A 144179-nucleotide genomic window follows, 5' to 3' on the forward strand; every position below is an offset into this window, starting at 1 on the left:
TAGGACCGGTTTCTGGCTATCAGCCGTCTTCAGCCAGGATAGCTTGACTCCAGTGGCGCAGTGAGCACGGGACCCACGTCTGGGCATACACTTTCCACATAGGGTGAACAGCAAAACACACAAGGTGATGAAGGGAATGTTGCACATTGGCAAAACATTCACCCCCAGTCACAGATCTGGGTGTAATGCATCGTTATTTTGCTCACCACGCCACCTCAGTTCAGACATGGCCATATGCAAATCAGTCTTGACCCTGTGCCTCATGGGAACAGTTCAGACCGAACTGCCAAGCCATGTCTTCCCTGGATCGGAATCAAGCATCCTAGGACCGGTTTCTGGCTATCAGCCGTCTTCAGCCAGGATAGCTTGACTCCAGTGGCGCAGTGAGCACAGGACCCACGTCTGGGCATACCCTTCCCACATAGGGTGAACAGCAAAACACACAAGGTGATGGACGGAATGTTGCAGATTGGCAAAACATTCACCCCCAGTCACAGAACTGGGTTTAATCCATTGTTGTTTTGCTCACCACGTCACCCCAGTTCAGACATGGCCATATGTAAATCAGTCTTGACCCTGTGCCTCATGGGAACAGTTCAGACCGAACTGCCAAGCCATGTCTTCCCTGGACTGGAAACAAGCATCCTAGGACTGAACTGGGGTGGCAGAGTGGGTAAAGAACGGTGATGGATTAAACCCAGATCTGTTGACTGGGTTTGAGTGTTTGATTGGTTCAGATGCTCCGTCCATCAACACCCCCTTTTGTACCGCTTTGTTCGCCTTAAGTTGGTAGGGTATGCTCGGACATGAGTCCCTTGCTCACTTTGTCACTGGATTCAAGCAAGCCTGGCTGAAGACGGCTGTAATGCCAGAAACCGGTCCTAGGAAGCTTGTTTCCGGTCCAGGGAAGGCATGGCTTGGCAGTTCGGGCTGGACTGTTCCCATGAGGCACAGGGTCAGACAGATTTGCAAAAGGCCATGTCTGAACTGGGGTGGCAGAGTGGGATAAAGAACGGTGATGAATTAAACCCAGATCTGTTGACTGGGTGTGAGTGTTTGATTTGTTCAGATGCTCCGTCCATCACCACCCCCTTTTGTACCGCTTTGTTCCCGATAAGTTGGCAGTGTATGCTCAGACGTGAGTCCCTTGCTCACTTTGCCACTGGATTCAAGCAAGCCTGGCTGAAGACGGCTATAATGCCAGAAACCGGTCCTAGGAAGCTTGTTTCCGGTCCAGGGAAGGCATGGTTTGGCAGTTCAGGCTGGACTGTTCCCATGAGGACTAAAAGGGAAAACACCCTGTCTTAGACGTTTTTAGGTACGGTATCCTACCTTATGAACACAGAGAATTGAATACTTAGGAAGTCTATAAACCTATAGACTCTCAAAAATCAAATGAAATGAAGCTTAAGCAGGGCAGTGCTGGGTAGGCAAGTAGACAAAATGAATGAAGCAAGATAATAACACCAAGTAAGAAGATATGTCAGAATACAAACAATAAAATTTATTACCTCCCGAACGGGTTACAATCTAAAAGAATAATTTAAAAAACCACTAAAAAAGTGGATAGTTCATAAAAACAATCTACAAGCAAGTGAACACAGTCGACGCAGCGTTTCGGTGCTTAAAAGAATCTTCACACCTTCCTCAGGACGTTCACACTAATTTCATATCTAAAGCAATCAAAGAAAAGTTTTTTCAGTCAAGTGAAACTTTAATCAATTAACAAAACATTACGCCATTTGTCTACACTTAAGGATAGTTATAGCTCCTGCATTTCTCTTGTTACTCTTTAAATATGTTCTCCATATTGACATTTATAGTTACCAAAACATATGAATTCAGAGCTGCTATTCGACATGGTGCTTTCATTTTGTGCCTAGTTAAAGAATGCTCACAAGGCTGCTCTGTTTTTTATATATATATAGCTGGTAGTTATACATCCTTTTTATACCCCGAGTCTGTTCAGCCTTAATAAATTTACTAGGGCTTAACTGGTTTCATACATATGTGGTTTGTAAGTACCTGTTGGGGATGTGGATGTATCAGTTCTATTCACCCAGAAAGCAAGTATTTATCTTCAGCGGAATTATTCTCGCTCAAGCTGTGTAGTAAAAAGGCACAAAAATATTCAATCATTTTGCCATCTATTCCTGTGGTAGAGTTTCATAAGAGGATAAACCACTAGTAAATTACCTTCTATAAGGATGCACTTATTTTATAGGTGCACGGAGGGGCCACCGATAAATAGTCTCAATACCTAGATACACAGATATATACAAATCAATCCATGTATTCAGATTTTTAAGAAGATCATTTGTTTATTTTGTGTATCATTCCATATTCATACTAACCTGGTAGTAACTCAGGCTGTCTGTGAGAAATTCACGACTCTTGTGGATTGTCGCTTCAGAGGGTTCTTCGTATATTTAGAAACCCCAATTTCTTGGCTCTAGAGAAAATATATTTTTTAAGGATAAAGGACCTTGTTTTAATGATCTACTTTTTTTTGAAAAAAAAGGTTTACTAGTACATTTATATGTAATAGACATTATTACACGTATATATCCTTAGTCTTATATGAATTGGGGATATACTTTGACTCTCACAGAGTGAATGGACAATTTAAGAGTGGTATTTACATTGTTCATATTTAGTACTCTGCCGAGTATGCTGAAAAAAGAAAGGTAAAGTTTTTCCTAATACCCTTGCATACCCATATTTTGTCTATGTACTACAAGGCACAACTCTATTGGGCATTTTAAACTATACTGACAAATACACTATGTGTCCACCTACATAGGGGAACATTGTCTGTTAATGCAAAGATTACTTATCTAATAAAGGAACCTATTTAGAAAATGGCCATAGGTCGATATTTCGACCGAATTCTATTTTTCAAATGGGGGAGAGAATTCTTACCGATAGTCACTGATTCGGCCTCCCTGCTCCTACGTGCTCTCGTGGTTGTCAATGCCTTCGTGATGGATGCAGACTCTAAATGCAGCCATTCACGAAGGTGTTTTTATGCTGACACTACTCTTCTTGCAGACCTCTTATCTAAGAAACTTAAAGACCGAGGTTATCCCAATAACTTGATCAGAAGAGCATACAAACGTGCGAAATTTTATAATAGGGAATCTCTTCTCAAAAAGAACACCGAAGGTGAGGACAACATAAAAACCAACGACAGACTGATTTTTGTTACAAATTTCAGCACAGCAAGTAACAAAATAAAAAATATTATCAATCGCAATTGGTCATTATTAAATGACAGACAGGGTATAAACATCCCCAAACCAATGTTCAGTTTCCGCCGCAACAAAACAATTAAGAATTGCCTAGTACACACCTTCAAAGAAAAGAAACAAAAAACCCCTAATACTATCAATAACATCCCTTTACCGACTGGCAACTTCCCGTGCAATATGTGCTCAAATTGTACATCGATGATTAAAGGCAACGCTATTCAATACAATGGAGTGGACCATAAAATCAAAAACTTTGCCAATTGTAGAACCAAAGATTTGGTATATATGGTACAATGCCCCTGCAAGAAAGCATATATTGGAGAAACTGCGAGAGAAATTAAAACCAGGATAACTGAACATAGATCCGCTATTAGAACCCAAAAGAAATCAGCCCCGCTAGTTGAGCACTGGATTAATCACAAACACAAACCAGAAGATCTCAGATGGTGTGTAATAGAGATCATAACACACAATATGAGAGGTGGCAATGCGAACAACAAAAGAAAAAAAAGAGAACAGTTCTATATGTCTCTTTTCAATACGTTCCGCACTGGATTAAATAATAGAGAAGAATGGGAAAGGCTAATCCTGTAAAATTCTATCTACCTCTTGTATACAGTCTGTGAATAAAAATGTGAATTCCAAAAACTTCTGCTATAGCAACTAGTAGATTGGCCCATTCAGCTATCAATAACGAAACATTGTTTTCCTAAATATATGAACCTGTTTATCTAACTTGATGTTTATCTTCTGTATGCATGAATGATGTACTGATACAAATCATTGTTTATTTATATTGTTTATCTGTATTATTTACCTCTAGCTTTCAGTAGTATCATGTCTACAGTTCTGGTTTCTCAATTGTCAATGCGAATAGGATTAGGGTCACATCAGTGTAAAATTATTCATTGCAGAAAATTGCATATTTTTCTGAGTCCAAATACCAATTGAGAATTGCATTTATGCCAGTTGTATTGACAAAAAATGTTTATGCTTATATGTAGAGGTCGTTTTATAGGTAAATAGACAGTACATAGAATGTAAAACTGAGACAGTATATTGCTCATGGCCTGTCAAAAAACACAGAGGTACGGAGTAAATGATGACCCGAATCTTGTTACACTATAACAAGTTGCCCAATCCAATATGGCCGCCATATTTTTCGGAAAATTTTTTTTTGCTCTCTTCAAATACTCGACATAAGTTTTTTTGATCCACGCATGATTGGTATTACTTCGGAGTACTATTCACTTAAAAGAGAGTAACAATAACATACGAGGGCAATATCAACATTGTTTCCCCGTTTTTTCGCATCAACAAATGGAACACTTCCGGGTCATCCGGCTCGAGTTTCTCGGATATGGAAGTCTTTCCTTTTTTTTTCGTCCTATCCTGATGGACAGTATCGCCACTAAGTATTATTTAGCTGTTTTTTTAAAAAGACTTAAATTTCTAACACACGGGGGCTTAGTAGATATTTTACCCGCGAGGACACTTCCGGGTCAAGAAGAGTGGTGTCAGCATAAAAACACCTTCGTGAATGGCTGCATTTAGAGTCTGCATCCATCACGAAGGCATTGACAACCACGAGAGCACGGAGGAGCAGGGAGGCCGAATCAGTGACTATCGGTAAGAATTCTCTCCCCCATTTGAAAAATAGAATTCGGTCGAAATATCGACCTATGGCCATTTTCTAAATAGGTTCCTTTATTAGATAAGTAATCTTTGCATTAACAGACAATGTTCCCCTATGTAGGTGGACACATAGTGTATTTGTCAGTATAGTTTAAAATGCCCAATAGAGTTGTGCCTTGTAGTACATAGACAAAATATGGGTATGCAAGGGTATTAGGAAAAACTTTACCTTTCTTTTTTCAGCATACTCGGCAGAGTACTAAATATGAACAATGTAAATACCACTCTTAAATTGTCCATTCACTCTGTGAGAGTCAAAGTATATCCCCAATTCATATAAGACTAAGGATATATACGTGTAATAATGTCTATTACATATAAATGTACTAGTAAACCTTTTTTTTCAAAAAAAAGTAGATCATTAAAACAAGGTCCTTTATCCTTAAAAAATATATTTTCTCTAGAGCCAAGAAATTGGGGTTTCTAAATATACGAAGAACCCTCTGAAGCGACAATCCACAAGAGTCGTGAATTTCTCACAGACAGCCTGAGTTACTACCAGGTTAGTATGAATATGGAATGATACACAAAATAAACAAATGATCTTCTTAAAAATCTGAATACATGGATTGATTTGTATATATCTGTGTATCTAGGTATTGAGACTATTTATCGGTGGCCCCTCCGTGCACCTATAAAATAAGTGCATCCTTATAGAAGGTAATTTACTAGTGGTTTATCCTCTTATGAAACTCTACCACAGGAATAGATGGCAAAATGATTGAATATTTTTGTGCCTTTTTACTACACAGCTTGAGCGAGAATAATTCCGCTGAAGATAAATACTTGCTTTCTGGGTGAATAGAACTGATACATCCACATCCCCAACAGGTACTTACAAACCACATATGTATGAAACCAGTTAAGCCCTAGTAAATTTATTAAGGCTGAACAGACTCGGGGTATAAAAAGGATGTATAACTACCAGCTATATATATATAAAAAACAGAGCAGCCTTGTGAGCATTCTTTAACTAGGCACAAAATGAAAGCACCATGTCGAATAGCAGCTCTGAATTCATATGTTTTGGTAACTATAAATGTCAATATGGAGAACATATTTAAAGAGTAACAAGAGAAATGCAGGAGCTATAACTATCCTTAAGTGTAGACAAATGGCGTAATGTTTTGTTAATTGATTAAAGTTTCACTTGACTGAAAAAAATTTTCTTTGATTGCTTTAGATATGAAATTAGTGTGAACGTCCTGAGGAAGGTGTGAAGATTCTTTTAAGCACCGAAACGCTGCGTCGACTGTGTTCACTTGCTTGTAGATTGTTTTTATGAACTATCCACTTTTTTAGTGGTTTTTTAAATTATTCTTTTAGATTGTAACCCGTTCGGGAGGTAATAAATTTTATTGTTTGTATTCTGACATATCTTCTTACTTGGTGTTATTATCTTGCTTCATTCATTTTGTCTACTTGCCTACCCAGCACTGCCCTGCTTAAGCTTCATTTCATTTGATTTTTGAGAGTCTATAGGTTTATAGACTTCCTAAGTATTCAATTCTCTGTGTTCATAAGGTAGGATACCGTACCTAAAAACGTCTAAGACAGGGTGTTTTCCCTTTTAGTGTTCAAGTCCCCCCACCCTGCCATAAGTAACAGGGGTACCTCCAATTTTTTGCATACTGTTCCCATGAGGCACAGGGTCAGACTGATTTGCGTATGGCCATGTCTGAACTGGGGTGGCAGAGTGGGCTAAAGAACGGTGATGGATTAAACCCAGATCTGTTGACTGGGTGTTAGTGTTTGATTGGTTCAGATGCTAAGTCCATCACCACCCCCTTTTTTACCCCAAAGCTGATCCCCAGGGGCCCCCTTCTATCATTAGTGTCCGGGGCCTTAACCCCACAGCTGGCCCCAAAGCCGATAACTAGGGGCCCCTTCTAGCATTAGTGTCCGGGGCCTTAACCCCACTGCTGACCCAAAGCTGATCACCAGGGGCCCCTTCGAGCATTACTGTCCGGGGCCTTAACCCCACTGCTGGCCCCAAAGCCGATCACCTGGGGCCCCCTTTTAGCATTAGCTTCCAGGGCCTTAACCCTACTGCTGGCCCCAAAGCTGATCCCCAGGGGCCCCTTCTAGCATTAGCGTCCGGGGCCTCAACGCTACTGCTGGCCCCAATGCTGATCTCCAGGGGCCCCTTCTAGCACTAGTGTCCCCGGCCTTAACCCTACTGCTGGCCCCAAAGCTGATCTCCAGGTGCCCCTTCTAGAACTAGTGTCTGGGGCCTTAACCCTACTGCTTGTCCCAAAGCTGATCCACAGGGGCCCCTTCTAGCATTAGTGTCCAGGGCCTTAACCCTACTGCTGGTCCCAAAGCTGATCACCAGGGGCCCCTTCTAGCATTAGTGTCCCGGCCTTAACCCCATTGCTGGCCCCAAAGCGGATCACCAGGTGCCCCCTTCTAGCACTAGTGTCCAGGGCCTTAACCCCTCTGCTGGCCCCAAAGCCGATCACCAGGGGCCCCTTCTAGCATTAGTGTCCGGGGCCTTAACCCTACTGCTGGCCCCAAAGCTGATCACCAAGGGCTCCTTCGAGCATTAGTGTCCAGGGCCTTAACCCAACTGCTGATCCCAAAGCTGATCACCAGGGGCCCTTCTAGCATTAGTGTCCGGGGCCTTAACCCAACTTCTGGCTCCAAAGCTGATCACCAGGGGCCCCTTCGAGCATTAGTGCCCAGGGCCTTAACCCTACTGCTGGCCCTAAAGCCGATCACCAGGTGCCCCCTTCTAGCACTAGTGTTCAGGACTTAACCCCACTGCTGGCCCCAAAGCAGATCTCCAGGGGCCCCTTCTAGCATTAGTGTCCGGGGCCTTAACCCCACTGCTGGCCTTAAAGCCGATCACCAGTTGACCCCTTTTAGCACTAGTGTCCCAGGCTTTAACCTCACTGCTGACCCAAAGCCGATCACCAGGTGCCCCCGTCTTGCACTAGTGTCCAGGCCTTAACCCCACTGCTGGCACCAAAGCTGATCACCAGGGGCCCTTTCCAGCACTAGTGTCCGGGGCCTTAACTCTACTGCTGGTCCCAAAACAGGTCTCCAGGGGCCCCTTTTAGCATTAGTGTCCGGGGCCTTAACCCTACTGCTGGTCCCAAAGCTGATCACCAGGGGCCCCTTCTTGCATTAGTGTCCGGGGCCTAAACCCTACTGCTTGCCCCAAAGCCGATCACCAGGTGCCCCCTTCTAGCACTAGTGTCTTGGCCTTAACCCCACTGCTGACCCAAAGCCGATCACCAGGGGCCCCTTCTAGCATTAGTGTCCGGGGCCTAAACCCTACTGCTGGCCCCAAAGCCGATCACCTGGGGCCCCTTCTAGCACTAGTGTCCAGGCCTTAACACTTCTGCTGTCCCCAAGGCTGATCACCAGGGGCCCCATCTAGCATTAGTGTCCGGGGCCTTAACCCCACTGCTGGCCCAAATCTGATAACCAGGGGCCCTTTCTAGCATTAGTGTCCGGGCCCTTAACCCCACTGCTGGCCCCAAAGCTGATCACCAAGTGCCCCCTTCTAGCACTAGTGTCCAGGCCTTAACACTTCTGCTGTCCCCAAGGCCGATCCCCAGTGGCACCTTCTAGGATTAGTGTCCGGGGCCTTAAGCCTACTGCTGGCCCCAAAGCTGATCTCCAGGGGCCCCTTCTAGCATTTGTGTCCGGGGCCTTAACCCTACTGCTGGCCCCAAAGCTGATCACCACGGGCCCCTTCTAGCATTAGCGTCCGGGGCCTTAACCCTACTGCTGGCCCCAAAGCTGATCTCCACGGGCCCCTTCGAGCATTAGTGCCTGGGGCCGTAACCCTACTGCTGGCCCCAAAGCTGAACACCAAGTGGCCCCTTCTAGCATTAGTGTCGGGGGCCTTAACCGTACTTCTGGCTCCAAAGCTGATCGCCAGGGGCCCCTTTGAGCATTAGTGCCCAGGGCCTTAACACTACTGCTGGCCCCAAAGCCGATCACCAGGTGCCCCCTTCTAGCACTACTGTTCAGGCCTTAACCCCACTGCTGGCCCCAAAGCTGATATCCAGGGGCCCCTTCTAGCATTAGTGTCCGGGGCCTTAACCCCACTGCTGGCCCCAAAGCCAATCAGGAGGTGACCCCTTTTAGCACTAGTGTCCCAGGCTTTAACCCCACTGCTGACCCAAAGCCGATCACCAGGTGCCCCCGTCTAGCACTAGTGTCCAGGCCTTAACCTCACTGCTGGCCCCAAAGCTGATCACCAGGGGCCCCTTCCAGCACTAGTGTCCGGGGCCTTAACACTACTGCTGGTCCCAAAACCGGTGATGAGGCCGGACCGCCTCATCGTAAATTTCGTTACCTCCCCCTAATAAAGGCCCAGAAGGAAAGGAGCAGAGCCAGGTGCAGAAGATAGAAAAGCAGGATAAGAGATGTTTGTGGGTCGTAAATGGGCAAGGCTACCAGCTTCGGCCGCCTAATCATGATCAGGCCAACGAACACGAGAACCAGTATAGCAGGACTGGCCTCAGGCTGGGGAGGCAGCTTCTGCCGAGTCATGCGGCCACAGCGTTTCTGTCCTAAGGTGCACGTGTCACTAGCAAGGTGAATCGCCGGCTGAAGCTTATGTGTCCTTAAGTGAAATGGGTTGATCAGAGGTCACTGCGTGTCCATTGACTATGTGAGGGCAAGAATACAAAATGGCTGCCGTAATCTAAGATGGATGCCATGGGTAAATCAGAAATGTATTTATAACAGGAGTGCTCTTGCTCGTAGCATAGCGAAAACACCAGGATATGCTAAATGGATCATTTGCGGTTCACTGATACCAAAATTATAAGTTTGCGACAATGTTGAAAACACGGTTTCAAATCGTCACGGAACCTCAGACCCTCCTTTTGCCCTTACATAGGCAATTACTCAGTCTATATCAGAGTCTATCTCGATGTTCATTAGGTCAGTGAAATGTTGTTGCATCATCATCCTTTCTCGTACCTTGTCTCTAAACACAGGCGGTTTTCTGAAACAGGTTGCAGCACAGAGACTACACAGAGCGGGACCACATTGGATAATAAGGCAGCACAAGAACAGGAATACTAGGATAATACCAACGACCATCAGAACCTTCCATCCCCACGCTGATAGTAGAGTCCAAAGCCACTCCATTAAGGACCAGTTTCCCTTGTCTACATGAATAGAGTCAGAAATCTTGTGTAGCTTAGAGATTGCTTCGTATACAGTCGGAGCATTATTGGGTATAAAAACACAGCAGCTCGATTGGATCATTCTGCATACCCCACCTCGATCTGCAAGTATTACGTCAAGAACCATACGATTCTGCAACGTCATGAGACGATCCGCCTGGAGCTCAGCTGTTAAATTACTAAGGGCACCAGCAGTTTCTGTAATAGAAGATTCAACTACCCGTGTTAGCTGACGAAGATTTCTACTATTGGCCATAGGCCCCCAGAACGGAAGGAAACCTTTGAAGAAGTCTCCGGCTTCCTGACCAGCGGTATCTTCTTTGCTGAAAACACCTCTTGCTACTCTGGTCTTGTGATAATCTGGGGAAGCCGTCTATGTCGGAGGCAGCAGTCGAGCAATATAACATGAACCTGAAAAGTCAGCAGGCAGCCATGTATATGCCCTATCCTGACAGATGAAGTAGGTACCCTTAGCAGTTAAGAAGGCAGGGGAAGAGTTTGACGGATATACGTAAGTTTCAACACAGTCACTCTTCCCTAGCCGAGCTCTCGGATTTCGCCCATTACCTTGCAAGCAGAATTGACCTCGGTGAGGTACGACCCAGACTGGAGTGGAGCTCTTACGCTTGCTTTCACCCAAACTAATGCTATACTCCGTAGAATTCCAACTCAGATAAACTCGTAGTTCATCTCTAGGGACAGATGGTGAGTTATTGACGTCTCTAACCATGTCAGTTATTCCCTTTATCAAAGCTTTATTAACAGATGTATACTTAGCGGAGCGTGGAGGGCGCGGGGGATAGGTTTCGAGAGCATAGACAAATACAGTTTGGAAGGCCCGACATGATCCATTATAGCTAAAAGGCAAGACCAGGTAGGGAATGCCTTTATCCATGGTGTGTGGTATCAAACCACATACCCAGCAGTCTGTTGTGTTAACTACCAGTTGGTGTTGATGCAAGAGCTGTACAAAAGTGTTATTTATGAATTCCGAGCGTCGAGCTTGCTCATGCTCGGGGAACGGATGAAAGGAATGCAAAGAAACAGTAGTAGGAGAAACAAGATTAAGGGGAGGTACTGTAGCTGTTATCGGTGACAAAATTAAATGAACACCAAAGACAACTCCACCCACAAACGTTATTAAAACAATCAAAAACGTAATTGCACATTGCATCAGAAAACATTTGTTATGGAGAATTTTGTAGAGTCTATTTCTGCGAACGTAAATTACATTCTCTCGGTGCAGCCCAGGAAGCTCCATCTTCTACAACCGCTCGCGACCACTGATGATATGTACGTAGTTGAAAATGCCTCTATCAGCCCTGGGAGTTCCCAGAACTAACAGAAAGACCGACCTTGTGTCTGGCCCCCGCAGATTCAACTAGGCACAAAGCCACGACCCTACGGCTACCCAGACGGCAAGGCAACAGAAACAACAAAAACAAACAAAGAAATACAAAACATGAATAGCAAGCTTCCTGGCTGGAGGTAATGTGATAGATCAAATGTGAAAAAAATGCAGTTTCCTGCTTTATTTGTCCTTTGAATGAGAACGTAAGTTGTATCTCAATTTTCCTGGAGTAGTTTGAACTGGAAACAGTCTATTTTCATCAGGAGTCACAATGTTCGAGTTCGCAGATGGCAAATGTTCGTTTGATGCAGAGGACAAGTGTTCAGAAATCAAAGGAGCAGTTTCAGAAGGGGAGTCAGAGTTCGCTGAATCAGTAATCAGTTCTGCATCGCTGAAAGGAATGTATCTAGGAACTGGTTCGGTTTCAGAAGCACCAATTCCTTTTTTCACCCAGTTATCATAAGGAAGTGGAAGGGGTACACGTTTTGCGTGCATCGCATGGATCCAGTTCTTTCTGCCAGCCACACGTATAGCAGTCCTTGTCGCCAACAGGACCTGGAATGGTCCGACGAATTTCGGTTGGAGATTTCTGGTCCGTCCAAAGTTTCTGATGACGACTTGGTCACCGGGCTTCAGCTGATGACCTGGACTTTCCGGTGGCTTTGGCAATGCATCGAAAACCTGTTGGTGAATGAGACTCAATTTAGCAGTCAAGTCAAAAAGGTAATCGATTAACATTGGATATTCCAGTTGCTTGAATTCTTTCGGTCTAGGTACCCCCCAAACGTTTGCAGGTCGACCGAATACAATCTCGTAAGGGCTAAGCCCTACTCGAGAATGTACAGTCGCTCTTGTGGATAACAGAGCTAAAGGTAGTGCGTCTGGCCAGGACAGGCCCGTAGAGGCTTGCATCTTGGCCAGTTTCAGCTTGAGGGTGCCATTGTAGCCCTCAACTAAACCAGCAGACTGGGGGTGATTCGCACTGTGAAATTTTTGTTTTATGTTCAAACCTGCACACACACTCTGCATAACTTTCCCTATGAATTCACTTCCGTTATCTGACCATACAATCCGTGGCATGCCGTACCTGGGGAAATATTCCGTGAGAAGGATTTTGGCAGTGGACAAGGCATTGTTGTCCTTTAGTGGATATGCTTCGATCCACCTTGAAAAAGCACAGACTACCACTAGAACGTACTTAAGATTATTACACCGATCCATGTGAATGAAATCTAACTGAATCACTTCGAAGGGGCAAGAAGGAGGAGCGAAGTGACCAGCGGGTGTGGGGATTCCCTTGCCAGGATTATGCATCAGGCATATCATGCAATTTCTCACCACTCTTTCTGCACACTTACTAATTCCATCATTCTTCCAGACTAGAGCCAACATCTTACAAATCCCTTTAGAACTGATGTGCGCTGCTCCATGCGCCATCGTTACTACCGCAAGCACATACGCATCAGGCACCATCCAACGCTGCTGCTCTGACAAATCAATCCAACATCCACTCGAGTCCAGTTTACCCGTATTCTCTTTCCATGCAAGCCTTTCCTCTTCAGTCGCTTCATCTTGAATTGCTTTCACACTTTCCACTGTGTCCTCACACATTCCCGAGTCAGTAATCCATCTTGCAGACGTTGCAACATACATTCTACTCATCGTATTCCTAGATGTCTGTTTAGCTGTCTCATCAGCAAAGGCATTTCCACGACCAACATCATCCGTGATTGCTCGATGAGCACTGCACTTCACAATCGCAACTTCAGTCGGTAAGGTTAGAGATTTCAACAAGTCATTGACTAGCTGACCATGCTGGATCTTAGTCCCATGGGACGTGATGAAACCTCTTTCCTTCCACAAACGGCCAAAACTATGTGCTACGCCGAACGCGTACTGACTATCTGTGAACACATTCACTCTCTTTCCTTTAGCTAAAACACACGCTCTAGTCAATGCGATTAATTCTGCAGCTGGGGCAGAATTCTGACTCACTCTTGCAGTCTCCACAATCGTACTCAAAGTCGTTACTGCGTAAGCAGCTGTCACATCACCATTCTCCAATTTAAAACAAGACCCGTCCACATACAACGTGCCATCTGGATCTGATAATGGAGTGTCTTTAAGATCAATCCGTCCCTTTGTATCTTCCTCGGTTCTGAAACAACAGTCATGTGGTTCCGAATCACTCGACTCCTGACTAGTCGGCAACAATGTTGCTGGATTCAAGACATTGCATCTTTTGATCTGAATATGACTTGCAAGTAGTGTCAGCTCATAGCCTGATAATCTAGCACTGGTAAGATGTTGTGTCTTGGTTCGGTTCATGAGCGTGTCCACGGCGTGAGGAACCATGACCACTAGCATGTTGTTCATGACCAAACCAGCAGATTGTCGAATGGACGCTGCAGCTGCGGCTGTAGCTCTCAAGCAACTAGGCAACACTCTGGCTACCGGATCTAACGTTGATGAAAAATAGGCACAAGGGCGTTGTTCATCACCAAATCGTTGCGTCAGAACACTCAACGCGCAACCTTCTCTCTCGTGGACATAGAGTGTAAATGGCTTACTGTAGTCGGGTGTACCCAACACAGGAGCTGAACACAATGCATTTCGTAACTCAGAAAAACTTTGCTGACATTCAGCAGACCATGGCACCGGACTCGGAACACCTTTCCCAGTCAAGGCCACCAATGGTTTTGCCAAAAGAGAAATATTCGGGATCCATTGCCTACAGTATGAGGTAATACCTAAAAAGGCACGCACTTCTCTCTGTGTGTTAGGAACATTCATCTGCGTAATTGCTTTTATTCTCTCTGGGGTCAACCTTCTTCCCTCCTTTGACAAGAGATGACCTAGGTAGGTCACTTCTTGACAACAGTATTGCATTTTTGAAGGTGACACCTTGTGATTTAAATTAGACAAATGATGCAATAGGGAAATTGTAGCTGCTTTGCAAGTTTCCTTGTCATCGGCAGCCACTAGAAGATCATCGACATATTGCACTAGAGCAGAACCAGGAGGAAGTATAAAGGAATCTAACTGACTTTTCAATGCCTGGCTGTAGATTGATGGGCTTTCACAATAGCCCTGTGGAGCACGTTTAAACCTGAAGCTTCGGCCTCCTAAAGAGATGCCGAAAATATCTCTGCTTTCTTCGGCTATCGGAATGCTGAAAAAGGCATTCTTCAAGTCGATGACTGAGAACCATGTGGCTGTCGCAGGAATCAACGTTAACAATGCAGTAATGTCCGGAACCACAGGAAACTGTGGGATCACAATTTTGTTAACCTCTCTAAGGTCGATCACAAATCTAAAGACTGGAGGCTTTGAAGGATCAGTGCGTTTTAAAATTGGCAGTACAGGACTGTTACAGACATTTCCTCTAGTTTCTTCTACTACATCTTTCTTAATCAAATCTTGCACTATCAATAAAAGCGCACGTTCACCTTCACTTGAAATTTTGCATTGTGGTATTCGTGGAAATTTGACATTTGCTTTCAAAGTAACTACATATGGAGGAATTTCCAAGAGACCAACGTCGTTAGGACCAGTCGCCCAAAGGGTATCAGGGAGAGAACGCAGCTCCAGTGGGAGCGCATCCATCGTTAAGTACATCGGGGAGATGATTCTCTTACCCAATGTAAGCTGTACTCCTGCCGGAGAACAGTACAAAGTCGCGTACAGGCGTTTTAACAAGTCTAAACCAAGCAGATTTTCATTACAACCAGTCGTCAAAATCAGGGGTGCTTTCAATTGACGAGGTCCAACAGAAATAGACAAAGGACCAGATACGGGGTTGTGAACAGGGGCGCCTGAAAAACCTACTGAAACATTTGTTAAGCCAGACAAAGGTGCGCCAGGGAGTTTCGCATGTATGATAGAACTTTTCGCTGCACCAGTATCCAACAGAAACGGTTCGACTACACCTGATGTTGCTACTGCGACATAAGGCCCACTCTGATCTACTGGAACTGATACTACTCCCTCTCTTTGTCCATGGCTGTCCTAGTAATCATTTTGCTGAAATTCCTCGTTAATTTCACTGTAATCCTCAACATGATACTGTTGAGATCTAGTTGGTTGTGCAGTCTGTCCATTTCGCTGATCAAAATAATTAGAAGGGCGATCATTCGTTTGTGGAGGCATAGCACCTCGTCCTCGACCTCTAGAATTTTGCGTAGAACCACCACGACCTCTCTGAGCTGCTGCAGCATTATTTTGTGCTAATACTGGACACTCATTCTTATAATGACCTTCCTTCTTGCAGTAAGCACACTGATTCCATTGATATTGCGGTCTCTGAGAACCATAGTCTGTCCTCTGATATGGCCCTTGCTGTGTATTAGTCTGATTCGTGCGGGGTGGATATGCCTGCTGCAAAAGAACTTTAGTTTTTAAATCTTTTGTTTTCTTATCTGACTTTTCCTTCTCTTCTTTATCCCTATTTTCATAATACTGAGCAGTTGCAAGTATTTGCGCAGTCGTAGAGACAGCCCACGCACTTTCAGAATCTTTTAATTTATTACTAAGCTCTGGTAACAGATTGTGCACAAATTTATCAACAAATAGTCTCTGTCCTCCTTCCGTGCTCATATCCTGACCACTGTGATCTACGAAAGTTTCTTCAAACCTTGTGAAAAAATCGGAGACGCTTTCGTCCTTCTTCTGCCTGCATGCGGACAACTTGTCCCAGTTAACGCGCAATGCTGGCATCAAAGTTTTCATTAAATCTATTATTCTACCAGGCAAATTAGCAATTAGAGGTTCAGGTTTAGAACCACCTATTTGTTGACCATCTGCCGCTATTATAGCTGCCCAATCACCACCTAGGGCAACTGGATGATTTTCATTACGAATTTTAGCCCAAATTGGTTGAGGTACTACATTGCCAAATAACATGTCAATGTCCGCTAAATTCATTACGCAAGCTTCAACTGTTTGCGCCAACTCTTTGTAATATCCAGCTGGATTTTTGCGTGGATCTGGCAAGGCCTGTTTCACTGCTAACACTTCAGCTCGTTTCCATGGAATGTGTATCCACACTCTCTGGAATTGGGCCGGAGCGGCTGCAATACCATTCACTGCGTCAGCTTGAATGGCTTCGCGCCAAATTGGAGGAACCTCTCTCATAGGATATTGTCGACCTTGTTTCGTACTACGCCTCTCTAATTCTCTTGGTGAACGGAGGGAAGGATCGAATCTAAAATCTAAAATAATTCCATTGCTTCTTTTATCTCCTGACCAACTATCATACCTGCAGCAAATTTTTGTTGTATTTGGATTAATTCATCCGGTACCTGTTCAGATTCGCTCTCCTCCCATTCTTCACGTAAAAGAGAACACATGACATCAAACACATAGCGCTGTGTCGGTTCCTTCCATTGCATGAATGTATCTAATACATCCCGTACACTATACCTTCCAACTTTCGAAATCCACCTAAGGGCAGTGGAGTCTAATATTCCACGTTCTTCACTACTAGGAAGCTGACTACGTCTCTGGACGGAGTCAGAGACAGGACTCCTAATCAAGGTTTTGTAAAAGGGAGATAGAATATTAGTGACAGAATCAGTGATTCTCCGACGAACAGAAAGCGGAGTCATATAGCTTGCAGAAGTCTGAAGGAGAGTAGTAGTCGGGACAGAAGAAACAGCAACAGTAGAGGTAGCAGGCAAAGTAGCTTGTGAAACAACAGGTATCAGTGGTACAGGCATAGGCAGAGGAGCTGGCAACCCTGGAAGAGGGGGTGCCGGAGGAACATTAATATTGACCACAGGAAGTACAGGAGCTTGATTCAGGGGAGCAGGTGCAGGTATACCAGGCTGTCCAGCAACCGGTAATTGAACATTCGGTAAAGGTGGAGCTGTAGCACCCTGTGCATACGGTGGGGGTGACCTCAATAGGTAAGACAACAGGGGATCCTTTTCAGGGTCCTCTACTATCTTAGCTGTACTCGATGGCAAGGCAGGATAGCACTTGTCTACCGCTAAATTACGCTCTCTATTGGCCACCTCTATCGCTTTCTCAGATTCATTGAGTTGCAGCTGCTTGGCAGACTGCTCTAAAGTCAACTCTTGCTCTTTTTGTTCCTTCTTTAACTTTTTAGTCTCTCTCTGTTTGGATTCTTTTCACCAATAACGGAAAGAATCAAACATTGCCGGCCGGGCTTTCTTCTTAAACAATTTCATTTCTAAATTATCAAGAATTTCAGGTTCAAAACCACCATGCAGTGGCCAACTAAGGACACCATCTTTCTCCGTATATCGGATCCATACCTCATTATAAGATATAGGACCCACACCGAACTTACAATAAAGATCATAAAGAGGAGTTCCAATCGGAGGAACCAGACATGAGTCCTCCAACTGGCAATCCCTGTTGCAACCAAAACACGACAACATACAATTTTTCCGACTTACCATTTTATAATCCGGAACACAGAACAAACACAAACAAGGATGCGCGCTCGAACTAAGAACTTAGGCCTACCAAATCGAACAAATGTATCGATACCCGAACTAAACCAAATGATTATCGTAACTAGAACAACCAGTGATAATCTTACGAAACCAAACCAAACCAAGAACTAAAAGTATTATCCAAACAGGAGTAAACCCTTACGAAGTAACCAAACAACTAGCAACCACTTAATACTTAACTGAGGTACTGAAGACGTCACCAAGGAGAAACCCGTCTCGTCTCGCCGTACTAAGGTCTGCACCTCGGGTCCAAGACAGGGCGACAGTCAAGGCAGCGGACCACTGCAGCCGTCCGAACAGGAACCCTCGTGGAAGAGAACGTCGGGCCACTTTTGCGATATACCGGGATCGATGAAGTGGGGCGCCTCCCTCTGGAATCTTCACACGAAGCTTCTCGAACTCTTCAGGCTTTTGGACCGGTACCGAATGACGTCGCCCCACATTGGGCGCCAATTGGAGTTCTGGACTTTTTGGTACCGTCCAGAGGTGTCAGGGACAACACCCGAAGACCCCTGAGTTCTACCTGTCTCGGTGCACAAATAAACAGAAACACGGGCTTCTCGATGGTGGCGTCAAAGACCAAAGGTTTATTACTGCAGGGACACAGAAGTCACAGAAACTACACACGGGCAGAATCTAGGAGCCTGTTCCATTTGTACAAAGTGGGTTGCTCCTTAAATACTAAATTTTCTGCTTGGGGCAACATTCTTCACATGCTAGTACATTTCTAAACCTTCATGTCCTATACAATAAATATTTGGTGTTACACAAGAATTGTCAACAATATCTGATGTCAAAACATTACGAACGAGGGGTTCCCAGTGTTCCATCATAATCCCATGTCAACTTTTCATTCAAGAGCCGGACCGCCTCATCGTAAATTCCGTTACCTCCCCCTAATAAAGACCCAGAAGGAAAGGAGCAGAGCCAGGTGCAGAAGATAAAAAAGCAGGATAAGAGATGTTTGTGGGTCGTAAATGGGCAAGGCTACCAGCTTCGGCCGCCTAATCATGATCAGGCCAACGAACACGAGAACCAGTATAGCAGGACTGGCCTCAGGCTGGGGAGGCAGCTTCTGCCGAGTCATGCGGCCACAGCGTTTCTGTCCTAAGGTGCACGTGTCACTAGCAAGGTGAATCGCCGGCTGAAGCTTATGTGTCCTTAAGTGAAATGGGTTGATCAGAGGTCACTGCGTGTCCATTGACTATGTGAGGGCAAGAATACAAAATGGCTGCCGTAATCTAAGATGGATGCCATGGGTAAATCAGAAATGTATTTATAACAGGAGTGCTCTTGCTCGTAGCATAGCGAAAACACCAGGATATGCTAAATGGATCATTTGCGGTTCACTGATACCAAAATTATAAGTTTGCGACAATGTTGAAAACACGGGTTCAAATCGTCACGGAACCTCAAAAGCCGATCACCAGTTGCCCCCTTCTAGCACTACTGTCCCTTGCCTTAACCCCACTGCTGGCCCCAAAGCTGATCACAAGGTGGGGCCCCTTCTAGCGTTAGTGTCCGGGGCCTAAACCCTAATGCTGGCCTCAAAGACGATCACCAGGTGCCCCCTTCCAGCACTAGTGTCCAGGCCTTAACACTTCTGCTGGCCCCAAAGCCAGGTGCACACTTCTGGCACTAGTCTTAATGGCCTTAACCCTACTGCTGGCCCCAAAGCTGATCCCCAGGGGCCCCTTTAGCATTAGTGTCAGGGGCCTTAACCCTACAGCTAGCCCCAAAGCTGATCACCAGGGGCCCCTTCTAGCATTAGTGTCCAGGGCCTTAACCCTACTGCTGGCCCCAAAGCTGATCTCCAGGGACCCCTTCTAGCATTAGTGTCCGGGGCCTTAACCCTACTGCTGGCCCCAAAGCTGATCTCTAGGGGCCCCTTCTAGCATTAGTGTCCGTGGCCTTAACCCTACTGCTGACCCCAAAGCTGATCACCAGGGTCCCTTCTAGCATTAGTGTCTGGGGCCTTAACCCTACTGCTGGCTCCAAAGCTGATCACCAGGGGCCCCTTCGAGCAATAGTGCCCGGGGCCTTAACCCTACAGCTGGCCCCAAAGCCGATCACCAGGTGCCCCCTTCTAGCACTAGTGTCCAGGCCTCAACCCCACTGCTGGCCCCAAAGATGATCTCCAGGGGCCCCTTCTAGCATTAGTGTCCGTGCCTTAACCCCACTGCTGGCCCCAAAGCCGATCACCAGGTGACCCCTTCTAGCACTAGTGTCCAGGCCTTAACCCCACTGCTGGCCCCAAAGCCGATCACCAGGGGCCCCTTCTAGCATTGGTGTCCGGGGCCTTAACCCTAATGTTGGTGCTAACGCTTATCACCAGGGGCCCCTTCTAGCATTAGTGTCCAGGGCCTGAACCCTACAGCTGGCCCCAAAGATGATCACCATGTGCCCCCTTCTAGCACTACTGTCCCCGGCCTTAACCCCACTGCTGGCCCCAAAGCTGATCACCAGGGGCCCCTTCGTGCATTAGTGTCCTGGCCTTAACCCTACTGCTGGCCCCAAAGCTGATCTCCAGGGGCCCCTTCTAGCATTAGTGTCCGGGGCCTAAACCCTACTGCTGGCCCCAAAGCGGATCACCAGGTGCCCCCTTCTAGCACTAGTGTCCAGGGCCTTAACCCCACTGCTGACCCAAAGCCGATCACCAGGACCCCCTTCTAGTATTAGTGTCCGGGCCCTAAACCTTACTGCTGGCCCCAAAGCCGATCACCAGGTGCCCCCTTCTAGCACTAGTGTCCAGGCCTTAACACTTCTGCTGGCCCCAAAGCTGATCTCCAGGGGCCCCTTCTAGCATTAGTGTCAGGGGCCTTAACCCTACTGCTGGCCCGAAAGCTGATCACCAGGGGCCTCTTCTAGCATTAGTGTCCGGGGCCTTAACCCTACTGCTGGCCCCAAAGCTGATCTCCACGGGCCCCTTTGAGCATTAGTGTCCAGGGCCTTAACCCTACTGCTGGCCCCAAAGCTGAACACCAAGTGGCCCCTTCTAGCATTAGTGTCCGGGGCCTTAACCCTACTGCTGGCCCCAAAGCTTATCTCCTGGGGCCCCTTCTAGCATTAGTGTCCGGGGCCTTAACCCTGCTGCTGGCCCCAAAGCTGATCTCTAGGGGCCCCTTCTAGCATTAGTGTCCTGGGCCTTAACCCCACTGCTGACCCCAAAGCTGATCACCAGGGGCCCTTCTAGCATTAGTGTCTGGGGCCTTAACCCTCCTGCTGGCTCCAAAGCTGATCACCAGGGGCCCCTTCGAGCATTAGTGCCCGGGGCCTTAACCCTACAGCTGGCCCAAAGCCGATCACCGGGTGCCCCCTTCTAGCACTAGTGTCCAGGCTTTGACCCCACTGCTGGCCCCAATGTCAATCACCAGGGGCCCCTTCTAGCATTAGTGTCCAGGGCCTTAACCCCACTGCTGGCCCAAAGCTGATCACCAGGTGCCCCCTTCTAGCACTAGTGTCCAGGCCTTAACACGTCTGCTGGCCCCAAAGCCAGGTGCACACTTCTGGCACTAGTCTTAATGGCCTTAACCCTACTGCTGGCCCCAAAGCTGATCTCCAGGGGCCCCTTCTAGCATTAGTGTCAGGGGCTTTAACCCTACTGCTGGCCCCAAAGCTAATCACCAGGGACCCCTTCTAGCATTAGTGTCCGGGGTCTTAGCCCTACTGCTGACCCCAAAGCTGATCACCAGGGGCCCTTCTAGCATTAGTGTCTGGGACCTTAACCCTACTGCTGGCTCCAAAGCTGATCACCAGGGGCCCCTTCGAGCATTAGTGCCCGGGGCCTTAACCCTACAGCTAGCCCCAAAGCCGATCACCAGGTGCCCCCTTCTAGCACTAGTGTCCAGGCCTTAACCCCCCTGCTGGCCCCAAAGTCAATCACCAGGGGCCCCTTCTAGCATTAGTGTCAGGGTACTTAACCCCACTGCTGGCCAAAAGCTGATCACCAGGGGCCCCTTCTAGCATTAGTGTCTGGGGCCTTAACCCTACTGCTGGTCCCAAAGCTGATCACCAGGGGCCCCTTCTAGCATTAGTGTCCGGGGCCTTAACCCCACTGCTGGCCACAAAGCTGATCACCAGGTGCCCCCTCCCAGCACTAGTGTCCAGGCCTTAGCCCCACTGCTGGCCCAAAAACTGATCTCCAGAGGCCCCTTCTAGCATTAGTGTCTGGGGCCTTAACCCTACTGTTGGTCCTAAAGCTGATCACCAGGGGCCCCCTCTAGCATTAGTGTCCAGGGCCTGAACCCTACAGCTGGCCCCAAAGCCGATCACCAGTTGCCCCCTTCTAGCACTACTGTCCCTGGCCTTAACCCCACTGCTAGCCCCAAAGCTGATCACCAGGGGCTCCTTCGTGCATTAGTGTCCCGGCCTTAACCCTACTGCTGGCCCCAAAGCTGATCTACAGGGGCCCCTTCTAGCATTAGTGTCCGGGGTCTAAACCCTACTGCTGGCCCCAAAGCTGATCACCAGGTGCCCCCTTCTAGTACTAGTGTCCAGGGCCTTAACCCCACTGCAGACCCAAAGCCGATCACCAGGGGCCCCTTCTAGCATTAGTGTCCGGGGCCTTAACCTTACTGCTGGCCCCAAAGCCAATCATCAGGTGCCCCCTTCTAGCACTAGTGTCCGGGGCCTTAACCCTACTGCTGGCCCTAAAGCCGATCACCAGGTGCCCCCTTCTAGCACTAATGTCCAGGCCTTAACCCCACTGCTGGCCACAAAGCTGATCACCAGGGACCCCTTCTAGCATTAGTGTCCGGGGCCTAAACTCTACTGCTGGCCCCAAAGACGATCACCAGGTGCCCTCTTCTAGCACTAGTGTCCAGGCCTTAACACTTCTGCTGGCCCCAATGCCAGGTGCACACTTCTGGCACTAGTCTTAATGGCCTTAACCCTACTGCTGGCCCCAAAGCTGATCTCCAGAGGCCCCTTCTAGCATTAGGGTCAGGGGCCTTAACCCTACTGCTGGCCCCAAAGCTGATCACCAGGGGCACCTTCTAGCATTAGTGTACGGGGCCTTAACCCTACTGCAGGCCCCAAAGCTGATCACCAGGGGCCTCTTTTAGCACTAGTGTCCAGGCCTTAGCACTTCTGCTGTCCCCAAGGATGATCACCAGGGGCCACTTCTAGCATTAGTGTCTGGTGCCTTAACCCTACTGCTGGCTCCAAAGCTGATCTCCCGGGGCCCCTTCTAGCATTAGTGTCAGGGGCCTTAACCCTTCTGCTGGCCCCAAAGCTGATCACCAGGGGCCCCTTCTAGCATTAGTGTTTGGGGCCTTAACCCTACTGTTGGCCCCAAAGCTGATCCCCAGGTGTACCCTCCCAGCATTAGTGTCCAGGGCCTTAACCCTACTGCTGGCCCCAAAGCTAATCACCAGGGGCCCCTTCTAGCACTAGTGTCCAGGCATTAACACTTCTGCTGTCCACAAGACTGATCACCAGGGGCCCCTTCTAGCATTAGTGTCCGGGGCCTAAACCGCACTGCTGACCCAAAGCCAATGTCCGGGGCATTAACCCTACTGCTGGCCCCAAAGCTGATCACCAGGGGCCCCTTCTAGCACTAGTGTCCAGGCCTTAACACTTCTGCTCGCCCCAAAGCTGATCACCAGGGGCCCCTTCTTGCATTAGTGTCCGGGGACTAAACCCGACTGCTGGCCCCAAAGCCGATCACCAGGTGCCCCCTTCTAGCATTAGTGTCCTGGCCTTAACACTTCTGCTGGCCCCAAAGCTGATCACCAGGGGCCCCTACTAGCATTAGTGTCCTGGCCTTAACACCACTGCTGACCCAAAGCCAATCACCAGGGGCCCCCTTCTAGCACTAGTGTCCTGGCCTTAACCCCACTGCTGACCCAAAGCCGATCACCAGGGGCCCCTTCTAGCATTAGTGTCCGGGGCCTAAACCCTACTGCTGGTCCCAAAGCCGATCACCAGGTGCCCCCTTCTAGCTTTAGTGTCTGGGGCCTAAACCCTACTTCTGGCCCCAAAGCCGATCACCAGGGGCCCCTTCTAGCATTAGTGTCCGGGGCATTAAGCCTACTGCTGGCCCCAAAGCTGATCTCCAGGGGCCCATTCTAGCATTAGTATCCGGGGCCTTAACCCTACTGCTGGCCCCAAAGCTGATCACCAAGGGCCCCTTCTAGCATTAGCTTCCGGGGCCTTAACCCTATTGCTGGCCCCAAAGCTGATCTCCACGGGCCCCTTCGAGCATTAGTGTCCGGGGCCGTAACCCTACTGCTGGCCCCAAATCTGAACACCAAGTGGCCCCTTCTAGGATTAGTGTCCGGGGCCTTAACCCTACTTCTGTCCCCAATGCTGATCTCCAGGGGCCCATTCTAGCATTAGTGTCTGGGGCCTTAACCCTACTGCTGACCCCAAAGCTGATCACCAAGGACTCTTCTAGCATTAGTGTTTGGGGCCTTAACTCTACTGCTGGCCCCAAAGCTGATCACCAGGGGCCCCTTCTAGCATTAGTGTCCGGGGCCTAAACCCTACTGCTGGCCCCAAAGCTGATCTCCAGGGGCCCATTCCAGCATTAGTATTCGGGGCCTTAACCCTACTGCTGGCCCCAAAGCTGATCACCAAGGGCCCCTTCTAGCATTAGCTTCCGGGGCCTTAACCCTACTGCTGGCCCCAAAGCTGATCTCCACGGGCCCCTTCGAGTATTAGTGTCCGGGGCCTTAACCCTACTGCTGGCCCCAAATCTGAACACCAAGTGGCCCCTTCTAGCACTAGTGTCCGGGGCCTTAACCCTACTGCTGACCCCAAAGCTGATCACCATGGGCCCCTTCTAGCATTAGTGTTTGGGGCCTTAACCCTACTGCTGGCCCCAAAGCTGATCACCAGGGGCCCCTTCTAGCATTAGTGTCAGGGGCCTTAACCCTACTGCTGGCCCCAAAGCTGATCACCAGGGGCCACTTCTAGCATTAGTGTTTGGGGCCTTAACCCTACTGCTGGCCCCAAAGCTGATGCCCAGGTGTACCCTTCCAGCATTAGTGTCCAGGGCCTTAACGCTACTGCTGGCCCCAAAGCTGATCACCAGGGGCCCCTTCTAGCACTAGTGTTCAGGCATTAACACTTCTGCTGTCCACAAGACTGATCACCAGGGGCCCCTTCTAGCAATAGTGTCCGGGGCCTAAACCCTACTGCTGGCCCCAAAGCTGATCACCAGGGGCCCCTTCTAGCACTAGTGTCCAGGCATTAACACTTCTGCTGTCCACAAGACTGATCACCAGGGGCCCCTTCTAGCAATAGTGTCCGGGGCCTAAACCCTACTGCTGGCCCCAAAGCTGATCACCAGGGGCCCCTTCTAGCAATAGTGTCCAGGCCTTAACACTTCTGCTGGCCCTAAAGCTGATCACCAGGGGCCCCTTCTAGCATTAGTGTCCTGGCCTTAACCCCACTGCTGACCCAAAGCCGATGTCCGGGGCATTAACCCTACTGCTGGCCCCAAAGCTGATCACCAGGGGCCCCTTCTAGCACTAGAGTCCAGGCCTTAACACTTCTGCTCGCCCCACAGGTGATCACCAGGGGCCCCTTCTTGCATTAGTGTCCTGGCTTTAACACCACTGCTGAAACAAAGCCGATCGCCAGGGGCCCCTTCTAGCATTAGTGTCCGGGGCCTAAACCCTACTGCTGGCCCCAAAGCCGATCACCAGGGGCTCCATCTAGCACTAGTGTCCAGGCCTTAACACTTCTGCTGTCCCCAAGGTTGATCCCCAGGGGCCCCTTCTAGCATTAGTGTCCGGGGCCTTAACCCCACTGCTGGCCCAAAGCTGATAACCAGGGGCCCTTTCTAGCATTAGTGTCCGGGCCTTAACCCCACTGCTGGCCCCAAAGCTGATCACCAGGTTCCCCCTTCTAGCACTAGTGTCCTGGCCTTAACACTTCTGCTGTCCCCAAGGCTGATCCCAAGGGGCACCTTCTAGCATTAGTGTCCGGGGCCTTAAGCCTACTGCTGGCCCCAAAGCTGATCTCCAGGGGCCCCTTCTAGCATTAGTGTCCGGGGCCTTAACCCTACTGCTGGCCCCAAAGCTGATCACCAAGGGCCCCTTCTAGCATTAGCGTCCGGGGCCTTAACCCTACTGCTGGCCCCAAAGCTGATCTCCACGGGCCCCTTCGAGCATTAGTGTCTGGGGCCTTAACCCTACTGCTGGACCCAAGGGTGAACACCAAGTGGCCCCTTCTAGCATTAGTGTCCGAGGTCTTAACGCTACTGCTGGCCCCAAAACTGATCTCCAGGGGTCCCTTCTAGCAGTAGTGGCCGGGCCTTAACCCTACTGCTGACCCCAAAGCTGATCACCAGGGACCCTTCTAGCATTAGTGTCTGGGGCCTTAACCCTACTGCTGGCTGCAAAGCTGATCACAAAGGGGCCCCTTTGAGCATTAGTGCCCGGGGCCTTAACTCTACAGCTGGCCCCAAAGCCGATCACCAGGTACCCCCTTCTAGCACTAGTGTCCAGGCCTTAACCCCACTGCTGGTCCCAAAACTGATCTCCAGGGGCCCCTTCTAGCATTAGTGTCCGGGCCTTAACCCCACTGCTGGCCCCACAGCCGATCACCAGGTGACCCCTTCTAGCACTAGTGTCCAGGCTTTAACCCCACTGCTGGCCCCAAAGTCGATCACCAGGGGCCCCTTCTATCATTAGTGTCCGGGGCCTAAACCCCACTGCTGGCCCAAAGCTGATCACCCGGGGCCCCTTCTAGCATTAACGTCCGGGGCATTAACCCTACTGCTGGTCCCATAGCTGATCACAAGGGGCCCCTTCTAGCATTAGTGTCCGGGGCCTTAACCCCACTGCTGGCCACAAAGCTGATCACCAGGTGCCCCCTTCCAGCACTAGTGTCCAGACCTTAACCCCACTGCTGGCCCCAAAACTGATCTCCAGGGGCCCCTTCTATCATTAGTGTCTGGGGCCTTAACCCTACTGTTGGTCCCAAAGCTGATCACCAGGGGCCCCGTCTAGCATTAGTGTCCGGGGCTTAACCCTACAGCTGGCCCCAAAGCCGATCACCAGGTGCCCCCTTCTAGCACTAGTGTCCAGGCCTTAACCCCACTGCTGGCCCCTAAGCCGATCACCAAGGGCCCCTTCTAGCATTAGTGTCCGGGGCCTTAACCCCACTGCTGGCCCAAAGCTGATCACCAGGGGCCCCTTCTAGCATTAGTGTCCGGGGCCTTAACCCCACTGCTGGCCACAAAGCTGATCACCAGGTGCCCCCTTCTAGCACTCGTGTCCATGACCTTAACCCCACTGCTGACCCAAAGCCGATCACCAGTGGCCCCTTCTAGCATTAGTGTCCGGGCCTTAACCCAACTTCTGGCCGCAAAGCCAGGTGCACACTTCTGGCACTAGTCTTAATGGCCTTAACCCTACTGCTGGCCCCAAAGCTGATCTCCAGGGGCCCCTTCTAGCATTAGTGTCAGGGGCTTTAACCCTACTGCTGGCCCCAAAGCTAATCACCAGGGACCCCTTCTAGCATTAGTGTCCGGGGTCTTAGCCCTACTGCTGACCCCAAAGCTGATCACCAGGGGCCCTTCTAGCATTAGTGTCTGGGACCTTAACCCTACTGCTGGCTCCAAAGCTGATCACCAGGGGCCCCTTCGAGCATTAGTGCCCGGGGCCTTAACCCTACAGCTAGCCCCAAAGCCGATCACCAGGTGCCCCCTTCTAGCACTAGTGTCCAGGCCTTAACCCCCCTGCTGGCCCCAAAGTCAATCACCAGGGGCCCCTTCTAGCATTAGTGTCAGGGGCCTTAACCCCACTGCTGGCCAAAAGCTGATCACCAGGGGCCCCTTCTAGCATTAGTGTCTGGGGCCTTAACCCTACTGCTGGTCCCAAAGCTGATCACCAGGGGCCCCTTCTAGCATTAGTGTCCGGGGCCTTAACCCCACTGCTGGCCACAAAGCTGATCACCAGGTGCCCCCTCCCAGCACTAGTGTCCAGGCCTTAGCCCCACTGCTGGCCCAAAAACTGATCTCCAGAGGCCCCTTCTAGCATTAGTGTCTGGGGCCTTAACCCTACTGTTGGTCCTAAAGCTGATCACCAGGGGCCCCCTCTAGCATTAGTGTCCAGGGCCTGAACCCTACAGCTGGCCCCAAAGCCGATCACCAGTTGCCCCCTTCTAGCACTACTGTCCCTGGCCTTAACCCCACTGCTAGCCCCAAAGCTGATCACCAGGGGCTCCTTCGTGCATTAGTGTCCCGGCCTTAACCCTACTGCTGGCCCCAAAGCTGATCTACAGGGGCCCCTTCTAGCATTAGTGTCCGGGGTCTAAACCCTACTGCTGGCCCCAAAGCTGATCACCAGGTGCCCCCTTCTAGTACTAGTGTCCAGGGCCTTAACCCCACTGCAGACCCAAAGCCGATCACCAGGGGCCCCTTCTAGCATTAGTGTCCGGGGCCTTAACCTTACTGCTGGCCCCAAAGCCAATCATCAGGTGCCCCCTTCTAGCACTAGTGTCCGGGGCCTTAACCCTACTGCTGGCCCTAAAGCCGATCACCAGGTGCCCCCTTCTAGCACTAATGTCCAGGCCTTAACCCCACTGCTGGCCACAAAGCTGATCACCAGGGACCCCTTCTAGCATTAGTGTCCGGGGCCTAAACTCTACTGCTGGCCCCAAAGACGATCACCAGGTGCCCTCTTCTAGCACTAGTGTCCAGGCCTTAACACTTCTGCTGGCCCCAATGCCAGGTGCACACTTCTGGCACTAGTCTTAATGGCCTTAACCCTACTGCTGGCCCCAAAGCTGATCTCCAGAGGCCCCTTCTAGCATTAGGGTCAGGGGCCTTAACCCTACTGCTGGCCCCAAAGCTGATCACCAGGGGCACCTTCTAGCATTAGTGTACGGGGCCTTAACCCTACTGCTGGCCCCAAAGCTGATCACCAGGGGCCTCTTTTAGCACTAGTGTCCAGGCCTTAGCACTTCTGCTGTCCCCAAGGATGATCACCAGGGGCCACTTCTAGCATTAGTGTCTGGTGCCTTAACCCTACTGCTGGCTCCAAAGCTGATCTCCCGGGGCCCCTTCTAGCATTAGTGTCAGGGGCCTTAACCCTTCTGCTGGCCCCAAAGCTGATCACCAGGGGCCCCTTCTAGCATTAGTGTTTGGGGCCTTAACCCTACTGTTGGCCCCAAAGCTGATCCCCAGGTGTACCCTCCCAGCATTAGTGTCCAGGGCCTCAACCCTACTGCTGGCCCCAAAGCTAATCACCAGGGGCCCCTTCTAGCACTAGTGTCCAGGCATTAACACTTCTGCTGTCCACAAGACTGATCACCAGGGGCCCCTTCTAGCATTAGTGTCCGGGGCCTAAACCGCACTCCTGACCCAAAGCCAATGTCCGGGGCATTAACCCTACTGCTGGCCCCAAAGCTGATCACCAGGGGCCCCTTCTAGCACTAGTGTCCAGGCCTTAACACTTCTGCTCGCCCCAAAGCTGATCACCAGGGGCCCCTTCTTGCATTAGTGTCCGGGGACTAAACCCTACTGCTGGCCCCAAAGCCGATCACCAGGTGCCCCCTTCTAGCATTAGTGTCCTGGCCTTAACACTTCTGCTGGCCCCAAAGCTGATCACCAGGGGCCCCTACTAGCATTAGTGTCCTGGCCTTAACACCACTGCTGACCCAAAGCCAATCACCAGGGGCCCCCTTCTAGCACTAGTGTCCTGGCCTTAACCCCACTGCTGACCCAAAGCCGATCACCAGGGGCCCCTTCTAGCATTAGTGTCCGGGGCCTAAACCCTACTGCTGGTCCCAAAGCCGATCACCAGGTGCCCCCTTCTAGCTTTAGTGTCTGGGGCCTAAACCCTACTTCTGGCCCCAAAGCCGATCACCAGGGGCCCCTTCTAGCATTAGTGTCCGGGGCATTAAGCCTACTGCTGGCCCCAAAGCTGATCTCCAGGGGCCCATTCTAGCATTAGTATCCGGGGCTTAACCCTACTGCTGGCCCCAAAGCTGATCACCAAGGGCCCCTTCTAGCATTAGCTTCCGGGGCCTTAACCCTACTGCTGGCCCCAAAGCTGATCTCCACGGGCCCCTTCGAGCATTAGTGTCCGGGGCCGTAACCCTACTGCTGGCCCCAAATCTGAACACCAAGTGGCCCCTTCTAGGATTAGTGTCCGGGGCCTTAACCCTACTTCTGTCCCCAATGCTGATCTCCAGGGGCCCATTCTAGCATTAGTGTCTGGGGCCTTAACCCTACTGCTGACCCCAAAGCTGATCACCAAGGACTCTTCTAGCATTAGTGTTTGGGGCCTTAACTCTACTGCTGGCCCCAAAGCTGATCACCAGGGGCCCCTTCTAGCATTAGTGTCCGGGGCCTAAACCCTACTGCTGGCCCCAAAGCTGATCTCCAGGGGCCCATTCCAGCATTAGTATTCGGGGCCTTAACCCTACTGCTGGCCCCAAAGCTGATCACCAAGGGCCCCTTCTAGCATTAGCTTCCGGGGCCTTAACCCTACTGCTGGCCCCAAAGCTGATCTCCACGGGCCCCTTCGAGTATTAGTGTCCGGGGCCTTAACCCTACTGCTGGCCCCAAATCTGAACACCAAGTGGCCCCTTCTAGCACTAGTGTCCGGGGCCTTAACCCTACTTCTGTCCCCAATGCTGATCTCCAGGGGCCCCTTCTAGCATTAGTGTCCAGGGCCTTAACCCTACTGCTGACCCCAAAGCTGATCACCATGGGCCCCTTCTAGCATTAGTGTTTGGGGCCTTAACCCTACTGCTGGCCCCAAAGCTGATCACCAGGGGCCCCTTCTAGCATTAGTGTCAGGGGCCTTAACCCTACTGCTGGCCCCAAAGCTGATCACCAGGGGCCACTTCTAGCATTAGTGTTTGGGGCCTTAACCCTACTGCTGGCCCCAAAGCTGATGCCCAGGTGTACCCTTCCAGCATTAGTGTCCAGGGCCTTAACGCTACTGCTGGCCCCAAAGCTGATCACCAGGGGCCCCTTCTAGCACTAGTGTTCAGGCATTAACACTTCTGCTGTCCACAAGACTGATCACCAGGGGCCCCTTCTAGCAATAGTGTCCGGGGCCTAAACCCTACTGCTGGCCCCAAAGCTGATCACCAGGGGCCCCTTCTAGCACTAGTGTCCAGGCATTAACACTTCTGCTGTCCACAAGACTGATCACCAGGGGCCCCTTCTAGCAATAGTGTCCGGGGCCTAAACCCTACTGCTGGCCCCAAAGCTGATCACCAGGGGCCCCTTCTAGCAATAGTGTCCAGGCCTTAACACTTCTGCTGGCCCTAAAGCTGATCACCAGGGGCCCCTTCTAGCATTAGTGTCCTGGCCTTAACCCCACTGCTGACCCAAAGCCGATGTCCGGGGCATTAACCCTACTGCTGGCCCCAAAGCTGATCACCAGGGGCCCCTTCTAGCACTAGAGTCCAGGCCTTAACACTTCTGCTCGCCCCACAGGTGATCACCAGGGGCCCCTTCTTGCATTAGTGTCCTGGCTTTAACACCACTGCTGAAACAAAGCCGATCGCCAGGGGCCCCTTCTAGCATTAGTGTCCGGGGCCTAAACCCTACTGCTGGCCCCAAAGCCGATCACCAGGGGCTCCATCTAGCACTAGTGTCCAGGCCTTAACACTTCTGCTGTCCCCAAGGTTGATCCCCAGGGGCCCCTTCTAGCATTAGTGTCCGGGGCCTTAACCCCACTGCTGGCCCAAAGCTGATAACCAGGGGCCCTTTCTAGCATTAGTGTCCGGGCCTTAACCCCACTGCTGGCCCCAAAGCTGATCACCAGGTTCCCCCTTCTAGCACTAGTGTCCTGGCCTTAACACTTCTGCTGTCCCCAAGGCTGATCCCAAGGGGCACCTTCTAGCATTAGTGTCCGGGGCCTTAAGCCTACTGCTGGCCCCAAAGCTGATCTCCAGGGGCCCCTTCTAGCATTAGTGTCCGGGGCCTTAACCCTACTGCTGGCCCCAAAGCTGATCACCAAGGGCCCCTTCTAGCATTAGCGTCCGGGGCCTTAACCCTACTGCTGGCCCCAAAGCTGATCTCCACGGGCCCCTTCGAGCATTAGTGTCTGGGGCCTTAACCCTACTGCTGGACCCAAGGGTGAACACCAAGTGGCGCCTTCTAGCATTAGTGTCCGAGGTCTTAACGCTACTGCTGGCCCCAAAACTGATCTCCAGGGGTCCCTTCTAGCAGTAGTGGCCGGGCCTTAACCCTACTGCTGACCCCAAAGCTGATCACCAGGGACCCTTCTAGCATTAGTGTCTGGGGCCTTAACCCTACTGCTGGCTGCAAAGCTGATCACAAAGGGGCCCCTTTGAGCATTAGTGCCCGGGGCCTTAACTCTACAGCTGGCCCCAAAGCCGATCACCAGGTACCCCCTTCTAGCACTAGTGTCCAGGCCTTAACCCCACTGCTGGTCCCAAAACTGATCTCCAGGGGCCCCTTCTAGCATTAGTGTCCGGGCCTTAACCCCACTGCTGGCCCCACAGCCGATCACCAGGTGACCCCTTCTAGCACTAGTGTCCAGGCTTTAACCCCACTGCTGGCCCCAAAGTCGATCACCAGGGGCCCCTTCTATCATTAGTGTCCGGGGCCTAAACCCCACTGCTGGCCCAAAGCTGATCACCCGGGGCCCCTTCTAGCATTAACGTCCGGGGCATTAACCCTACTGCTGGTCCCATAGCTGATCACAAGGGGCCCCTTCTAGCATTAGTGTCCGGGGCCTTAACCCCACTGCTGGCCACAAAGCTGATCACCAGGTGCCCCCTTCCAGCACTAGTGTCCAGACCTTAACCCCACTGCTGGCCCCAAAACTGATCTCCAGGGGCCCCTTCTATCATTAGTGTCTGGGGCCTTAACCCTACTGTTGGTCCCAAAGCTGATCACCAGGGGCCCCGTCTAGCATTAGTGTCCGGGGCTTAACCCTACAGCTGGCCCCAAAGCCGATCACCAGGTGCCCCCTTCTAGCACTAGTGTCCAGGCCTTAACCCCACTGCTGGCCCCTAAGCCGATCACCAAGGGCCCCTTCTAGCATTAGTGTCCGGGGCCTTAACCCCACTGCTGGCCCAAAGCTGATCACCAGGGGCCCCTTCTAGCATTAGTGTCCGGGGCCTTAACCCCACTGCTGGCCACAAAGCTGATCACCAGGTGCCCCCTTCTAGCACTCGTGTCCATGACCTTAACCCCACTGCTGACCCAAAGCCGATCACCAGTGGCCCCTTCTAGCATTAGTGTCCGGGCCTTAACCCAACTTCTGGCCGCAAAGCCAGGTGCACACTTCTGGCACTAGTCTTAATTGCCTTAACTCTACTGCTGGCCCCAAAGCTGATCTCCAGGGGCCACTTTTAGCATTTAGTGTCCGGGGCCTTAACCCTACTGCTGGACCCAAAGCTGATCTCTAGGGGCCCCTTCTAGCATTAGTGTCCTGGGCCTTAACCCTACTGTTGGTCCCAAAGCTGATCACCAGGGGCCCCTTCTAGCATTAGTGTCCGGGGCCTTAACCCTATAGCTGGCCCCAAAGCCGATCACCAGGTGCCCCCTTCTAGCACTAGTGTCCAGGCCTTAACCCCACTGCTGGCCCCTAAGCCGATCACCAAGGGCCCCTTCTAGCATTAGTGTCCGGGGCCTTAACCCCACTGCTGGCCCAAAGCTGATCACCAGGGGCCCCTTCTAGCATTAGTGTCCGGGGCCTTAACCCCACTGCTGGCCACAAAGCTGATCACCAGGTGCCCCCTTCTAGCATTAGTGTCCAGGGCCTTAACCCTACAGCTGGCCCCAAAGCCGATCATTAGGTGCCCCCTTCTAGCACTAGTGTCCCCGGCCTTAACCCCACTGCTGGCCCCAAAGCTGATCACCAGGGGCCCCTTCGTGCATTAATGTTCCGGCCTTAACCCTACTGCTGGCCCTAAAGCTGGTCACCAGGTGCCCCCTTCTAGCACTCGTGTCCATGGCCTTAACCCCACTGCTGACCCAAAGCCGATCACCAGTGGCCCCTTCTAGCATTAGTGTCCGGGCTTTAACCCCACTGCTGGCCACAAAGCCAGGTGCACACTTCTGGCACTAGTCTTAATGGCCTTAACTCTACTGCTGGCCCCAAAGCTGATCTCCAGGGGCCCCTTCTAGCATTAGTGTCAGGGGCCTTAACCCTACTGCTGGCCCCAAAGCTGATCTCCACAGGCCCCTTCGAGCATTAGTGTCCAGGGCCTTAACCCTACTGTTGACCCCAAAGCTGAACACCAAGTGGCCCCTTCTAGCATTAGTGTCCGGGGCCTTAACCCTACTGCTGGCCCCAAAGCTGATCTCCAGGGGCCACTTCTAGCATTTAGTGTCCGGGGCCTTAACCCTACTGCTGGACCCAAAGCTGATCTCTAGGGGCCCCTTCTAGCATTAGTGTCCCGGGCCTTAACCCTACTGCTGGCCCAAAGCTGATCACCAGGTGCCCCCTTCTAGCACTAGTGTCCATGCCTTAACACTTCTGCTGGCCCAAAAGCCAGGTGCACACTTCTGGCATTAGTCTTAATGGCCTTAACCCTACTGCTGGCCCCAAAGCTGATCTCAAGGGGCCCCTTCTAGCATTAGTGTCAGGGGCCTTAACTCTACTGCTGGTCCCAAAGCTGATCACCAGGGGCCCTTCCTAGCATTAGTGTCCGGGGCCTTAACCCTACTTCTGACCCCAAAGCTGATCACCAGGGGCCCTTCTAGCATTAGTGTCTGGGGCCTTAACCCTACTGCTGGCTCCAAAGCTGATCACCAGGGGCCCCTTCGAGCATTAGTGCCCGGGGCCTTAACCCTACAGCTGGCCCCAAAGCCGATCATCAGGTGCCCCCTTCTATAACTAGTGTCCAGGCCTTAACCCCACTGCTGACCCGAAAGTCAATCACCAGGGGCCCGTTCTAGCATTATTGTCCGGGGCCTTAACCCCACTGCTGGCCCAAAGCTGATCACCAGGGGCCCCTTCTAGCATTAGTGTCTGGGGCCTTAACCCCACTGCTGGCCACAAAGCTGATCACCAGGTGCCCCCTCCCAGCACTAGTGTCCAGGCCTTAACCCCACTGCTGGCCCCCAAACTGATCTACAGAGGCCCCTTCTAGCATTAGTTTCTGGGGCCTTAACCCTACTGTTGGTCCCAAAGCTGATCACCAGGGGCCCCTTCTAGCATTAGTGTCCAGGGCCTGAACCCTACAGCTGGCCCTAAAGCCGATCACCAGTTGCCCCCTTCTAGCACTACTGTCCCTGGCCTTAACCCCACTGCTGGCCCCAAAGCTGATCACCAGGGGCCCCTTCGTGCATTAGTATCCCGGCCTTAACCCTACTGCTGGCCCCAAAGCTGATCTCCAGGGGCCCCTTCTATCATTAGTGTCCGGGGCCTAAACCCTACTGCTGGCCCCAAAGCCGATCAAAAGGTGCCCCCTTCTAGCACTAGTGTCCAGGGCCTTAACCCCACTGCTGACCCAAAGACGATCACCAGGGGCCCCTTCTAGCATTAGTGTCCTGGGCCTAAACCTTACTGCTGGCCCCAAAGCCAATCATCAGGTGCCCCCTTCTAGCACTAGTGTCCGGGGCCTTAACCCTACCGCTGGCCCCAAAGCAGATCACCTGGTGCCCCCTTCTAGCACTATTGTCCAGGTATTAACACTTCTGCTGGCCCCAAAGCCAGGTGCACACTTCTGGCACTAGTCTCAATGGCCTTAACCCCACTGCTGGCCCCAAAGCTGATCACCAAGGGACCCTTCTAGCATTAGTTTCCGGGGACTTAACCCCACTGCTGGCCCCAAAGCCGATCACCAGGTGCCCCCTTCTAGCACTAATGTCCAGGCCTTAACCCCACTGCTGGCCACAAAGCTGATCACAAGGTGGGGCCCCTGCTAGCGTTAGTGTCCGGGGCCTAAACCCTAATGCTGGCCCCAAAGACGATCCCCAGGTGCCCCCTTCTAGCACTAGTGTCCAGGCCTTAACACTTCTGCTGGCCCCAAAGCCAGGTGCACACTTCTGGCACGAGTCTTAATGGCCTTAACCCTACTGCTGGCCCTAAAGCTGATCTCCAGGGGCCCCTTCTAGCATTAGTGTCAGGGGCCTTAACCCTACTGCTGGCCCCAAAGCTGATCACCAGGGGCCCCTTCTAGCATTAGTGTCCGGGGCCTTAACCCTACTGCTGGCCCCAAAGCTGATCACCAAGGGCCCCTTCTAGCATAAGCGTCCGGGGCCTAAACCCTACTGCTGGCTCCAAAGCTGATCTCCACGGGCCCCTTCGAGCATTAGTGTCCAGGGCCTTAACTCTACTGCTGGCTCCAAAGCTGAACACCAAGTGGCCCCTTCTAGCATTAGTGTCCGGGGCCTTAACCCTACTGCTGGCCCCAAAGCTGATCTCCAGGGACCCCGTCTAGCGTTAGTGTCCGGGGCCTAAACCCTAATGCTGGCCCCAAAGACGATCACCAGGTGCCCCCTTCTAGCACTAGTGTCCAGGCCTTAACACTTCTGCTGGCCCCAAAGCCAGGTGCACAAAGCCAGGAGAAGTGTGGCTCAAATGGTTAGAGCGGCAGACCCTGATGCAGAGGTCTGGTCCGGGACCATGAGGTTCTGTGACAATTTGAACCCGTGTTTTCAGCATTGTCGTGAACTCATAATTTTGGTACCAGTGAACCGCAAATGATCCATTTAGTATATCCTGGTGTTTTCGCTATGCAAAGAGCAGGAGCACTCCTGTTATAACCACATTTCCGATTCACCCATGGCATCCATTTTAGATTATGGTATCCATCTTGTATTCTTGCCCTCACATAGTCAATGGACACACAGTGACCTCTGATCAATTCATTTCACTTAAGGACACGTAGGCTTTAGCCGGCGATTCACCTTGCTAGTGACACGTGCACCTTAGGACAGAAACGCTGTGGCCGCATGACTCGGCAAAAGCTGCCTCCTCTGCCTGAGGCCAGTCCTGCTATACTGGTTCTCGTGTTCGTTGGCCTGATCATGATTAGGCGGCCGAAGCTGGTAGCCTTGCCCATTTACAACCCACAAACATCTCTTATCCCGTTTTTCTATCTTCTGCACCTGGCTCTGCTCCTTTCCTTCTGGGCCTTTAGTAGGGGGAGGTAACGAAATTTACGATGAGGCGGTCCGGCTCTTGAATGAAAAGATGACATGGGATTATGATGGAACAGTGGGAACCTCTCGTTCGTAATGTTTTGACATCAGATATTGTTGACGATTCCTTTGTAACGCCAAATATTTATTGTTCAGAACATAAAGGTTTAGAAACACATGAGTATGTGGAGAATGTTGCCCCCAGCTTGAAAAACTGTATTTAAGGAGCAACCCACTTTGTGCAAATCGAACAGGCTCCTAGAATCTGCCCGTGTGTAGTTTCTGTGACTTCTGTGTCCCTGCATAATAAACCTTTGGTCTTTGACGCCACCATCAAGAAGCCCGTGTTTCTGTTCATTTGTGCACCAAGACAGGTAGAACTCAGGGGTCTTCGGGTGTTGTCCCTGACACCTCTGGACCTTAATAAAAAGTCCAGAACTCCAATTGGCGCCCAACGTGGGGCGACGTCATTCGGTACCGGTCCAAAAGCCTGAAGAGTTCGAGAAGCTTCGTGTGAAGATTCCAGAGGGAGGCGCCCCACTTCATCGATCCCGGCATATCGCAAAAGTGGCCCGACGTTCTCTTCCACGAGGGTTCCCGTTCGGACGGCTGCAGTGGTCCGCTGCCTTGACTGTCGCCCTGTCTTGGACCCGAGGTGCAGACCTTAGTACGGCGAGACGAGACGGGTTTCTCCTTGGTGACGTCTTCAGTGCCTCAGTTAAGTATTAAGTGGTTGCTAGTTGTTTGGTTACTTCGTAAGGGTTTGCTCCTGTTTGGATAATCCTTTTAGTTCCTTGGTTTGGTTTGGTTTTGTAAGATTATCACTGGTTGTTCTAGTTACGATAATTTTTTGGTTTAGTTTGGGTATCGATACATTTGTTCACTTTGGTAGGCCTAAGTTCTTAGTTCGAGTGCACATCTTTGTTTGTGTTTGTTCTGTGTTCCGGCTTATAAAATGGTAATTCTGGAAGGGGGTACCACTCCGGGTGGGAGTGTACAGAGCCCCAACAAGGAGGTGGAGGACCGGGTGTGGGAGACCCCACCCCAGTCTTCTGTCCAGCTGCTGGGTACAGGCCTGGTGCTGGTGGGTCAGTGCCAGGATGTCATACTTGACCTGACAGGAGGGAGAGTGTGAGGAAATAGAAATTTTCAGGTATCCAGCGTGTCCCCTACTCGCACCCTATCCATGCACCCATGTTCCATGTATGTTGTGTAATTTCTTTTCCGTGCATGCCACGAAGACGCATATGCATTTGCGTCCAACGTTAACATGTCAGTTATCCAGTCCTCCATGAAAACCACGTTAATTTGGCTTTTAGGCCTATGGTGCCAACGTCTTTACATGGTGCACTTTTTAAATAACGAGAAGCACACGTTTTCCATGTTTTCTGGCTCAATCGAGCCAGGCCCTTAATTGAGACTCCGAGTCTCTTCTGTCTCTGAAAGCTGCAGTTTAGGTATGCATTCCTGACCTCTACCTTACTTTCTGCCCAGCGAAGCGGTGCCCGGCTCAGCCTGGCCTGCCTGCCAAGACAGTATTTTGCCTACAGTTATCTGCTCAGCCTCCTCGAAAACACATTCCAGTCTAGGGAAATTGGTAAACATATTCCCGGCTGCAGAGCAAGGGGCCCGGCCTTCCTGTCCTCCTTGCAAGTGATTTACAGAACCCGTTACCATGGGAGGCCCATGGCCCCGCGCATTGCACCAAGAGACGTATGCACCCACTAGCATTCAGTACTGTATAGCCTCTGCTCGAGAGACCTTTTACTTCAGATAATGCATCCTCCAAACATAAGATACCAGATATGCTATAGGTACAGGTCGTTCTGACATCCCAGACACCAAGACTCTTCTACTAGAGGTAAATGTCAAGCCCCCCAGCTCTCCCCAGTTACACGTCTTACCACGTCATGCCCAGTTGCGCACGCACTCAGGGTAAAGGTTTCTGCTGACCCTGCAGAATATGCATCCACCCACTTATGACACTTCTGTGACGTTTCCAATACACGCCTACTTTTACGCCCATGTGTTCTTATCTTTCTCTTTTCACTTGTTACGCCTACTGTGTTCATTTTAACTGTACAGTTTTACTATATATAATGTGTGATGTGAATAAAATGTTGAATGTCCCTTCCTGAACCTTAGTGGTGATGGAACACGATGTCCCGGTTCTCGAGAACCCTAATTAAAGCCCGTATGACTCAGATACCACGGACTCTGCCTCTCATTTATTGAGCTATCCTTTATTGTCATTTAATGTATAGAAAAATAGTCCGGTAATTTTATTTACCACATAATCTGGCGCCCGAACAGGGACTCCTCCCCTTCATCACGCGCCGGCGATGTACGCAGGCCCCTGACCCCTTCTACAGCCGTGACGGATTCCTGTGCACACCTGCGGGTTTTCCTGCTATCTCCCTCAGGCCCACGGAGGAGACGGAGACTGCGGTCCGGCATCCAGACGAGGCGGTGAGGAATGCGGAGAGTCCCGACCAGAGCCCAAGCCGAGAGAGCAAGGTCTGAGGTATCCAGAAGCCCACCTGTTCCGAAGCGCAAGCGTAGTAGCAGCATAGACGTCGTAGCAGTCCAGTCCAGTCCAGTTTCCGAGGCCTTCAGTTTTGCTTCCCGGTGAGTACCGTTGTTGGGGACGCATCTAGTCGGGTTCATCACTTTGTGCCCGGTCAAGACGGGTCTGGATACCCAGACCTGGTCCAGACGTGTTCACTTAGGTGAATACGGTATGACGTGTCTCTTCATGGGACCGGTATTGTCTGTACTGTTTTAGCAGTGCATCTAGTAATCCAGTATTCTAGTATTGTTTTTCGAGATTTTCAGGATTTGTGTTTTTATGTACCAGGTAATATCAGTCTGAAATGTTAAATGTGTTTAATGTCGTGGTATGAATGATTGTTTGCTATTAATTACTGTGTTTACTGTGTTCACGTTCAAGTCAATTAAAAAATGCCGCTGTTCTCGAAATTACGTCAGATAGGAACTAGGAAAGGGATACTCGAAGAAGCAGTTCCGGTCCCGCCTAGGGACACTCCAGGACATTTTATGTACCACAAACACGGCTTAGATGCCATACTGTACTTAGACTTGTGGGTGGATTATACTAGGGATCTGGAAGAGAAGTATAGATGGCCTGTCTCAGGGACATGGGATGCTGAATGCATCATGAGAGTAGAAGAAGCACTATGGAAAAAGAAAGCCAGACAATCCCAGAAAGATGCCATAGAATTGTGGCGTAAAGAAGCGCATAGAAGAACAGAGAAAGAAATCAGAAAAGCAGAGAAAAGTAGAGAAGAATCTGAAAAAGCTAAAGAAAGAGAGTTACTAGAAGAAGGTGAACGAGTTAGAGCAGAACAATTGGACAGACAAAGAAATGCCCTTATTACAGGCATGTATCCTGTTCTTGCCGAGGGCCTGCCCAGGGCGACCCCGGAAGTATCCCGTAACCTACCGCCACCATCGGTCCCGACTAAATTACGTCATAAACAGACCGCCGCGGAAATTTTCCTTTCCTCTTATTTAGATGACACTGTCCCAGAATATGCGAACAGAAATCCTCCTCCAAATGCTCATCCTCCCAATCCTGTTCACATTCCTGCTGATGACACGACTCCTCCTCCCACTGTCTCATCTGCCACTGTTCAGGCCACTGGTCCTACCAACCCTTTTAATGCACCTGCAACTCAGGGCCCACCTGTATTACCTGCACCTACATTACCGCCTACACTGCCACCAGTGACAGCACAGCCAGTAATAGTCAACGATCCCCTTCCAGGGGGAGCAGTAGGAGGTCTCCCCGTCACCCCGCCTCCATTAAAACGAATCACACTCAGAGAAGCAGCATTACAACGCACACCGAAAGTAGCTACATACGCAGCCCTTAGACAGTACATTACAGATTGTAGATATGATCCAGTACCAGGCGAAGAAGAGATGATATTATATTCATTACGTATGCGACGTGTTACAAACTATTTGACTATTTTACCAGAAATGACTAAACATTTAGACAACATATATCACTTTATTAGAACAGGGGAGAGACCAGAAAGTATTCACGAGGCCATGGCCCACCAAAAGGTGGAGACTCAAGGCATGATCCTACAGTTTTTGATAAATTGTTTGATTAGGGAACAAGACCAGCCAGGTAAAGACAAAGACGTAATGAAGCTTCTGATTAAATGGAGTGACAACATAGCCGATGGAAAACATAGTAAGCAAGGTTGTATAGAAGCCATGTATAGAAAGATTCGTAAAGAAATTCTAGACATACACGAAAAGGAAAAAGCAGCGAGAGAAACCGAGAAATCAGATGATGACGTCTCAGAAGACGATGATATAGAAACAAGAACACAAGGCAGGATAGCGTACGTAGGAAGAGCGAGACCTTTTGACAGACCCTTTGACAAACCCATACGTCTAGAAAACCAGAAACGTTTTCTTTCTCCCATACCAGAACAATGTTCTCTTGAACATTTATTCCAAGCCACCGATAAAATACTGAAAGAACGAATAGGTTACAGTGAACTTAGTACCATGCCTGAACAAGAACTGGCCCGGTCAGCAGTCCAATGGGCTGGCAATACTAGTGTATATAAAGATGACATAGTAGCGCAAACATTCTTGAGTCTTTCCCCAGACGAACAGCGACTAGCTGGTATGTATATGATCCAACACCTCATTACACTGTATGAAAGTCAGCATTCTGATCCAGGTCCTCTATATAATATATTGGAAGAATTACTCCTAAAAAGATGGAGAGGCCTAGGTACCGATTTAATTAATATAATTCTAGAACAACGACATAAATATAGAACTTTCCTGACTCCACATTTCGTTCCGGTTCCACCGCCAGTAAGAAAACCATTTTACATAGACAGACAGCATCCCTTACGAGAAGTTCATCCCGTTCGGACCACAGGAGGTGAGCTAGAACGAGTATTCGTATACACCCCCTTGACTAAAATGGAATTATTGGAAATGAAAAAATTAGTGCCGTGTCATGATAAAGATCCAGCAGGGTTCCACCGTGAATTAAAAGACATGCTACTCATGGGGGATTATACGTATCCCGATATTATTAAAATGTTAAAGGTATTGTTGCCAGCCGGCATTTACGAAAAACTTAAAGAAAAAGAATGGGAAGTGGGAGATAAAAAGATTATTTGGGCAGAATTAGAAACCGAAGAAGATGGGCGAGTCCCAGGTACAGGTCTTGGGGACAAAGCTAAAGCATTACCAGGATTATTAGTACAGGTTTTGCCTAGGTTATTGACAGTTAAAAAGGAAGACTGGGATGCTATTTCAGCCTGCAAACAGAAACAAGACGAAGACACTAGTGATTTTTATTCCAGATTCGAGAAATGTTTCATTATTAATAGCGGCCTGAAAACAAGTAGTGAATCTTATCCACATCTTTTTGTGACCAAATTAGTAGAGAATTCCTTACCTCAAGTTAAAAATAGAGTATTAAAAGTTGAAAGTACATGGCAAGCTAATACCCCTTCCCAAATGCTACAAATGTTACAGTACCACCAGAACCGAATCAGAGAAGAACACGAACATGAACAGAGACGTATGAAAGACACGAAAATGAAGGAACTAGTTGCCCAGTCCGTCCCAGCTGACAGTCAGAAGAGGGGTACGACACAGACTAGTCATCCTACAGCTCCTGTTAAAGGGAATTGCAACTATTGTAAGCAGCCAGGTCACTATATAAACGAATGTGCCGTTCTAAAATACAATATTGCTACAGGCAGGACGAAAGAAAGACCGCGTCCACCTAGACCAGAACACGTTCCACAGAATATTCCACAGAACACGCAACCTCCACAGAATGCACAACAACAGACAGTAGCTGTACCCCAGCCCCAACCCATTGCTGCCACACAACTTGTTACACAGCAAATGTACCAGTATGCACAGTCAGATTATCCCGATTATCAGCAGTATTCATGAAACAGCCTAGAGAGGGAGGTTGGCTTGCCCCTTATCGAGGTTCCTGTAGATCAAGAGGGTCCCTATGTACATAGTCAAGTATTAGGGAAAGACAGAACATTTTTGATTGACACAGGGGCGAGCAGAACTACCATCAGTCATGACGAGGTTCCAGGGGCACCCCTCTCAGGCTCACAGAATGTTTCCCTTGGATTTTCAGGAAAGCCTATTGTTAACGAAGTGTCAAAGCCAGTTTCCTTAGAAGTTGGTCCATTGTCTCGTACTACAGATTTGTTACTTACAAAATCATGTCCTGAAAACTTGCTTGGTATAAAAACGTTGAAAGCGCTAGGAGCAGTGATATGTTGTTCTCCGGAAGGAGTGAGATTGTTTTTACGTGATTTTAAAGGACATTATGTGTTGAGAGATTTTGATCCAAGATTGCAGAATGTACCACAGGATTTATGGGCACAAGGTCCAACTGATGTAGGTTGTATGCACATTACACCATATCGTGTCACTCTCAAACAAGGTGTTGTACTGCCCCGAATCCGACAATACAAGTTGCCACCTGAGGCTGTAGCAGCCTTACTGAAAATTATTGACGAGCTCATTGCACAAGGAGTGGTTGTAGAAACTGACTCCAATGTATGTAATTCTCCAATCATCCCGATTCTTAAACGAACTTACCCGAATGCACCACCAGTCTACAGATTGGTGATCGACCTTCGAGAATTAAACAAATGCATATTACCCCAGTACCCAGTGATCCCAGATATTTCCTCCCTATTGACTGCCATTGATTCCGAAGCAGCGTTCTTCACTGTTATCGATCTTAAGAACGCCTTCTTTAGTGTCCCCATTCACCCGGAAAGCCAGTACCTTTTCGGATTCTGTTTAAATGGCCGAAGCTTCAAATTTGCACGTGCACCTCAAGGGTTCACAGAAAGTCCTAGTATTTACAGCCAAGCATTAAAACGACAACTAGACTGTATTCACATGCCTACTGACACTGCCCTACTTCAATATGTTGATGATCTGTTAATCACAGCACGGACCGAACGTGACTGCGAACGCGCATCACTGACAGTCTTGTATTTTCTAGCCGAAAAGGGGCATAAAGTGTCCCCTTCGAAGCTACAATTCTGTGCCCAGCAAGTGGTATACCTTGGACACTTGCTGTCCAAGAGGGGAAGACAGTTGACACCTGACCGCATTCAGTTAATTGCACATCTGCCACAACCCAAGACACAAAAGGAAGTACGGGCCTTCATTGGCCTCACTTCTTACTGCAGACAATGGATTCCTCAGTATGCATATCTAGCCAAACCACTCATACAGTTGACAACACAGGAGGCAGCGATTTCGACTGTCCTCCCTTGGACTCAGGAACATACACTAGCTTTTGATGAATTGAAGAAAGCTTTATGTCAAGCACCTGTTTTAGCGACACCATGTTACAGCAAGCCTTTTACACTTTTTGTCACTGAACGCGATGGCACAGCATTATCTGTTCTCACACAAGATCAAGCAGGAAAACACAAGCCTTGCGCTTATTTTTCTAGTACATTGGATCCAGTAGCCCAGGCTTTGCCTGCGTGCCTAAAATCAGTTGCAGCAACTGCTCTAGCTATCAGACAAAGCGATTCCATAGTATTAGGACATCCTCTAACAGTACAGGTTCCACACTCCGTGGAAGTTCTCCTAAACTGAACCCAGACTCAGCACTTGACCATAGCACGACTGACAGGTTATGAACTGACACTGTTCCAGCCACACATAGAAATCAGACGTTGCAACATACTCAACCCTGCCACACTGTTACCATCGATTACAGCAGATCCAGCACCACATGACTGCGTGGAAGTCATTAATACCGTGACAAAGCCCAGACAAGACTTGACAGACATTGCATTGCCCGACCCAGACCTGACACTATATGTGGATGGTTCATGTATGAGAACAAGTACAGGAGAGTTAGTGGCCGCATACGCAGTGACCACTGAAACGGAAGTAATAGAAACACATTGTATTGACACACTGTCTGCTCAAGCAGCAGAGCTCATTGCTCTGACCCAAGCCTGTATACTAGCCAAGAACAAGAAAGTAAACAGATACACAGACTCACAGTACGCATTCGGAGTCGTCCACGACTTCGGTGTTCTCTGGCAAGAAAGAGGTTTTTTTACCTCCCACGGAGCAAAGATACAGCATGGTCCCCTCATTCAAGCTCTGTTAGAAGCAATACACCTGCCTATAGCCATAGCCATCATGAAGTGCAAAGCACATACTAAAGTCACCGACACTATTTCCCAGGGTAACGACCTGGCAGATCGAACAGCTAAGCTTACAGCTCAGACTCAAACAGACATTCCGACTGACATGACAAAGACTGAAGTAACTTCACTGACACATTGCATGACAGTTAAGGATCCCACACTAGATGTACTCGACATACAGACACATGCAACCCCAGATGAAATCAAGAAATGGACTGAACAAGGAGGGGTCCAGACAGATCAGGGATGGATGACGAAGGGAAAAGCCACATGGTTCCTCCCCGACTCTATGGTTCAAGTTATCATTAATACAGCACATAGTCCAGCACATTTAGGAGAGAAAGCCATGTTAGACAGCATTCAGAATCTTTGGTTCAACAAGCATTTACGTGCAGCAGCGAAACAGAAAGTACGTACCTGCATGATCTGTTGTCAGTTCAATCCAGGCAAAGGTATCCCCATGGAACAAGGTGGATTTCATCCTCCTGACCATCCTTTTGAAGTCCTCCAGATGGATTATATCCAGATGCCGAGGATTCAAGTATGTCCTTGTAGTTGTATGTGCCCTTTCCCGATGGACAGAAGCATACCCAGTCCCAGATTACACTGCTGTAACCACTGCCAAACAGCTGGTCCGTGAATTTTTCCCACGATACGGCTTGCCCCGTGTCGTGTACTCTGATAATGGACAGCCATTCTCGTCCGAGCTCATGAAACAGGTATCACTCCTGTTAGGGTACCAGTGGAAATTCCACTGCGTACGACACCCTGAAGCTGCCGGTCTCGTTGAGAGACATAATCAAACCCTGAAAACACGGTTAGCGAAGGTCTGTGCAGAAAAAGGAGTAGATTGGATGGTAGCTTTGCCGGTTGCCCTCTTTTACATGCGAATGGTAGCCCATTCCAGGACCGGATTGTCCCCGTATGAAGTAGTCTTTGGACGTCCCCCAAATATGTGGGGTATGCCTATGCCTCGTAAAATTACCGATGTCGACAGTAATATGCTGACAGATTACCTAGCTTCCTTGATGTCTGCACTACTCTCTTGTCGTTCACAGGTAGCGGCTGCCTTCCCGGACAATACCCAGGTGAAACCGCATGAAATCGTTCCAGGAGACCTGGTATTGGTCCGCAATTTTGACCGCTCAAGCCCTTTGGAGCCCAGGTGGAAGGAACCGAAGCTGGTGTTAATGACGACGCGGACCGCTGTGAAGATCGAAGGCAGGAAGGGGTGGCTACACTCCAGCCACGTTAAAAGATTTTATGGACTGTGTCCAAAGACTCTTCCCAAGGACTGCCCCGCTACAGACTCTAAACTCCCCCTGTTAGAGAAAACTCCACAACAGGAGTACCGAGCCAAGTTGAGGTCTAGTAAGTCAGACAGCGTTTAATTGTTTAAGTCCCCCTCGGGTGAAGCGGTTAGACAGGTTTCTGACATGTATAAGATAGACCCAAGTAGTCAGAGAGATAGGCGAATCGAAAAGAGAGAAAAATATTGCAAAAACCTGCACAGCAGATGCGTCATTTCTTTAATTTTCATGCTTCTTCTGAGTCTTACAATCATATGCATAAGTTTAATGTTACATGTTTTTTTTCATCTTGGTTCACATGTACATACTTCCTCTAATGACACTGTAGAGCACACTTTCAGTGACCTGCCCCCTCACGAGCTGTCCTATCGTCTAGCAATGCGCAACAATACTTTTATTCGTATGTTACACCATTCTCACCAGACCAGCAATGCCACAAATTGCTGGGTATGTGGCCGACTCCCTCCCTATCAGAAATACAAGGGAGCTCTGCCCCTCTTTCCTTATCCGTTTACACATAATGGTTCGTGTGGTGCATGGTTTACTTTAATGTCCTCCCTAGACAGTAAGTCCACGGTTTCCCAAGGCAATTGGATATGGGGGAACCTTAATACAGTTATGAATAAAATATGTTTCCCAGACAAGGAAGGTCTTCCCCAAAAGACAGGGACCGATTTAGAAAATGAAGTATATGGATTAGGTAATTTTATACTTAACCTCATGATTCTGAACGTACAATCCGAGACTAATTCGGACTTGCCATCTATTACCGTTTTGCCAGTGAAAGGCGAATTATGTGTCAGAAAGAATGGTTCAGTACATCTAGGACACAGTGATTGTAATACTGTGGTCGAATTCAGCGATAAAAGAAAGTCTACTTTCAAAGCTTCCCGCCATTCTTATTTTATTTGTGGTCAGACAGCTTAGGTACGTCTGCCATTAGATTGGGATGGAACGTGTTACATTGCGTTCCTATTGCCACCTGTTTTTCTAGCCCCACCTGATTATCATCGAAATTCACATCTTGTGCATGTAAGACATAGAAGGGAGATCAAGACCCCGATTGTCGATCAGACTGAAACAACGTTGGAGCAATATACAGATTTCAATAAAGGATTCTTTTTCTTCATAGGCCCCATTCAAAATAGTAAATTAATACGTAGGTTAACACGAACATTGGAAGCAGTAGTGAATGAGACTACTTCTGCTTTAGGTAACTTGACCGAAGAGCAGTCTGCTATGAGACTTGTTGTTCTTCAAAACCGCCTTGTCCTTGACGTCATCCTGGCCGATAGGGGCGGGGCTTGTAGAGTGATCGGATCCAGTTGTTGTATTTTCATTCCTAATAACGCACCGTCTGTGTACAAAGCGATCACAAGTCTTCATGAGATAGCTCACCAGATACATCAGAATCCAGGCACCTGGACTTGGTCTGGTTGGCTCTGGAGTGTGATATCCGCCTGGGGATGGAAGGTACTGTCGTTCCTAGGACTAGTATTCCTTGTAGTGTTCAGTTGTTGTCTCTGTCTGCAATGTGAGCCAGCGATTTGCGGCTTGTGCGCCACAGCTTGTATTCCCCGTCCAAGTTCCCGTTCCCGTTCCCGAATGAATAAAGATGAACAAATGATGCTATACGAACAGATAGATAGTCTCATGAAGATAGACATATCCTAAAGGGTGTAGTAGGGGCCAAGGAGGGAATGAGGAAATAGAAATTTTCAGGTATCCAGCGTGTCCCCTACTCGCACCCTATCCATGCACCCATGTTCCATGTATGTTGTGTAATTTCTTTTCCGTGCATGCCACGAAGACACATATGCATTTGCGTCCAACGTTAACATGTCAGTTATCCAGTCCTCCATGAAAACCACGTTAATTTGGCTTTTAGGCCTATGGTGCCAACGTCTTTACATGGTGCACTTTTTAAATAACGAGAAGCACACGTTTTCCACGTTTTCTGGCTCAATCGAGCCAGGCCCTTAATTGAGACTCCGAGTCTCTTCTGTCTCTGAAAGCTGCAGTTTAGGTATGCATTCCTGACCTCTACCTTACTTTCTGCCCAGCGAAGCGGTGCCCGGCTCAGCCTGGCCTGCCTGCCAAGACAGTATTTTGCCTACAGTTATCTGCTCAGCCTCCTCGAAAACACATTCCAGTCTAGTGAAATTGGTAAACATATTCCCGGCTGCAGAGCAAGGGGCCCGGCCTTCCTGTCCTCCTTGCAAGTGATTTACAGAACCCGTTACCATGGTAGGCCCATGGCCCCGCGCATTGCACCAAGACACGTATGCACCCACTAGCATTCAGTACTGTATAGCCTCTGCTCGAGAGACCTTTTACTTCAGATAATACATCCTCCAAACATAAGATACCAGATATGCTATAGGTACAGGTCGTTCTGACATCCCAGACACCAAGACTCTTCTACTAGAGCTAAATGTCAAGCCCCCCAGCTCTCCCCAGTTAGACGTCTTACCACGTCATGCCCAGTTGCGCACGCACTCAGGGTAAAGGTTTCTGCTGACCCTGCAGAATATGCATCCACCCACTTATGACACTTCTGTGACGTTTCTAATACACGCCTACTTTTACGCCCATGTGTTCTTATCTTTCTCTTTTCACTTGTTACGCCTACTGTGTTCATTTTAACTGTACAGTTTTACTATATATAATGTGTGATGTTAATAAAATGTTGAATGTCCCTTCCTGAACCTTAGTGGTGATGGAACACGATGTCCCGGTTCTCGAGAACCCTAATTAAAGCCCGTATGACTCAGATACCACGGACTCTGCCTCTCATTTATTGAGCTATCCTTTATTGTCATTTAATGTAAAGAAAAATAGTCCGGTAATTTTATTTACCACAAGTGGACAAAGGGTGCCAAGCACCTCGGGCTAATGCCTCCCACTCTCTGACCCAACAGAGGTTTGAGAGCCCTAAGAGGCATAGGACCTGGGTCTCATCATTGACTACGGTCAGTGGCCACTGTGGTGTGCTGTCTGTCTGGTGGGACACACCTGTGATCAAGTTAAGGTTGGGTGCTGCACAGATGGTGTCCATAGGTGAGGAGAAAGGTTCCCGATGGATTAGCTTGGTGGGCCCTGAGAGTATGGACAGTGGGATTCCAATAGGTTCCGATTGGCGTAGAACTGGAGCATGCCCCTGCAGTTGCGGGACAGGTCCAGGTTTTATCGCCCAAGCAGGGAAGCCCATCAAGGTAGTGATTGTCTACCCTGTGTTTAGGGTGGAAGGGGGTTGTGTTGGACTTGGCTCTTTTTACAGGGTCATCGTTGAACTTTTTGCCTTCCTGCTGTATTTTCTCTGACCTGTTGTTGACTGTTTTATGACTCTGGGCACTTTACCACTGCTGATCAGTGCTAAAGTGCATATGCTCTCCCTATTGTAAATTGATGTATGGATTGGCGACTCAGTGATTGGCTTATTTGGTTTACTTGTCAGACCCCAATACAGTGCACTGCATGTGCCCAGGGATGGTAAATCAAATGCTGCTGGTGGGCTTACAGCACTATTGTGCCACCCACAGAAGCAGCCTGCAAAGTGTGTCTCAGGCCTGCCATTGCAGAGCCTATGTGCAGTCTGGTTCTGCCATGTTGACTGGCCAAAGTGCACCCACTTGCCAGTCACTAAAACCTCTCTTTTCTTCATATCAGACACCCCTAAGGTAGGCCCAAGGGCAAGGTGCATTGTAAGTATAAGGTAGGACATGCTCTGGTGTGTGTGGCATGTCCTAATAGTGAATTACAGCCATTTTCGTTTTTCACTATTGCAAGGCTACCTGTTCCCTGTAGGCCAGAAGGGGCAGTTTGATTACAACATCTTATAATCCTAGCTGACCCAGGGAACATGGTAGAAATTCGAATTTAGTATGCCTGAACTCAGAATGATAAAATACATCTTTTTGTAAAGTTGGTTTTAACATTTTGTGTTTGAAAATGCCACTTATAGAAAGTATGTATTTTCTTGCTAAACTATCTAAGCCTGCCTCTGCTAGGTTGTGTATTCCTTGTCTGGAGTTTGAGTAACAGGGGCTTGGGGATTCCAGGAGACATGGTGATCAGCACAGGGCTGAATAGAGAGGTCTGCATGTAGATGGGTGGGAGGAGTTGCACCTGGCACCTTAATAGGGCTGTGCCTGCCTTCCACAATGCTGGCTCCACCCCGTGCGGGGCGTCTGATGGCCCTGGCCCACACTGTCAAAGGAAAGAAGGAGTCCTGTAAACAAAGTGCTCCAAGGCTGACCAGAACTGGTTTGGACTAGGCAGAGGACTCTCTGCCTTCAGAGAACAAAGAGAATAAGAGTATAAATACTGGGGCCCAGACCCCAAGACTTAAGATCAGTTTGTGAAACAAGAAGAACCTTTGCTGAGGAGAGGAACCAGAGAAACTGAGGAAGAGACTATCCCTAACGGAGTGCTGTTTGGGGGATTGGCCTGAAGTGGTTGCCTGACTGCCAAAGAAAGGAGAAAGGACTTTGTGCTACTTTCAAATCAACTTTTGAAGGACCTTCAAGGTCTTGAGATAGAGCTTGCCTCCTGCTGAAGTCTCAGGGACAACAGACTTCACCAACCAGCTCCCCTGCCTTCCCTTGCTGGGAATTGAAGTACCTGCTGTTGAGCTGGGCCTTCTGAGAGACTGCGTGTTGCTGGGTGCGTGACTCAAGACGAAGAAGCGTGACGCCGCCGCAGCCGTTGTCGTTGCATCACTGGAGAAGAGTGTCGCCACCGCCGCAGATGTCGTTGCATCACCAGAGAATCGTGCCGCCGCTGCCGCTGTCACTTGCGTGTAAGGAACCAAAGCATCACCTTCCGTGCAACACTTTCGTTGTATAGCGTTATGCATCCAAAGGTACATCGAACTTAAAGTGTTGCATTTACCATATTGAGAGAACTAAGCTAATTCTACCATTTTGAAGTATAGTATTGTGGATTTTTGTCATTTGTGGTCTTGTGTTTAGTCTATATAAAAGATACTTATTTTTAATATACAACTTGTTTGGTGTCCATCTGTAGTGTTGTCACTTGATTACACTGCATTACAAATGCTTTACACACTGCCTATGAAATAAGCCTGTCTGTTTGTGCCAAGCTACCAAGGGGTTGAGCAGGGGTTATTTTAGGAGTGCACCCCCTTACTCTGACTAGACATAAGGGTTCCTATTTGGTCAAAGGTACCTACCTCTGCCAACTAGAGACTACCAAATCTAACATGTGTGTAAATCAGAGTATAGAAAATATTACATATGGCATCAGGGACTACAAGGTGTAGGATGCACGTCACCCACACTGGTAGGCATTTTGTGAGAGTGCTTGGTCTAAAGAAGCTCAAAGTCAGGATTCAGAACATAAAACAGTAGTGAGTTTTGACTTTACTTATAAGAATTTATAACTACCCAAATAAACCTTTTTTATCAACATCAGTATAATGAAAAACTGGAAACAAAACATCACTTTATAACCTGTACCATGCAGCTTGCATGCATCTCTTTGATGGCAGTTCATAGCTCCCTGTGCTAGATTACACGTGTAATTTATGAACTGCACACAAACAAAAGAATCTCAGTGACAAAATCTCAGTGAGCTATGCACATAAAATACTGTTCTTTGATATTCATGGTACACATTCTTTGAAGCAGGCATATTAACCCTCTGTACTAATTTTGATGATTCAAAACTGCACACCAAACAAAACTCCCATCTCTCTCCAGCAGGTACATTATTCACCAGAGTTATCATGACACATTTATTGCTGCCTGCAAACTGCTGGATATACAAGGAACTTTGCAGTGCTAGCCCCCAGTAACAAACCCTTTCCCCCTTCCAGCCTCCCAGGGAAACACCCGATGCCAGGTACAGCCAGTCCCGCCTTGCCACCACCCTCCAATGGTGCCCCTCATCTTTACATAGACCCTCTCTCAAGTGTATTTAATTTCTTTTATAGTGCTCTTCACCCGACGTATGTACGGCAGGGAGTCAGAGTGCGTTACATCACACACATATGACATAGAGACAATGACTCATAAATGTGAATCTCAATGTGTAGGAAATGTTACATAAGACCATGAAGGCTCCAAGATGTAAGAGTCAGTTGTCATCTATACTGGTAGGCAGTGGCATAGCGTGGGTGGGGCCAAAATAGTTGTGGTGTAAGGGACTCTAGTTACGTCGGTGATGTTTTCTGCAAGTGCAGGTTATTTTGCCTTGACCGCCTTTCCCTGCAGAAGGGCTGCACAGAGCTGTGCCCTCACGCATCTCTCTTGGCCTCAGGGCAGGTGGAGGGCTGCTTGCACTGCTACCCGGTGGCATGGGAGCAGCGACGGCCAGAGGTACAACAGTGGAACGTCTCTTGTGGTACTATGGCGCCGTACAAGGAATTCGTTTCTGCTTTTTGGCAGGCAGAAGGAGCATTTCAAGCCAGAGTTACTTTCTTGCTGCCTGACGTCATGTGTCAGTTTGGGATGGCGGGTTGAGCCAACCGGGGATGAGGCATTCATTCATTCTTTCATCCATCATTCAGTCTTTCACCATTCATTATGTCCTTTCATCTGTGTGCTCATCCATATCCAAACCTATTCAACCATTTCCAAACCTATACAACATTTATCCTTAAATCCATCCTTTCACTCATCCATCCATCCATCCATCCACCCTTTCACCCATCTATCCTTTCACTCATCCGTCTACAGTTCCACCCATCCATTCACTCATCCATGCAACCATTTAACCTTTCACCCATCCAGCAGTCTTTCACTTGCTCATCCATCCATCCACCCAGTCACTCATCCGTCCATTCGTCCATCCATTCACCATTTCACCCATCCATCCATCCATCCTTTCTTCCAGCTCTTCACCACCTCTTTAACTCATCTATATATTCTTTCAATCATCCATCCTTACATCTTTCTTTTCACTCATCCATACACCCACTCGCCCATCCATCCTGTCAATCATCTATCCATACTTTCATTCATCTATCCATACTTTCACTCATCCATCCATCATTTCTCTCTCCATACCCCTTTCACTTAGCCATCCCTTCACCCATCAATCCACCCACCCATCCACTCATAAACCCATCCATTTATCCTATCACTAATCCATCCATCCTCTCATATATCCATCCACCGTTTCACTCATCCATCCATCCATTCATTCATTCTTTTGCCCATCTACCCTCCCTTTCACTCACTTATCCATTCTTAAATCCACTCTCACTCATCCATCCATCCATTCACACTTTCACTTATCAATTCATCAACTCATCAATCACTTCACTCATCCATCCACCCTTTCACCCATCCATCCACCATTCCACCCATACATCCACCATTCCACCTATACTTATATTTTCCATTCTTTATCCACCCTTCCACTCACTCATCAATCCATCCTATCTCATTATCCATCCATTCACCCTTTCACTCATCCATTCATCTTATCACTAATACATCCAGCCATTCACCCATTCCTTCACATACTTACTCACCCACCTTTTCACATTATGAGCTGAGCCTTTGTCTGCAGAGTTGCAGACAGAAGAGACCCATCAAGAAATCCACCCTGCTGTAGTTCCTAATGCAAGGGGTGGGGTGGGAGAGGGTTCACTATGCCCCTGCACATAGGTAATCGAAAATGTGGAAGTCATGGGTCATGCATGATGCACCGTGCCAGGACCTGAGGTGACTGTAACATGGTGTTGTTTCCAGGGCTTTAATTGGGTTGAAAAAACTTGGGGCATGTCCGATGTAAGTAAGGGCGTGGCTTAAAACACTTAAGCTAAAAATCTGTGCTTAGCATAGTGTGACGCCCGACTGGTATTCTGCTTCTTCAGTTATTGCATCCAGACATATAATACATTACACCTACAACAAGCCAGGACTGTTGGCTCTGTCAATGGTTGTTAGCCGCTTGCGGAACTCCAGAGTTTTTTGTCACTTTGCGGAGTTCTGCATAGCTAAACCCGGCAAACTATGTCCAGGTTTAGTGTGAAGACACTACATAAGAACATTAGCAGAAGAGAAAATGGGTCCACGTTGTTGATTTTTAAAAACTGTGACATGGACATGTGAAGTGAGACAAGACGCAGAAATTACAGATCAATCTTTCTAATCCTGCGATTCAAGCTTCTCAGAATTCTGCGATTTATTTCACATCAGATAAATAGTCACACCCTCGCATATAATATTTATCAGCTGCGATAAGTATCACCTATCACTATTTTTTGGCGAATAATATGCAGATTTTGGTGTTGAATGCACGAAAGCCACATGGTCTGGCAAATATAACACACTTCTCCCTGTTAAATTCTGGCAGGTTTTACAAAGGGTGAGATATTTAATGCACCCAGTAATTACAGGACCCGGTAAACACCCCCTGCTCAGATTTCCGATCCTTGACGAAACAGGGGTTGTCGTGAGAGTTCTCAGGAATGCCACAGCTTCACCCCTACATGTCATGGTGTCGGCGCGTGTAGACCAGTCCTCGAAGGTAGCGTATTACCCACACATTTGGGGTGCACTCGCCAAGTTAGCGGGGGAGGGAGGTAAAGCAACCAGTGGGTAAAGTGCGCTGACCCGTTGCACCATAAAGCTAGCTGCAGGTGGGTCTCAAAGGCCAGACCTAAAAAGAGGGTGAGATCAAAGCAACCAGGGGGTTAGGGGCCCATTAATCAAAAAGGCATGGTGCTGTGGGCGGCGTGACGGGAAAAGGGCAACAATGCACACTATTTAACAATATAAAGTGCATTTTCTCTCTTTTCCCAGCACTGGTGCACAATGGGCCGCCTAGCACCAATGCAGGCATATTTGCACCTTGGTGCAAGGGTGCCTGCGTTGTAAGTAGGATTGTTTTGGTGCAGGAAGGGGGATCCTTCCTACAGAAAAGGATGCCGGGGTACGAGTCTCACTGCTGCCAGCGGACTCTTCAGGGACCTCCCACACTGAGTAGGTGTCAGCGAGGGAAGAATCTCTGTAGATATATGTGAGAAGCCGGCTTAGTATATGGTGCTCACTTATGTAAGTGGGCACCCTGCACTAATCCAGACAACCCGTATGGTGATTTTAGTGGTCTTAGACAACCTTAGAAAGGTCTCTAAGTGGTACCTGTGGAGAGCAGCCTTCAGGCTTAGTTCAGAAGGAGAGTAAAGCAGCTTGTTTTACCAGAGTATAATCTTATTGGTATAGATTAAGTGAAAAAGAATCACACAGTGTATTTATAAAAATATGTATTTATTATAATACAGTCACTAACACATACAAGTATCTCCTACCCGGAGATATACAAAATGGACACAATACTTTCCAAACAAAACAGATAAGTAGCACAAATATTCAGGGGTTGCCAGGGGGAGACCAAACCATATACTAAAATAGTGGAATGCGAACTACGACTTAAGTCAAGACAGTACCTAGAAGACATAGAAGTGCCGGGGACCCAAGGAACCACCCAAGGTATGCAACCAGGAACCCAATGGAGGCCGTGTGCAGAGTGGGAACACGACTGCAGACTCAACACAAGTCAACAGGTAAGTCTAGGTTGCAATTTTAAAGAAGGACCCTTCCCAGTGGACCCTAAAGAAACCCAGTGGAAAATTGAAGGTTGGAGAGCCACCCCGCCCGTGGATACCCTGGTGTCCACGTTACCTACACCAGGGAAGCCGGGTGCATAGGTGTGAAGTGGTGTTGGAAACCACAGTCAAACCCAATAAAGGGCTTCAGGAAGATTCCGTTGCTGGAGAAGGAGAAAGTGTCTGGTGGAACCCAAAGGTCGATTCAAGATGAGAAGTACCTGCAAGCAGAGGGAACAGAGTCTATGTCACTCAGGAGTGACCGGGGGCAACACCGATATCGGGTGTTGCAGGAGAGTTGACGGTGCTGCAGCTGTGAGGACCAGGCAATGCTGTGGAAGACCAGGAGGTGTTCACGAGCTGTCCCACATCAGATGTTGAGAGTTGTGGGGTTGGTGTCTGTCGGGAGCATCAACAAGCCTTGACAACAGCAAACAATGTGGAAAGCAAAGAAGGTTGCGGTGTTGGGACCAGCAAGGTCCAGGTGCCTCACCACAAGCAGGGGAGTCAGAGCAGTCCCGAGCAATAGGGGGAGCCTGCTGAAATCAAAGAAGACCCTTGAGAGGACCCACACGCTGAAGGCACTGGAGTCGCAAAAGGACCTCGAGCAGCTCACCAAAGATGCAGGCCCATGCTGCAAGTAATGTGGAGAGGATGAAGATCTTGTTCACAAGAGATGCTTGAGGGTGGGGCTACTGGGAGCCCAAAGATCTTGGAGGAAGAAAGCCAACAAGCCTTTGCAATGGCAAGTCGACACTGCGCACAGGGGTTTGGTTCCTGTGGGTCCGATGAGGGATACTGGCCTCAAACTTATTGAAAAGACGGGCAGGCCTCGATGGATGTGAAGAACCACCACCTGTGTTGCTGAGCCTTTCGGAGTCCGTTGGAGCTCAGGATCATCAGACCGGTCAGCTTTGTTGCGGTGCCTGCAGATGCAGGGAAGTGACTCCTTCACTTCAAGGGAGATTACTTCAGGTGTATTCGATTCCCACAGGCCTTGGAAAGTTCCTGTATGGGGCACAGGTACGCACATTGCAACAGATGACCAGTGCGACGAGACCAGGAGCAGCAGGAGTCTTCCTAGTTGCAGTCTTGAGGCCCAGAGAGAAGTCTAGCAAAGTCCAGAGAGCTCAGACGGTTGAAGAAGTGGTGTCTTGAAATAAATCTTCTCCCACAACAAATCTAGGGATCCACCTACAGGTAAGCACCTAAGTACCCTAAGGAAAGGGTTGGGACGATTCAGGGGTCCCTTCAAGGGGAGGGGTCGGACAGGGGGGAGGATACTGATGTGAAGTGAAGAGGACGCAGTTGTAGAAACAAGAGTAATATTTATTAGAGAGGTACAGAGAGCCGTCCCAGCCGGCACAGCCCAGGCATAAGTGGTAACTGCCACTCTCAGAACACTGCAGGCAGGATGCTAGTAAACACTCTAAATGGCATCACAGTGTTCATGCTGATCTCTGCCAGCATCACATCACCACAGATACTCCCATGTCCTTTGACCAGTTTTGCCTCAAAGCGGGGGCCAACAGCTCCCTGAGCTGGTTTGAACTGGAGTATGCAAGAAGGGCACCAAATGTGCCCCTCAAGCAGACTGAGTGTCACTGGCAAGCCCTCCCACCCAGCCCCAATACACTAAACCCTGTCTGGGAGGTGGTCACACCTCCCTGTGACAAGATACCTATTTGTTCTACCTTCTCCTGCTCGAGCTTGTCTCAGCAGCAGGAGGGCAGAATCTTGTCTCTTGTCGGCATCAGCCATGTTGTGCTGTCCAGGTCTAGAAGAGTGGTACCAGGAGCACTGAGGGCCTCCCGGAGGAGCTTTACAGTCCATGGAATCATACCTTCCACACCGTTTATGGTGTGGGGGGTATGATGCCAACATGTTTGATACCAAACCTGACAGGGTTTGTGACAGCCAGGTTAGAGAAGGTCATCGCGTAATAATGCATTGCCACTATGTATCATAGTGGCTGATTCACTTAAAACCAGGAGAATGGACTCCGAAGGTTGTAGGGGTGTCCTGCTCATGCTGGGGCACCTTCACACTTAGAACCGAGCACCCTGCCTTCATGGATTGAAGCATATAGCCATGTCTGAACTGGGGTGGCAGAGTGGGCTAAAGAACGGTGATGGATTAAACCCAGATCTTTTGACTGGGTGTGAGTGTTTGATTGATTCAGATGTTCCGTCCATCACCACCCCCTTTTGTACCGCTTTTGGCCGCCATAAGTGTGGCAGGGTATGCTCAGACGTGAGTCCCTTGCTCACTTTGCCACTGGATTCAAGCAAGCCGGGCTGAAGACGGCTGGAATGCCAGAAACCGGTCCTCGGAAGCTTGATTCCGGTCCAGGGAAGACATGGCTTGGCAGTTCGGGCTGTACTGTTCCCATGAGGCACAGGGTCAGACTGATTTGCATATAGCCATGTCTGAACTGGGGTGGCACAGTGGGCTAAAGAACGGTGATGGATTAAACCCAGATCTTTTGACTGGGTGTGAGTGTTTGATTGATTCAGATGCTCCGTCCATCACCACCCCCTTTTGTACCGCTTTTGGCCGCCATAAGTGTGGCAGGGTATGCTCAGACGTGAGTCCCTTGCTCACTTTGCCACTGGATTCAAGCAAGCCGGGCTGAAGACGGCTGGAATGCCAGAAACCGGTCCTCGGAAGCTTGATTCCGGTCCAGGGAAGACATGGCTTGGCAGTTCAGGCTGTACTGGTCCCATGAGGCACAGGGTCAGACTGATTTGCATATAGCCATGTCTGAACTGGGGTGGCAGAGTGGGCTAAAGAACGGTGATGGATTAAACCCAGATCTTTTGACTGGGTGTGAGTGTTTGATTGATTCAGATGCTCCGTCCATCACCACCCCCTTTTGTACCGTTCATGGATTGAAAGGCCTGTCTTGGGGGTGACTTGTAGGTTTTAAGTGCAGTGACCTCAGATATAGGGAAACCTTTATCTGTCGTAAGTGGTGCTAGCACCAGCTTACACAGGCTGCAATGACAGGCCCACAGTCACAATTTGAGTGGTGTCTCATGGGTGGCACAATACATGCTGCATCCTGTGGGAGGACCCTGGTGTACCTATGTCCTGGGTACCTCAGTACCATATACTAGGGACTTATACTGGTACACCAGTAGCCAATCTGGGGTGCACCTAAGTACTCACCATGACCAATTTAGGGAAGAAAGCACAGAGACTGGGGTCCTGATTAGCAGGGTCCAGGTCAGAAACAGCGTACCATAGTATATTTTGGGACGTTCACATTTGAGAGTTGCCCATGCCCACTCCTTAAATATGGTATTTATGTAGGACGGTTGTTGGCACATGAGAGCTTGAGACTCAGGTGGTTGAGAAGTGTGAATGAGAGGAGGCATTATACTTTGAGAAGAGTACCTGAGGGGAACAAAGGGTTCATTAAAGGAGGAGTATTCAGAGATGGACCTAATAAAAAGTGCAAGAGTAAGGAAAGAATTGAGTACCCTGATCTCCTCACAGATCTATGTACCCTGATACTCTTCTGTAAGCCCTGGTGCCCCCTGTGTAACCTACCCATCTTCCCACAGGTTCCACTTTCTCAGTTCTTTCTTTGTACCGGAAGCCTCTGCAGTCCCTGACTCTGTACTCTCTGGTGGTCTTGGGTCTGCTCTCCCTGCACCATCCTGTGCCACTGTCCATGTGTTCTCTTGTACCCTTTGGTACCCTCTGACATCTCTCCCCTGAAGCCTCACTGCACTGCATTGCTGCCCTCTGCCGCTGCACCCTCAGGGCACTGCATCTCTACACTGTAACATCTGTCTCTGCGCCCTTGGGGCACTGCATCTCTACACTGTGACATCTGTCTCTGCACCCTCAATGCACTGCATCTCTGTCCTCTGCCTCCGCACCCTCAGGAAATTGCATCTCTACACTGTAACATCTCTGCCTCTGCACCCTCAAGGCTCTGCAACTCTACACTGTAACATCTCTGCCTCTGCACCCCCAGGGCACTGCATCTCTACACTGCAACATCTCTGCCTCTACGCCCTCAATGCACTGCATCTCTGCCCTCAGCCTCCGCACTCTCAGTGCATCTCTACACTGTAAAATCTCTGCCTCTGCATGCTCAGGGCACTGCATCTCTACACTTTAATATCTGTCCCTGCACCCTCAATGCACTGCGTCTCTAACATCTTATATCTTTGCGCCCTCGGTACACTGTATCTCCACCCTCCGGTCAATCAATCAATCATTGCTTGTTAAGCACGGCTACTCCTCAGTGAGGGTCTCAAGGCGCTGGTAAATCCGCCTCCGAAACCTCAGTGCACTGCATCTCTACCCCCTGGTACCTCTGCGCCCTCTGGTTCCTGTGCCAGTCTACCCTCTGTACCCTCAGCGTACTGCATCTCTACCCCCCTGGTACCTCTGCTCCCCCTGGTTCCTGTGCCAGTCTACCCTCTGTACCCTCAGCGTACTGCATCTCTACCCCCCTGGTACCTCTGCGCCCTCTGGTTACTGTGCCAGCCTACCCTCTGTACCCTCAGCGTACTGCATCTCTACCCCCTGGTACCTCTGCTCCCCCTGGTTCCTGTGCCAGTGTACACTCTGTATCCTCATCGTACTGCATCTCTACCCCTTGGTACCTCTGCTCCCCCTGGTTCCTGTGCCGGTCTACCCTCTGTTCCCTTGGTGTACCGCATCTATGCCCCCTGGTACCCCTGCTCCCCCTGGTTCCTGTGCCAGTCTACCCTTTGTACCCTCGGTGTACTGCATCTTTACCCCCTGGTACCTCTGTGCCCTCTGGTTCCAGTGCCAGTGTACCCTCTTTACCCTCGACGTACTGCATCTCTGCCCCCCTGGTTTTTGTGCCAGTCTACCCTCTGTACCCTCAGTGTACGGCATCTCTACCCCCTGGTACCTATGCTCCCCCTGGTTCCTGTGCCTGTCTACCCTCTGTACCCTCGGCATACTGTATATCTAACCCCTGGTGCCTCTGCCCCCCTGGTTCCTGTGCCAGTCTACTCTCTGTACCCTTGGTGTACTACATCTCTACCCGCTGGTACCTCTGCCCCCCTGGTTCCTGTGCCAGTCTACCCTCTGTACCCTCAGTGTACTGCATCTCTACCCCTGGTACCTCTGTGCCCCCTGGTTCCTATGTCAGTCCATCCTCTGTACCCTTGGTGTACTGCATCTCTACCCCCTGGTACCTCTGCGCCCTCTGGTTCCTGTGCCAGTCTACCCTCTGTACCCTCAGCGTACTGCATCTCTACCCCCTGGTACCTCTGCGCCCTCTGGTTCCTGTGCCAGTCTACCCTCTGTACCCTCAGCGTACTGCATCTCTACCCCCCTGGTACCTCTGCGCCCTCTGGTAACTGTGCCAGCCTACCCTCTGTACCCTCAGCATACTGCATCTCTACCCCCTGGTACCTCTGCGCCCTCTGGTTCCTGTGCCAGTCTACCCTCTGTACCCTCAGCGTACTGCATCTCTACCCCCTGGTACCTCTGCGCCCTCTGGTTCCTGTGCCAGTCTACCCTCTGTACCCTCAGCGTACTGCATCTCTACCCCCCTGGTACCTCTGCGCCCTCTGGTTACTGTGCCAGCCTACCCTCTGTACCCTCAGCGTACTGCATTTCTACCCCTTGGTACCTCTGCTCCCCCTGGTTCCTGTGCCGGTCTACCCTCTGCTCCCCTGGTGTACCGCATCTATGCCCCCTGGTACCCCTGCTCCCCCTGGTTCCTGTGCCAGTCTACCCTTTGTACCCTCGGTGTACTGCATCTCTACCCCCTGGTACCTCTGTGCCCTCTGGTTCCAGTGCCAGTGTACCCTCTTTACCCTCGACGTACTGCATCTCTGCCCCCCTGGTTTTTGTGCCAGTCTACCCTCTGTACCCTCAGTGTACTGCATCTCTACCCCCTGGTACCTATGCTCCCCCTGGTTCCTGTGCCTGTCTACCCTCTGTACCCTCGGCATACTGTATATCTAACCCCTGGTGCCTCTGCCCCCCTGGTTCCTGTGCCGGTCTACTCTCTGTACCCTTGGTGTACTACATCTCTACCCCCTGGTACCTCTGCCCCCCTGGTTCCTGTGCCAGTCTACCCTCTGTACCCTCAGTGTACTGCATCTCTAACCTCTGGTGCCTCTGCCCCCCTGGTTCCTGTGCCAGTGTACCCTCTTTACCCTCGACGTACTGCATCTCTACCCCCTGGTACCTCTGCCCCCCTTGTTCCTGTGCCGGTCTACTCTCTGTACCCTTGGTGTGCTACATCTCTACCCCCTGGTACCTCTGCCCCCCTCGTTCCTGTGCCAGTCTACCCTCTGTACCCTCAGCGTACTGCATCTCTACCCCCTGGTACCTCTGTGCCCACTGGTTCCTATGTCAGTCCATCCTCTGTACCCTTGGTGTACTGCATCTCTACCCCCTGGTACCTCTGCCCCCATGGTTCCTGTGCCAGTCTACCCTCTGTACCCTCAGCGTACTGCATCTCTACCCCCTGGTACCTCTGTGCCCCCTGGTTCCTATGTCAGTCCATCCTCTGTACCCTTGGTGTACTGCATCTCTACCCCCTGGTATCTCTGCTCCCCCTGGTTCCTGTGCCGGTCTACCCTCTGTACCCTCGGCGTACTGCATCTCTACCCCCTGGTACCTCTGCTCCCCCTGGATCCTGTGCCGGTCTACCCTCTGTACCCTCGGCGTACTGCATCTCTACCCCCTGGTACCTCTGCTCCCCCTGGATCCTGTGCTGGTCTACCCTCTGTATCCTCGGCGTACTGCATCTCTACCCCCTGGTACCTCTGTGCCCCCTGGTTCCTATGTCAGTCCATCCTCTGTACCCTTGGTGTGCTGCATCTCTAACCCCTGGTGCCTCTGTGCCCCTTGTTTCTGTGCCAGTCTACCCTCTGTACCCTTAGTGTACTGCATCTCTACTCTGTAATCTAGTCAGTAGCCTCCTTTTGTCTTGTTCCTGCCTCTGCTGGGACCCAGGATTGGATGAATCCCTTGGAGAGATGCCATGCAGGGCACCGGGGTGAAGCGCTCCTCCATGACCCAAGCACACTCCTTTGTTTCAGGCACGGGTAGATTTGGCGGGGGTACTTACCTGTGTACCTGAGGTGATGCAGAAGGTCCCTCGCTGGCGCTGGTGCTCTTCTGTGCTTCACCCTCGTGATCTGTGACTTTGTTTTCCGCTCTCCTGAACCGGGAAACAAGATATAGAAAACCAGCCTAAACGGCCCCTTTTAAAGGGCTTCCGTCCGTCCCACCCAGCAGCTACCTGGGGTGACGTCAGACGTTGCTGGGCTGTGCCACCTCACCACCAGTGTGAATCCGGGGTGAAATTGCCACCATGTGAGCACGTGTCACAGTGTAAAAATGTGACGCGTGCTCACAAGACCGGTCACGTCGACCTGATGGAATGAGGACCAGGACACTCCTTGGTAACGGAGCAGTGCCGGCACTCAGCACCGGCCCATTTAAAGCACTGCAGAGCGTGCACAAGGCGCGGACTCCCATGTTGTAGGCAGGGCCTGTCCTAGGACTTCTGGGGCCCCAGGCGAAAGGGAAGATGAGGCCCCTCTAATTTGCATGTGACATCACAAGAAGTGACATCACAGAAAGCGACATCGCAAGACTATTGATCTTATTAGGCGTCACTGAAGAGACCTAACGTGGATATCAGTGACATAGACAAAACGATAAATATACAAGTGAAATAATTCCATATATTTTAAAACTGTATTAAATGGAATACATTTGGCACATTGGATGGAAAAGCTAGGTGCAGGTTTCACAAAGATGGATATTTTAATTCTCCAGATTCCATGATTGTTTCCAGATGAGTGCAGGACAAACATTCCAGTTCTGTCTCATAAAGGGGGGAGATCCTGTTGAGGTAATGAGGGGCGGGATCATTCAAAATATAAAATGACACAAGAGAAAACCCCTCACACCATTGATATAACCACAAATTTCAAAAGGATCCCTTATCTTTCTGTACCATTATTGTACCACCTTAGGATGACATTAATACTTCATAATTTGTTTTAACATAAATCCTCTCACCAGTATCCCACACACACACATGCTAAGAGTTGTAGGACAGTCTTTTTTGTGTGTGGACTCTTTACTCGCCAGAATTATGTTAAGTGCAAAAACACAAAACATATAATACAAAAATACAAGACACCATCGCAACAAATAAAGATTGTACATAAATAAAAAAACACTTAGAACAACCGGGACCACTACTAAATCATACATTGACTTGAAGGTATGCTGCAGATTCAAGAGGTTTTCAAATCTACTTTTTTGATTTGCTGTTAGACCTGTAGGAAGCAGAAGTGGCCGGCTTTTGTGCTGCCGGAGCCCTGTGTGACAATGTTTGTTGGTGCCCCACAGTGACGCCCTCTGCCACGGATTCCCTCACTGCCACACTTTTATAGTGCCCCGCAAGTCTCCATAACCACATTCTCACTCAGATCCATTTAATTTGATTTAAAAGCACCACTGATACCAGTGTAGGGTGTCAGAGCACTTTATATCACACACATTACACAGAGACAATCAATCATATGTGTGTAAATCACTGTATAGCACATGTTACATAAGACAAAGGACTACAATGTGCCTGGGTCACATGACAATCATACTAGTAGGCAGTGTAGTTTAATAGTGATTGGTCTGTTGAAACACAAATCCTGAATTTAGAGCGTAATACCATGGTGGGGGTTTCTCTTTAATAACCAGAATTGATTTCTGTCCAAATGAACCCTTTTTGCAACATCAGGATAATCAAAGACTGGGGAAAAACCATAACGATGTAATTTGTATCTTGCAGTTTGCATGCATCTCTAGAATGACAGTTAATCGCTCACTGTTGTATTTTAGGATTTTGACTTATAAACTGCAGGTAACAAAAGGATCCCACTCACAAAAGCAGTAACCCACTGATCTATTTACATTATTTGCACTTTGTGATCTGCATGGTACATGTTCTTTGCAGCAGGCACTTTAACCTCTGTGGTACCTTTTCACAAGTCAAAACTTCCACTTGACAAAACTCCATCTCTCTCTAGGGAGAACATTAATCACCGAAGTTATCATGACATTTTTATTGTTGACAAAAATTTCTGGAAACCTGGAAGGAGGCAGCAAGTGCTTTTAAAAACATAACACACTTGCAAACGTGACTCTTCCACCCGAAGACAGCACCCAGTGCAATCGCACCGGCCTAGAGCCGCCCTGCTTAAGGGTCCTGAGACCTCAGTGACAGTCACTGTCACTCTAGTGTGTGTTGCTTCATAGGTCTGCCCGCAAGACTGGAGGTGAACTTCAGTATGGATTGTGGTGGACAGGCCTTCAAGGTTGACCCACACTTGCCGGCTAGGGTTCACCTGCTGGTGCTATGACGCCAGGGCTTCTAAGGTCTAGCACATGAATGTGCTCCCTCAGGACAGTGGTCCGGGAGACTGGTCATGAAGGCTGAACCTGGGTCCCCATTCCCAAATTCGTCAACTCTGACGATAGTGCCACATCCGCCCCCCCCATTGAACACCATACTGCCCCATTGAGAGAAACTCGCACTGCCTTCAACTACAAGCCAATTGTGCCTAGAAGGGACCTGTTTCAATGTCCATTAGTTATATCCTTACAAAACGTAAGCAGTATGGTTTAAAAAGACCACATTCATGCACACAGAGCTGCAGTGCACCTTTTTTATGTTTGAAAAGCTTTATTTAGCAATCAATAAATCATATACCATATCAGCAAAACATATAGAAGATGAAAAAAGCAGAAAAAGAACAAAAGGTTTGGCTGATACCTGGAAGAGAAGAGTAAAAGCATTTTTTGGGGGGTTTTATATAAGGTAGGGAAGGAGTGGAAGGGGGGCAGAAGAGGGGAGGGTAAGGGGAATTCCAATATTATGACATAAAAAAGAAAAAGAAAGATGTATAATAGGTTGCATATTATATAATAATACGTGTAACTTATTGATTAAGTAAATACATAAACAACTTAACCAGAGTAAAAGTTGAGGAGGGTTTGAAATTTTCATAGGAAAAATGCGAAATATTTTTTAAAACAATGTGATCCAAATAGGTGGTAAGGGGTAACCAGAAGAGATCTCTGTTTACCATTGGTTTACAAGAGGAGGCGAAAGCAACATCAAGTCTATGGAAATGACAGAGGGTGTTCCACCAGGGCTGTATGGAAAGCTTTGTGAGAGATATCCAATGAAAGGAAATGTGTTGAAAGGCTAGAGCAAGCATGAGGTCAAAAAGACTATGATTATGTGGGGGGAGATCTAAAGAGTCAGAGAGGCTCCCAGCGAAAAGAAGAGGTATAGAATAAGGAATGGAAATTGTAAACAGTCAGGAGATGTATGACAAAACCTTCCCCCAAAAGTCAGAAACTGTAGGACAGAGAAAGAGAAGATGAAGGAGATCAGCATTAGAAGAGCCACAAGTTCAACAATTGGAGTCAGTAGAGGAGAAGAACGGGCTAAAGAGACCGCAGTACACCTTTTATTTTCCAATCCACCCCTCAACCAGGTATTGCAGGACCTCAAGGAATGGTGCACTTCCCCACCTGGGGTAAACAATGCTGTTCAGAGAAAGACAAGAAAACAAAAGTAGCACTTCAGTGGCAAACTCTGTAAAGTGGCGCTAATGTGTTTTGGATGTGAATAAAATCAATCTAGCCACTTTGCGACCCACTCTGTCCTGCTTTATTTAGTTATTTTTCACATTTTGAACCTTTTATTTCCCTCCATTTGAGAATGCACTTTGCAATAGAAAAATGCCCAAAAAAGACATTTCCAGCAAAAGTGTTTTTTTTTGGGACCCATTTCACGGAGGAACAAATAAACAAAAGGAGAGGAAAGAGGGAGTAATGGCTACAAGGCCCAGGGAAGGGGCCCCCCACACATGGACCTTGCAGCTAGATCCAGTGCTGCGAGGTCCAGGGAAGGAGGCCCCCTCCCTTGGGCCTCAAAGCTGTAACAAGGAATTTACAAAACACTGCCCTACCACCGGCAGTTCTACATACATTTTAAATGCACATTCACATCAAAAAAGTCTTTGCTATGGGTGATGAAAGGGTTAACAAAAGCTAGTTGATCTGGCTGCTCCCTCCACCACTCAACCACCTCCTCTTACCTGTGTCCAGCTGGTCCTGGAAACAATGAGGCCTTCTGTCGCCAAGAAATAAAATGCAGAAAGGGAGCCTAGAATGGCCGTACTTAACAGAGGCGCTGCCCCACCCCTGACACTGTGAGACAACATAATTGCTGGCCAAGCTGCTGTGCCGGCCGTATTCTGTTTGTCTTGGCCCCCACCCCTGCACACCCAGGAATGCCACCACGCCCTGACCAGCAATGTCAAGACATCTCACATTTGTAATGTAATTGTGTGGGGCCGGGGGTCCTGGAGGAGCAGGTGGGCTAACTGTGAAAGTGTGGCCTTTCACAGTGAGTTGGGCCCCTGTTTTTTTAGCTGAGCGCGAGGCCCTGGGCACCTGCCCATATTGCCCATGCCTAGCGCCGGCCCTGGTTGTAGGCCTACACCTTGCAGCATGTTGTAGGCTTCAGAGTCTGGTGTTATGTGGAGAGTAGTATTGTAATACCGTACCTCCACCTTTAGGTGGAGTAGCGCTGCGTCTCTGTTGCATTAGCACGAGGGCGGTGCTAAGTAATGCAGTTAAGCATTCATTAAACCTGCTGTGGTGTTGCTGCAGATTTTATGATGGATTTCCACAGCGCCCTGGTGATACACCGCATTCAACAGATACATCTACTTCACAGAGTACATCTTGTGACATATTTACAAAGCTGAGGAAACACATACATCAATTGCGAGAACGCATCAATTGCAAGGACTGATTCAATCAAGTTTCTTGGAAATAGCACCTACTCACCTGTTAGAGTCTCAAGGCGCTGTAGGGGGGCAGGTGGATCTGTGGTTCAGTCGAAGAGCCAGGTCTTGAGGTCCTTCCTGAATTGAGACAGCGACTGCGACATCAACACATTGACCACAACTGTCATGCCAGATTACACCCTTCTATTTGCAATGAGTAAAAAGCGTCATAGGGTCGCTGTTCCCTAATCCGGCCACGGAGTCGGCGAGGAGCTCAGAACATTCAATCTAGAATTTACCCTGGAATATGACATGTTTTGGTCTGCCTTGAGTGATCCATTTCAGGAGGTGTCGGGATCCCACTGGAAATAAACCAATGCACTTCCCTATGCTATTGACTAATAGATTACAGGTGGGGTAGCATGTAACCAGCAGGACAAATGCACAAAGAGGAAAAAAACAGATAAGTCCTAGATAGGCAGAGACATCACAATGGTCCTGGGTGATTGGCCCCAATAAAACACACATGGTCAGAGGGGCAAGCTGTCCCAAAACACCATAAAGTTAGATGAACGTAAAGTTAGGAATACTCACCCATCAAGATACAGCTTACACAACACACGCAGTGATCATGCGTTACCCATGCTGGACATCTGGACACGTTACCCACAAGCCCTCATTGTGTCCGCGCAAGGTCGAGTCCCACCTGCATTTGTCATCACGTGGGAGGAATGTATGGCTTCATGACTAGGCCCTCATTCCACTCCCAAAACAGAATAAATAAATAGTTTTATGATGCTTCGAGAAATATGTAAAAAGGACTCCGCACTGACTGATTCACATCAATGCAGCAAGGAAGGTGAGCAGATGCTGCAATTGATTGAAAGCTCTGCTGGATCCGGGAGGTGGAGTGCTGCCCTGAAGCCGCCGTCGCAAAGTCTCCATCTCATCCTTAGTCCCAGCTTTTGGTGCATGGCAAAATAGGAAGAAACGCAAATATTTAACCTGAGTGCCTTGCCAATGACAGCAATCTGACATAATGCCCGCATCATGTCAGGCAGCCTCGAGGGTATTGCCGCGGAGGTAACCTTTTCTTGATAGCCAACACTTTAGGAAAGGTGAAGGTTGTTTGTCGCTTGGACTGATGAGCGTAACACAGTTGTTACGCTTGTCCCCTGGGTGTGATACAGAGACGAGGCCTCCCCGCTTGGACTGATGGTTGATATACAGATGGTACGCGTAGACCCTGGGTGTGATATAAGGTCAGCACCTTGTCCTTTTTTTTCAGTCTATAGTGTTTTCTCAGTGCTATGGTTTCTTGACACTGTAGGTATCTGAAAGAAGGGAATGATGCTATTTGCTTGGACTGCTGGACACAGATGGTACGTGTAGGAACTGGGGTCACCAGTTCCCCGGGGGTAGCCTGGCACGAGCAGGTAGGCACCCGGAAGCTTAGGTGTAAAGTGACCATACAGCACACACAACCACTGAGACAGGTACCACACACAATGACTGAGACCACACCAGTGAAATGGATTAAACAAGGTACTTTTATCTAAAATGAGGTCACGGTTGATAGTTCATTCGGGGTAATCAAGTAATCAAGGTAGCATTAGCTCCATTCACATTTCCTTAAAAGACCATATTTGTCATCACTCAGCCATAAATATATAAATAAATAAATATTAAATATTCAATAACTATAGTCGATGCTTCAGCCTTGCTCCTAGTCAGCACCTGCAGAATTCCTTATAGAGACATTTGAATAACATTTCAGTTAGCAAAGCATTTAGTCAGCATTTCCTTAGGCAAAGGTAAACCTCTCAGCAGGATAGGAGAAAAACATTTCATTAGAAATAACCCTTTCAGCAGTATAGGAGTAAAAAATGTCATTACTCAGCACTAGGTATCTCTTTAGGCACTAATAAACCATGCATCAAAGTAACATGAGCATTTCCTTAGGCAAGGGGGTGCAATCCCAGTAACCAGAGTGAGCAGGCCTTAACTTTTCATTCTCTTCACTAGGCCAAAAACGATACGTAAACAAGTGTAACTCTTCTGGTGGGTAGAGATAAGAACAATGGGCTTTCCATGAAAGCAGACTTTAACTAACTATCCCCCTAGACAGGGGTTAACTTTCCTTAATTGAGGTCCCCTCATGGTGCCTTTTGGGGCCTTGGCTCAGTTACAGTACTTGTGGGGCCAATGGGGCCTGGCCACAGTCTTCCCCGGGGGAGGGGCGAACACGGGCCCCTCCTTCCACTCCTAGGGGCCCGCTTGTCCTCCAAGTCTTCTGCCCTCCTCCCCGGGGGAATTACCTGGGGTTCTTCGGCTCTTCTTGAGCCCTTGCGCAGGTCCAGATAAGGGGGCGTGAAGGCCAGTCAGGGGAGGCCCGCGCGGCTCCGGCGCTCTTCTCGGCCTCCCTCCGGCCTTTAGGCTAGCTCCGCTGACTCTCTCCTTCGGATCGCGGCCCCTGGAGGATGTGGAACCGGCAGCCAATAGCAGCGCGGCCGGCTAGGGGAGCGAACTCGCGGACCAATAATCAGTGCGGGCAAGGTGGGGTGTGGCCAGTGACGCGCCGGCGTTCCCCCCACCACGTGACGAGGGTGATGCAGGCTTCAACCCAGCGAGGCCCACCGCGGCCTAATGAGATTTTGCGGCGGCCCTCTCTTGGCTCAGGGGGCCACCGAGGGGCTGCAGTTGGAAGCGATAGGCTCACCAGGGAAGTGCCAAGGCTGCTACGGGGGCCAACGGCCTTTGGTGCGCGGCTGGGCCGCGTCAGCATGGCGAGGGCTGGGGCGGTGAGTTGGCCTGCTAGAGCTTCCCTGAGGCAGTGCGGGGTCGAGGTGGAGCTCCGGGTCACACAGCGCTCTTCCCAAGCAGCGCTTCACAGGAGCACACAGCGCCTGATGACCCACTAGTGCTACAAACAAATTAGGCAGTTCAGGAGCTAGCGCTCCACCATAGCGCTCCGGGGCATCAATGGTCTCTGAAATTCCAGCGCTTCTCAGGGGGGCACAGTAGGAGGGCACTGGGCAGATAGGTCAGTTCAATATCAGTCAAGGCAGGACAGGCCACACGACAGTGGCAAAACAGCAAAGGGGGCCCAGATGGAGACAGGGAGCGCAGGGGGTGACATAGCGCTAATACCTGGTGGATCCCCCAACAGTCCTGTGGGCAGTTAGAAGGTCTTCTTGGCACTAGATGGTTCCTATGCCCTTCGTAGAGAACAGATTCTTGGTCTCTTGGGGGGGGGGGGGTTTGAGTTGAAGGCTTTCCTCAGCAAGTCACTTCAGGTGGTCCCTGGGTTCCCCTCCCGCCGGGCCAGATCAGTGGGATAGTTCAGTGTACCTCACACAGCTTGGTGGGCAGCGCCTAAACCCTGTCACCCCCAGTGGTATAGGTTCCTGACTAGGCCCTACCGCCTAAGTCTCCTGCGTAGGGTCCCCCAGGTCAGTGATGCCCCAACTGACTGGAAAGTTTCCCTCCCTTTTCTTTTATAGTCCCAGGTCAGGTGACCACTCTCTCAGATGGCAGTTGGTGACCACTCCCCTATTTCAGGAGCTTCCTCACTCTAGCTATGGGCAGGGAAGGTAGGCTGGTATCGCAAGAATGTTTAGGGGTTCCAGCCAGCTCGCGACTGGAGTGCGTCTAAAAGACCACGCTGCAGTAGCAGGGATCAGTGGCAGCCATATTGGGGGAAGAGAGCACCTGCACCTTAGCATTGATTAGCAATGGGAAGGTGCCCGGAGACCTAAGGCCAACAAAATAAAGGTGGGAAAAATGATGCAAGGGTGAAAAAAATAGGGAAAGACCACCCTAGGGCTGACAGGTCTAACAGTACGCATGACCCCTGGGTATGATATAGGGTGAAGTTTGGACTTTAGGGAAAATTTGCACCTTGGAGATTAGGTGTAGAGTGTACATTGGCCAAGGAGGGCCGTGGTTGTCAAGGTCTACTTTGTTTCCAAGTAAATTGTTTTTATCTTTATCTTGGAGCCTATATTGACAGACTATCGGGCCCACACAAAGCATCCCCTCCTCATTTTATGACAAAAGTCATAATTTGTTCTCTTTCAGTTTTTTTCTCTTCTCTCTTTCTCCATTCTGGGTCTTAATTCATGCTTTTTTTGATGTTTTGGTAAATTGTTGCAATTACACGTCATGTCTTGAGTGCTGTGTTTCGTTATATACTTAATGTGCCTATGAAGGCGCCGCTAATCCTTGCAATTTATTTTACATATCTGCTGTTTTTCTGCTGCATTGACATGCTTTGAACTAACCATTGCACTTTCTTTCAGGTTCTGATCCTTCATTAGCATTTTGTGTTTGTGTTTAATGTCTATTCTAATGCACATATGTAAATAGTATTGAGCTCATAGAGGTAGTTGAAACCAGTATCCCCTTGTATTTCTTTCCCTAATGTTCAGAGTAGAATCTAATATTAATTGATCCAGAGAAGCTCCAGCATATCAGTCCCTTAATAAGTCCCCAGCAATCTTACAGTCGCTGATAAAGCACATGCAAACTAGGCTTCCCACACAGATCAAAAAACTTAGCAAGAATTGCCACAAAAGGAAAGCACCTAGGCACAAAATTTTCCTTGGCCAGAGGGAGGAACATACGACCAACTATGTAGGACAAAAGAAGACCAGGAGCGAGGCACTGCTAGAACTAGGGCCATCTTTGAGGAGGCCCAGACCGTCAATCCTATCCTAGATCCCGCAAGTAGGCATGGCCGGAGTTTGTGGAGTTTTTCTATACAGAATCTGCGAAGTGACCAAAAAACTCCACAGCGCTATGCAGAGTGCTTTGGGTCATGCTGTTCGCGTAGATTTTCAGCGCTGTGCGTTTGTCCCGCACTGTAAAATCAATGCAAATGTCATCATGCACAGCTCAAGAGGGCACTGCTTCTTTTCTTGCAGCTCGAGTAGATTTTCTGCCCGAGCTGAAGCTTTCTCAATGTAAACAGAAGGTTTCTCAATGCGAGTGGTCGCGACCATCTGCAACCGCCCGTTGAAAAATCTGACCGCTCGCTTTGAGAAATCTCACTGGGAGGTGGATTTTCCTCACTCGTGCTCACTAACTTGACATTGGCAAAGAAAAAAACTGTGCTCTGAGTTTTTCAGAACTCTGCATGTTCCGCGGAGCACGGAGTACGGAAAACTCTGCAAACTCCGCAAACGGAGTGGAGTTCACCGCCCAGGCCTACCCACAAGCAAGACATCCACACCTCCCCAACGTATGCAGAAATGGAGGTGCTCTCTCCGATACCTGCCATCCCTGCATTAGTTTATACCAATCCACCAGTACAGGAAGCTGGGCCCCCCCCACCTAACTACCAGATATAGGCGAGAAGGATAACAGGCCACCAGGTCCAGGAAATCCCAACATCACCCCAGTCCAGTGCAAGAGCTCCCCGAAGCTCAACCCCCCGTCCGTCGCGCTCGACCCATCAAACTCCAGCGACACAGAGAAAAGCCCTTGTACTGGTTCAAGAGACCAGAGTTCAGAGTGACAGGGAGATTCATAGCGGGTCTGGACAGTGATAAGACTTGCGAGTGAGGAGAAGGGCACCAGCTCCCCGGGATCCGACCCCAAGAGTGAAGCTATAGGGTCGACCCAGCAGATCAGTGGGGAAAATAAGGAGCCCATGCCAGAAAGCAATACGACACCCAGAAGCAACCACATCCTATTGTCCACCCTTGGCCGATCAGAGGAAGACGCCATGGTCGTGGAGCTTATCAACAAAGCACAATGCAATTTCCTGGTGGACACGGGAGTGATGAGGTCATGCCTATGGGAAGGGACAGTCCCGATATCAAAACACATTGCAATATGCCTGGCAATATGTGGCGCATTCCACATGCCTGAAGCCTCCTTCATGCTGCTGAATGTGGTACCCAGGCAAGTAACCACCCCACAAAACTAGGCACATAGGGCAAATAGAAAACCACCCAAAGAAAATGTCTCAGTCAAATAGTAAGGGACTCTGAGCTTGGGAAGGGTAGGCGGCCACTCACATCTCCCACTCAACAGCCCTCTGGGAAGAGGCAGGTGCAAGCCCAGAGAAACACTACCAAGTTGGTCCTTCACAAATTGAAAAAGACTGCCCTAGAGGGGGCTGCTCTGGCCGCAAGCAGACAATTGCCACTTGTCTCAAAGGGAGCCTTACCGCAAAAAACCCCAGAGGGATTCAACCCAGATACAAGGCAGAGGACAAGGAGGTTGGCAGCAGCCTGACCTCAGAGAATGTTATTATTGTCACTGAATGGGCCACATGGCAGACCGAAGCTGCTTAAAAGCTTATCACTAGCAAAGATTGATAAGTATGTGTCAGTCCCTGCAGAATCCACATCCTAAAAAACCAAGAACAAGGTAACTGAATGCAATCAATCAATCAATCAGTGACACTTATATAGCGCGCTACCTACCCGTAGGGTCTCAAGGCTCTGGGGGGGGGGGGGGGGGTGCCGCTACTGCTCGAACAGCCAGGTCTTCAGCTTCTTCCTGAAGGAGAGGTGGTCTTGGGTCAGGCGCAGGTCGGTCGGGAGGGAGTTCCAGGTCTTGGCGGCCAGGTAGGAGAAGGACCTTCCTCCCGTAGTCGCTCTTCGGATGCGGGGGACGGCGGCGAGGGCGTGGTTGGCTGATCGGAGGTGGCGATTGGGAGCGTAGAAGTTGATTCGGCTGTTGAGGTAGCTCGGGCCCTGGTCGTGTAGGGCTTTGTGTGCGTGGGTGAGGAGGCGGAAGGTGATTCTTTTGTTGACGGGGAGCCAGTGGAGGTCTCTCAGATGTCCGGTGATGTGGCTGGTTCGTGGGATGTCGAGGATGAGTCTGGCTGAGGTGTTCTGGATCCGCTGGAGTCTCTTCTGGAGCTTGGCGGTGGTACCGGTGTAGGAGAGTAGGGTCTGCTATCCTATGGTCACCCCAATTTTTGCTTTTTGCTTCACTGGTTTTCGACTTACTGAGGCTGTGGGCCTGCTAATCAGACCCCCAGCCTGCTGTTCTCTCTCTAAATTTGTAATACATGTGCTATAGGTACATACCACAATTGGAAATGGACTCCTTGTCAGCCCCTGTACCATGCACTATAGGTGCCCAGGGCATAGGTGCCACCAAGGCCTACCAGGGGCTGAAGCATAGCTTTTGCCACCCCTGGCTGGTTCTTAAATTGACACAACTGGCTGATCACTCAGCTGGGGCAAGTGGGTGTAATCACCCCTTGCTTAGATATAGTATACCTATATCTAAACCTATATCTGGACACATATATAGCCTGTAAGCCACTCCTATGGAAGGCCTCATCAATCCTGGAGGCAGAGTGCGTGGTTTTATGTGAGATGGTGCTCTGGCGTGAGCTGAGCCTGTCTGCAGCTGTCGGGAACAACTCCCTAAGCTGATCCGGGATAATGCCATACCATATACTCTTAAGCGCATTATAATCCTCGCGGTTATATAGCAACTTTGGTTTGGCTTTATCAAAACATGTCGTGTAAGGTGTCATACGAATTGGAATACTATCCCCTCGCCAGTTCTGGCGACGGGGATAGCATTCCACCCTTCTAGAGGGAGAAGACATGTTACTTTACTGAAACGCGGTTGATTTAAAATGAGCCTCAGATCCACAAAATGGATGCCCCTGCCACAGACACGGGTCTGACCTCCTGCTGCTGACCGAAACCCGGCAGAGGAGGCCTGGACAAAGAGTTTCCTGTCACAGGGCGGTGTCAAACCACCCCAGACAGGAGATAGTGGATTGGAGTAGGGAGGTTTCAATGAAACCAGACACTGCCTGGGGAGCACAAGGCTGCCCCTTGCAGGATCCGGCCAAACCGGTTCTGGGGCCTCCCAGCCCCTGTCCCAGCGCGGCCAGGATCAAAGGAGAGGGGTGTAACCACCCCCTTCCTGGGTCCCACCCATAGGAGGGGACCTAGCAGGATGTCCAACCCCCTAGATTCGAATAAGAGGGGGAGCAGTCCCAACGGACCTCAGATCATCCTGAAGAAACATAAGAAACGAAATCTGGACCCTTCGACTTTCTACACGACGTGAGAAGACTGAAGAATCTCCCTTGTGGTCAAGGAGTGACCACCCTGTGCAAACAGGCACCATCCAGCCCTCGACCCTTGCTTTGTTGCAGTTCCCGCCGGAACTCGAGCGACAGAGATCGACGAGATCAAGCTTGCCTGCCTTCTACCTGCCCGATCCACAGTCCCTGCAGAGCTGAGACCCGTGGAGGCGACCGGAAGCGTGGGGCACGCCATCTTGAAAAGGCCACGAGACGCTGACCGTGCGGCCCACGAGTGACCCTCGAAGCTGTACACCGGGGTTTGAGAAGCCCCAGCCCCGAGCTCCACTTGCACCAAAGCTCACCCCTCCACACTCGCTGAGTGCTGCGTGGGGCCCTTCTGCTTGTGTGCGCTCGACGCGTTGGCCCGGTCACTTGCCAGCTGGCTTGTGGCCCCTGTGCCGACGAACTTCGAAATACGACTTGCTTTTCTGGTTGCTCCAGATCTGCACCAGCTCCTGTGAAAAGGAGCACCCACTCTGACCCTCCTGGTTCGAGTGATAAGCAATCTCCCGGTTCCGCGTGGATTGCTTTTGCCAAGTGCTGTTTGCTACAATCTTCAAGCCGACGGTGCTGACGGCGAGAGCCTACGTGGGACAGATCGTGACCTGCTCCTGGACGTCGCAGATGCCCCAGAGCCCACGTGACAGCGGAGAGAAGCCTATCGACAACCGCCTGATTGCGCCCGACATTGCCTGGTTCCGTCCTGGTTCCACCCTGGTCACTGCTGAGTGACCCAGACTCTGTCCCCTCTGCTTTCAGGTACTTTTCTACATCGATCCACCCTTGGATCGCACCGGACACTTCTGCTTCACAGCGCCTGCAGCTGCAACAGCTCCAAGCACCCAGAACCTGCGTGACAGAACCCGACGCCACTTCGACCCTGTGCACCCACGGCCTGTGGGTGAGGTAACTTTGCAACGCCGGTGTCTTTACACTGGCACACACCTCTAGGGTCTGTGTCTAAAGTTTTGTGTTCCTAGGTTCAGCGGAAGTATCTTTTTATTCACTTTAACTGACTTTTACGCACCATTGACAGTGCATTGGTGCGCGCTGCACTTTCCGTGCTGCACCCGTCTCCTGTGGGCTACTCCCGACTTCTTCATTGCTTGTCCTGACTGCTCCCAGCGAATCTCTAGGCCCTAGGCCTAACCATTGTTCGTAAAGTGTTACTTATACCACTTTTTTGATATATGGTCTGAGTGGCCCCCCGCCCTCAGCCATAATTGTGCCAACTTTCTATGTGTAACAGTGCTTTTGATTTAACGCTTGTGCCCCTTTCCTCATAAAGAGTACTGGGGAGTAATTTAGTAATAAATACATATATTTTTATAATATATACTTGTGTGGTGTCCTTTCATTTGATTACAGGATTGTATGTGGTAAAACAAGCTCGCTTAACACGACCTCTTAAGTTAAGCCTTTAAGGCTGCTTAGTCCATGCTACCACTAGGATAGCTTGTCTACAAGGTTGACTTACAACCTGACATCTTTGGGGTTTGTTTGGACTGATAACCAGTGGTTCCAGAATTGGAAACACTACCTATCAGGCCAACTTCTCACATTGGTGTGCAGCGGTGCGGATTTGAGCTTGCTGTTTGTTTTACCATTGCAATCTTTATCAAATTGAAAGATCACATCAAGTACCTCTAGGTACATATAAATCAAAAGCTTAGCATATTAAGTTCTACTGAACTTAGTAGTTGTAGATTAAAGGGATTAGCACACCCTGACTACAACTCACTAGCAAGGTACAGTAGGAAACCACTTAGTGTAGGTAAGTGCACCACTTACACCTCACTAGCAGTCATGTCTGATACAGGTAGAGCCTCAGGCTCTGCTCCTGTAGAAGTTGATCCTATAGGGACAACATCCAGATATGACAACCTTAGCCACAAAGACCTGAGTGCCTTGTGCACAGCCAGGGGGCTAAAAAAGGGCAGAGGCCCTACCATTCCTTCCCTAATAGCTCTCCTAGAAAAGGATGACCTAGACAAGGTGAGTCAGACTCCCTTAGAAACAGAGGAAGGGATAAACTCCCCTGAGAATGAGGATCTTCAAGATGATGTAGTGGAGGAGGAAGAAGAAGAGGAAGGCTCTGATGTAGATGAGCCTGAAGATCAGGATCAGGTGGGAAACCAGGTACAGGTTGCCAGGCTTAACCAGGCCAACTTGGACCTACATGGGAATGGAGGGGGCCAGCACCACTCCAGATCTCATAACCAAATTCTCCCAGGTAATAGAAGGGAGAGATCTCTGTCAAGGGACTCTCACCTTTCTAGTGCCTCAAGAGAATCTCAAAGAGGGATGACTCCCTCCCAGAGAAAAGAGCATAGGGCCAGGATGAGGGCTGTCCAACTCCAAATAGAAAGGGAAGAGGTAGCCTTGGCTCAAGCTAAACTTGCTTTAGCAAGAGAGAAAAAATTGTGTGGCTTAGATGCCACTGGTGGCAGCAAAGTTCCTAAAGAAAAAGACAGGGCCTATGACAATAGAAACCTGACAAAAATTGTGCCCCCCTACAAGGAAGGGGATGATATCCACAAATGGATGACTGCTCTTGAGAGGGCCTGCATGGTACAGCAGGTCCCTGAGGATCAGTGGGCAGCAATTTTATGGTACTCCTTTTCTGAGAAAGGGAGGGACAGGCTCCTCACTGTTAGACCTGAGGATGCCAAAAACTACTCTGTTCTGAAGAGTGCTCTTATTGAAGGGTTTGGCCTAACCACTGAGCAATACAGGTTGTTGTTCAGAGACACCCAAAAAGCACAGACTCAGGACTGGACTGATTTTGTAGATTGTGCCACTAAGGCTCTGGAGGGTTGGCTGCAGGGAAGTAAAGTTTCAGACTATACAGGATTGTACAATCTTATGATGAGAGAACAGATCCTTAATAACTGTCAGAACCAGCTGTTGCATCAATACCTTGTTGACTCTGATTTGACCTCTCCCCAAGAATTGGGAAAGAAGGCAGACAAATGGGTCAGAACCAGGATTAAGCAGAAAAACCAGAACCAAGGTGACCAGAAGAAAACAGACCAGAAGGGTGGGAATCAGAAAGATAAAGAAAAGGACCAGAAGTCTTCAGGCCCCCAAACTAGCAATAAGGAGGGGGGTTCCCAAAATGGAAACAAGAAAAAGAAGAATGATGGCCCAAAGAAACCTTGGTGTAATACCTGCAAATCAGTTTCACACTGGGGCAGTGAATGCACTAAGAAAAATCCAGTCCCCACCACTGCAGCTCCTAAAGCAACTGCACCCCCTAGTACAGTCAGCAGTGGTGGTACACAGCCAAAGGGTTTAGTAGGGTTGACCCTGGGTACTGAGGTGGAATCTGGCCTAGTCAGAATCCCCACACAGGCAGTTCTCCTATATGATGTGGACATATCTTTGCCCACTGCAGTAAGCCCCAGTAACCTGGGCAAATATAGGCAGACTCCCTTAATTAATGAGAAACTGGCTCGGGCCTACAGGGACACTTGTGCCAGTGTCACAATGGTGGCACCTGGCTTTGTGGACCCTGGACAAATTGTACTAGGTGAAAGTTACCTAGTGACCAATGCAAGCAACTCCACTACTTCCCATAGTGTGGCTGTTGTGAACTTCTCCTGGGGAGGGGTAGATGGCCTAAAGAAAGTTGTTGTGAGTGCAGACCTCCCAGTAGACTGTCTGTTAGGCAATGATCTTGAAAGCTCAGTTTGGTCAGAAGTGGAGTACAGGACTCATGCAGAAATGCTAGGGATTTCAGCTCATGTCCTTGCAGTGACAAGGTCTCAGGCTAAGAAGTGCCTTCCTGAACCAGTGGTGGATCTTGAAACAATAGACCAACCACAACCCAAGAGAAGGAGCAAGAGGGTTAAGGCTGTGCCTTCCCACTTGCCCCAGGTTGAGGATCAGGTTTCACAGGAAACTGATTCTGCAGTCCAAGAGGAGACTGTCTCTGAGGAGCTTGAACCTGATCAGGTTGAGTTTCTGGGGACAGGGGGACCCTCAAGGGCAGACCTGGGGCAGGCCCAATTAGATTGCCCTTCACTTGAACCCCTCAGACAGCAAGCTGCTGCTGAGGCTGCAGGGAATGCTCAAGGTACCCATAAAGTGTATTGGGATGAAGGACTCCTTTATTCAGAGGCTAGAGACCCCAAGCCTGGCACAACCAGGAGGTTGGTTATACCTTTGAAGTTTAGGGGCTTCCTTCTTACCTTGGCCCATGATATTCCCCTTGCAGGACACTTAGGCCAGAATAAGACTTGGGACAGGCTTGTTCCACACTTTCACTGGCCTCACATGTCAGAAAATGTCAAGGAGTTTTGTCGCTCCTGTGTCACTTGCCAAGCCAGTGGTAAGTCAGGTGGCACAACAAAGGCCCCCCTGATACCACTACCTGTGGTGGGGGTACCCTTTGAAAGAGTTGGAATAGACATTGTGGGTCCCATGGATCCTCAAACAGCATCTGGGCACAGATTTATACTGGTGGTAGTGGATCATGCCACCAGGTACCCAGAAGCAATTCCCCTGAGGACCACCACAGCTCCTGTGGTGGCAAAAGCCCTCATTGCAGTTTTCTCAAGAGTGGGCTTTCCAAAGGAGGTTCTTTCAGACAGAGGTACCAACTTCATGTCTGGATACTTAAAAGCAATGTGGAAAGAGTGTGGAGTAAACTATAAGTTTACCACACCCTACCATCCACAGTGCAATGGGCTTGTGGAAAGGTTCAACAAGACCCTAAAGGGAATGATAAAAGGGTTACCAGAGAAGCTTAGGCGGAAATGGGACATCCTTTTACCCTGCTTGCTCTTTGCTTACAGAGAGGTCCCACAGAAGGGGGTTGGCTACAGCCCTTTTGAACTTTTGTTTGGCCACCCTGTAAGAGGTCCATTGAGTTTGGTGAAGGAAGGATGGGAGTTACCTCTCAAAAAGCCTAAACTAGACATTGTGGATTATGTACTTGGTCTCCGCTCCAGGATGGCTGAATACATGGAGAGAGCATCCAAAAACCTGGAGGCCAGTCAGGAATTACAGAAAGCCTGGCATGACCAAAAGGCTGTTCTGGTTGAGTACCAGCCAGGGCAGAAGGTGTGGGTGTTGGACCCAGTGGGGCCAGCAGCTCTCCAGGACCAATGGACTGGACCCTACCCTATCATTGAAAAGAAGGGAGAAGTCACCTACCTGGTTGACTTTGGCACCCCTAGGAGCCCCCACAGGGTGCTCCATGTCAATCGTTTGAAAGCATTTGTTGACAGGGAGGACATGAGTCTCCTCATGGCCACAGATGGGGAACAGGAGGAAGAGAGTGACCCTCTCCCAGACCTGCTTTCCCAGAACCCTGATGATGGTTCAGTTGATGGAGTAGCCTTGGCAGGCAGCCTCACTGAGCAGCAACAGGTGGACTGCAAACAGGTGTTGCAGGCCCACAGACAATTGTTTTCACTCACACCCAGTCAGACTAACTGGTGCACCCATGAGGTGGATACTGGTGACAATCTGCCTGTGAAGAATAAAATCTACAGGCAACCTGACCATGTCAGGGATTGTATAAAGGCTGAGGTGCAAAAGATGTTGGAGCTTGGAGTGATTGAGCCATCAGAGAGCCCATGGGCTAGCCCAGTGGTCCTTGTGCCAAAACCTCATACCAAAGATGGGAAGAGAGAAATGAGGTTTTGTGTGGACTACAGAGGTCTCAATGCTGTCACTAGGACAGATGCTCATCCCATTCCAAGAGCAGATGAGCTCATTGATAAATTGGCTTCTGCCAAGTTTCTGAGCACATTTGATTTGACAGCTGGCTACTGGCAAATCAGACTAGCTGAGGAGTCAAAAGCCAAAACAGCATTCTCTACCCCTAGTGGGCATTATCAGTTTGTGGTAATGCCCTTTGGTTTGAAGAATGCACCTGCCACTTTCCAAAGGTTGGTGAACCAAGTCCTTGCTGGGTTGGATGACTTTTGCGCAGCATATCTAGATGATATTGCTGTCTTTAGCTCCACCTGGGAGGATCACCTGATCCACCTGAAGAAGGTTCTGGAGGCCCTGCAAAAGGCAGGCCTGACTATCAAGGCTGCTAAGTGCCAGATAGGGCAGAGCAAGGTTGTGTACTTGGGCCACCTAGTAGGTGGGGGTCAAGTTCAACCACTGGAGAGCAAGATCCAGACCATACAGGACTGGACTCCTCCAACTACCCAGACACAAGTCAGAGCCTTCTTGGGCCTGACTGGGTATTACAGAAAATTTGTAAAGAACTATGGGTCCATTGTGACACCATTGAATGACTTGACATCCAAGAAGATGCCCAAAAAGGTTCAGTGGACAGTTAGCTGTCAAAAGGCATTTGATGACCTGAAGAAGGCCATGTGCTCTGCACCTATCCTGAAGAGTCCTGACTACTCCAAACAGTTCATTGTACAGACAGATGCTTCTGAGTTGGGGGTGGGAGCTGTGCTTTCACAACTTAATCAAGATGGTCAAGACCAGCCCATTGCTTTTATTAGCAGAAGGCTGACCCCCAGGGAGAAACGTTGGTCCGCTATTGAGAGGGAGGCCTTTGCTGTGGTTTGGGCCCTGAAGAAGTTGAGGCCATACTTGTTTGGTACTCACTTCCTAATTCAGACAGACCATAAGCCCCTCTTGTGGCTAAATCAGATGAAGGGTGAAAATCCCAAACTGCTCAGGTGGTCCATTTCCCTACAGGGGATGGACTTTACAGTGGAGCACCGCCCAGGGACTGACCATGGTAATGCAGATGGTCTCTCCAGGTACTTCCACTTAGAACATGAAGACTTATCTGGTCAAGGTTAAGTTTAATGTCCCTGCGTTTGGGGGGGGGTTATGTAGGAGAGTAGGGTCTGCTATCCTATGGTCACCCCAATTTTTGCTTTTTGCTTCACTGGTTTTCGACTTACTGAGGCTGTGGGCCTGCTAATCAGACCCCCAGCCTGCTGTTCTCTCTCTAAATTTGTAATACATGTGCTATAGGTACATACCACAATTGGAAATGGACTCCTTGTCAGCCCCTGTACCATGCACTATAGGTGCCCAGGGCATAGGTGCCACCAAGGCCTACCAGGGGCTGAAGCATAGCTTTTGCCACCCCTGGCTGGTTCTTAAATTGACACAACTGGCTGATCACTCAGCTGGGGCAAGTGGGTGTAATCACCCCTTGCTTAGATATAGTATACCTATATCTAAACCTATATCTGGACACATATATAGCCTGTAAGCCACTCCTATGGAAGGCCTCATCAATCCTGGAGGCAGAGTGCGTGGTTTTATGTGAGATGGTGCTCTGGCGTGAGCTGAGCCTGTCTGCAGCTGTCGGGAACAACTCCCTAAGCTGATCCGGGATAATGCCATACCATATACTCTTAAGCGCATTATAATCCTCGCGGTTATATAGCAACTTTGGTTTGGCTTTATCAAAACATGTCGTGTAAGGTGTCATACGAATTGGAATACTATCCCCTCGCCAGTTCTGGCGACGGGGATAGCATTCCACCCTTCTAGAGGGAGAAGACATGTTACTTTACTGAAACGCGGTTGATTTAAAATGAGCCTCAGATCCACAAAATGGATGCCCCTGCCACAGACACGGGTCTGACCTCCTGCTGCTGACCGAAACCCGGCAGAGGAGGCCTGGACAAAGAGTTTCCTGTCACAGGGCGGTGTCAAACCACCCCAGACAGGAGATAGTGGATTGGAGTAGGGAGGTTTCAATGAAACCAGACACTGCCTGGGGAGCACAAGGCTGCCCCTTGCAGGATCCGGCCAAACCGGTTCTGGGGCCTCCCAGCCCCTGTCCCAGCGCGGCCAGGATCAAAGGAGAGGGGTGTAACCACCCCCTTCCTGGGTCCCACCCATAGGAGGGGACCTAGCAGGATGTCCAACCCCCTAGATTCGAATAAGAGGGGGAGCAGTCCCAACGGACCTCAGATCATCCTGAAGAAACATAAGAAACGAAATCTGGACCCTTCGACTTTCTACACGACGTGAGAAGACTGAAGAATCTCCCTTGTGGTCAAGGAGTGACCACCCTGTGCAAACAGGCACCATCCAGCCCTCGACCCTTGCTTTGTTGCAGTTCCCGCCGGAACTCGAGCGACAGAGATCGACGAGATCAAGCTTGCCTGCCTTCTACCTGCCCGATCCACAGTCCCTGCAGAGCTGAGACCCGTGGAGGCGACCGGAAGCGTGGGGCACGCCATCTTGAAAAGGCCACGAGACGCTGACCGTGCGGCCCACGAGTGACCCTCGAAGCTGTACACCGGGGTTTGAGAAGCCCCAGCCCCGAGCTCCACTTGCACCAAAGCTCACCCCTCCACACTCGCTGAGTGCTGCGTGGGGCCCTTCTGCTTGTGTGCGCTCGACGCGTTGGCCCGGTCACTTGCCAGCTGGCTTGTGGCCCCTGTGCCGACGAACTTCGAAATACGACTTGCTTTTCTGGTTGCTCCAGATCTGCACCAGCTCCTGTGAAAAGGAGCACCCACTCTGACCCTCCTGGTTCGAGTGATAAGCAATCTCCCGGTTCCGCGTGGATTGCTTTTGCCAAGTGCTGTTTGCTACAATCTTCAAGCCGACGGTGCTGACGGCGAGAGCCTACGTGGGACAGATCGTGACCTGCTCCTGGACGTCGCAGATGCCCCAGAGCCCACGTGACAGCGGAGAGAAGCCTATCGACAACCGCCTGATTGCGCCCGACATTGCCTGGTTCCGTCCTGGTTCCACCCTGGTCACTGCTGAGTGACCCAGACTCTGTCCCCTCTGCTTTCAGGTACTTTTCTACATCGATCCACCCTTGGATCGCACCGGACACTTCTGCTTCACAGCGCCTGCAGCTGCAACAGCTCCAAGCACCCAGAACCTGCGTGACAGAACCCGACGCCACTTCGACCCTGTGCACCCACGGCCTGTGGGTGAGGTAACTTTGCAACGCCGGTGTCTTTACACTGGCACACACCTCTAGGGTCTGTGTCTAAAGTTTTGTGTTCCTAGGTTCAGCGGAAGTATCTTTTTATTCACTTTAACTGACTTTTACGCACCATTGACAGTGCATTGGTGCGCGCTGCACTTTCCGTGCTGCACCCGTCTCCTGTGGGCTACTCCCGACTTCTTCATTGCTTGTCCTGACTGCTCCCAGCGAATCTCTAGGCCCTAGGCCTAACCATTGTTCGTAAAGTGTTACTTATACCACTTTTTTGATATATGGTCTGAGTGGCCCCCCGCCCTCAGCCATAATTGTGCCAACTTTCTATGTGTAACAGTGCTTTTGATTTAACGCTTGTGCCCCTTTCCTCATAAAGAGTACTGGGGAGTAATTTAGTAATAAATACATATATTTTTATAATATATACTTGTGTGGTGTCCTTTCATTTGATTACAGGATTGTATGTGGTAAAACAAGCTCGCTTAACACGACCTCTTAAGTTAAGCCTTTAAGGCTGCTTAGTCCATGCTACCACTAGGATAGCTTGTCTACAAGGTTGACTTACAACCTGACATCTTTGGGGTTTGTTTGGACTGATAACCAGTGGTTCCAGAATTGGAAACACTACCTATCAGGCCAACTTCTCACAACCGGCGTAGAGGGCGTTGCCGTAGTCCAGTCGGCTGGTGACGAGGGCCTGGGTGACGGTCTTCCTGGTCTCGGAGGGGATCCACCAGAAGATCTTTCGTAGCATGCGTAGGATGTTGAAGCACGCCGAGGAGACGTTGTTGACTTGCCTGGTCATGGAGAGGGAGGAGTCCAGGATGAAGCCCAGGTTGCGTGCATGGTCTGTCGGTTTGGGGTGCGGTGCCCAGGGCAGGAGGCCACCAGGAGTCGTTCCAGGCGGATGGTGAAGAGCCCAGGATGAGGACCTCCGTCTTGTCAGAGTTCAGTTTCAGGCGGCTGGTCGTCATCCACTCGGCTACCTCTTTCATGTACACTCAGCCGCAGGGAGGTCAGACAGCCACTGCACCACCACAGCAGGGAAACAGGTGGTTGGACAAACACGTGTGTAGAAAAAATGATCAGAATTCATGAAAGATTGAACTTCTTTATTTGCAGCACGGTCACAAAATGTACATGTATCTTCAAGGTCCAGTCTGTAATGATCACAACAGTAATTCCAGGCATCCTTCAAACAAATGGAATGTGGAACATAATTGAAATGATGCATGTTGCATGCAGGAGCATGCGACCAGAGACTAGCCCACTTAAAGGTACAATACCTAAACAATAAACAAAGATGCAACACATCTCCCTTATTAATGAAAAAGATGTAAAATTAATGTAGTAAGTAAACAACTGATAAATCAGAAAGTAAGAGGAAAAAATAAAAATAAACCTTTACATGAAATTTGCATATCTTTTAGGAACATTAATAACACGTCTAGAGTTCTAGACTCTGCGGGCAACAGAATCCTTTTTGTCAAAATTGACATTATCATCAGAATAACATTTGTTCGAAATATTAAACATGGGACATTTAGCCAACCTTTTGACATTCCAAATTCTCCCATCTTGAGTCATTGCACTATTGGTAAACACTTTTTTTATTTGAATGGGATCACTAAACTTATCAGCACCTTTGTTCATCAAACCTGGTTTGAGAATCTTTACCCATTCTCCTACTTGGGAAAACTGTGATTTTGTACTCCACTTGTTATCATACCAACTTTTGGTCTTTAATTGCTTGTTTTACACACGTTTAGTAATATCACTAATACTCTCCTTATCAGACAAAATGATGTGATTTCTCTCTTAACCACCACAGTAATAACTGTGACGCAGGATTTTTTCCTTTGAAAAGTTTAAAAGGGCTCACCTCTGTGGTGGTGTGAGGTGTAATGCGATACGTCCACAAATGCTCTCTTAACGCACTTACCCAATTCACACCAAACTTGACAGATTCAACAATGAAACTCTTCAGCACACGATTGGATCGTTCCACCTGACCATTTTCATGTGGTTCATAAAGAGAAGTAAACCTGTGAATGATATTACACTCGTTGAGAAAGTCAGCCATTTCCAAAGATGTTAATTGAACACCATTTTCTGTGACCAAAATCGATGGACATCCCTCTCTAGTGAAAATATCTTTAAAGAAATAATGACAGCATTAGGGGTGGCCTTTGGAACAAATTTTACTTCAGGCCACTTTGAGTGATAGCCGATGATCACCAAAGCATAACATGAAGATTCGGGCAACATGTGAAAAGGGCCTGAAATATCTAACGCAATTTTTTCCCACGGTTCAGATGACCATCTAACTATCTTAAGTGGTGGAATGTGGACCTTTAACATTATTTCATTTGAAACACATTCTGGGCACTCTCTAACTGTTCTATCAATAAAGTTGTCAATGCCCGGCCACCAAAAATATGTTCTAACCAATCGTTTCATAGATGAAATTCCCGGATGAGTTTTATGTGCAATCTGTAAGATGATTCCATGCATACCCTCTGGAGGAATGCATTTCGCTGACTTGAAAATAAAATCACTTTCTAACTCTAACTCTTCCAAAACATTGTAGAATGGTAACAGCTCAGACCTTACCCTGTCTTTTCTTGGCCAGCCTTTTTAGGTCTCGTAGCGAAAACACAGCGCGTCAGCGCTGTGTCTCGCCAGAGATCTTTTGTTGAAGACTGTGCTTCGCAGGAGACAGTGCCGGCCGCGCGCATCGCCTTGGAGGCGATTTGAAACTGGAACGCGCGCTGTGGCCAGGCGCTGTCTCCTGGGAAGCTCAAGCACCACACACGCATGCGCATACACACAGACACACACACAAGTGCCCACGCACGCCACATACATACATACAGAGACACCCCCCCTCACACATACACACACGCGCGCACACACACACACACAAGTGCACCGAGGCCCCCCCTCCCCCGCCGTCACCGTCGCACACATACATACACACACGAGCATACACACACACACACAAGTGCACCAAGCCCCCCCAGCCTTTTGGAATTTACCTGGCCAATGTCGGGGACTCTGCTCTCAGCACGCGGCGCCCAACCTCCTGCTGGTGCGGCCCCGGGGCTCTACACCGCTCACAGGAGCCCCCGGCCGCGAGACGCATTGACTCCGCCTGCCTCCTCTTCCGGTCTGGACGTGGCCCCGCCCCCGTCACAGGCGACCGTGCCTGACTTCCAGGGCGGCCGCGGCGGGATTCCGGGGGCATTTTAATAGCAGCCTTGTAGTATCGTAGCAATTATACACGAACAGAGGAAGTGATTTTTATATACATGTTTATTTAAAAGTATAAGTAATGAGCTTGCGGGGAAGAAAGCAGATGTTGTGAGGAAAGTCGCAGCATTCCTCATACAGTGCCACTGACGTCATTTAAGTAGGAAACCAACATTCTAAATGACGTGTGGCCAACAGCCAATAAGAACTGGACTCCCGCAATGAGAACTAGACCTACAACATCTCCCTTTCTTAAATGAACAGAAATACATCAATGCATGGTCCTCCAAGTGCTGGGAACTATGGGAAAAGTGCACGACCTAGATCGGATGCTAAGACACATCGATGAACCACGGGGTTTGGGGTTAAAAGGCAAAGAGGTGGTGGAGGTAATACAGATGTCACCAAAAGTGTTAGATCCTAAGACAACATATGAAAAGTGAATTGCACTGCTATTATCTAACCATTTACAGTCTTCACCTTATACTTCAGCTGTTGATTGAAGATAATATTATCTGAGATGCTCACATTAACAACCATTGAATGGGTGTGGGTATACGGAAAGGAATATGTAGGTACAGTGAATAACACACGGACACCACCACTGCCATGCACACACGGACACCACCACTGCCATGCACACACGGACACCACCACTGCCATGCACACACGGACACCACCACTGCCATGCACACACAGACACCACCACTGCCATGCACACACAGACACCACCACTGCCATGCACACACAGACACCACCACTGCCATGCACACACGGACACCACCACTGCCATGCACACACGGACACCACCACTGCCATGCACACACGGACACCACCACTGCCATGCACACACGGACACCACCACTGCCATGCACACACAGACACCACCACTGCCATGCACACACGGACACCACCACTGCCATGCACACAGACACCACCACTGCCATGCACACACAGACACCACCACTGCCATGCACCACATCACTCAGGGGCACCGCCACATCACTCAGGGGCACCGCCACATCACTCTGGGGGCACCATCACATCACTCTGGGGGCACCACCACATCACTCAGGGACACCACCACATCACTCTGGGGACACCACCACATCACTCGGGGACACCACCACATCACTCAGGGACACCACCAAATCACTCTGGGGACACCACCACATCACTCGGGAACACCGCCACATCACTCGGGGACACCACCACATCACTTGGGGACACCACCACTTCACTCGTGGACACCACCACATCACTCGGGGACACCACCACATCACTCGGGGACACCACCACATCACTCAGGAACACCGCCACATCACTCGGGGACACCACCACATCACTTGGGGACACCACCACTTCACTCGTGGACACCACCACATCACTCGGGGACACCACCACTTCACTCAGGGGCACCGCCACATCACTCAGGGGCACCCCCACATCACTCAGGGGCACCGCCACATCACTAAGGGGCACCGCCACATCACTCTGGGGGCACCACCACATCACTCTGGGGCACCACCACATTACTCAGGGACACCACCACATTACTCAGGGACACCACCACATCACTCTGGGGACACCACCACATCACTCAGGGACACCACCACATCACTCTGGGGACACCACCACATCACTCGGGAACACCGCCACATCACTCGGGGACACCGCCACATCACTTGGGGACACCACCACATCACTTGGGGACACCACCACTTCACTCGTGGACACCACCACATCACTCGGGGACACCACCTTATCACTCGGTGACACCACCACATCACTCGGGGACACCACCACTTCACTCGGGGACACCACCACACCACTCTGGGTCACCACCACATCACTCAGTGGCACCACTCGTCACTCGGGGACACCACCACATCACTCGGGGGCATCACTCGGGGACACCACCACATCACTCGGGGACACGACCCACTTCACCCTTCCACCAACTCAATTACAATAACTTTTATTTAAGTATTAAAAAAATGAAAATCCATTGTTATTTGTAATATCAATACATCTAAGTCATGTAAATACAACTCATATTGCATTACAAATGCTATATGTGTCACATTTGCAAATGTTATAGCTATTGGCATTGTCATACACAATGCCAATAACTCAAACTTTAATGCTGCGAGACCTATTGCATTGTAAATGCTTGTTTAATATATTCTTTTAGTTCTACCAATTTATCATCTTTCTGTTCACATTCATGCCAAAGTGTCTCAGTGATATCTTGAAATTTTTCTTGTAAAACATCTTCAATCGTAAGCACAAATTCATATTCATTTACAACACTAATTTCATCTTGCTTGCACGGTAAACATGACAAACAATCGGCTGTCACAGTCTTCTTTCCAGGTACATAAACAGTAATAAAAATATATTCTTGCAATTTTGACGTTAGTCTAGCAATTCTGGCTGTAGAATTCCACCCTCCTCCAACCGAAAGAATGTTGACCAATGGTTTGCGGTCTGTCCTAAGTGTAAATTTGGAGCCCCAAACATATAACCTAAAGTGTTCTATTGCCCAGACACAAGCCAGAAGTTCCCTTTCTATGACAGCATATTTGTGTTCGCATTCATTAAGTGTCCTTGAAGCAAAAGCTACATTCCATTCATCATTTCCCTCTTTTTGTGAAAGCACACCCCCTAAACCATACAACTGGCATCAACTGTGATTATACATTCTTTGTTGATGCGAAATGGTTTAAGAGAAGGAGCATTTATGATGTCATGTTTAATTTCTTCAAAGGAACTTTGTTGTAGATCAGACCATTCATACTTTACGCCCTGTCTTAGAAGTTTCCTCAAAGGTTCCATTTTAGTGGCAAAATTAACAACAAACTTGCTGTAATATTCACACATACCAGCGAATGAGAGTAGTTGATCTCTTTTCTACGGAGGGGGAGCCTTAGAAATGGCCTCCTCATTAGATTTTTTTGGAACAACACCACTCCCTGAAAGTGTATGTCCTAGATATTCAACAGATTTTTTGAACAAATTGCACTTGTGTGCTTTAAGGGTCAAACCACTTTGTTCTAACCTTCAACAAACATCCTGTAAATGCTTTTTATGCTCAGCTGTATTTTTAGAAAAGACCAAAATGTCATCTTGAAAGCATTTTACGTAGGTGTCAACGTCTCTGAATATGTGAAACATTATTCTTTGGAACACCGTCGCAGTGGATGCAAGCCCAAAAGGCATGCAGGTGACTTGGAATAAACCTTGTGGAGTTATAAACGCTGTAAATTTCCTGGAATCTTCAGTAAGTTCAATTTGGTGGTAAGCCGATCTGAGATCAAGAGTGGAAAATATTTGTGCTCCATCTAAAAGTTCGTTTATGTTTGGTAAAGGATGACAATCAATGATAATGTTTGAATTCAAGGCTCTTAGGTCTACACATCTATTTCTAACACCAAATCCACCAACTCGTAAATTTTTGTCGGGCGATTAGGAATTTGCGATAAGGCATCCTTTAACTCATCATGTAGTCCTCGGTAGAACACTGCGGCCCTTTTGTTTTCCGGCCAATTTGTCTCCACAGCTAGCTTGTTGAAATGGGCAAGGTAAGTAACCAGTTCCCGGTTTCCCTGCTTTTACTCCAGTAACTCATCATCTGTAGCCTGCGAGGCTCTTCTTCTATCAAATATTCGGAGGAATTCTTTCTTAAAATCTTCCACGTTGTATAAAATTGGATCATCTGTGGTGACTAAGGGCATCGACCAGGAGGCTGCTCCACCACTGAGGTACGACAGTATAAAGGCAACGCGAGTCTGTGCATCAGGAAAAATCGTGGGTCTACACATAAACTGTAAGGAACACCGTCAAAAAGATTTTCACCTTTGGTTGGTCCCCATTAAAGCGCTCTGGTGGTGCTAGAGGAATAACTGGGGACAGGGAGTGAATAACTTGTGTGGGGGTAAGTGTTGAGGAACTGGAACTAGGGTTGGTTTGTTGATTCTCAAATGTGAATGTTTTATGACTAGTTCCTGAGCTTGTTTCACCCATTTTTAAATTAATCATTTCTTGTCTGAGTATCTGACTTTCTTCTCAGTCTGCTTCTAAACTTCTCTGAATATTTCCCAGGATATATCCTAAGTTTTTAAAATCAAATTCTTCTGTCATTCTGCTCGGGTGCTGGTGCCAACTTGGGCACTTCACTCTGTCAGGGACTATATATCTTGTAACCACACAGGAGCAGAATGATGCCTTTTCCCAACTCTCCTCTCAATACCTCTCTGCTAGGTTTTCTCTCCTAACCTTTGCCGGTAAGTACTAAGGGGGAAAGGGGATTGGGATTGATAAGCGACTGCCTGTATTGTTCTTTAGCCCTCTGCCTCTTCTTCTTGTTTCTTCTTATAGGCTGCAAGTAGATACAGTTCTATAATACTTGCTTTTCCTTTTTTAACTTTATTTTTATATTAATACACATTAAACAATTATCATTATTCTTACCAGGAACCTTGTGAGGGGCTTGCCTCTCTTCTTTCGAATATTTTTTGTTTGAGTTTTTATTGAAGTGGTTTCTCTTCTTTTTCTAGGGAAAGCCAGAATCCTATTAACACTTTTGAAAGAGATTAAACAAGGTAAGTATCTTTTCTCTGTAACTCTATCTGAAAACTGTGTTTTTTATTCTCTTTAACTTACTTGAATATTATTCTGGTCTTTCATTAACTTTCCTTCTTTTCAATATCTTCATAACAGTAATGAATATTGAATGTGAACTACAGGTTCTTGACAGTGGAACTCGAACATTACCCAGCCGGCTTCTTTCTACTGAGATATTTTATTTATGGTAAATTCTGGTAGAATATTACGTCTCATGCCACTCTGCTTCTGTAACCCCTCACGCTTCCATTTCACAACGCAAGAGTTTAACTGAAATGTCCACATCTCAACACTTGCGCACTTGTATGATTACTCGGGACATGCGCAAGCAACATCAGCTCCAAACGCTACACCTCTAGTCAAGCGCTGTACTTCAAACCTTCTGACTCTCACCTTTGATGAACCGCTATTCAATTACTTAACTATTAAAGCGACATGCGCATGCGGGAACACTAACCTTCGGTCTTCTAGGTTACCAGTTGCCCGACGCAGATGAACCAACGCCTACCAAGACACCACCTCACTAACTGCTCCACGACAAAACTAAGGTAGGTCTTAACCCGGGAAGGATCTCGGTGAAGTGCGGGATAGAACATTGGTGCGCGCTTCACCTGAACTCCTAGAGCAGAAGGCCAACAACTAGACTGCTAAACAGAAGGTGTGCTGGCGGCCATCTTGGATGTCCAGCATCGCCAGCACACTCGCCAACTCCAGGCATGACAAGCCCTGGGATGGACATGTTGTGGAAAGGGGGCAGATGTAAGGGCAACAGCAGGGCTGCGAGGAGGAAACCTCCTGTGAGCCCTGACACCTTCCGAGCCTAAACAATGCAAAAGAATGCTCTTTTCTCTTTCAGAACCCATTCTTTAACCATCAATAGCCTTCATGTATGTTAAAAATTCTTCTTTCCACCTAGACCATGGCAATGGGTGGATCACCTTTGACTTGAAGAAATTTTGCCGGTGGATCGAATTGCATGTTGTATTAAGGTAAGTATGTTGATAAAACGATGATAGTAGGTAACATTTATTTTGTAATAAATCAAAATTGTTTTGTGAAATTTCATAAAGTTATTTTAAATGCATTGCAAAGTTTTGTATAATAAAAAAATACTTATGCTGGTAATTTTTGTAGAGAAACAAACTTACTTTGGTCTTTACAGCTGGGAGAAATAGATATAATAAATTTGTATTCGATTGTGCACTACTTTGTCTATATTGCTTATTCCATTCGGTGGAAACGCTTAACAGTTTTAAATGCCGGTATTTGTATTGTCCAATATATGTAGAACTTGTGTAAAATCATGCACTTACTTTACTTTCGCTGGTTATTACGATGTTATTATGATCTGCCCAGTGAGCTGTATATAAAAAAAAACTAGTGCCGATATTTTTGTTGTGCAGCATATGCAACCATGTTAACAGGAATAAACAAAATGGCGGCCATGCGTGTGACATATTGCGTAGTGGCAAAGTTAGGCAAGATATGCGTATGCCATAGACAACGCGTCACAAAGATGGCAAAAAAACGTTGCTAGATTAGAGAGCGTTGACGAAGTAATAAGGTATTTACTTTTAAGATTTAAAGAAATACCTTCGCCGTTAATAAATTCTTTAAATGAAGCGCTTCACTGGTAAACCAATTGAATGAAAATAGGTTGTCCAACAACGCTGCGCAAAAGTTGTTTGAATATTCCTTGAAATGATAGAGTGTTCATATGCCACAAATCCAAAGAATATAACAAAGCAAAGTAGCAGCCGCGGGTGCAATCAAAGCACTTGTTATGTGTACAACTGCCGCTGGTACAATCAAAGTACTTTATTAGAGAAAAGAAACGAACCATGAAACTCGAGATCTTGAAATCTTCGAAATCTTGTTAAAAATCCAAAATGGATAGGCTCAGACACAACTCTTACTCAGTGCTGCAGAGTGGTTTCCCTCGTCGCCAAATGTAGAAAAAAACGAGCTGAATTCATGAAAGATTGAACTCCTTTATTTGCAGCACGGCCACAAAATGTACATGTATCTTCAAGGTCCAGTCTGTAATGATCACAACAGTAATTCCAGGCATCCTTCAAACAAATGGAATGTGGAACTCAATTGAAATGATGCATGTCGCATGCAGGAGCATGCGACCAGAGACTAGCCCACTTAAAGGTACAATACCTAAACAATAAACAAAGATGTAACAACGTGGCAACAGCAGCAACAGACAGGTACCCCAGCCAAACAAGGACCTCAGCGGGCAGGGGCAACGGTCTAGGGAGGCAATGTCTTTACACAATCGCAAAACCCACTTACGCAGTAGATTCAAACCCCCAATGCAAAACAGCTCTTCATGCAACCTCAATACACATTTCAAAATAAAAATAAAGCCTAGTAAGACAACATTAGGAATTCCAAGTCTTTACTTGCATTCATGAAACTCAAGGCTGCTGTACGTTGATGCACTAGAGTCCACCATTCGTGTGCCCACAGAAGCCTAGGCCCCACTCTGCTGCTGATTCACTGGGGTAGGGTGGGCTGGCCACGCCCTGGGGGAAGGGCAGTCCCATGAGGGGGCAGCTCCCCATCCAGTGCATAAAAGCAGGCACCCAGATCCCCTTCCCCAAGTTCAATTGGGACCGGTCCCAATAAGCAGATCAAAGGGACCCCACTCTCCAGCCTCAGGCCTGGCACCAAAATGTCTTCATGTCTTGTGGTCCCAACTAGGGGTAGGTGGAGCTCACAGACCATCACTCCGCGGGGTCAGATAAAAACTCTGCATAATTCCAGGGTGTTCCACCTGCCCATATAATTTGTTCTAGGCATTTAAACTCAGGGCTAGAAATAACTGCTTTGGTCATCCATAGGTTTCACTGTTGTGCTTGCCATGGGCATCTAAGCAACGGCTCTCATCTGCGTGCAGAGCTGCTGCACTGTCTGGAGCTGGCATCTGAGCAGTAGCCACACCCGAGTCAAGCAGAAAAGACTTGGCTGGGTCAGAGGGTCCAGGCACACACATAGGCAGGCACTGTAACACAAGGGAGCAGCATGGACACAGGGTCGGTGTTCAGCTCAATAAGCGGTCTACAGAGACACATCTGATCCGCATTCCGTTGGCTGTAGAAAATTGTTATTTTGTTTAACTGCAAGATAGAAAAGAAACGCAGGGAGTAGATCACGGGGGCAGGGAGGAGGCAAAGACAAATTCAACTCTGCTAGCTGTTTTTTATATGCCTTACTTGTTACATCACTAGCCACATGCACGAACAAAACATTTCCTAATGTTGATTTCAATGACAACTGAAAACCAGAAATAAGTAGTAGATAATATCTTACCTTGGGTTTTCCCTTGTAAACATATGTGTCCAAGTATCATCGTTCACACTGAAAGGCAAGCAACTTTGGGCATGAATCACCTGTGCAGCTTGCTGTTTAAACATTCATTTGAGACCACAACTCGCAGAGATCATAACAGCCCAAATGCTCCCCAGAACGAGGCAATGTTCCAGTGTCGGGAGCCAGGTCTCCACACACTTGGGATGATGAAGACCCCATAATGTCCATAGCGCACATAAAACTCCGACCATTCACAAACCACCGCATGGCACCATGTCACTAAGGAGCTCACTAGAACAATCACTCATCCCAGTCATTTCCCGCATCAAGTGACATCTGACGAAGCTCGAGCCTCGCACCGGACTCTCCACGGAGCAACATTCTGCCTCCTCCTTTCTCTCAAAGTTCTCCAAACCCCCAAAGCCTGCTCATAGGGTTCTGTCCCTCTAAAACATCAAAGGTAACGTGGCACCAATTGGAAGTCTTTGGCCACAGTTTGGGACAGCAGGCCATAAAATTCTCGAGTAGGACGTAGGACGGGTAGGACGTAGTCGAAGGGAAAGGGGGTGCCATGAAGGGGGGAGTCCACAAAAATCCATCACAGCTCTGTGCGAGGTACTCAGAAATAGACTCACCACCACGTCCAGCCTAGTGACCAAATTGACAACTCACAAGACTGTACACACACTATCTAGGGGAGCAAGTAAGCCCAATCTTCGACACTACTACATCAGAAACACATGGGGTCTGCCGGACAGCTCTCTGACTCCCTCAGTAAACGACAATGGAAATAACCAAATCAAATCAGAACCTAAGGAAATGCTCGATACCAGTTAAAAAAGCCCAAAATTAACTCAAAAAGAACCCTCTAGAAAAAGGGCATAGTCAAGACATCTGGTGCTGTTAACGGGGGCACTGCACACCACCTCATGGGATTAGAGGGGTATACTCATGGCCTAGGAGCACTCTGCGATCACCCACAACAGATAATGAGAAGGCACTGGAATGGATCGTCTCCTTCCTCGACGGAAGAACGCAGAGAGTCCGCCTACCACCGTACAAGTCAGAGGCCACCGAAGTCATCTGCGGCGTCCCTCAAGGATCCTCGCTGAGCCCTACCCTCTTCAACGTCTACATGAGCCCCCTCGCGGCCATCGCACGCCAACACAACCTCAACATAATCTCCTACGCCGACGACACCCAGCTGATCCTCTCCCTGACCAACGACCCCGCCGCCGCCAGAGCCAACCTGCACGAAGTCAAGTCAAGTCAAGTCATAAAATTTATATAGCGCGCTACATACCCAGAGGGTTTCAAGGCGCTTAGGAAGGGGGGGGAGGATTATTTGTCAAATATCCACGTTTTAAGCTGCTTTCTGAACGCTAGGTGATTCTGGGTGAGGCGAAGGTAGGCGGGGAGTGAGTTCCATGTTTTGGCAGCCAGGTAAGAGAAGGATCTGCCTCCCATGGTGGTCTTGTTGATGCGAGGTACAGTGGCGAAGGCTTGGCTGGAAGAGCGAAGTTGGCGGGAGGGGGAGTAGAAGGATAGTCGAGAGTTGAGGCAATCTGGTCCGATGTCGTAGAGTGATTTGTGTGCGTGGGTGAGCAGTCGGAAAGTAATCCTCTTATTGACGGGTAGCCAGTGGAGATCTTTAAGGTGACCAGAGATGTGTTCGTTGCGTGGGATGTCTAATATGAGCCTGGCTGAGGCGTTTTGGATTCGTTGTAGTTTCTTCTGGAGTTTAGCGGTGGTACCTGCGTAGAGGGTGTTTCCGTAGTCTAGTCGGCTCGTGACCAGAGCATGGGTGACTGTTTTCCTTGTTTCGGTGGGGATCCAGCTAAATGTTTTTCTGAGCATGCGAAGAATGTTAAAGCAGGAAGAGGATACGGCGCTAACTTGTCTGTTCATTGATAGTGAGGAGTCCAGGATGATGCCAAGGTTCCGTGCGTGGTCTGTCGGGGTGGGTGCATTTCCGAGGGCTTCCGGCCACCAGGAGTTGTCCCATGCAGAGGGGGATTTACCTAAGATGAGGACTTCTGTTTTGTCTGAATTTAGTTTCAGTCGGCTTTGTTTCATCCATTCGGCGACTTCTTTCATTCCTTCGTGAAGGTTAGTTTTGGCGGTGCTGGGGTCCTTGGTGAGAGATAGGATCAGTTGAGTGTCGTCCGCGTAAGAGATGATGTTGAGGTTGTGTTGGCGGGGGATGGCCGCGAGGGGGCTCATGTATACGTTGAAGAGGGTGGGACTGAGTGAGGATCCTTGTGGTACGCCGCAGATGATTTCAGAGGCCTCGGACTTGAATGGTGGGAGGCGGACTCTCTGGGTTCTTCCGGTGAGGAACGAGGTGATCCATTCCAGTGCCTTTCCTTGGATTCCGATGTTTCTGAGGCGATGTAAAAGGGTGCTGTGGCAGACTGTGTCGAAGGCTGCAGAAAGGTCGAGGAGGATGAGGGCGACTGTGTCTCCATTGTCCAGTAGAGTTCGGATGTCGTCTGTTGCTGCGATGAGGGCGGTCTCAGTACTGTGTTTGGCTCGGAAGCCAGATTGTGAGGGGTCGAGTGAATTGTTGGCTTCGAGGAAGGCGGCGAGCTGGTTGTTGACAGCTTTCTCGATGACTTTGGCCGGGAATGGAAGAAGCGAGATGGGGCGGTAGTTTTTGAGTTCGGTGGGGTCTGCTGTTGGTTTTTTCAGAAGGGCGGTGAGTTCAGCGTGTTTCCAATCTTCAGGGAAGGTAGCGGAGTTGAAGGAGCAATTGATGACGTCTCGGAGGTGAGGAGCTATGACGGAGTCTGCTTTGTTGAAGATGTGGTGAGGGCATGGGTCTGTGGGGGATCCAGAGTGGATGGAATTCATCAGGCGGATGGTGTCCTCAGTGGAGATAGGGTTCCAGGCGTTAAGGGTGTTGACGGGGGGGAGATGGTCAGCTGATGGTAGGGTGGGCTGGCTTCCGGGTTGGTTGTCAAAGCTGTTGTGGATGTCAGCGATCTTGTTGTGGAAGAAAGAGGCTAGGGAATCGCAGAGGGTTTGAGAGGGGGAGATGTCGTTGGAGTTGGCCGAGGGGTTGGAAAATTCCTTGACGATGTTGAAAAGTTCCTTGCTGTTGTGGGCGTTGTTGTCAAGTCGATCTTTGAATGCTGTTTTCTTGGCTTTTCGGATCAGTTGGTGGTGAGTACGGATGGCGCTTTTGAAGGCGTCCTTGTTGCTGGTGGATGGGTCTTTTTTCCAGGCCTTTTCAAGGGAGCGGCACAGTTTCTTGGACTTCTTGAGGTCATCGTTGAACCATGAGGCCTTCTTGATGCCAAGTTTGTGATGACGTTTTTTCATTGGTGCTAAGGTGTTGGCGGTGTTGGATAGCCAAAGGGTGAGGTTAGATGCGGCTTCGTTGGCGTTAGAAGAGAGGGCTGGGGAGGTTTGAAGGAGCGATGTGGAGATCTGCTCCGTGGTGATTTTGTTCCAGTTTCTTTGTAGGGTTGGTTGGAGGTGGACGATGGGTTTCGGTTTGTTGTAGGTGAAGTGAACGCAGCTGTGGTCAGTCCAGAGGAGATCCGTAGTGTGGTTGAAGGAGACATGGTTGCTGGAGGTGAAGATGGGGTCGAGTGTGTGACCTGCGATGTGGGTGGGGGAAGTGACCAATTGTTTGAGTCCGAGGTTGGCTAGGTTGTCCAAGAGGGTGGCGGTGTTGCGGTCGTTGCTCTTTTCAAGGTGGAAGTTGAGGTCTCCCAGAAGGATGTAGTCTTTGGAGGGGAGCGCGTGTGGGGTGATGAAGTCCGTGATGTCTTCACTGAATTTTGCGCGGGGTCCTGGTGGTCTGTAGAGGAGGGTGCCTCTGAGTGTGGTCTTGGGGTCGATGTGTATTTGGAAGTGGAGGTGTTCGGAGTTAGCGAGGTTGGCGTCAGAGCTGGTCGAGATGCGGATTGATTTTTTATGGACGATAGCGATTCCACCTCCTGTATGGTCAGTGCGGTCCTTGCGTGTGATCTTATAGTCATCAGGTATGGCAATGGCGATGTCAGGGGCGGAGGAAGCGTTCATCCATGTTTCCGTTAGGAAGGCGACGTCAGGAGAGATGGTGTCTAGTAGGTTCCAAAGGTCAATGGCGTGTCTGTGGACCGAGCGGGTGTTGAGAAGGATACATTCTAGGTGGTTGGGGTCGGGAGTATGTGTTGTGGTCGCAGCGGAGATGTTGTCGGTGCCGATGAATCTGCAGGAGAGGCAGGAGAACGGGCCATGGGTGCGTCCAGGAGCGGCTTGGACGCAGTTGGGGGCGCGACCGGGGTTAAGGGCTAGGAGGGTGGCAGCATCGTAGGTAATGCGGGAGGACAGCGCAGCGCGAGGGGCAGGGGGACTGGCGCTGGGCGCGGTCCAGGCGCGGACGGGCGTAGACGGGCTTACCTTTGGCGCACCTTCGGCGCGGATTGGGCGCGGTCGCTGCGCGTGAACGCTGCGCGCGGGAACTCCTGTCATATATGGATGGTGGAGGGGGAGGGGCGAGGGCGTCTCAGCTGGGAGGCGGGGCGGGTCACAAAGGAGGACAACAACAACTAAAATGGCTGCGTAGGGGACAGCGGAGCGGAGCGCTTGGGGCGAAATGCGCTGGTGCAATGGAAATGCTTCCAAACAGAGATAAATGTGCGCTACAAGAGAAGCGTTCCAAAGCGGCAATCAGGCGCCTCACAAATGAAGTTTGTATGAAGCGGAAGCGAACGCCCTACAAGTGAAATGTTGACAAAGCGGCAAGCAGGCGCGTTATTAAATAATTTCACACAAAGCGGCAAGCAGGCGCAATATCAATTAAATCTTATCAAAAGCGGCAGGCAGGGCACGCTGCAGGTCTTCAGTAAGGGTAAGAGCACACAACGATACCGTAGATCGCCAGGGAGGCGAGGGAGCGACCACTCTGCTGGGGAGCGAAGCGAGTCACAGCGCGTGGAGAGCATGGAGCGCTGTATTAACGTAGTGGGAGGGCGTCTCAGCTGGGAGGCGGGGCGGGTCACGAAGGAGGACAACAACAACTAAAATGGCTGCGTAGGGGACAGCGGAGCGGAGCGCTTGGGGCGAAATGCGCTGGTGCAATGGAAATGCTTCCAAACAGAGATAAATGTGCGCTACAAGAGAAGCGTTCCAAAGCGGCAATCAGGCGCCTCACAAATGAAGTTTGTATGAAGCGGAAGCGAGCGCCCTACAAGTGAAATGTTGACAAAGCGGCAAGCAGGCGCGTTATTAAATAATTTCATACAAAGCGGCAAGCAGGCGCAGTATCAATTAAATCTTATCAAAAGCGGCAGGCAGGGCACGCTGCAGGTCTTCAGTAAGGGTAAGAGCACACAACGATACCGTAGATCGCCAGGGAGGCGAGGGAGCGACCACTCTGCTGGGGAGCGAAGCGAGTCACAGCGCGTGGAGAGCAAGGAGCGCTGTATTAACGTAGTGGGAGGGCGTCTCAGCTGGGAGGCGGGGCGGGTCACGAAGGAGGACAACAACAACTAAAATGGCTGCGTAGGGGACAGCGGAGCGGAGCGCTTGGGGCGAAATGCGCTGGTGCAATGGAAATGCTTCCAAACAGAGATAAATGTGCGCTACAAGAGAAGCATTCCAAAGCGGCAATCAGGCGCCTCACAAATGAAGTTTGTATGAAGCGGAAGCGAGCGCCCTACAAGTGAAATGTTGACAAAGCGGCAAGCAGGCGCGTTATTAAATAATTTCACACAAAGCGGCAAGCAGGCGCAATATCAATTAAATCTTATCAAAAGCGGCAGGCAGGGCTCCTCTCCCTCCGCCTGGGACGACTCCTGGTGGCCCCCCGCCCTGGGCACCGCACCCAAACCGACGAACCACGCACGCAACCTGGGCTTCATCCTGGACTCCTCCCTCTCCATGACCAGGCAAGTAAACGCCGTCTCCTCGTCGTGCTTCAACATCCTGCGCATGCTTCGGAAGATCTTCTGGTGGATCCCCACGGAGACCAGGAAGACCGTCACCCAGGCCCTCGTCACCAGCCGACTGGACTACGGCAACGCCCTCTACGCCGGAACCACCGCCAAGCTCCAGAAGAGACTCCAGCGGATCCAGAACGCCTCAGCCAGACTCATCCTCGACATCCCACGAAACAGCCACATCTCCGGACACCTGAGAGGCCTGCACTGGCTCCCCGTCAACAAAAGAATCACCTTCCGGCTCCTCACCCACACACACAAAGCCCTACACGATCAAGGCCCGAGCTACCTCAACAACCGAATCAACTTCTACGCTCCCAAACGCCACCTCCGATCAGCCAGCCACGCCCTCGCCGCCGTCCCACGCATCTGTAGAGCGACAACAGGAGGAAGGTCCTTCTCCTACCTGGCCGCCAAGACCTGGAACTCCCTCCCGGCTGACCTGCGCCTGACCCAAGACCACCTCGCCTTCAGGAAGAAGCTCAAGACCTGGCTGTTCGAGCAGTAACGCCCCCCCCCCCCCCTTAGCGCCTTGAGACCCTACGGGTAGGTAGTGCGCTCTATAAATGTCTTTGATTGATTGATTGATAATTACTGAATGCCCCATCTGTACACATCACCCCGTGCACTTGGGAAGGCATGAGATTAGATGTCCAGCAAAACCCCTAAAAATTGTTACTTAAAGAACCCAGGCTATCCACAGGCTCATGAAAACCATCCCTTAACAAAATATATCGTATCCTATCATCGTGGCCCATGAATGAACACCTCTTGTCTCCAAAAAAGTAGTCACCCTGATTCGGGCCCACCTTCCGGTGCCCCACTAAAAATAAGACATATGTATGTAAAAGCACACCCCTAAAAAAGAAAGGCACAGGAATCCCCAAGAACGATTGATGATGATACATAAGGATGCAAATGTTTTCTAAAACGTAACCAACAAACAATGGGCCTCATTTATGATGCTGTGCGTCACCTTTAAGCCGCTGGTGCGTCACTTTTTGTGACGCACCAGTGGCATAAAAAATGCACCTTGTTGCGCCATATTTACAAAGTGACGCATCTAGGTAGATGCGTCACTTTGTAAACCCCTGCGCCACATTATACCTGCGCCAGTTATAATGTATGCAAGGGAGCGTATTGACGCAAGGAAGGGTCGTAGAAGTGACGCAGTGAAATCTATGAGATTTCACTGCGTCACTTTTAGGACGCTGTTGCGTCAAAATCTTGCGCCTGCCTCACAGCAGGCGTAAGACTGACGCAGGCCCTTTCACATGTGGCTTGCCCCATGTGAAAGGACGCATTGCTGGAGTTGCGTCACTTTTGTGACACACTTCAGCAATGCGTCACTTTTGCGCTTACAGATACGTCAGAAATACTGACGTATCTGTAACTCCTTGCGACATGATGCGTCATACATTAAATATGACGCATCAGGAATGTCTTAAGGAGTGCGCACTGAGAAGTGACGCATCGCTGGTTTCACGCAGTGATGCGTCATTTCTCATAAATGAGGCCCAATATGTCTTATCCAACAGGTCTGCGATCGAGCCACGGAAGTGCACAACCCTTACAGTGGCCCATCATCTCTCAAGCAACCACTCCCATAATCCTAACAAAGGCTCAAGCGCTCAATTCCAAGACTTCGAGCATTTATCAAACTTTTAAACTCTCAAATATTTCCAAAGTAAAGAATTCTCCCAATCACCGGAGGACCACAGACACCTTCCTGGATCCATTCCAAAGATCAGGAATGTTTCACAAGTTATGTATTTTTATACATTTGTATACCCTCTGTTGACTGTGGGTGTGGCCTCATCCATATGCTGCCCAAGATCTGGCTAGTAAAATGCCGTCCACCCCGACATTTGCACAGCGCTTGCATAGCGACCTCTCCCATGTCACCTATAATTACACTGAACACAGCACTTGTATTCCACACGCACTACAAAGTACACTCTTACACACTATATGGTATCAGTAAATGACCATTGTGGGCACCCAGATGCCAGCCAGGTCGTGCCACATCTGTTCACTGATACAACATGCAATAGATGCAGACAGGCTTTACCTGACCCACGAGATAGAGCCCCAAAAAACGAAATGCCTTCTCCACCCATACCTATGTAGGATTAGGTCCAAGATACAACCCAACAGAGTAGAACCCCATAGAGTGGTAGTGAATGTAACCCATTGCAAGACTAATCTCACAGAACTATGGGCCAGCTGCATCAAAAAAATGTTTTGCGATTCCCTAGGGAATCGCAAAATGGCATGCATGAAAGTGTGCAGTACACTTTCTACAATTCCTAAGGGGTCCTAAATGACTTATCTCATGAATAATAATGAGGTAGGTCGCAATTTGCAACCCGCAAGTAATCGCAAAATACACAGGGATGGTGGCCTGCTGAGATCAGCACACCACCATGTCTGTGATTGCTTTGAAATAAAACAATACTTTTTTTGTAAAGCAGCCCGTTTTCCTTAAAGGAATAAAAGATGCCTTACAAAAAGAAAAATGAAAAGTTTTCTTTTCATTTCTTAAGAGAAGGCAGTGGTCCGTGGGACCACTGCCTTCTCTTAAAAATTCTTTAACAAACATTCACAAAGGGAAAGGGGTCCCTTGGGGACCCCATCCCATTTGCGAATGTCTTACCACCTACTTGAAGTAGGTGGTAAAATGCGAATGTTTTGCAACCACATTCGGGTCACAAAACATTCATGCATACTGTTAGGATTCGCTACTTGGAAGGGTCGCCCTAAACACGCCCCTTCCAGATAGCGAATCGCAAACCCATTTTGCTTTTCGGTAACAGATTACCGAATCGCAAAATTGGGTTTCGCAAAAGCATTTTTTACAATCGCAAACGGGCCTATTCTGCAAATCTGCCCGGTTGCGAGGAGAAAAATGCTTGATGCATCTGGCCCTATACCTCTTCACCAATTCTATCGAGACACAAACAGAGCTTGATAGGATGCACAGGAGGGTAACCATAGGAGAGGAAACTGTTTGACTCCGACACTTTCCGGAAAAAAGATTCTTGGAGGAAGCAAAGCCACCACACCAGTGACAAACACATCCACTCTCACTTCCGCCTGTGGTCCCAGGGTGACCCTTAGCGTGTCTGGTGCAGTCTTTTTCAATAACAAATGGATGCCAGGCATGGAGTTCGAGTGCCGGGTCATCCACCGCGACGATACGAAGGGAAATGAGTCTCACTGGGGGGGGGGGTTAAATACCAGCATAGATAACGCCCATCAGAAAATATGGTACATTGAGGTACATAGGTACATGTGGGTGGAAGGGAAAAAGCAAACCCTAATTGTACGGAAACCTACACTGTATTCCTTGTGTTTCAGCTGCAAAAAATGTATTCCACTCGGTATTAATAAGAACTGTTGCACAATACTGCGTGTACCAACATAACTGCGACCCCCATTACGCCACAGACCACGGTGCACAGCCTCTGAAGGGGGGCCCTTAGGCCCTAGCAATCCAAAATACGATCCACACCATTTTTTCTTTTAGATTTTACTTTAACCAGTTTATTCGACAATGTTGTCCCATTTTGTTCAGTTCAAACAGGCTGAACTCCGAGACATTCATGTTTCAATGATTTTATTAGTCATATGCTGTTTCCTGCAGTGATGATCCACAATAGATAATTCCTTCATGTTACATATTGGTGGCACGATGCGTCTATTATCCTTATTTAAGCTGAACCCAATGCATTTAGAGAATTGTTTGCTCTTCTTCAGGGGTGACTGTAACACAATATTTTTTTTTTTAACTATTGTAGTAGTCACTCTAGACCAACATCTTCCTCAGTAGTTGCCAGCCTTCTTATCACAATTTTAGTGTGTCACATTTTCCCTCAACATAACCCCCCAAAATGAAAAACATAATGCAGGAAGGGGTAGTTGCTGGCAGGCAATGCACCCGACGCCAACCCCTGTTACGGTGCGGGAGAACACGCGCTAGCCTTTGGAGCAACTTATTACCTTAGATTAGGTTGCAACAGGAGGGGTCATTAATCACCCTAAAAGCCACCTTGTAGTCTTACACAAGGGTGGACCGTTTCTTTATTTTTATTAGTGTACTGGACCCACTCACTGTTCTTTTACTTGCTTTGTTGGTCTTGAAGAAGCGCCAGGGATCTTTCTGACCATTTATAGGACGCAAAACATGTCAACCGAGAGTTACTGAGGCACATAATCCCTCCATCAAATGCTGTCCATTGTCCATCGGGCCCTGCATGGGTTGGGCCCGATCTACTTGCAGAATCGCTTTGTCTTTTATAAACCGGCTAGACAATTGCGATCCTCTGATCAGTTGTTAATACAGAACCCTCGCTTTAATCGCCATAGGCTGGGCGGGTGTTCTTTCACCTGCAAAGCAGGCCTAGCCGGTAATGCGCTTCCGTTGGCCCTTAGGAGGGTGCAGGACCCGGTATCCTTCAAGAAGAAATTAAAAACTCTGCTTTTTTGAGGTCCTTTGATGAGAGTGTGGTAGGCTTTCTGGAACTAGCGCCGGGATACTTTGAGTAACTGTGCGCTCTACAAATTCAATATAACATTACATATAACATAACATCAGTAACACACCATCTACAGGCTTTTTAACCTGGCAGGGGGACCCACATATTCAATTGAGCTCTTTTTGGTATCTTTTAGCTATTTTTAACATTCACTCACTCACTTATCTTTCCGAACCCAGGATCTCACACCCTCACACATTATACGGCATTACCAATAAAAAATCTCCGCTAAAGCGACCCTGTGGGGAACACCTAGGGCATTGCAGCCCCGGCCCGACGAGGAGAAACGTCCAATGATGAAGCATAACATCCCTCGGGATGTGTGAGGACATCAAGAAACAAGACTTGAGCCTTGCCTCTAGTCTGTGGGCTTTAGACCTAGGTTTTTCCCTGTTCCCTTCTCTCTTCTCCTCTTTTTTTCACGTGGATAACTAGTGTGCCCCCATTTGGAACAGTTATCCCCTGTTTGGTTTGAGATTAATCCATGGAGCACGGGTACTGGACCTCAATAAGCTCCTACCCCCCCACCCCCCTTTTTGAAACATTACATTTCTACATGTCCTACATATAAATATCATGACCTCTTCCTTGTGGGCCCAACGGCCTACCTAGAGGTGGCTTATTAATATTTAAAAGGGATGTTTAGTTTGTATTTATTATGCAAGTTGGATTGCAGTTTTTACACTGTTACAGTCAGGCTACAGAGTGCAGGCCGGAAGCCATGTTTGCACTCCCACTGTAATGGACGTCACAATAGGTGCTGCTGTCCACTAGTGCATTTAAAATCCAGGCCCTGGGTACACCTTATACCATATACTAGGGACTTCTAGGTATGTTAACCAAACCAATTAGAAGCATGTCAATTCAACCATGCGTAAATGGGGTACACCAGCACTCAACTGGTGGCTAGCAGGGGTTAAAACACAGTAAATGTATAAGGCTGAGTAAAAGATGAAATTCTGTGGTGACAAAACGGACAACGTGATTTCCTACATTCACCCAAGATTTGTTTTTCATATTTGAAAAGCAATCCTAGGAATGCTTTATATTTAGTGTTCCCAGAATGAAAACACCTGGTGGTGCTCATAAACAGGACTCTTTTGCTTCAAGGAGCCACATAGCCTCGCATTAGCATACACGCAAGGAAGAGGAAATGAGAATGTAGAACGTCTCTGAAAACCTGTTCAGAATCCTTCTTGTCTCATATATGAGCACTCACACCTCTCTCAGTGAGAATAAAGAAGGGATGAAAAGAGAAAGGCAGTCCTAATATCATACAGGCATGCAGGTCTATCAGCAGAACACAGGTCCACTAACAAATAGGTAACCTTGTACACAGGAACACAGTCACAGGCACAGACCCAAAGATATGCATAGGCCTCAAGGAACCTCTAATCCCAGTCTGTGCCCCACAAACCCCCCACTCACCTGTGGCATTGCATGGTGGAACAGAACAGGTCAAGGAATATGATTATTTAGGGCTGTAAGTTATACAGGAGGCTCGGAATGGTCTATAGTTACAGACTGAGAGTCAACCATAAAAACATTCACTGAGATTCTGACATTAGCAGGCCCACAGATCAGGTTGCTACGAGGCAACTCTGAACCTGGAGGCACCAGATCTTGGCGCCATGGGTGTGCAGTGCAGTTTTAATAGTAAAATGCCACAATCGTCCAGGCACATGGTGAAAGATTAATTCAGCCTGACTTTGACTGCATGCAGCAAGGTCCAGCTGCAGCAAAGTGATTCTCATGAAAAGCAACAGCAAAATAAACTTGCATGAACGGTTGATGTGTATTCTCACACAACACACAGTATGTTTGACATGGTTCAAGAAGTATCTTGCAATATAAAGTAGAAAAGACATGAGGCTGGTGGGTATGCTGAAATATGGTGTTGGACTTGGCCCTTCTGGCAGGTTCACCCCTAAACTTTTTGCTTTCCATGGTGACTGGGTGCTAGTTATTTTTTGGCTTCTGCGAACTTTCACTGTGTCCCAGTGTAAAGTGCGTGCGCACTCTGAGTGCATGTGGTTAGATTAGCCTGCCCTCCCATAGGAATGCATGTGGAATGTATGTGTCCCTGGTAGTTCCTGATGCGTGGGGTGTGCAGACTCGGGTTTGGTATGTGCGAACTCGTGTGATTAAATGCTGCGCGATGATGTGTGCGCCGTGAATGTGTCTAGTGTGGAAGTGCCACTTCTAGAAGTTGGAATGTCTGTTTAATTTAGGTGAAATGACTGTCTGGCTTGTGATTGGCTAGAGCTGGCTGGTGTGCCAGGCTCCAGGAGTCAGGATGGGTCTGCCCCAGTGGTGAATGGGAGGTCTGCATATTGATGGCCGGGGAGGAGTGCACCTGGGATCTGAATAGGGCTGGGCTTTCCCCACACAAGGCTGTGACCCCATGTAAAAGGTTCTCTCTTGCTGATCCTGTCTTGAGAGGGGCCTGCTGCTGCTGGGCGCCAGGAGGACTGCCACTGGTACTGCCTCCCTGCTTGGAGGGCCCTGTGAGCTGGCCCCTGGGACCAGCCTTTGCCCCCCCCCACCTCCAATGTTAGAAATGGCGATTTCCGGTTGGCTAAGGCTTGCGCCAAAGCCAGGCAGAAACCACCACTCTAGTCAGGGCAAGAGAGTTACATGCCAAAAAAGGTAAAACCAGATGCAACTGGTTTTGGAGCACTTTGTTGTGCTCTGCCACCCTTTCCATTCACTGGCCAGGCTAGGGAAATTAGACGCACCACAGGGGGCGGAGCCAGCATTGTGTGGAGAAAGCCCAGCCCTATTCAGGTCCCAGGTGCACTCCTTCCCAGCCATCAACATGCTGATCTCCCATTTACCACTGGGGCAGACCCATCCTGACTCCTGGAGCCTGGCACACCAGCCAGCTCCAGCCAATCACAAGCCAGACAGTCATTTCACCGAAATTACACAGACATGCCAACTTCTAGAAGTGGCCCTTTCACACTAGACACATTCACGCCGCACACATCATCGCGCAGCATTTAATCACACGATTCCGCACATACCAAACTTGAGTCTGCACACCCCTCGCATCAGGAACTACCAGGGACAAATACATTCCCCATGCATTCCTATGGGAGGGCATGCCAATCTCACCACACACACTCAGAGTGCGCACTCACTTTACACTGGGACACAGTGAAAGTGCGCAGAAGCCAAAAAATACCTAGCACCAAGTCACCATGGAAAGCAAAACGTTTAGGGGTGAACCTGCCAGAAGGGCCAAGTCCAACACAACCCCCTTCCAGCCAAATACGCAGGGTAGACCAATCACCACCATGATGGGCTTCCCTGCTTTGGGCGATAGAACACGGACGCGGGCCCGCAACTGCAGGGACACCCTCCTGTTCTACGCCACAGTGAACCCATGGGGTTCCTTCTAAAACACTGTCTGGAACAACTGGGCTACCCCACTGGTACTCCAAAGCTGTCCGCGGCCAGGACCAGGCCATAGGCTACCCAGGTGTCACTGGTCCTCGCCTATTCAACGAGTGGGGGGTAGGAACCCCTGGTACATAGTAGCCATTCTCCACTCTTCCTGTCTGTAGGACAGGGCTAGACTGCCACTGGTTCTCCAGCCTAGGGTCTACACCCTCAGGCGGACCAGGAGTCACAGGGGAGGCTCTCCTCCCCCTACCTCTCCTTCTAGGGTTCCTCCTCTTGCGAGGGGTACCCTTCGACACACAACACCATTCACCTAACCTAGGGTTTACCCCCTCAGGTTGCACCGGGGTCAGAGGTGGGCTCTCCCACCCTCTGCACCCCATTCCAGAGTTCTGCAGCCTCCCAACTGGAGTGGTACCCCTGGAAGAAGAACCGGTCAGGACGCTGGTTGCAGACGTCCTACCCTTGAGGTCAGGCGGACACTGAACCTGGCCTTCCAACCTCTGGTCTAGAATCTATGGAGCAAAAACTGCCTGGCACGCAATCTTTAGGAGAAAAGTCCACCCATGTATAATCAACAATGGCTCATAAAGAGTCCACTAATTTCCATGCATGGCAAGGAGCTCACCAAAGGGGCAACAGAAAGGTCACAGGATAGAATGAATTTTAAGTATAAATGTACAAAATCTTTCTTTTCTTTTCTTCATGTTCAATTAATGTACTTGTTATTCAAAATATCAAACACCATAACAACTCAATAAATAGATGGAAAATTACATCAATAAATACACATAATATAACATAGTTTTCCCACATCAACCTCTCAGCAACCATACATTAACTAGTCCTTCATTCACGCACATACATTCACACAAGTGCCATACTCAATACAACTTCCTTAACGTAATTCCCAGAATGACACAAAAATGGGATCCAGTGGAGCCTTCGTAGCACCCAGCCAGAGAGTCCAGATCGATAAGACAGAATCCCACAATCAGGTAACGCCTAGCACTCCAGGACTTCTGGGGACTCACACACCATCCCCCTGAGGCTAACACATGACTCATATGTTGTGTGACCGTCTGTCTAGCGTGGATCCCCCGTCCCCGTCCATCTGACAGTGCGTGAAGATCCCCCAGAACAGTAATGGGGTCACCATGGTCACTACACAGGAACTTAGCCCAACTGTGTAGTCCCTGACCCACTTTTTCTTCCACTGGGGAACACATCCCCCATTCACTCCTCACTTCGGACTTCTGTGCACTCCCAACTGGAGTGGCACTGCCGGACACTAGAGCCACTGGATCTCTATTTACAGACGTTCCAGGTTCTGTATACACTATGAGATCCTCCTCAAATGGACTAACAGGACAGACTAGGTCCCCAACCTGGTGTTCCCTAAAGAAACCACCCAGGTTCTGAGACAGGGCTGCGGGCATCTGGGGACTCTCAGCCACCCACTCACTCCTGCTCCACTGAGACAGGTAGTAAGCCCCTACACCCCTTTCACTATTCTGGGAACTAGCTGGGCTACTCTGAACATCTTCCACCACGCTGGGCTGGAAGATACCTGAACCACTACTTTTGGAATCACTCACTAATGACTCTTCAGAACCTCTAGCACTTTCCCAGTGCTCTGCTTCCTCTGCAAGGGTGTCTGGATCAGTCAACCCACATTCCAACAGGTGTTGGCGCAACCCTGGCAAACAACTACTGAGCACCTGCTCTCTGAGAACCAGATCAAACAGTTTGGCAAAATCAGGTTCCCGGTGTACCTCTAACCAATCAGACAGTGCACCTTGACATTCATCGACAAAATCCCCCCAAGACTGGTGAGACAGTTTCCCACTGCCCCTGAAATTCAACCTATACTCCTCTTCTTGGGAAACAGGTACCATACTTTGGGAACTGGGAATGGGACTTCCTTCACTGAAGTCTATATCGCTGCCACCACTGGACTCAACCCTCCCTGGGGAATCCAGAAAACTATAACTGCGCGCAGGGGATAGTCTACCCTCCAGAGCTAATTTCTCTCTGGTGAAGGCCCTCTCAGCCAACTCTATCCTCTCCTGCGCTACGACCCTTTCAGTCTCTAGCTTTTGTTGCTCAAGGACCAACTTCTTAAGACTCAACTCATGAGCCATAATGCCCTTTTCTCCTCTAAGGCTAACTTCCTATTCTCCATATGCTCATAGTTCTCCTTCTGGAATTTCTCTAAGGCCAAATGATGCTCCCCTTCTTCCCTCCTAACTACCTACTCCTCTGGGGACAGGGAAAGGGATGATGCGCTGCCTCCTACACTGGACCCAGCAAGGGACTCCCTATCTATGGGGTCTTCACTATCTGCTGGTGCCCATGCAGTGTCATCTTCTGCCTCTTCTTCAGACTCTTCAGGGCTCCCCACAGACCCACTACCCTCATGGCGTGCGGCCCGGGCCCTTTCTTCCTCACTGCGCTCAAGACCCCATTGACTCTTTTGCCATAGGATCAGGCTGACCCTCACTTTGGACTGGGTTTCTGACTCACCCACCTGTATGTCTCTCTCTTCACAGAACCTTACCAACTCTAACATACTGTATCTAAACAGACCACAGAAATCAAAAGCAGGCTCCATTTTGGCGGACGTTGTAGAGAAAGGTTTAACACAAGGAACCTAGGTGTCTGAGCTGGAACAGGAGTACACAATTCACAATATGACACCTTTTAGGAGAAGAAATAATGGAACTTCAAAAAACAATAATCCCCAAAATGTGATTATCTAAAATGCACCGTTTTGTGGTGCGGCCAGTTGCGGCTGTGGTACAGCGCAAACACAAATCTGTATCCCACTGCTGCCACCAATGTTAGAAATGGCGATTTCCGGTTGGCTAAGGCTTGCGCCAAAGTCAGGCAGAAACCACCACTCTAGTCAGGGCAAGGGAGTTACACGCCAAAGATAACCCCTGCTCGCCCTCTAGGTAACGTGACACGAGCAGTAAGGCTTATCCCGGAGGCAATGTAGGTTATGTATTTGCACACGCACCCAGCAACAACACCCAAGACCCACCACAAAGGAAACTCCACACAAGGTTATATATAAAAATAGCCTTTGTATTATACCGAACACATTAGATAATAAATACACACTTTACAATGTGCCATAGGCACGGGTAGAATTTACAGGGGAGTATGGACATGGGACAGGGCCATGTGTGCCACTGTCAGAAATATTGCACTTTTAGAATTAGCACTTGGTAGAATTAGCACTTTGTAGGAATAACACTTAGAACATAGAACACTTGTAGCACAAAATAGCAAATGTAGCACACAACCAGTAACTACTGGTGAAAGGTAAGTACCACCTACACAACCCTAACCACCTTAGGAAAATATCACGCAGGGAATCATGATGAACTCACCAGTAGGACCTATATTAGGAAAAACAACCTCCTAAGCATCACATACATTCAGAGGTATAAAACATTACACATGATGCAGAAATCACATTAGGCAGGTAAATCATAATTGTGCAAAAATCACATAGGGCCAGAACACGTACCCCATGCAAGGGTACAACAACAGAACTGTCCCTAGGCCAACTTGGCCTCTCAGGGGCTAGGACGCCCTGTGTCCACAATGTCAGGGATGCCAAAGAAGATTGCGCAAGGGTTCTTGGGGGCCTATACGAAGCAGCTGCCCACTAAGTGCTGGGCAGCTGGGGGTCTCTTCTGGGCTCTTAGAAACAACCAATGGGGCCAGAACAACATGGGAGCCTCTGGGCTCTGAATAAAACAAAATGCCCCCAAATCAGCATTGGAGCCCGCAGGCTCTAAATACACAAATGTCCCCGCACTCGGTGGAGCCCGACAGGCTCTCTGAATTCAACAATGCCCCAGGAGCCTTCTAAGCTCTAATTAATAAAATGCCCCACACGTTGACGTCCTGCTCGGGGGACTCAGATCAACAAATGCCCCCCTGAGCCTCTTGTGGGCTATGAGTAAATTGCCCCTGTTGTTGGAGCCTCTCGGGCTCTATGTAAGCATGCCCCCGGAGCCCTCGTGGGCTAGGAAAAGAATGCCAGCTGAGCCTCTCGGGCTCTATGGATGTAACTTGGGCCTCAGGGGAGCCTGGCAGGCTCTACGTCAACCAGTGCCCCCAGGACTGTCAAAACGGAGCCCCACTCACCAGGACTCCTGCTGCCGGTCTTCTTCCCTCGTGGTCGGGCTGGGGGATCAAACGGAGCCCCACTCACCGGGACTCCTGATGCCGGTCCGCCGGAGAGCTCCCGCTCCTCAGGGCTCTCCTAGCACCTCTCAGTTGCTCTCCGGTTCTTTCCCTCACTCTTGAGAGCCCCGGGGGGAGAGACGCTGACATCCTCTGGCCGTGTCGGGTGGAGGCGGGAAGGGCTGCCGTCCTCTTCCGGTTCTCTCCCTCTACTTCCGGGTCGAGGCTGCAGCAGCCAATAGCAGCGTGGCCCTGGGGTGTGGAGGCGGGAACAGCGCCTCACAGAGGATACCTGGGCCGGCGGCGGTGATTTTGAGGGGTAGGCTCCCTTGGTAATTAAATAATAAAACGGGGTGGCACCCCTTATGAACTAATAAAACAAAATGAGCAAAATAAGCGTCCAGCAATGCGGGTGGGCACCCATGCCACAAATTAGCAGCAAGGGGGATCCCCACGCAGGGAAATCCCTCGAGACGGGGAACGGCAGCTCGGGGCTGCAGGCTAGATTCCCACCTCTCTCCTAGGGGGAAAATCAGGCACTGCCACAGAAAATAGAGCCCCAAGTCCAGCAAGGTCCTCAGGAGGTGGGGTGGAGGGGCAAAGGCTGGGCCCAGGGGCCAGCTCACAGGGCCCTCCAGGCAGTGAGGCAGTCCCAGTGGCGGTCCTCCTGGCGCCCAGCAGCAGCAGTCCCCCCTCAAGACAGGATCAGCAAGAGGGAACCTTTTACATGGGGTCACAGCCCCTTCTTATACACAGGATTCCTTTGTCCTTAGGTGCAGGGTGAAGGTAAAACCAGATGCAACTGGTTTGGGGGCATTTTGTTGTGCTCAGCCACCCTTTCCATTCACTGGCCAGGCTAAGGACATTAGACGCACCACAGGGTGCGGAGCCAGCATTGTGTGGGGAATGTCCAGCCCTATTCAGGTCCCAGGTGCACTCCTCCCCGGCCATCAACATGCAGATCTCCAATTCAGCACTGGGGCAGACCCATCCTGACTTCTGCAGCCTGACACACCAGCCAGCTCCAGCCAATCACAAGCCAGTAATTTCACCTAAATTACACAGACATGCCAACTTCTAGAAGTGGCACTTCCAAACTAGACACATTCACGCTGCACACATCATCGCGCAGCATTTAATCACACTAGTCCGCACGTACCAAACTCAAGTCTGCACACCCCACGCATCAGGAACTACCAGGGACACATACATTCCCCATGCATTCCTATGGGAGGGCAGGCTAATCTCACGACACGCACTCAGAGTGCGCACGCACTTTACACTGGGACACAGTGAAAGTGCGCAGAAGCCAAAAAATAACTAGCACCAAGTCACCATGAAAAGCAAAAAGTTTAGGGGTGAACCTGCCAGAAGGGCTAAGTCCAACATATGGTATGAATAATTTCACCGTTATGAGGCAAAATGTCTTCTGTTGAATTTGTTCTCACTGAGGGCTTGGAACCTGTGTACTTGAGACAGCAATATGCCTATTGCTAAAGTGAGATAAGGATAAAGCAGATACATTCTACCCTGGTGAAACTTTGATTCATGGTACCCATCATCATGATGTTCAAGTTTCACAGGAAACACCTACATCAGTGCTCATAACCACCAACGCTGAGGGTTGGAATTCAGCGATTTCTTCTGAGCCTTAGAATCTTGCCTTTAGCATCCCTGGTAGGACTAGGGCCTGAACAGAGCTCAGACTTTACACATGAAACATCATGGAGACCCGAGGAAGACAGCGCCACCAGAAGCCGACTTAATATGGACATCTAGACTATGGGCCAAATGTAGGTACAAGCAGTTTAGCACATCCTTAATAACGATTTTTAGGGAATCACTTTTAAGGAATCACAAAATGCCATTTAGGGAGGAATCGCAATATTTGTTGCGATTCCTTAATATTCCTGAATTGCGAATTGCAAATTGAGATTCACAATCAAGGAATACCTTCCCGTTCATTCCTATGGGCCACGTGGCCCATAGGAATGAATGGGAATTGCACACGCAATATGCGAGTACCCAATAGGTACTCGCAAAGTGCGTGTGCAATTTCAAGGGTGCAACGGTTCCAAAGGGACACCCTGTTGCACCCCTGAAATGTGCATGCGTGTACATGTGGCGCACATACATGCCCTAAGGCTGTGCTTATTTAAGCTACAGCTGTTGCTGCACAAATTAACCCACTAGTGACAACATTATCCCTCACCAGACACTCCTTAGAGAGACATGTCACACATAAAGTGCCCTGAAAGTTAACATTTAATATGATACATACTACCTTCTTCAGCATCTCTGGTATGTGCTCTTGGCTGTTTCGGGCTGAAGAGCCAATGGGAGATGTATAGGGATGGAGAGTATGGCCAACCAGGTGTGTGCCTTCCCAGGGGTCTTCAAGTATTCAAGTAGGGCCCATTTGTCTTCTATTCAGTCAAATACAGAGCAGCCTTCAGATCCACAAAACAAGTCAAAAGAAGAGATTCCAGCCTTCTGATGGGACCATCCCATCTTCCACCCGGTCAACCTTTCATCCAGCCCATCTCAGAGCTTTCATCCTCCTGATCTGTGAACAGCATGCCTTCCCCCCGTTAACCATCCACACACCAAATCTCAGAGATCCCAGCCTCCTGATCTGTAACCACAAGGAGATGATGGACGGAGCGAGGAAAGTTTTCAGACACTCACCCCCAGTCATAGATCTGGCTTGAATCCATCATCATTCTTTAGCTCACTTCAACACCCCAGTTAACAAAACTTGAGGGGGCCCCCCTGCAAAAAACATGGAGGGGGCCCCCATGCTCCAGAACAAGTCAGAAGCTCGCAGGCCAGGGATCCGTCACCCATGCACAGTGATGGAGGGGGCCCGTAGAGGTCAGGGACCCCCCACACAGTGGAAGCTGCTGGGGTTACAGCTACCCCACTGTTTCACATCCAATTAAAACGCAGTGCAGTGATACCCTGCTTTGTTGTGGTAATGTGCACTGGAAATGGAGGGGAGAGGTAGACTCTGGTGAAAGGCACCACTGGAGTGAACACCATTAGGAATGCAGTTTGTAAAAGGAAACTGCATGGCTACCACCTCACAGTTATTTGATTTGCGAACAGAAGTGCATTCCTGCTGATTTTTTGCTCACTCCAAGCCTTGAATGAATGAATGAATATAAGTTTTGTAAAGCGCAAACTTAGCTGCGGGGCATCAAAGCGCTGCGGAAAGAGATCAGAGTGAGAGGTATCCATAGATTTCAGGGCTTAAGAGGTTAGGTCAGATGAAAGACTAGGATAGGTAAAAAGCCAGATCTTCAAGGACTTATGAAATAAGGAATGGATTTCTAGAGTGGAAATTGGGGAAGGGAGGGAATTCCACAAATTAGCCCCTATCAGCAATGAGGATCCCTGGGGGACTCTACAAAACAGTTGTTTAGGGTGCAGACAGAAATTGGCCCATCTCAACTCTTTGTGAGCGGTCCAAGAGGAACGATGAAAGCAGATTGAGTGCGGAATCCTCTATCCCAATTTCCCGGATCCTGCCAACCAGTCTACAAGGAGAAATTATATCGAAGGCTGCCGTCAGGTCCAGGAGGATCAGTAGGGTGGTATGACCAGCATCAGCCTGTTGTCGAATGTTGTTAAAGACAACGGTTAACGCCCTCTCCTTAGTGTGTTTACTCCTGAAACCATGCTGAGAGCCATCGAGCAATTGGTATTCCTCCAAGTAAGAACTGAGATCGCGGTTAAGATGTTTTTCCAGGATCTTAGCTGGAACAGGCAGCAGGGAAATAGGCCGATAGTTTTTTAATTCTGTCGGGTCAAGAGAGGCCTTCTTTAGAAGCGGTTTTACCATCGCCGTTTTCCATGCGGTGGGAAATTGGCCAGAGGATATGACGGTATTAAGGATAGCGGTCAGAGGAAGTGCAATCGCCTTGCTTCCTAATTTCAGTATCTTAAGAGGACAGGGTTCAAGGGGAGAGCCAGATCTAATCCAACCTAACAACAACTCAGTGTCCTCTTGAAGAATAGAGGGAAGGGAGCGCAAACTGCAGCCCTTCAGAGGTCCGACCAGGAGATCCGATCGGGGAGTAGTTTTAGCTCCCGCAGAGTTTGACTTCTCCAATGAGGAGTATATGTCCTTAATTTTGGCATAGAAGAAATCTGCCATTTTATCACAAAGGTCCTGGGAGACCTCGGTATTAAAAATAGTAGAGGGGGCTAAAAGGGAATTGATCATAGTGAAAAGTTCCCTAGGGGATCTAACAGATTCCGTCATCATTGAATAATAGGAGACCTTTTCCTCATTAATAGCTTACCCATATTCCCTTAGCCTGAGTTTATGCAGATCCCTTTCAGATGTAGTAGGGTCCCTGCGCCACTTTCTTTGCTGATGCCGGCAGACCTGTCTGAGCTTTCTCAGCCTCTCAGAAAAGCCTCCTGTTTGGGCTCAAGCATCCAACCCATCTACCTCCTCTCCCCATGTGTGGAACAAAATAAAGGGAACGTGAATACATAGGGAGAGCACTGTAGAAGGAGTATTCTAGGCCAGATTAAAAAGAAATAAGCATTGGTAACGTCAATAGGTCTCACATTTGGGACCTATCAGCTTTGTCAATGATTTTAAGCTATGTGCAGCAAGGCTAAAGAACTGAAAAAAATCCTTTGACATGGCCCACCGGTCATCATTTGAAGACATGTGCATTACGCACAACATGCCTTCAAAATGATGTGAGAGCTGTATTTTTCTCTTTGTAGTTACTGATCTGAGTTGGATCAGTGGCTAAAATGATACAAAAAAACGGCTACACTTTCTTTAAGCAGATGGAGCAGAGCAACATGGGGGGGTTGAACCAACGAGGGCAGAAAGAATCAAGAGAGCGGGTGAGGGGAAGCAGATGACACAAAAAGCAAAGTGGAGCACACGGGAGGAACAAACAGGTGAAAGTGAGCAACGTGAAGTGGGCAGGAGAGAAGCACATGGACGAGAATGCAAGGGGGAGGTACATGAGGTTGAATGCAACATGGGGGTGGGGGTACAGAAGCACAGAGAGCCTGGGAGCAATGTGGAATTATGAGGGAAACAGCTGAAAAACACGTGCACTGCCATTAAGTGCTGAACCTAAAAGAAAAAAGTATTACATTAAAAGCAAGCAGTGGATGCTTAGAAGCCAACCAACTAAAAAAAAATGGAAAAGAGGCTAGGCTACACGGGAGGAACAAACACAAAATTGACAAACTGGGACACAAACAAGAAGGAGGAAAATGAGAGTGACAGTAAAGCCAACCAATGGTAAGCAACAGGTGGACTCCAAGCCCCTGCATGTTCTTGGTAAGCCCACAATATGTCTCATAACAGGCAGCACATGCACTGTCTAGGAGGCAAGACCGAAGATTCCGCTTTTTTTCTAGTGGAATGGTGTGAGGGGAAGTTGCAAAGTGATAAACAATTTTTACTTAGGTGTGAGGGGAACGTGGCATAACATATTCAAAGACCAATACATGACATTTTGTTCGAGCCAGGCAGAGCACAGTCCTTCATATGTTATTCGCCAGGCAATGCTGCGGTGCTGACCCGGTGAAATGGATTGAAATAACAACATACCATTTACATTGGGCTTGCAGCGATATTATTACCGAAATGTATTGTTTATGATTGTGTTTTCTTTTACAATACTCTCTTCCACGTCACCAGCTATCATCCCAAAGCACTGAACAGGGGTAGAGAAGAGACACGACAGTGTGTTGATCGGTGTTTCAGTATGTTTCAATTAAATGAAAGGTAATAATTTTATGAACTGTGGTAGAGTGATTGTAAAAGATTTAGAGCCTGTGAGTTATCTCAGCCGCTGGCGCTCAACCTGCTCAGCTACTGCACCTGCACTGTGGCGCTTCTCTAGAAATGATTGAGAGTTTATACTGCGATACAGCCACTGTGGTCTGATTGCACGTCTGTGGGAGGGCTGTTGGACAGCACTGCTGGCTTCCTCCACAGACCTGCAGGACACAATCTAATTGTTGGCTCACATTTTCTGAAGGGTTTGTTTCCAGACAGACAGATAGAAGCAGAGTCAGATAAAGGCAGAGACAGAGGCAGAGACAGACAGAGAGACAGACAGAGATAGAGACTGATAAAGACATGGACAGTTAGAGGCAGAGACAGACAGAGGCAGAGACAGACAGAGACAGATAGAGGCAGAGACAAACAGAGATAGAGACAGAAACAGACAGAGACATGGACAGACAGAGACAGGGACAGACAGAGACAGATAGAGGCAGAGAGTGAGGGAGACAGAGAGGGAGACAAAGAGAGATGGAGACAGAGGGAGGGGGACAGAGGGAGAAAGAGAGATGGAAACAGAGGGAGACAGGAGACAGACAGAGGGAGACAGACAGAGGGAGACAGACAGAGGGAGACGGAGAGAGGGAAACAGACAGAGGGAGACAGACAGACAGAGAGAGAGAGAGAGAGAGACAGATAGAGAGAGAGAGAGACAGACACAGACACAGATATCTGTGTATGCCGGGTCTGGTGACAGAGTGGACAAATGCGTCCGCTGCAGGGGCCTGTGTTCAACCTCATGGTCAAGTTTATTTTGTTCTCTAGAAGCCCAGTGACCCCGCCACCAGCGGTGCGGCCCTTGGCCACAAACCACACTGTAAATTTGGCCCCCGAGAGAAAGTTTGTGAGTACCCATGTTCTAAACCCTCCCACAACACACTAGCTCTTGCGTCGGAAGCCCCGCGGATTCCTGACTCGTGGCTTCAGTTGTGTCAAATACCATATAATAAGAAATACGTCTGCAGTAGTTGAAATACCTAGGAGCATTCCTCTATCTTTCTAGCGCTCGGCGAGATTCCCCCAATTCCACCAGCCAGCTTCAGGCCTCAAACGATGATACAGAGGAACCAGGCTCCCCCTTTCACCCTCCATAAGAGACTAGGTGTATCGCCTCTCACAGGAGCACTCAGCCTCTCATTCCAACCCATGGCCCTATCCTCCTCTGTTGACCTGACCCCTCGCCATCGGATAGCAAACATAAACGCCAGTTGTGCCACTCCAATGCCGGCAGAGCCTAGACAGCTCTTCCTCCTTTCAAGGGCGGTGACTCGAGTACGAGTAAATCGGGTAACAGAAATGATAACAGCCTTAAGATCGGCAGATGCGCTCAATGGCAGTTATCAAATCCGCTCTGCTGAGCCAGTGCCAAACTTTAATCACACCTAAAATAGGCAAATAGTGCGGCACTAGTGTACAGCGCTGAGGTGCAGCCATTCAATAAAATAATAGCTGAGAGGCACTGGTGTTGTGTCACAAAACCGGGTTCAGTACCGCAGTCCTGCTGAGAAGTGTCCCTACTGCACCAGATTGAGTGCAGCAGCGATGACAGGAAGCGCCGGCAGCGCCAAATAACCCTACAAAAGTGCTGTGGCAAGAGCTGGTACAGGAAATACGAGGTAAGGTAACCTCACCAATGGTGGCAGGTGTGGGTGCGGCAACCGTCTCACACCATCAAAGTGAAGATACCGAAGCCCAAATATCTATGTATCTCATGCCTCACTCCACTGGGAAAGGCCCACCTGGCATGGTGCACAAACCTGTGTTTTATACCCCGAGTACTACTTTATACTGTTTGATATGTTGATGATGTTTTAATGGTTATTACACACCAAGAGTAATACACAAATAACCAAACAAAATAGAAGTTTTCAGAGATCTTTATTGGCATTTATAATGTTATAAACAATCAGGGTATATTCAGTTTTCCATATTATAGAGCAGCAAAGCAACATGCACAACAGTCCATAATCTATTTACAGTATAGCTGCAGTCAGATCTGCATCTGTTATCACCGAGGCCTTTCTCCTATGCATGTGCCTCTACATTGTGAATCCAATGTCCAACCACCTACAGTGGTCTCTATCTCCGAACTTATCAGCTACCCTTTATTTACCAACCCCCCTCCTTCCCCCCAACTAAACTCCCCACACCCCCTTCATGTCTGTTGTACGGTCCCAAGTCATATGACTCTGTCAGTTAGCCTCCTGTCCCAAGTCTAATCACTGCTTGACCCTGCAGCCCCATCCCATCCAAATAAAATAGAAGTTGAACATGTATTTACAAAGGAGGTGGAACATATCATGACGCCATCATCGTCACTGTCCCTGTAAACGAGTCACTAAACACCCAGGAAGGGGAGGCGGCCTTAAGTAGAAGAGCCCCTTCCATATCTTTTAACTTAAAGAAGAAATCGCAATTCAAGCCCTCCAATATGTTGGAATCCATAATTCGAGGAATTCTCTATTTCCACTGAAATATGGAAATTTCGAATTACAAGATCCGCAGTGAGAGAGAGAGGGGGGCTTTAATGCAGAGCAGCAAATTGGCTCTGATGAAGTCTCTGTAACCCTCTGAGGCCCCCACCCCCATCCTTGTCCCGGGCCTGGCTCGGGGCTCTGACTGAAGAGAATTAATGTAACTTGTTACTTTCTTTCTCTTCGGTCCTGGGTCAGCACGAGGAGCTCAGAGCAGGCTGCACATGCAGCTGCTTAGAGCATGAGACCTACCGCTCTCTACCGAAGAGCTGAGGGGGGCCCTTCACATTGATGACAGGGGGCCCACCCGCACCGCAGGGGCTGCGGGGGTGTTTGTTACGCTCCTGCCAGAGCGGCTGCTCCCAGCCCACCTTTGAACACCTGCTCTTCCCGAGGTCCTGCTTGAGATCCGGCCCAGGCCGGCCGAGTCCTCTGCAACACAATACCCCTCATTACAAAATAATTGGATACGTCACGGTCTGTGCACACTTGATATATGGCAGTCAGAACCCACCTGTGAGCGTTCTTGTGAAAACCACTTACTTACTTGTTGGCCGCCCTGTGAAAAGCGCAGGTTGAATTTACTGGTCGACCCCCAGCCCTAACATATCTGAGGACACTCAGTGTGAGATTGGCCGCTTCCGTTAATGTGCATGTTTGTGGTAGGTACTTGTGAATATCAAAGGTCCCCTGAATTCTAAGTAACGACATTCCTAGGACAGGGAAAACAACAATGCGAGAAAATATATTTCCTAGGCAATTTTTAGATAATATTAACAGTACTGCATGGAGGGCTCAACCAAAATGAGAAATCAAAGAAACCAATACAGCATATTTTATTGAATATTATGTACCAATTCCAGTATATAGGAGAAGTATAACATAAAAGATCAAATATACTTATTTTAAACAATATATAAAATCCATATAAAAAATCTAGGTTAAAAATACACAATACAGTAGTAATTATCAATGCGCGTTTCGGCATAACATATGCCTTCTTCAGGAAATTACCACACCTGTAATAAAATAAACATATTGTAAGGAAAATAAAAGAATAACATCTACGTGAAATAACAACATTTCCTAACATAGTTATAATTCATATACTCTAATGAATAATGTATCGACGTTTCCATATTGTCATATATGAATACAAATTAATAATACAGACATAGTCCTATTTTTGAGAGCACCTCCATCAATTCTTTTATATGACCAACATAAAATGCATATTACATGCCTGTCTATTAAGAGGAAGCCATTGCATCACCATGAATGGGAGAATTCAGTAAGGCACTGGAAAGAATCCTTTTATTTAACATCAAATGTTTTTCCATTGTGACTTACTTGTTTTTATATGGGTATATATAAAACTAAAAAGTCCTGCACTGTTAGGAGTGTATGATAAATTTCTATAAGGAAGGTTCTGAAGAATACAAAAAACGAAATTTTGGGTAGGACACTGGATGGTACTCAGTAGGGTATGCTGATTCTTTCTTTTGATAAGTATCAACTTACTTAAAACAGGAAAACAAAGCAAGGCATGGATGGCTCTGCTATATTGCTTGAAAGGATGTAATTCTTAGTACCTATGATTATGAAAAGCACAAAATTATATTCTTTAGAAGGGCGTTAAATAAATATCACAAATATACGTGCTCATTTTCGTTCTCATGTGTTATGTTAAACTTACTTGAGAGACTATTCTATAGTATGATATCTTCAAGATACACAATAAATTAAAACAGGTCACAAATATAGACCAAGTAGTTTCTGTGGAGGAAATGGAATAATTTGTTATTTAAGGGTAAAAAGATAAATTAACCTTTAATAATATATGAGATTCCTGATGTTTACACTAAAATACTATGATTGTTTTTAGCACCAAGATAGTGCAAAACCTCAAAATTATTTCAATTGAACCTGCATTTTATGGAGAAATGCCTCATAATGACCACCTAAAATTTAGGAAAACTCATCGTTCTATAGAGGGGAAATGCCTCAAAGTAGCCAGCCAAATATTAGGGTAGCACATCGTTCTATGGAACAAACATTCTAATAGTTAGTAACTTTATTGATAGCTGGTAAGAAATAAACTAGTAGAACTATCGAAGTCCTGATCACTATTTCGAAGTAATAATCGCTTTTTAGGTCGAGCTGGCATTGGAGCGCGAAGCGCTCCCGCCAGCGAGTTCTATAGTCACCGTGTTAACTGGCAAGGGAGATAGAGCTGTGCACGAGCAGCTACTGGCCTGTGCACGAGCCGATTCAGCTCTGTGAACGCGCACGTCTCCGGAAGACGTGCTGCGCCCGAGCCGCCTCCTGCTTGTTCTTCTTTTGCCTGCACAGTGCTTGTTCTTACTTATTCCACCACAGAGGCGCCGTTTTGGTTCCACACGCAATAGTGGTTGGAATCTGGCTTTCCTCACTGTACACAAGCCGGGCACTGCTGCTTCCTTCCCAGATGTAACAGTTGGAGGTGGGTAACATCATGGCCACAGTCCCGCCTGACTCTTGTTTTCTGATTAAGTTTACCAAAAGAACAGAGTTCCGATAAATCCAAGCACTACAGCTTTTAGTCCATTAAGTGGCGCCAAAAGGCCACTTGTTGACTATGGTTACTCATAAGAAACTCACCTTTACATACTGTAACTGTCTACTACTTGTTGGACACCTGCTCCAGTAGTATATGTCAAATTAATTATTATGGTCTGCTTGTCAGCAGGCATAAAAATGATAGCTTGATCAGATAAAAAGTCAATTCCACTGCATTTTAGTGTTATACGTTGAATAATCTTCTACAGGATGGGGTAGATCCATGGTGCCATGGTAGATTGCTTGCTTGTTCTGCCTTGAAACTCAAGTACATCTTTGTGGCGAAGTTAGAGATGGCACATGCACGTTTCGTCTTTATTTGAGTATCCGCAGAGGCGTCATCATTTAATTCTAGACTGGAATATGCCTTTTGGGGCTGGGCCGGTCTGATACCTTTATGGTTGTTGTCTTCTATGATGACACTGATGAAATTAACAGTAATGCAAGCTGCTTTAAAGGCACAAAATAAATGGCATCAATAGTTTTTAACTGCTATGTATGTGTCTAGCTAGCACACCTGAATGGTCCTGTTTAAACCAATGTTATGAAAGTGAATTATGTATTGGGAGCCTCCCAGTGATTAGTAGTGCCCACAACTATCAATAAATCTGCTCTGTAGAGGCCTAGTAAACACCAGGTCTGACCGGGAGCTCACCGGAAGTCCCTAGGGTTTCAAATGTTTCAACAAGTTAGTCTACAATGAAATCATCCAAAACTGTTTCATGTAAATTCAAAACTCTTTTCATTCATTTAACACTTTTTAGTGATATTATGCACATTTATATTCATTTAAATCATAAATGATGTAGTAATAAAAGTGACAACCTAAGCCTTCAAGGTCAAAACAAATTAATACAATTGCACAGTGGTATTTAGTAACAAAACATAAACATATGTAACAACATTTCCCAATGCATTTCGGGTCTACTGCGACCCTTCTTCAGGGGAGTGCAATTCTCTATAAAGAATTTTATCTTGATGTTTGGTGAAACGTAAACCGTCACATCAGTTCCGTGTTCGGGCACTGTAAGAATAATGATATTTCCCAATGTGTTTAAACGGTAAATACATGAGGTCAAATGTAGAATTAACACTGTGGTCCATGTACATAAGAACGAAACGTGTAATTAAGAGGAAGGATAATTAAATAAAAAGTGTGCACCAAGGCAAAAGTGTTAAGAAAGATTAATCGCCACCAACCTCCCTTTGTGAGGAAAAACCGTTATGAATTGAAAAAGTGAGAATATGTGAATCAAACCTACACCCACACCGAAAGTGTGTCGTGATGTAGGTAAAATATGGGAAATGTCTACCTGACTGCACTATTGTCCAACTGACCGCGTATCTATGACTGGTCTGATGAACCGGAATCTACGTGGTCTGCCTGTGGGGAACATCTAATAAATAAACTGAAAGTTACAACTAAGCCAAGAGGGTGAGAAACGTAACCAGTGAGGGTGGAGCATACATTAAGTGCTTACCCGAAATGTAGTATTCGAATTTCCTGGTAAGCCTGGCGGTGAGGATATCTTATACAATTGTAGCAGCAGCTGAAAATTAAAATTACACGTAAGCCGCTCATCCCGGTGAATTCTATAGGAGACAGATCGAGTGTGCCATGTTGCGGGTCCTACCTCGGTGAAGTGGCGTGCTGTCACCTCTGACCTCGTGAATGCTTCCGGCAACAACATCCGGTTGCAAAGAAACGTTCTTTAAATACCGGCATGTAGTTTATTTACTGCTAAAAGCTATATGATCGTGCGCGTTAGCTAAATGTATTTGAACCCTAAAAACGAAATAAATGTGGAATGTGCGCATGAAAAAGTACAACCTGAAACTTAGTGAACGAAAAATGACCAGAAATATAAAAATATAAAAGTAAAACAAAATGTGAAAGTCAAACAAAAAGGGGAGAGAAAAGGGTGTAAACAAACGTAGTGGTATAGATTGTGAGGAAAAATACATGAGAGGTGCATAGTTATGTGAACCAAGTGTCAATCCTTTACAGGAGATTTCATAGGAAACAACACAGAATTGTCTGAGATATGTTACAACAAAGGCAATGTACAATATACATATACGTTGGGCATAACAGATATGACAGATATATAACCCCCTGGTGGTTTCATGTAGTACAGCTTCTTATGATTATCTATAGGAAACATGCCATCTCATACTGGTCATTAAGCCCTCCTGGTGTCAGAGTGCCCAATTTTTTTTATCCAAAATGTTTCCCTCCGTGATAATGCTGTATTATGATCTTTGCCCATGTGTTTCTCAACTATTTCAAGTACTGTAAATTTAAGTTGTGGTATGGTGTGAGATGCCTGAATCCAATGAGTCGCTAAGCTAGATGTTGTGGACCTGTTACGTATTGTGCTCTTATGTTCGATTATCCGAGTCTTGATTTTTCGAGAAGTCCTGCCAACATAAGTCAATCCACAGGGGCAACGAATGGCATAAATTGCCCCTGCGGTGTTGCAATCTGCGCTGTGTTTCAATTGTATTTCTTTGCCAGTGTGAGGGTGAGCATACACCTTACTCACAATGGCATTGTTGCACTGTCCACAATTGTGGCATTTCCGCATTCCTCTAAAGGAAGTTGTTTGATTGTTGCGTGGATGTTTTAGTATTTCCCTGATATTTTTGGAACGAGTGTGTGCTATAATGGGAAAGTTTTTAAAGATATTAGAAAAATCCGGTTCGTTGGCTATCATTTCCCAGCGTTTCTTAATGATCTGTTTAATCCTTTGTGATTGTGTAGAATGCTTCATTACAAATACTATTCGTTCATTTGTAGATTTTTCTGTTTTCTTCAGTAATCTGTTTCTATCCATTGTGGAAACCTTTTGAACTGAATTTTCAAGTGTGTCTGAAGGATAGCCTCTTTCTCTAAATCTTTCTACTTGTTCACTTATTAGAAGATCACAGTTTGTTGGGTCTGATGTTATCCTTTTAATTCTGATCAACTGTGAAGTGGGTAGGTGGTCTTTGAGATTTTTTGGGTGTGCACTCGTATAATGTAGTGCATTGTTGACATCCGTTGGTTTACGGAAAACTGTAGTTGAGATTCCCTGTTGCGTTTTACAAATTTCTATGTCTAGAAATTGTATCTTTCTGTCCTGAATATTATGGGTGAATTGAATCCTCTGTTTGCAATTGTTAAGTTCTTTGATCCTTTCTTCCAGTTGACTTTTGGTACCCTTCCAGATTATCAGAATGTCATCTATGAATCGTAAGAACAACACCAGGTTGTCTGTCCACTCGGTTTTGGATAAAATAAATTGTTGTTCGAAATACGCCATGAATGTATTAGCGTATGCCGGCGCCCCGGAAAATCCCATTGATATACCTGTTCTTTGCAGAAAAAACTGTGATTTCCAGGTGAAGTAGCTATGGTACAATGAGAAGTGTAGGAGTTCTAGTAGAAAAACCCCTAAATGTGTGTCAAAATCCGACTGTAGCAGTCTCCATTCTATAGCTTCCAAACCTTCTGTGTGTGCTATAGACGTATAAAGTGCCACCACGTCTATGGTGCACAGTAATGTGGTGTCGTCGATGGAATCATTAACTTCTCCTAATCTCATCAAACAATCCGTAGTATCTTTCAAGTATGTGTCCCAAGCTTGTACCAGCGGTTGCACATGGTGATCTATGAAACGTCCTACAGGTTCATGAATACAACCACATCCTGCCACGATGGGTCTGAACGGTGGGTCTCTGGTGTTCTTATGTATCTTGGGCAACACATATATATGTGGTATTTAGGGTGTGTTTGTCCTGAGATATTTGCCCGTGTTGGTGTTGATAATTCCTGCGTGTTCTGCCTTGTTGATAATTTCATCCAATACTTTGCTGAATTCCTTGGTAGGGTCATGGTCAAGCAATATGTATGTTTCCACATCATAAACATGTGCGTTAACTTTTTGATCATAAAGTGAAGTGTCCATCATCACTAGCGCTCCACCCTGGATAAAAAAATTGGGCACTCTGACACCAGGAGGGCTTAATGACCAGTATGAGATGGCATGTTTCCTATAGATAATCATAAGAAGCTGTACTACATGAAACCACCAGGGGGTTATATATCTGTCATATCTGTTATGCCCAACGTATATGTGTATTGTACATTGCTTTTGTTGTAACATATCTCAGACAATTCTGTGTTGTTTCCTATGAAATCTCCTGTAAAGGATTGACACTTGGTTCACATAACTATGCATCTCTCATGTATTTTTCCTCACAATCTATACCACTACGTTTGTTTACACCCTTTTCTCTCCCCTTTTTGTTTGACTTTCACATTTTGTTTTACTTTTATATTTTTATATTTCTGGTCATTTTTCGTTCACAAAGTTTCAGGTTAAACTTTTTCATGCGCACATTCCACATTTATTTCGTTTTTAGGGTTCAAATACATTTAGCTAATGCGCACGATCATATAGCTTTTAGCAGTAAATAAACTACACTCCGGTATTTAAAGAACGTTTCTTTGCAACCGGATGTTGTTACCGGAAGCATTCACGAGGTCAGAGGTGACAGCACGCCACTTCACCGAGGTAGGACGCGCAACATGGCACACTCGATCTGTCTCCTATAGAATTCACCGGGATGAGCGGCTTACGTGTAATTTTAATTTTCAGCTGCTGCTACAATTGTATAAGATATCCTCACCGCCAGGCATACCAGGAAATTCGAATACTACATTTCGGGTAAGCACTTAATGTATGCTCCACTCTCACTGGTTACATTTCTCACCCTCTTGGCTTAGTTGTAACTTTCAGTTTATTTATTAGATTTTCCCCACAGGCAGACCACGTAGATTCCGGTTCATCAGACCAGTCATAGATACGCGGTCAGTTGGACAATAGTGCAGTCAGGTAGACATTTCCCATATTTTACCTACATCACGACACACTTTCGGTGTGGGTGTAGGTTTGATTCACACATTCTCACTTTTTCAATTCATAACGGTTTTTCCTCACAAAGGGAGGTTGGTGGCGATTAATCTTTCTTAACACTTTCGCCTTGGTGCACACTTTTTATTTCATTATCCTTCCTCTTAATTACACGTATCATTCTTATGTACATGGACCACAGTGTTAATTCTACATTTGACCTCATGTATTTACAGTTTAAACACATTGGGAAATATCATTATTCTTACAGTGCCCGAACACGGAACTGATGTGACGGTTTACGTTTCACCAAACATCAAGATAAAATTCTTTATACAGAATTGCACTCCCCTGAAGAAGGGTCGCAGTAGACCCGAAATGCATTGGGAAATGTTATTACATATGTTTATGTTTTGTTACTAAATACCACTGTGCAATTGTATTAATTTGTTTTGACCTTGAAGGCTTAGGTTGTCCCTTTTATTACTACATCATTTATGATTTAAATGAATATAAATGTGCATATTATCACTAAAAAGTGTTAAATGAATGAAAAGAGTTTTGAATTTACATGAAACAGTTTTGGATGATTTCATTGTAGACTAATTTGTTGAAAAATTTGAAACCCTCGGGACTTCCGGTGAGCTCCCGGTCAGACCTAGTGTTTACTAGGCCTCTACAGAGCAGATTTATTGATAGTTGTGGGCACAACTAATCACTGGGAGGCTCCCAATACATAATTCACTTTCATAACATTGGTTTAAACAGGACCATTCAGGTGTGCTAGCTAGACACATACATAGCAGTTCTTTTCCAGCCCTCAACTAGACCAGCACCCAACGAACAACACACAATGGCTTCTTTTCAAGAAATAGCAAACCTTACCCTTAATCAGGCCGAGACTAAGGTATACGGTACGGATGAAGCAGCATCCATTTATTCTTTGATTGAACAAGTACGCACATTCAGCGCGTCTAAGGGCACAACAACTCAGATGTTGAAGCAATTAGAGTATACCATGCGTAGAGAGGTCAACCAACGGCTTCACGCAACTACACTAATCGAGTACCACTAAGTTAAAAGAATTCCAAGAGGATTACGAATCGCTTTAAAACCCATGTTGTTTAAATTTAACAAGGCATTTATCATCAAGTGGCAAGCGATCTTGAACAAATGTTCATTGGACCTAATTTTGTTGATTATAGAGGAACTTTCACAGATTCTTAATGATCTGAAAGAAGATATTTACAAACTCCAACTTGAACTATCCAAGAACATTCCAGAGTAGGATTGGACAAAGATATTGGAAGATATCAACACTAGACTTGATGCCCACGCAAAGGAGGTACACGACCGTAAGATCCGTAAATTTCATAGAGATACGATAGATTATAAATTAGACGAGGTCTATACATGGGCGGAAGCCTATGCACAAACAAGATTTACCAGTAGAGTTGTAAAAAACACATCATCAGAGGAAAGTGTGGTGCAGGGTGAAGATCTCTCACTACAAAGAACACCGGCATCAACAGTAGTAACTGCGGAAAGACAGGAAACTACAGTGGCCAGTACATCAAAGAGCATTCAGCCGTCTTTTTTAGCAGAAGGCCAATCGTCAATCCATCCACCAGATCAGACACCAGAAATAAGAATAGACGCGCCCGCAGGGGAAAAAGTCCCAAAAAAAAACGTGGAGACAGGACGGCCACAGAGACAAGTAACAAGAAAAGTAACTTAGTAGTAAATATTTCAAAAAGGAAGTTAACAATTGAAGAGGAAAGAGTATTGAACAAAGGAACTTCTTTTGTTCCTACGTATGTATCGAACAGTTTAGAAACAGAGATTGCTCTCTTCAAATTCCTTCGTAAACTACGACTTAAGTGGTTCTTCTCCACTACAGTGACCAACGGAACAACCGGACAGCTTGATAAATTTAAGCCTAAAAGCAAATTCATGTCCCCTATCTCACATAAAATATTGGACAATTTTGAAACTCTTGTGAGAAAAGATCTGGAAGCCATTAAATATGAAATTCCCAAAAAACAGAATCTATCCAAAAAAGAAAGGAGAATTTTGAACAATTTGAAACAGGACACTACTATTACATTTCAACCAGCAGACAAGGGTGGAGCGCTAGTGATGATGGACACTTCACTTTATGATCAAAAAGTTAACGCACATGTTTATGATGTGGAAACATACATATTGCTTGACCATGATCCTACCAATGAATTCAGCAAAGTATTGGATGAAATTATCAACAAGGCAGAACACGCAGGAATTATCAACACCAACACGGGCAAATATCTCAGGACTAACACACCCCAAATACCATATATATATATGTTGCCCAAGATACATAAGAACACCAGAGACCCACCGTTCAGACCCATCGTGGCAGGATGTGGTTCTATTCATGAACCTGTAGGACGTTTCATAGATCACCATTTGCAACCGCTGGTACAAGCTTGGGACACATACTTGAAAGATACTATGGATTGTTTGATGAGATTAGGAGAAGTTAATGATTCCATTGATGACACCACATTACTGTGCACCATAGACGTGGTGGCACTTTATACGTCTATAGCACACACAGAAGGTTTGGAAGCTATAGAATGGAGACTGCTACAGTCGGATTTTGACACACAATTAGGGGTTTTTCTACTAGAACTCCTACACTTCTCATTGTACCATAGCTACTTCACCTGGAAATCACAGTTTTTTCTGCAAAGAACAGGTACATCAATGGGATTTTCCGGGGCGCCGGCATACGCTAATACATTCATGGCGTATTTCGAACAACAATTTATTTTATCCAAAACTGAGTGGACAGACAACCTGGTGTTGTTCTTACGATTCATAGATGACATTCTGATAATCTGGAAGGGTACCAAAAGTCAACTGGAAGAAAGGATCAAAGAACTTAACAATTGCAACCCGAGGATTTAATTCACCCATAATATTCAGGACAGAAAGATACATTTTCTAGACATAGAAATTTGTAAAACACAACAGGGAATCTCAACTACAGTTTTCCGTAAACCAACAGATGTCAACAATGCACTACATTATACGAGTGCACACCCAAAAAATCTCAAAGACCACCTACCCACTTCACAGTTGATCAGAATTAAAAGGATAACATCAGACCCAACAAACTGTGATCTTCTAATAAGTGAACAAGTAGAAAGATTTAGAGAAAGAGGCTATCCTTCAGACACACTTGAAAATTCAGTTCAAAAGGTTTCCACAATGGATAGAAACAGATTACTGAAGAAAACAGAAAAATCTACAAATGAACGAATAGTATTTGTAATGAAGCATTCTACACAATCACAAAGGATTAAACAGATCATTAAGAATTGCTGGGAAATGATAGCCAACGAACCGGATTTTTCTAATATCTTTAAAAACTTTCCCATTATAGCACACACTCGTTCCAAAAATATCAGGGAAATACTAAAACATCCACGCAACAATCAAACAACTACCTTTAGAGGAATGCGGAAATGCCACAATTGTGGACAGTGCAATAATGCCATTGTGAGTAAGGTGTATGCTCACCCTCACACTGGCAGAGAAATACAATTGAAACACAGCGCAGATTGCAACACCGCAGGGGCAATTTATGCCATTCGTTGCCCCTGTGGATTGACTTATGTTGGCAGGACTTCTCGAAAAATCAAGACTCGGATAATCGAACATAAGAGCACAATACGTAACAGGTCCACAACATCTAGCTTAGCGACTCATTGGATTCAGGCATCTCACACCATACCACAACTTAAATTTACAGAACTTGAAATAGTTGAGAAACACATGGACAAAGATCATAATACAGCATTATCACGGAGGGAAACATTTTGGATAAAAAAATTGGGCACTCTGACACCAGGAGGGCTTAATGACCAGTATGAGATGGCATGTTTCCTATAGATAATCATAAGAAGCTGTACTACATGAAACCCCCACGGGGTTATATATCTGTAATATCTGTTATGCTCAACGTATATGTATATTGTACATTGCCTTTGTTGTAACATATCTCAGACAATTCTGTGTTGTTTCCTATGAAATCTCCTGTAAAGGATTGACACTTGGTTCACATAACTATGCACCTCTTGTCAGAAGCAGTACCTGAGTTTCCGGATTCCATGGGAGCGAGTGGCCAAATCTTCTATGCAGAATATTTCCCAATTCCCAAACACCCCTACTCCTGGATTTCTCCGAGCCCAGGAATGGAGGGGAAAGGGGAAGTGGATAACGAACAACAAAGAGAGACTTCCACACTGGTGCCTTCTTCGCGTCCTCAAGTATGAGAGACTGGAACACCTGCAACAATTAACAGATAATTACTAAAGTTCCAATAATCCTTGACTACTCTACTCTCTCTCCCTAGTTCCTTCTTTAATACCTGTCAACATGTGGAAATTGCCTCTCTCTTGTAGGAGTACTGAAAGCCTTGTCTTCATTAGGTAGCACTCAAGTTGTCGTTAATGTCTTGGTAAGTAGCGTTTTATAAGGTGGTAAATCACTGTATTATTATATGCATAAAATGAATACCCCAATTTATTTGTAGAGGTTCTTGATATCTTGTCTCATAGAAGCAACTATCAGTCTTTCAGAGAAATACTTCAAAACGATGTCAGCAGTTGACCATAGGGAACAAAGTCTATATGAGCTGACTGAATATCACCAGGAGTTATGACCAACCCAAAACGTAGAGCTCTTTAGGAATTGCGCTGGCTGGACTAAGAGCTGGAAACAGTCTGTGCAAATAGGAATTGAAACTCCTTACCGCTCACAAGGTGAATAGAAGCGGAACAGAATTCGCCACCAGAGGTCCGCTGAAAATGTCCACCTCTGAAAACTCTGCCGACTCCACAGGAAATGCAGAAAAAGTAGAGCTGCAGCGGGGAAAGCTGAACAGGGACCACAGACCTGGACCGCAGCTATGGCCGCCTCTGAAACTCTGCCGACTCCACAGGAAATGCAGAAAAGTGGAGCTGCGGCGGGAAAAGGCAGAACGGGGACTATGGACTTAAGCTCCCCTAAATACTCTCTAGAGCAACACCGGAATACCCAGAAGGGAAAACTAACTGGTGAACTGAGGAAACTAGGGACAAAAGGCAGGAGCTTGACTCGAACAACCTGCCGCCAGAATAGTTCAGTTGAAGTGCGCCACATAGAACGCACTAGCGAGGGAAATGGCGGACTGCAGAACAAACGCTATAACGCTGACCTAGTCTCCAGAGCGGGACAACCAGGAAGCATGAGCCTGAGTCTGGATCGAACGCCAGATTGGGATCAGCTGCACTGAGGGACATCGAACCTTGTAAATAGGAGCATTGGGGGGTCTAGCTGCCGGACCTGGCATGAACCTGACAGAACCCCCCGCCAAAGCCCCCTCCCTAGGTTTCAGAGGATGAATCTTATGAAATTCTGTGACCAATCTTGGAGCATGAACATTGCAACTAGGTTCCCAAGACCTTTCTTCTGGACCATAACCCTTCCAGTCCACTAAATAGTAGACCTTAACTCTTCTTAGTTTAGAGTCCAAAATTCGCTTGACCTCAAATTCCTCAGAGCTCTGCACAGTAATTGGGGCTGGTGGTTTGACCTTTCTGAGATTTGGAGGGTTTCTTTTTATCAGCGAGACGTGAAAAGTTGGGTGGATCTTCAGTGTCTTAGGGAGAGCTACTCTAACACTCACGGGATTCACCATCCGGACCACTGCATAGGGACCCACAAACCTCGTTTGGAACTTCCGATTCCCCCTCAACCGCATGCGTCGAGTGGAAATCCAACCCTCCTCCCCAGGCTCAAAAATTGGACTTTCTCTTCGCTTCTTATCTGCCTGAGTCTTGTATGCCTCTTTAGCCTTACAGAGATTGGAAGTAGCCTTCAGAAAAGATCTATGTAATTCTTGAATCACCTCCTCAGCAGCTGGAACCTCAACCTCCTCCCGTCCAACTAACATATTGGGATGACGACCTGAATTCAAATAGAACGGGGAGTACCCAGTGGCTGAATGGACTGAATTGTTATAGGAAAACTCAGCAGTACTCAACAAAGTGGGCCATTCCCCTTCCTGATCCATCAGATACATCCGAAGATATTGTTCTAAATCCTGGTTCACTCTTTCCGTCTGTCCATCCGTTTCCGGATGATAACTGGTGGACAAACGGGAGTCAACCCCCAAACCCTTAAGGAAGGACTTCCAAAATCGAGAAACAAATTGTGGACCTCGATCCGAAATAACCACCCTAGGAATCCCATGCAACTTGACAATGTGCTCCACAAACAGAGTGGCCAACTGGGGCGCAGTGGGAAGGGTCTTCAAAGGAATAAAGTGACTCATCTTGGAGAATTGGTCCACGACCACCCAAATCACAGAATAACCCTGACTAGAGGGCAAGACTACAATGAAATCCATGGATATGGTGTGCCAGGGAGAGGGGGCCACTGGTAAAGGCATAAGGAGACCCTGCGGGGATTGTCTCAAACTCTTACCCTTAACACAAGACTCACAAGTGGCGATGTACTGCCTCACCTGAGCGTCCATGCCTGGCCAAATGAAGGTTCTCTTGATTAATTCCAGTGTCTTCTTGGGACCCTTATGACCTGCCAACTGATGATCGTGGAAACGCTGAATGACTTCTCTTTTCAGATTTTCACTAGGGACAAACATTTTTCCAAATAAGAATGGCTTTCCATCCTGGACTCTTCCATCTGGGCCTTCAGTTTCCCAATTTGAAAATTCAATCTTGGTGAACTCTTCTCTAATCTGGTTCTCCAATTTGTCCTCGACAGTAATGGCCACAATCTTTTCTTCTGGAATGATAAATCCCTCCATCTTGGCACTACTTTCTTCTCCCATACTCAAACGTGAAAGGGCGTCTGCTTTTCCATTTGCCGAACCGGGCTTATAGGTCAAAACGAAGTCATAATCTGCGAAAAAGAGCGACCACCGCAATTGTCTGGGAGTTAGCGTTCGTGCTGATTTCAAAAATTGCAGATTCCGATGATCCGTGAAAACGGTGATCACATGCCTTGCACCAAACAAATAATGTCTCCATACCTCGAAGGCCTCCTTTACAGCCAGGAGTTCTTTGTCTGCAATTGAATAATTTATCTCAGCAGGAGATAGTTTGTGAGAATGATAAGCCACCGGATGGAGTTGACCCGTGTCTTTTTGGCGTTGCGACAAAATTCCTCCAATTGCCAAATTCAAGGCATCAGCTTCAATAAAAAACGGTTCCTTCAAATTGGGGTGTTGCAGAACTGGAGCTGTGACAAACGCTTCCTTTAAGAGCTGAAAGGCCTCCTCAGATTCTCGTTCCCAACTGAATCGTACATTCTTTTTAAGTAGACGAGTATTAGGACTAACCTTTTCGGAGAAATTCTGAATGAATCGCCGATAAAAATTGGCGAATCCCAGGAAGCTCTGTTTCTCTTTCACAGATCTAGGCGCTGGCCAAGATTTAATTGCCTGGAGCTTGGAATTATCCATTGATACGCCCTCAGGAGACAGTATGAAGCCCAAAAACTCCACACTTGAAGAATGAAAAACGCACTTTTCAAGCTTGACATACAGATGATTCTCCAACAGCCGCTCCAAAATCGCTCGTACATGGCAAACATGTTCCTCCAGACTGTTTGAATATATGAGGATATCATCTATGTAAACCACAGCAATTCAGTCCAAAAACTCACGAAGCACATCATTCACAAAATGCTGAAAGGCTGCGGGAGCATTGCATAGCCCAAACGGCATCACTTGGTATTCGAACAACCCAAGTCGAGTTCGGAATGCAGTCTTCTACTCCTCACCCTCCGCCATGCGCACCAAATGGTAGGCCCCCCGTAAATCCAATTTGGTATACACACAAGCGTCTTTTACCTGATCGAGGAGTTCAGAAATGAGGGGTAGAGGATAATGATTCTTCTTTGTGACCAAATTCAAGGCTCTATAATCGATGCAGTTTCTCAAGGTTCCGTCCTTCTTTGGGATGAAAAACAAAGGCGACGACACGGGAGATTTTGAAGGTCGAATGAATCCACAGGCCAAATTTTGTTCAATATAATCCTTCAAATGAATGTTCTCTGGTTCCGATAAAGCATAGATTCGACTACACGGTAAAGAAGCTCCCGGCTCTAATTCGATCCGACAATCATATTCCCGATGAGGTGGCAATTTTCGAGCTTCTTTTTCATTGAAAACTTCCTTCAGGTCTTGATATTCTTCTGAAATGACAGGTAGCTCCAGAGCACAAATCATCTGGACTTGATTGGCCGAATTTAGTGACATGGTGGAACTAGAGGTCTCTGGAATTGACTGAAAACAGTGCTCGCCACAAAATTCTGAGTTCATGTCCACTGTGCGCCTTGACCAATCAATTTGTGGGTTATGTTCAGTGAGCCAAGGCAACCCCAGTATGAGCTGAAACTGAGGTGCATCGATGAGATTAAATCGGATGAAACTCTGATGTTCTCCTGGGCCAACAACAGTTATCTCTTCAATATCATAGGCTATTGGCCCAGAAGACAAATTGGTGCCATCTACAGCCCGAACAGGTTCTGGCCTTAGCTTCTTTTCAAATTGAATTCCAATAGATTTAGCAAATTGGATGTCACAAAAATTCCCGGTCGCCCCCGAATCCACCATCACCGAGACTCCTTCCACATGAGTTTTTCCAAATAGAATCTTACTAGATAAAATCAAATGTGGGGCTGCAGACTGTAGCAAATTTGCCAAAAACTGTGGCTTGGGAGTTGTCTCTTCACTCGCTCCCACCAGTGCAACTCCGTCTACTGGTGGAGCCTGTCTTTTACCCACGAGCTGTTCTTCGGTTTCTTTGGACATTCTTTGACAAAGTGGCCTGACTGCCCACAATACATGCACAGCTTGCCCAGACATCTCCTTTCTCTTTCCTCCTTGGTAAGAGGTCCTCGGATTGTTCCAATTTGCATGGGTTCTTCATTAGAATGACTCTGACCCTCTTGATTCTTAACTAACTCTGACCTGGCTCTGTCAAAACGCGGTGGCATAGTTCGAACATCCTTCCGACGTTCATTGCGTCTTTCCGCCTGCCGCTGATCTATCTGCAAAACAAGATCAATCAGTTCTGATACCTCAGTTGGCCTCCTTGGAATCTGAGCCAATTCATCCTTTCGTTCATCCTTTAGACCTCTGTAAAAAATCGCTGCTCTCTTCGCTTCAGGCCAACTAGTTTCAACGATCAATTTGTTAAAGTGGGCTAAATACGCCACTAGATCTCGATTCCCTTGCTTTAACTCTAATAGCTCATTATCTGTGGTTTGAGAAATAGTTCTTCGATCAAAGATGAGCAGAAATTCAGCCTTGTAATCTTCAAATTTGTACAACACTGGATCGTTACAAGCCACCAAAGGCAATGACCATGCTGCTGCATCGCCACTCAGGTAGGACAGCACAAACGCCACTTTAGACTGATCCCCTTTAAACAATATGGGCTTGCAAAGGAAATGTAAGGAGCACTGTGTAAGAAAAAGCGGTGCCTTATGTGGATCTCCCTTAAATCTCTTGGGGGGGCCAAAGGGATAGTAGGGGACATTGCGTGCACTACCTGTGTGGTGAGCTCTGTAGAAGAAGAGGAAGAGGGAACAAAAGCTGGAGACGTGATACTCCCAAAATTAGGACGTGGACTTTCAGATAGTTCTTCTAATCTCTGTCGCAAATAACTTGTCTCTTGATTAGATTTCCTAACCTCCTCCCTGATTTCACTTAACTGTTTCTGTAACCCCTCCAACACTGAAGCCAAAGCCTTAACATCTAATCCTTCTGCCATCTCGCCCAGACGGAAGGCAATTTTAGGCACTTCAATCTGTCAGAAGCAGTACCTGAGTTTCCGGATTCCGTGGGAGCGAGTGGCCAAATCTTCTATGCAGAATATTTCCCAATTCCCAAACACCCCTACTCCCGGATTTCTCCGAGCCCAGGAATGGAGGGGAAAGGGGAAGGGAATAACGAACAACAAAGAGAGACTTCCACACTGGTGCCTTCTTCGCGTCCTCAAGTATGAGAGACTGGAACACCTGCAACAATTAACAGATAATTACTACAGTTCCAATAATCCTTGACTACTCTACTCTCTCTCCCTAGTTCCTTCTTTAATACCTGTCAACATGTGGAAATTGTCTCTCTCTTGTAGGAGTACTGAAAGCCTTGTCTTCATTAGGTAGCACTCAAGTTGTCGTTAATGTCTTGGTAAGTAGCGTTTTATAAGGTGGTAAATCACAGTATTATTATATGCATACAATAAATACCCCAATTTACTTGTAGAGGTTCTTGATATCTTGTCTCATAGAAGCAACTATCAGTCTTTCAGAGAAATACTTCAAAACGATGTCAGCAGTTGACCATAGGGAACAAAGTCTATATGAGCTGACTGAATATCACCAGGACTTATGACCAACCCAAAACGTAGAGCTCTTTAGGAATTGCGCTGGCTGGACTAAGAGCTGGAAACAGTCTGTGCAAATAGGAATTGAAACTCCTTACCGCCCACAAGGTGAATAGAAGCGGAACTGAATTCGCCACCAGAGGTCCGCTGAAAATGTCCACCTCTGAAAACTCTGCCGACTCCACAGGAAATGCAGAAAAAGTAGAGCTACGGCGGGGAAAGCTAAACAGGGACCACAGACCTGGACCGCAGCTATGACCGCCTCTGAAACTCTGCCGACTCCACAGGAAATGCAGAAAAGTGGAGCTGCGGCGGGAAAAGGCAGAACGGGGACTACGGACTTAAGCTCCCCTAAATACTCTCTAGAGCAACACCGGAATACCCAGAAGGGAAAACTAACTGGTGAACTGAGGAAACTAGGGACAAAAGGCAGGAGCTCGACTCGAACAACCTGCCGCCAGAATAGTTCAGTTGAAGTGCGCCACATAGAACGCACTAGCGAGGGAAATGGCGGACTGCAGAACAAACGCTAGAACGCTGACCTAGTCTCCAGAGCGGGACAACCAGGAAGCATGAGCCTGAGTCTGGATCGAACGCCAGATTGGGAACAGCTGCACTGAGGGACATCGAACCTTGTAAATAGGAGCATTGGGGGGTCTAGCTGCCGGACCTGGCATGAACCTGACACCTCTCATGTATTTTTCCTCACAATCTATACCACTACGTTTGTTTACACCTTTTTCTCTCCCCTTTTTGTTTGACTTTCACATTTTGTTTTACTTTTATATTTTTATATTTCTGGTCATTTTTCGTTCACTAAGTTTCAGGTTGTACTTTTTCATGCGCACATTCCACATTTATTTCGTTTTTAGGGTTCAAATACATTTAGCTAACGCGCACGATCATATAGCTTTGAGCAGTAAATAAACTACACGCCGGTATTTAAAGAACGTTTCTTTGCAACCGGATGTTGTTGCCGGAAGCATTCACGAGGTCAGAGGTGACAGCACGCCACTTCACCGAGGTAGGACGCGCAACATGGCACACTCGATCTGTCTCCTATAGAATTCACCGGGATGAACGGCTTACGTATAATTTTAATTTTCAGCTGCTGCTACAATTGTATAAGATATCCTCACCGCCAGGCATACCACGAAATTCGAATACTACATTTCGGGTAAGCACTTAATGTATGCTCCACCCTCACTGGTTACATTTCTCACCCTCTTGGCTTAGTTGTAACTTTCAGTTTATTTATTAGATTTTCCCCATAGGCAGACCATGTTGATTCCGGTTCATCAGACCAGTCATAGATACGCGGTCAGTTGGACAATAGTGCAGTCAGGTAGACATTTCCCATATTTTACCTACATCACGACACACTTTCTGTGTGGGTGTAGGTTTGATTCACATATTCTCACTTTTTCAATTCATAACGGTTTTTCCTCACAAAGGGAGGTTGGTGGCGATTAATCTTTCTTAACACTTTTGCCTTGGTGCACACTTTTTATTTAATTATCCTTCCTCTTAATTACACGTTTCGTTCTTATGTACATGGACCACAGTGTTAATTCTACATTTGACCTCATGTATTTACCGTTTAAACACATTGGGAAATATCATTATTCTTACAGTGCCCGAACACGGAACTGATGTGACGGTTTACGTTTCACCAAACATCAAGATAAAATTCTTTATACAGAATTGCATTTCCCTGAAGAAGGGTCGCAGTAGACCCGAAATGCATTGGGAAATGTTATTACATATGTTTATGTTTTGTTACTAAATACCACTGTGCAATTGTATTAATTTATTTTGACCTTGAAGGCTTAGGTTGTCACTTTTATTACTACATCATTTATGATTTAAATGAATATAAATGTGCATAATATCACTAAAAAGTGTTAAATGAATGAAAAGAGTTTTGAATTTACATGAAACAGTTTTGGATGATTTCATTGTAGACTAATTTGTTGAAAAATTTGAAACCCTAGGGACTTCCGGTGAGCTCCCCGTCAGACCTAGTGATCAATAGTTTTTATGCATCAGCTCATGCATTTTGTACATCAAAGTTAAGACCCTTTGGCAGTTCACATATGATAATCGTACATAGGTGCATAAAACTCAACTCTCATCATTTGATCTGCTCCTGTATAAATGCTCGAAGCTGAGTTTTTGTAAGGACAAAAGGCAGGTTATCTTTTTACTCACATAAATAAGTACATCTGTGATTACATAAATCGAAGTCAATATTTGTGCCAAAAAAGAGAGACTACGATGCGAATCTGTGGCGTTTATTATTTTACCCAACTCTGCACTTGTATTTGTTTTGTAAATGAAGCCTGATTCCATGATTGTTCAGACTCCAAAAAAGGGGGAGATGGTGACAGCGTACAGATGGATCACATACATAAATACAATGTGGTTAGTAAAGTGTTAGCAAGAATTATCAAAAAAGAGAACAACCTGTTTTGTTACTTATGCCTTAGGACCCATACCCTCCAGATATGCCCCCGCCGCCCAACTACCCTAGACATGCAAGATCCCCACATTTGAAATCACCAGAGATTCAGGTGGGGTTAAAAAGGCCATGTTTATTCACACATTATATAAACATGACAAGCAATAACATGCATATCTAAAATCACAAGTTATAACATAACTACATTTATGAGCATATCAGCTCCATCACCTTCCCAACCCTAAGGGAGGAACACCATCTGGTTCGCATCTCGCAACCGGGTATCCTTCGCCAAGTGCCGTGCACCTGCCCCTTAGAGTGGTGGGTCCCGCCCTTCTATCCTTGTCCGCCATTACCGGGGCCCACCTCTCGACCACCAGGCTGCCCAGGGTCGCCCGGGAGGCTCGAAATCTGTCGCCCTAGCCTCCCCAGCCGGTGGTCACTTCCTCCCAGTGGAGAGCTTGCCATATCCACCCTCAGAGCTGGCCTATGGAGCCCGGCAAGCGGGCTCCCATCCATCTTGTTTAGCCACTATTTACTGATCGCAGGTCTCTTCTCCGCCACAAGGGTGGCCAAGGCCTACAGGTCTGACACCCTCCCCACCTGCGTTCAGAATAAATGACCAAAGTTCTTGGATAAACGTATCAGTTCCATAGTCCGACAAATGCACCCCATCCTGGTGGTACATTGCTTCTCCGGAAATCATCCGGTGCTGGAGGTAGCGCAAGCGGCCCTTCACTGAGCACAACCTTGCTAGTTCGCCGTTCAATCGCCTCACCGAGACGTTCAAAAATCTAGGACGCACTCCTGGGACCCATGCCCTGCGTGATATCATGCCAGACCAGGCTATTTTCGTCGATGGGAACTCATGCCCCAGCCATGTAAACTCTGCTAGTAGGACTTCCTTGACAGCCAAGCGCCCCCTGTCGACCATGTCGTTGCCTCCCAAATGCAAAATACTCCAATCCGGCGATTTGTGCTCTCGTGCCCTGAGCTCCTCGACAATCCGCCTCAAGTGTCGGATCCGCATCCCTCCAACGCCATGCCATACGAATTCGGTCTCGCCCAATGCGGCCGGTTTCACCACCTCTCTTCGCTGTAAGCGCATCGCTGCACGACGCACGAAAGAGTGCCCGAGTACCCATACCATGGAAGCGGGCATACTAATCAGAAAGGAGAGAGATGGAACCGGTAGACACTGCACACATATGTGTTACAATAATTCAGGCCTTACATATCGTTTGTAGGAATCAGAGGTCCAGCGACCTACACTTTTCACCATGTTGGGGG

This window comes from Lissotriton vulgaris, chromosome 3_2 (genome assembly GCF_964263255.1).
Source record: "Lissotriton vulgaris chromosome 3_2, aLisVul1.2, whole genome shotgun sequence".
Classification (NCBI taxonomy): domain Eukaryota; kingdom Metazoa; phylum Chordata; class Amphibia; order Caudata; family Salamandridae; genus Lissotriton; species Lissotriton vulgaris.